The sequence below is a fragment of the Serinus canaria genome, chromosome 1A (genome assembly GCF_022539315.1).
Source record: "Serinus canaria isolate serCan28SL12 chromosome 1A, serCan2020, whole genome shotgun sequence".
Taxonomy (NCBI): Eukaryota; Metazoa; Chordata; class Aves; order Passeriformes; family Fringillidae; genus Serinus; species Serinus canaria.
Genome location: NC_066314.1, coordinates 45,473,305 through 45,581,149, shown reverse-complemented (window position 1 = coordinate 45,581,149; position 107,845 = coordinate 45,473,305). Strand labels below are relative to the sequence as shown.

General features: G+C 38.4%; 4 protein-coding genes and 1 long non-coding RNA gene across 9 annotated transcripts; 2 read left to right on the top strand and 3 right to left on the bottom strand.

Annotated features, from left to right (window-relative positions):
- The first annotated feature begins 4,766 nt into the window (after positions 1–4,766).
- Positions 4,767–12,228, top strand: LOC108961558 (uncharacterized). Its single transcript, XR_001989895.3, has 4 exons — positions 4,767–5,891; positions 7,510–7,579; positions 8,884–8,960; positions 12,140–12,228. It is a non-coding gene; the product is annotated as an uncharacterized LOC108961558 (long non-coding RNA).
- SLC17A8 (solute carrier family 17 member 8) lies at positions 11,319–36,739 on the bottom strand. Of its 3 annotated transcripts, XM_018910070.3 has the most exons (12): positions 36,624–36,739; positions 29,887–30,139; positions 27,685–27,803; positions 24,267–24,381; positions 23,706–23,793; positions 21,767–21,853; positions 20,712–20,851; positions 19,048–19,197; positions 16,406–16,538; positions 15,024–15,134; positions 13,544–13,671; positions 11,319–12,926 (listed from the first exon to the last, which is right to left on the bottom strand). In XM_018910070.3, exons 1-12 carry the CDS (start codon positions 36,722–36,724, stop codon positions 12,588–12,590), a joined length of 1,764 nt encoding a protein of 587 aa, XP_018765615.2. In that variant the 5' UTR covers positions 36,725–36,739; the 3' UTR covers positions 11,319–12,587. The 3 variants fall into 3 exon arrangements, with proteins under 3 accessions (XP_018765615.2, XP_050825893.1, XP_050825894.1); XM_050969936.1 differs by lacking the exon at positions 36,624–36,739 and having other exon boundaries at positions 29,887–30,575; XM_050969937.1 differs by lacking the exons at positions 15,024–15,134; positions 36,624–36,739 and having other exon boundaries at positions 29,887–30,575.
- Positions 36,740–48,396: 11,657 nt separating this feature from the next.
- On the bottom strand, positions 48,397–82,970 carry SCYL2 (SCY1 like pseudokinase 2). Its single transcript, XM_030237912.2, has 18 exons — positions 82,772–82,970; positions 78,807–79,010; positions 74,711–74,868; positions 70,678–70,822; positions 69,884–70,033; positions 69,048–69,269; positions 68,084–68,200; positions 66,611–66,736; positions 64,987–65,163; positions 61,474–61,596; positions 60,121–60,234; positions 59,545–59,677; positions 57,650–57,768; positions 56,943–57,043; positions 56,327–56,393; positions 56,116–56,202; positions 54,919–55,038; positions 48,397–54,324 (listed from the first exon to the last, which is right to left on the bottom strand). The coding sequence occupies exons 2-18, from the start codon at positions 78,981–78,983 to the stop codon at positions 53,674–53,676; spliced, it is 2,787 nt and encodes a 928-aa protein (XP_030093772.1). The 5' UTR covers positions 78,984–79,010; positions 82,772–82,970; the 3' UTR covers positions 48,397–53,673.
- Positions 82,971–82,989: 19 nt separating this feature from the next.
- On the top strand, positions 82,990–94,760 carry DEPDC4 (DEP domain containing 4). Of its 2 annotated transcripts, none has more exons than XM_030238578.2 (9): positions 82,990–83,125; positions 84,026–84,452; positions 84,973–85,121; positions 85,652–85,838; positions 87,391–87,617; positions 88,450–88,592; positions 88,787–88,912; positions 90,139–90,217; positions 92,544–94,760. In XM_030238578.2, the coding sequence occupies exons 1-9, from the start codon at positions 83,041–83,043 to the stop codon at positions 92,759–92,761; spliced, it is 1,641 nt and encodes a 546-aa protein (XP_030094438.2). In that variant the 5' UTR covers positions 82,990–83,040; the 3' UTR covers positions 92,762–94,760. The 2 variants fall into 2 exon arrangements, with proteins under 2 accessions (XP_030094438.2, XP_050840080.1); XM_050984123.1 differs by lacking the exon at positions 92,544–94,760 and adding an exon at positions 92,311–92,513.
- Positions 94,761–96,499: 1,739 nt separating this feature from the next.
- On the bottom strand, positions 96,500–104,935 carry ACTR6 (actin related protein 6). 2 transcript variants are annotated; one of them, XM_030238524.2, is made up of 11 exons: positions 104,665–104,927; positions 104,007–104,124; positions 102,748–102,816; positions 101,294–101,417; positions 100,404–100,539; positions 100,257–100,313; positions 99,485–99,583; positions 99,242–99,320; positions 98,382–98,553; positions 97,671–97,809; positions 96,500–96,909 (listed from the first exon to the last, which is right to left on the bottom strand). In XM_030238524.2, exons 1-11 carry the CDS (start codon positions 104,730–104,732, stop codon positions 96,780–96,782), a joined length of 1,191 nt encoding a protein of 396 aa, XP_030094384.1. In that variant the 5' UTR covers positions 104,733–104,927; the 3' UTR covers positions 96,500–96,779. The 2 variants fall into 2 exon arrangements, with proteins under 2 accessions (XP_030094384.1, XP_050825754.1); XM_050969797.1 differs by lacking the exon at positions 99,485–99,583 and having other exon boundaries at positions 104,665–104,935.
- Between the last annotated feature and the right edge of the window lie 2,910 nt (positions 104,936–107,845).

Below are 107,845 nucleotides of genomic sequence, written 5' to 3'. Positions count from 1 at the left end.
TTTGAAAGGACTGGTTCAGTAGCTAGCTAAAAATCATTTCTTTCAGGAGGGGGGAGGAAGTGTAGGCTGGACATCATGTGAACGGACAGTGCAAAGCATTGGAGCTCTGCTGATGCTATCTGGCAGGGCAGAGTCACTGTTAACCTCTCAAAGCCCAGGTGTATAATTCACTGCTCTAGAGCAGGCTCTACCATGCCCTGAAGCACTGCAGGCAGATGCCTGCTCTCACTCATGGAGAGGGAAGGCTGCAGAGCCCACATCAGATGCACAAGAGATCCCCAGAACAAAGCCTGGGGGAATCTCCCTACCCTGTCTCAAGAAGTCCATGATCAACCAGGGGAAAATGGGAATATTGCACACTCAGCAGGAGCAACAGGAAGAGGTGGGGCCAGGTGCATGGCTGGGAGCGCTCCGCTTGCAGCCTCAGCCCAAGGTCCTGCCAGGAGGCAGAGCAGAGGCAGAACTGCAGATATTGCAGGCTACAGCTTAGCACCTGCAGTCCCCCTGGGGGAAAGTCCACTCACTAGCCAGGGCATGAGGAGACAATGCCAAACACACTTCCAGAAACTTAACAAAAAAGCAGGACTAGAAGGCCAGGCTTGAGCTTAAACAACATCCTCAACCCAGAGGCGAGGCATGTGGAAGGCTCCAGATGAGGCTGACTAGGTGTTTTAAAGCCTAGTTGTACCTCAGGACCTTATTGTGGAGCAGCTCTCAAAGTTTTGTTGACTCTTCCTTGTTCCCTAAGAGAATTTAAACAAACTTGTGGCAGGCGAGAGGAGTGGCAGCAGGACCAACCCTTCAACGTCCAATTAGCACAGGAAATACTGAGATATGTCACAAGTTTAGTTGAAGAGTACTCATGATTCCACTCAGCTAAGAAGAGATGAAAGGGACTGGAAATTAGATTATGTTGTGTCCTGGATATAGCTGAGATATTTCCAGACTTAGAAAAGTAGTTTCAAGTACCAGGGCCCAGGTGGATCTGATTGTGCTCTTGGTTTCCACCTAGTAAAGAGCTGGTACTAAGGAAAGGAAGGGATTTGAAGATCAAGGAAAAGTGTGGTCATTTAAAGGGATATTGAACAATAGATCTTGGAAGAATTAGTTTATTTTCCTTTCTTCCCTAATCTTCAGTTGACATCATTGCATTCTGAAAACAAATTACTTCCCTTTTTAGAAAAAAGAAACTAAATGTGGTATAAAGCTTATTAAATTTATATAAAGCATATCAGGAAATGGAGTGGTTACTTATCTCATAGCAGTATTAGCTTGGGCTCAGTCTGAACAAAAGCTTCATTTATCAATATCTAATCTGAATACCATTTTTGACCAAAATTTGGTCTCATCCCAAAATATGGGATCATTTGCACTGGCAGATCCCTCATTTATGTCAAATCTCACTTGGCTGATGTATTCCATCTCACCATCTCAGCCTGAAACACAAAACATGTAACAAAAACAGGTTATCTAGAGGAGATTGCATGCATGGAAAATTTGTCTAGTTTTGTTTTATGTCTTTTGTGACCCCCTCCTGCAAAACCTTTGTAAGGGAGGGAATCTTACAATGAGTTTAAGGCATTAACTCTTTCTCTAAGTAGGTGTGTAATATAAGAAAATTTATGAGGAAAAGGGGAAAAAAAATCAATCCAAAGGATGGCAGCTCACCTACGAAGCAACTTAATCAGCAACTTAAGCCCTTGTTCCTCCCTATGCACTGGCTCTTCACAAGTATGGAGCCAGATTACAGGTTTCTATCCTTTCCCTTGAGGTTTCCTCAAAATTGCCTCAGGTTAATGGGGGTCTGTGCTTACAGCTCTGAATTAAGAAGCCTTCCACCAAAACCTGTATTTCCCGTGGTCAGTGGAGCTGCCTACCCAGAGGATGTGCTGTGCTCATAAGGAGATGGCCCTTTCTCAGCTGATAATCCACAGTGGAATAAATCCTTGAGAGCCTGTGGGACTCATTCCTACATATCACAGCCAATTGCAGCCGTATTTGTATTTCTTGGACCCAGAAACTGGTTACCACAAGGGAAATGGGGAAAGGAAGGTGTTATCATTACAGAAATACCAGCTAGGAAGTTCTTCAGAGAAGTGACTGGATTGAGCATCCAGCCCCGCTGTTAACTCTTATGTCCAGCAAGAACTAGCAAGGAAATGTGCTCCAGTAGGATTCAGAGGCTTTCTACCAACCCATCTGATGTACAGAACTGCTAAATAAAAACATCCCCAGTCCACATGAACCAGCCATCACATGGAATGGAAGGTACAGTTCCAGTTTCTCCTCTATTAAATTTGAGTGAAAAATTGAAACAAGATAGCACCAATAATGGGGGCTGCTGTTCTGGTTGTCATGAGGGTGACAGACAAGTCTCAGCTGCAGCAAAATTCCACATGAATTTTTTGGGAGGTGAAGAACACATACGTCCATGTGTAAGCATTGTTATTTCTGCTCAAAGGAAAGAGAATCTCTACATGTGATTAAATTGACATCACCAACAAAAGGTGATGGGGCAAAAGTCATACTCTATTCTTTTTCCAGTTGTCTTGCCCCATAATAGCTGCTGCTGATAAACTCAGCAGCAGAAGTTGATGGAAACATCAATGGTACCAAATAGTGTGATCATTAGATGCAACTAATCTTGTTCTAATATTAATAAGCTGATTACTTCCTGTATGTAATATATACCTCCAGAAATTCATCCTTCTGTAACACAACAACAAAAGAGATTCCTTCCTGTATGCATGAAAATTACCCAGATACAGGCAGATGATTCTGTTTCAGATTGTGTCTCACTGATGTGCAGCTGCTAAACGTGCATATATACACATGCCAAATAAAAGATTAATAGAGGAGGGAAAAAATTCTTGTAGCAACATTAGTCTTTCAAAACTGAAAACATTTTTCACCTGGATGGGTCATATCAATCTGGAAATGTGTATAAACCCTGAAATTGCATTCTTTTTTTCTCCACATTCGGTTCATTCGAGAGAGAGCAAAGGAAGAATATACCTAGCTCTTACCACTTTCAATTTAGTTCAAGGGTGGTAAGTGAAAGTTAGAAAATGTGAGAGAATGTTGGAAATATGTGTCATATTCCCAATGACAGAACTGCTGTTCAAATTGGTGATGAACCTTAAGCTGTGCAAGAGCTTAATGTCACTGCTAGTGCATGATAGTGTCTATATTCCAAGATATTTGCTCTGGAGAAGTCTTAAATATTTTTGGAAAAATGACAAAGCATAACTTTTCTGTATTGTAAAGCTTATCTACGAATGGAATATGCCAAAAATATGCCTCTCCTCAAATGTTAAAAATGATACAAAAATAAATTGCCTGAGAAAGAGGATAATTAATAAATATCAGGACTTTAAATAAGCAGAACAGAAAAATTTTAGTACTTCCAATTTCTTACAACTCAGAGAACTGGGGTTTTTTTTCTTCATACTTTCTAAATATCTTTTTAAACTAGCAGAGTTGATATCCATCTTATCGTTTAATCATTGACTTGTTGCCTAACTTGTCTTGTTACCTAGGCCTTTTAAAGTCAACAGATAATAATATGAAATAAACAAAACCTTTGTCACTTATTCCTACACCAAGCTTTATGTAACTCCCCTAAATATGAGTTGCAATAGAAACCTTTGAACACCATGCCAGTAAAATGGACTGCATTGCAAAGAAGCTGATAAAATCTTGTTTGGAATACCATCAATTTATTCCAGGAATTAACTATAATTAACCCAATATTTTAGGCTTCTTGAATGTAATAAATCTCTGTTCTGTTAATATACTGTTCCTTGCTTCTTCAGGTGGAAAATCTTGATCCATAATTGCCTGGACACAGGTTTTTGAGATTACCATTTTAAGTGGGCAGAGACACATGATTTCTCTAATCAGAATGACAGCCAGCAGGTGCTAAAATGAAATGGGACCTTGACTGCCTTTACAACTGACCTTGGATTATTTCAAGGCAATAGGTGAGGTATGGAAAAGCACTCTTTTCCTGTATCTGTGCTTGATCTCTCCACATAATTTCACAATTCAAGGGTATTTTAGTAATCAATTTTAGCAGTTCAGAGTTTTAAAAATTAATTTAAAATTTGGTGTGTGTGCATTTTCTGCCTTTAGGTGGTGGACCATACCTCTGCATATTTCAGCATGTTGAGGACTTGTTTGGAAGAATATCATGGCATATGGCTCTGGGGAGAAGAGTGGTCCAGAAGAGCTGGCTATCACTGAAAAATCACCTCCTCCAAGTTAAAGATCAGTCCATCTTTAAAGCATGAATCAAGCAAAATCACCAGGTGGCCCACATGGATGAACAAGGAATTTCTAACTAAAACCAAACATAGAAAAGCAGCATAGAAGTGGTAGAAGCAGTGTTACATGATCCAGGAGGAATACAGAGCATGCAATGCATGCAGAGGTAGTGTTAGCAAAGTTAAAGGCCACACCATTTCTTATGGAAAGAAATGTGCAGGACAGCAAGGAAGACTTTTACAGGGGTATAAGCAGAAGAAAGAAAATTAGGGAAAATTTGGGTCTGCTGTTGAATGGGAGAGGGTACTACCTGACAAACATAGAGAAAACCAAGGTATTCAATGCTGCCTTTGCCTCAATCTTCAATGATAAGAGCAGCCTGAAGGAATTCCAGGTACCTGAAACCTGTATAAAAGTCCAAGAAAGTCTTGCCCTCTGTGGAGTAGAATCAATTTAAGAAGTATCTACACAGACTGGACATGAGTAGCTCTGTGGGTTCTGATGGAATGTACTAAGAGTGTTGAGGGAGCTTCTGGTGCCACTGTAAGGCCAGTTTTGATTGCCTTTGAAGGCAAGGTACCTACTGGGAGAGATTCCTGATGAATGGAAAAAAATCAAACATCCCTCTGGTCTTGAAGAAGGAGGCAAGGAACCCAATGACCTTCTATGACAAGAAGACAGGCTCAGTGAACAAGGGCAGAGCTTGAACTTAACAAGGCTTTCAGCACTGTCTTCATTGACAAAATCATAAAGCTTATAATAGATAAATACACAGTGAGTTTGATTTGAAGCTGGCTAAACTGTTTGTCTCAAAGGTTTGGGATGAGCTGCAGGAAGCCCAGCTAGAGGCAGGGATTTGGGGTATATCCCAGGAGTGAAGACTAAGACCAGTCATTAATGACTATTATGACTAAGACCAGTCATTAAAGATTAATACAAGTGATTAATGACTTGTATGACGGGACAGAGCACACCCTCAACAGCTTTGCAGAGGATGCAAAACTGGCAGGAGTGGTTATTGCAACAGCTCCTCATGCTGCCATTCAGAGGGGCCTGGACAGGTTGTAGAAATGGCCTGACAGGTATCCTACAACCTTCAACAAAGGGAATTTCAAGTACTGCAGCTGGGGAGGAATAGCCATGGGGAGTAGCCAAATTGACCTGGGCATCTTTCACTAAGACCCTAGCTACAGAAACCTATCTCTCCAAATATAGTATCACTAAATAAATTAAAATGTTAAGCCACAATCTGGGGAGAACACCAGGTGTGGAAACTCAAATTCTACGCAACTTTGGTGGACTTCAGTTGCTCATTCTGAGATATTTCATGGTTTCTTCAGGGAAGCACTAATGAAAATATTACTGGAGGAAATGCTTTGCTTCCTAGTAGGGTTTGTACCAGGCATTCCTGATGAGGAAATCTGCATGTGTGATGTGTTGGAAGCCTTGCTGACCTTCAGCTCTTGCAGTAATTTGATGGCTCAGGAAAACATTTTGTGATATTTTTTTAAAACTAATATGTGTTTGTGCCTTCTGGAACCAATTCCAGCCATTGACACAAAGAGAGAACAAACTGTTAGCAAACATCTCCTACATGTTTTTTGAAGAGGCACATTTCTTTTGAGGTAAGTCTTACCCAATAACTGGCACGAGTCAGAACCATATCTTCTCTGAAAGACATAAAATTGCCCAAGAATCATAGAGTAGTTTGGGCTGGAATGGACCTTTAAAAGGTAATCTACTCCACCCCCGCTGCTATGAGCAGGGACATATTCAACTAGACCAGGTTTCTCAAAGCCCCATCCACCTTGAACTTGAATGTTTCCTGGGCTGGGCACCTGACACCACTCTGGGGAAAAAGGAGGGGACAAGAGGGGTGCATGGACCAAAGGTACAGCTCAGGGGCAGAGAAGGAGGGTGAGATTGAGAGCACTGATGCATAACGAGCTCCAGGCTTGGGATACATCTTGGGAGTAGCTGAGGGGCTTGAATTTACCTTGTCTTAGGTAAATTCAACAGCAGAAGATTTTAAGCTGGGCATTTTAAGCTGCTCACAATTTCCCATTAAATTGGAATAGAAGTGGTTCCTTGGGAATAGTAAGATTGTGGATGAGGAACGCAGAAAAATTCTTGGAAACAGCAGAGTTTCTCATGGTCTGACAGCTCCTGTACCCAGGCAGCCAACAAGGCTAGGAGACAGAGATCCTGACTGCAGTTTCCCTCCCAGCTTTGTCAGCAACTTTGCCCTTCAGCCCCCTACAAGCGTGACAGTTTGCTGTGTGCTCTGGCACAGCAGAGGGAGCAGGACAGGCCAGCATGGCCTTGACCTTTGGCCAGCCAGGGCAACGTTTCAGCTGCCCACCAAGGACCAACGGTTCCAGCCTCTGCTGCCATGAACCTTGGCACTGAATTTGCCTCTTCCTACCAAAATTAAAATAAATTAAAAAAAAAATATATATATAATAAAATAAAATAAAAATAAAGTAAAATAAAAAAAATAAAATAAATACAACTAAAATAAGGAATATGCTAAAAACCAAACCCTTGCTAATTTTGGCTTTGGGCTGCCCTGGTGTCAAGTGTACCATTCCATCAGTTATCAAGGGTCAAGGGAAGCCACTCATGAAAACAAGAAAATGCAAGGTAAAGATAGGGGTCTAGTGTGACTGCAATATTTTCCTTCACTCCATCTAAGCATTGTAACAGGTAAACTTGCAGCCAGTATGGGGCACTGGGAAATGGGACGTGAACAGTGCAGGATAGGGTAATTCCATTACATTCCCTTGCTGAGGGAAAACCTACCTGCTGGGGTTACTCCCAGTTGCCTGTGTCTGCCCCACACAGCAGCATTATTCCACAGAAGTAGCATTACATCCATTCACACTGATTGTCCTTCACTTGTTTGTCCTTAATGTTAATCTCTTTCACATCTAAATTCAAATTTCATGTTAGCGCTATAATTTCCCCATGCCCAACATAAATCAGCAAGGGCCCATAAACCACTTCCAGCCTCCTGCAGATTTGTACCAGTACAAACTACACAACTGATCATTGCCAAAGAAAAAGATGGGGTCTCTCAGGACCTGCAGACATTTTTCTTTTGATTGCACACCAGAGAAGGAGCAGGGAACAAGCAGATGGGATCAAAGTCCCCTCCCTAGAAGAAGAGAAAGTCCAATTTTTCTTATCTTAAGCACCATATCAGCAAGTTTTTCCCATTAATTCCCCTTTTGTTCATTACAGTTATTCCCAGCCAAGAGAAAGCACCTGGCATATTGCTTCTGGTGATGCCTGCCAGCTTCAGAGAGCAGAGGTATCTTTATTGGGGGTTCTCAAATACTTCCCATTTTATAAATTGTTGTCTTCCTGGTTGGTGCTTCAAAGATTTGTCAGACACCTCTTGGCAACTAAAACTCCAATGGAGATGTATTTTTCATGAGTTCCACTTTTTTCCTGACACATATTTAACAAAACAGCCATGACCTTCTCAGAGGAGTTCTGAATTTGCCATGCAGAAAGAACAAGGAGTGAAATAGTTGTCAAAAATTTGTACAGCAAGTGACTGAGCATTGACTTTATTGAGCAGATAAATATGGTTATACATAAACAAATTTAGTCTGTTAGCTACTGCAGATATCCAATACAGTAATTAAATTGAGGGGCAGTACATGACAACATGGGACGGAGACTACAAAATAAATGGGTCAAGTTTTTATTGTGATCAAGACTTAAAATACCCAAATTGGCTCTTATTACACTGTAGATAGTTCAGCATGAAGTCCAATCTTACTACATCTCTTACATAAATTTCCTTCTGTAGTTATGTAATTTTGCATGCAGAAGAGCTGTAAAAATGATAAATAGTATAAACACAAAACCAAAGAAGTTGAGATAAAAAAAGGAACAATTTTTTTCTGTCACAGCTAAACACTGTTATCAAATGGAAGTTAAGAAATAACTGATACTGGTATGTAAGTAGTTGAAAGCATTTTTACTAGGAAGCCTGTCTTCTGCATGGACATATAGAGCTGCAATAGTATTAGTAATGTTACTTGTCCAGCAGTATTATCTAATCCAACATTTGGAAGACATAAGAATGAGGAGTTTTTAATTGCTCCATTTATTCCTGATTTCATGAGACTTAAGCTTTGACATGGGACCTGAGGGAATTCCCTGGACCCTAAGATGATGTAAAAATATTAGATCATGGCACACATCCTGTAGATTTTTAACTCAAACATCTAGAGAACTCCAAGTTCTAGTTCCAGGATTTGAAATTTGATTTCTTATCCATCCTCAGCCTTCCGTCTGCATGGCCTTGTGGCAGCAATTTGCTTTCTCTTTTTCCTCTATTCCCCTTCCTACTCTTTAAATCTCAAGAAATACTCCTCTTTCTTAAAATATGAATAATTAAATAGCACTCTAAAATTAAGATCTTCAATGGAAAATAAAAATAAAATTAAGATAAAAAATCTGGTGTTTTACAAAATTTTCCTTAAAATAATGACTAAACTTACAGTCTCTGTAACTGTCAAAAGAAGTCAGTTGAAAACATACATGTAAAACCTTAACACATTTTGCATGACCTTGAGTTAATTTTTACCTTCCTGCTTTCAGTTAATTATGTTACACATGAGTCTCCTCCTGGCGCGTTGTCAACATCTGGATGCCCTGGTTATATATTTCAACCCAAGGTCTGTACATTCTTTTGGACTAAATCATTATTTCCCTGGAGAAATTCCTACTCAGGTGAATTTTTCATAATTTCTGTCATTAATTTGTCCTTTCCTCACTAAAAGGACCAGTTTGTTTAACTCTTACAAAAATATAAGAGGAGTATTAATTATCATTAAATGTCTACTGGTAGTAAGAAATATAAGCTGTCAAAGAAATAAAAGCTACAGCTTTCTTTGTTAAGAAAGATCAATAAATAACAACACTGAACAACAGATTCCTGGGACTGTACTGCTTTTTTTCTCCTCAGACTTGAATTCATTCCTGTGGACTATTGTACCATTTCAGGTTATGGAGAGCTGAATCTTCCTCTGGCTGAATTAAAATCTATATTCCAGTGTAAAGAAAATTCTGCTTCCTTCTGCAATCAGAAAGCCATTTCCAAATCAAACTCTGACTTGTATGAGCAATGTCATATTCGAAAATATGCAAAAGTTATTTTGAACATGGAGACAGCAAAATATTCAAAGAATGTGATAAATGAAGTATAATCAAGCTAATATTTCTCCACAGAAAATATCATTTGAATTATTCACATCTACTACTATCTGAGACATGACTTTTCAGATGTCTGAGTGGGACATAACACTTTCCCTGATTGTTAAAATGTTCCAAATTCTGACATATTTTAAGGAGTCATTTTGTAGGAAAAACTTGGACTCCACAAGAAAATTCTACTGAAGCATGTTGCAGATAGAAACATCCAGCAAAACTGGAGCTACAAAGTCAGTTTGTTCTCAATAGGTTGTCTTTATTCTTTGTCATACAGGATTGTGGAAGCCACTGTGTAAATCAAAGAGTTGATTAAGTACAGACATTTCCAGGAAAAAAACCTAGTTTCCAACCAGTGCTGATGTTTACACTTCATGCAATGCATCTGAAATATTTAAACAAATGAAAAGGAAAGGGAGAAAGCCAAAACATCTCACTGTGAGTGCCTGAAAAAGCATTGTATGTAATACTACATGTATACTACATGTATGTAACTTCAGCTGATAAGAGTTGATGTATTGGATTAATAGACAGTTAAATTCAGACAAAAAAGAAAGGGGATTTTTAAATGCAAAAGTTTCCCAGATGTTTTTAAGCTATTTCTTTCAATATATTAAATAACACTCAAATGTCCACTGAAGTCAAGCTTCCACTGAACTAAATCAGTGCAGTCTGTTTGTGGATACAAGATGACACTGCTAAACTGAGCAGTGGCTTGTCACTTGTGACAGCTGTGGTGCATCTGCAACAGGAAAAAATAGCAGCTATACTCACCAGAGAGGCAGCCAAGCTCTCATGGGCCAGCTGGCCATTTCCCAAACTGTTGGGATGTTTGTAGTTCTTTGTCATAACAACAGCATTCACCCCCTTTGTATTCCTCTGAACAACAGGAAAGTTAGCCTTCATCATTACTGGAAAAATGATGCTGCTTCTAAGCAAATGTTACTGTTCCTAGAGTAGTACATTGTCTGGTCTTCTCTTTTCTCCCTCAGATTATACTTATACAGATTCTTATACTGAATCCTTTCATTATATGGTTTTCCCTGGTAGACTTCCTGTAGCAACTATATGTATGTTACATTACTGGGGAGGGAGGAAGAAGCAGTTTGCTTTGCACACATGCAAAGTGGTGGACCTCTTTCTTTTGTAAATTGTGGTGAATGTTGCAAAATAGTCTGACAGCAGCTGGTCCTGTTATTGTGATAGAATAATGAGAATTATTTGACCCAAGTTCCTGACAATTAAATTCCCAAAAGCTATCACCTGAAAGCAATAAGATATTTTCTTATACCTGTTCTAAATATCAGTAGTGAAATAAGGAGCTCTAGTCTAAAATGAGTTTTTGAATTAAAAAAAAATATTATTTTCTGACTTAACAGCACAAAGTGACAAATTTTTTTGGACTGGCTTATTAATAAACTGATATTTTTAAAAGCAGGATTGAGCTGTACCATAAAACTACCCCTTTCATTAAATTATCTGCTCATATCAAAAGTCTTCACTGTAGTCAAATTAGGCATTCAACTCACTTTCCTTCTTACCCATATACAGTTGCAGATTGGATTTTGCTGAGTAGAAGAGACACAAGAGACATGAACAGAGAACAGCTAACTTACCAATATACCTGTTTGTAGGGAAGAGAAATCATCCATGGATTCAAATGAATGTACAAGCATAATTGCACTCATGCTATTCAATTGCACTTCAATAAAGTAGCAAAATGCATCTGAGAATGTTCAGATCTTGTGTGCATCACAGTGGCTGCACACAGTACACGAGAACAATAACACTGAAACATCACAAAGCACAGCACAGGCTAGGCAGGATAGCTTTCACTTGAATTTAATGAGGCAGTAGTCATAATGAGAGACAACTTAAATCACATCTTACTGAAATTATCCATTCTGAAAAGAGTATTAATGCCACAATGAGTCTCTGAGTCGCAGCTAACTGAGATGATACAGCATGCTCCAATGTTTGATTGTAAAAATGGTAGAAAAAGGCTAAAGCCACTTTATACTGTCAATTGATTACCAATGGCAGAGGATAATTACTTTTATACATAGGTACCCTGTTAACTCTCAAATGGTACAGTGCTTCATTCATAGCAAGAACAAGACTGAGGCATTGAAAAGTTACAGATCCAGAACTAAATACTCCTGTAAGCTTGTTCACCTAAAACGAGTATTCTTGGTGATGAGAGCAGGAGCTCTATCAGTATAATACTAGAAAAATATATTCAAATTACTTCACAATGATGAATTAAGTGAGAATCCTAATCAAATCAGGGTTAGGATTTCCTTTCATAAGGATTATTAATATTGCATCACTAACAATGATTTTGTATTCAAAATTATCTCATGCCAGCACAAAATCTTTGGAGGAGGAGAAATTTTACAAGTATCCATTTTATGGTCTTATCCATACTCTGTGGGGTGTGCATATAAAGATATCTGCCAATCAGTTTCTAGGAACTGTTGAAGCAATCCTGTGCCACCTCTGTCACATGTTCCTCTTCCCCTTGTTGAGTGACTATTAGTAATTAATTACAGCCTACTGTCAGAAATCTGCTTTTCCCTCAGCTCTGATCTTTCAGCTTGAGCTTGCTGTTTGACATGGATTAAGCAATTCAAATGCCACCCTACAGGAAACCTAAAAAGGCAAAGAAGGGCTGCTCACCACAGGCTGTGACACCACTGGAGACCCAGGGATTACACAGATCACCGTGGATCCACCACCTGGTATCACTTGTCCTTTCTCCACTCAGATGAGATGATGAGGGAACTCCTTGCTCCTACAGTAAGTTCTACAGCTTGCTTCAAGCAGGAGCCCTGCCAGGGCTGGTCATCTAACTGGCACAGAAGCTCTCCCACGGTCATACAATGGCTGGGAGAGGATTTAGGATCACTTATTCCAGTCCTATTCTTGTTAGCTTCTTACACACCATGGAGAGGGAGCTATCACCCCTCAAATGTAGCCATGTGGCCAGTTGTTATGTAATTGAATAAGACAATAAATGTGAATACCTGATGATTTGGGGCAGCTAGGCAGGAGTCATGGGAGTAGCTGCTATACAAATCCTACTGTTTCAAGTGTTAAGACAAATCTTGAAAATTTCCATTTTCATAATGGTAAGAAGTCTGTTCCTCCATGTCTTGAGTTACTTGCTTTTGCTTCTTCCATTCCCTTCTCTGTACTTCACTATTTTGACTGGTAGCACCATACGTTTTCTTTGGACTTACAAAAGTTTCATTGTTCATCTCTGTTTCTTCTGCCAGTTCATCCTGATCAATTATGCCACATTTCTCTTCACTGAGGTTTTCAGGGTCAGCCCATTCCTGCTTCTCCCCAGAGGCAAAGAGAGCGTAGAATATCACACCACTGTAATGCACCAGGGCTGCAATCAGGAAGACGTTCTGCCATTCTTCACGGGTCTGAAAGAATGGTGCAGGTCTCGTTAAGTTTCCAGTAATAAGAAATATCACCCTCCAAATTATGCCATTAATTAGCACATATTGAGGAATGACTGTGAGCACTGTTTGATTCCTGATGCTGAAGACAGAGCAATTTATGAGAGCCATTGCAAAGATTTTTTTTTAATATATATAACTACAGCAAATATAATAAAACTTCAGTTTCTTTGTTTTTTTTCCTCACAGTAAAGTTTCTCTCTTGCATGTGAAATATTTGTGGAAATAGTTGGAAATGCAGGGATTTCTCTAAAAACTACACAAATATTATTGTAGATCAATGTTTGCTTAGAAACTCTACCGTGGGAGTATGGATGCATTGCAGAGGAGTTTTCCAGGCCCTATAAGCATTGCACAGTTGTATGGAGATACTACAGAGACTCACACTCAGGTGGTATTTAACAATGTCTCCCTACAGAGATAATTAGTTATAATAGTGGTAGTGGTATTTAAAAATGAATGTTTAAGACAAAAAGCATCTGCAGAGACCAATGATGGAATGGCATCCCCAGGAATCTTTGAAATGTCTTAAATTTGTTGCATTACCTAACCTTTTCCTAGAAAACATGGAGAAATGTTACCTTATGCTTTGTCATTGCACCAACGATGAGTGGGCACACCATTCCCGACAGCGTCCCCACGCCATTGGAGATCCCCATCAGAATGCTGGCATAACGAGGGGCTATGTCCAAGTGATTCACATTGAAGCCTACAAAAAATGAGAGAAACAGCCAGCTGTACAGCATTGCACTACCAGGCCAACAGGGCTATCTACTGTCATTCTGGCTGAAGAAGACTGAAAGCCTCCCTACTGCACCTCTGAAGATTATGTTGTATAGAAAATAAAGTTTCGTTTGGCCCTGTTTAAAGTGTCTGTACTTTCCATTTTCTCATACTGGAACAGTGAACTTGGCAAATATTTTTAATTAAGGAATCAATGCCTCAAATTAGTGAAATGTCTTCTGTTTTTTTTTTATTTATGTAATAGTGTTTTTAATTCATTTCTTTCAGTATTTTAACCACATGAGTGGTTTAACAGAGCTTAACAACATAATAAAAAAACAGAATATAAACCAGTAGGAAAAACAATTATCCTTACTGTAGTGTGTCTTCTGAGCACATATTTTATTAAGAAATAAAAACAAATACTAAATATCAGCTCAGATATTTATCATTCCTTAGGTAATGAAAATTAGTCATGTTAACTATTGTAGATTGCAAGAAGTGACAATTAATTCCAAGTGTGTGGTAATAAATAAGGTAAGAAATAGACTACTGGAAAAATCCTGCAGTAAAAGCTGATTGATAGAAATGACCAGCTATCCAAGCACCTTGTAACTGAGCAGCAAAACCACTTCCCATCTGCAGAATCCTGAAATAACTGAAGACCAGCAGTTACTTTGCTGGTCAGTTTTGTTCAATAGATCCACGTTCTTAGCACTCTTCTTGGAAGATCTTCAATCTTCTTCAGAAAATCTTTAATCTTCATAGTAAAAGGAGTTTTTTATTCAGTGATGCTGGTACTGATGGTGCCACAAAACAGCTTGAGACTACAAAACGTGGGTGAGACTCATGGAAGTGTTAGAAACAACTTCTGGAGAAGGCCTGGATGTAGGATGCAACAGAGGGAGGGCTGACATAGGAAGCAGAAATAGGGTGCTAGGGTTGGGGACAGAATTGCAACTGATAGCCTTTGTGCAACTACTCATTGCAGATCAATGCTCTCTCTCTGTCTCTCTCCCTTTCCTTTTAGGCATACAGATAAATAGGATGAAAAGATGACTGACAGTGTAAAAGTATATTAGAAAATAACAGCATAAAGCTGATGTAAATTGGGATCAATAAAGAGCAGGTTCTTTTCAAAGCTTCAGGTAATGTGTGCAACATGTTTCATAGATAGCAAAGTAAATTAGTTCTGATATGGGAAGAAATAACAAACACCCCATAAGCTGCCACATTAAGAGCAAAATAAATAATAGAAATTATGACAGTAAGAACAGTGAGGATAACAACATCAGTTTTATCATGAATAGTAAAAGCAAGAATAAGTTTAATTCTTACCTGAAATTGCAAAGCCGCTGAAGCCTACTGCTAACACCAGAAAAGAAATAGCCACACCTTTTGTGTGAGAATAACCAACCACCAAAAGCAAGGTTGCTTCCATCCCAAAGCCTTCCAATGAAACACATGAGAATGAATTACATTTAAATTTCTAGTTGCCATGAAAATACTAATTAGCGCTATCAAGAGTAGCAGCTTAAAATGAGAGAAAATTATTTTGTATCTTTTAGCTATTCTTGAACACAATTGGGAGCTTTGTGCATTTGCAGAAGTATTTTTATATTTATTGTTTGAGAATGTATTATTTTTTTTCTCTTCATTCACTGCTGTATACATGACCCAAACAGTGGGTGAAGTTAATTCACTGTATTCACTGAGCAATACAGGAAGACAATGGAGAAAGTGAGTATGTGCAAAGGGCAGAAAAATTCACAAACCCACAAACATTTGAGAGAAAGAAGAACACTTGCCTTTAGTTTCTCATGGTTGTAGTGATACAAGAAGTTCTTGGTAAATGGAACAAAAGAGTGTTTTACATACAACTCTGTTACCAACACAACAGGACATCCCTGAGCATCACAGGGAACTTCCAGTCTCTGCCATTATTGGAAATTAATATTTTCTAATATGTAACATTACAATCCTTCTGTTTTGTTGTTTTAATGACAATATTAATATGCCCTGAAAATACAATTAATTTAACCATCCTTTCTGAAGATGCATAGCCAAATTATATGGCATCACTGGCTGCAGGCATCTCTATTTCTAGGAGCCCATGCCATCTATAAATAATCCAAGCCAGCAATTGGCAGTGGGCAACTAACTACTCCACAGGCTGCCTGGCTTGAAATCTTTTCTCTAATTCAGTATCAACCATACATATCACTGATTTTTCAGTTCAGTGACTGAATTGGAAACAAATTATTTTGTGCTGAGTTAAAATTTTCCTGTTCATCCTTCACTTTTTACCTCCACCCTAAACCTTCCAGCCTAAACTTGTCAGTGGGCTCTGCTGGGAGTAGCAAATGGCAACATGGCCAGTTACTTCAAGAACATATCCACTGGGAAAGGGTCTCTCCAGCACCACGTACAGGGTTGACTTTGTATGAGTTTGCAGGTTGAGGCCTATTTGATCATACCATGCTATTGCCCATTTAATTATTAACCAGACTTCTTGTCCCCTCCCTTTTATAAAGCATGCTCATATGAGTAAGGATTTATGTCATGAGGCATCAGCTCTCCACTTAACACTTCAGATTAACCAGCCATAAATGAAATATAGAGTAAATTGTCTCGTTACAATCAAACATGGGCAAAACTATGATACTTGCACTGACTGCAACGCACACTTGAAATGCCATATTTTCAGAATCCAATAGTACCTCCACAGTTCATGACCTTCCTTACAGTGGTAGTGGTTAAGATCTTCCTGCTCCGTAAGAAGTCAGCTAGTTGCCCTCCAATGGGCACAATGATTGTCATGACCATGTGAGGAACTGCCGACAAAAGGCCAACCTGCAATTAGACAAATGTGTGCTGAACTGTCATTTCTCCTTCAAGATTTAAAGGCAAGAGAACAGGAACCATAATGATTCTTCACCTCTTTTCCCTGGATCACTTTATCTAATTACAGCAAATGCTCAAAACTGGGTGAGGGAGGAAACATCTTTTGGGCCAGGAGGAGAAACCAGAGCACAAGTGAGAATCTCACCTTAGAAATGCCATGCAATATCCCAGGTACTCATGGTTTCTCTTTAGAGTTGCACGGAAGACTGTTCATATTAAATTCAATTGCAGACATCACAAAGCCCTGTCATTTGTGTCCTGATACTGGAGTGCTTTATCTTGGTTTTCAACTGTGTTTTTATATTTTTGCTATTCATGTTCTCAAGGACCTCCTTCCTGAACAACAAATCAATCTCAGCTTCCTGCCTCTGTGTAAAGGAAGGAAGCACCTGCACTTTGCACAGGGACTGAAGACCATACAGCATAAAACCTGACATCATGAAATAATTTTACAAATAATTTAATAATCTTTTTTTTTTTCTTTTTTTTTTCATTTTCCCAGAATCACAGAATTGTTGAGGTTGGAAGAAGCCTCCTTCTGCTCAAGCTGGATTGCATAGAGAATGATTCCCAGAAATGTTGTCCAGACAGCTCCTGAGTATCTCCAAGGATGGAGATTCCACAACCAGGTAACCAGGTAATTTTTATCCCCTTCTTGATTTTTTTGACTTTTCATAAGCAATGGAGATCAAAGGATCTGAGGACTCTGAGGAGCCTGCTCCAGTACACAGTCCTCTTCACAGCAAAAAAGTGTTTCCTCATGTTCAGAAGGAACGTCCCATGTTTCAGTTTGTGCCCAGAGCACTACTGTCAAGAGCCTATTTTCATCTTTACACTCTCAGATATGCGAACATATGGATGAGAACCCTGCTGAGCCTTCTCTTCTCCTGGCTAAAGAGTCCCAGCTCTCTCAGCCTTTTCTCAGAGGATAAATATTTCCATTCCTTCATTGGACTCTCTCCAGTCTGTCCATATCTCTCTTTTACTGTGGAGCCCAGAACTGGACACAGTACTTCAGGTGTGCCCTCACCAGTGCTGTGTAGAGGGGAAAGATTACCTCCTTTTACCTGGTGGCCTTTGCATGATGCAGCCCAGGATACCATTAGTCTTTACTGCCAGGACACACTGCTGGCTCATGTCCAGCCTGGTGCTCAGCAGGACCCCCAGGTCCTTTTCTGCTAAGCTGCTTTCCAGCACCATACTGGTGCATGGGTTTGTTCCTCCCCAGGTGCAGGGCTTTACAGGTTCCCTTATGGGGCTCCATGAGGTTCCTGTCAGCCTGTCAGCTTGCTTCACCAGCCTGCCAGGGCTCCTCTGTACAGCAGCACAACCCTGCAGTGTAGCAGCCACTGCTCCTAGTTTTGTGTCATCTGCAAACCTGCTGAGGGTACACTCTGCTGCATCCTCCAGGTCATTAATGAAGATCTCAAATAGGATCAGACTCAGTACAACCCCTGAGACAGAGTTTTAGTGACCAGCATGTCATCTTCTAGAAGCTTTTCTTTGAAGAAGTAATTTAGTGAGAAGTTTGAGTTTACTTTCAGCAGTGTGCAACCTCGTTACATTGACAGCTGGTTTTACACTGGTTTTAAATTAGTGAGGTTCACAGAGATGGAACTAGCATTAATGAAAAGCAGCTCAGAATAAATAGATGGACTTTTTCTTAATATTCCTCTTCATCTCCATGCTGTACTTACATTTGGACTGTCATTGCTACCATGGCACAGCCATTGCTTCTCTTGCAGAAGCAGGGCACACAGTGCTCCCAGAACAGATAAATAATGATGTTCTTTGTTATCAGCCTTCAACTTGCTTGAAAATAATTACCACATAGCAAGTACGTTTACTAAATGAAAGAGTTTTTAAAACTTTTCTAAAACAATTCTTCTGTATTCCTCATTCATGCTCTGAAGAGGAAGTGTAACAATTCTGATTTTAATGAAATGGTGGTGGCACGGAATATAAAGAATTTGATCTTCCATTGCTAATGAAAAGTCACAAAAATCAAGAAGAGGATAAAAATTACCTGGTTAAATGCTGAATGGTCAACACTAAACAAAATGCACATTTCTATTTACTTAGTGTTTTTTCATAATATGTGGGGGCTTTTAATCAACTATTTCCCATAATAACATCTCCATTTTTTCCTTTTTCTAATAATTTCATGCTCACATACTTTTATTTCTATCAGGTCAGCAGAATTATGTCATGGCAAATACTGGGAATAATCTATTGTAATGATTCCATGTCTATCTGGTTCTCCTCAAATAACCAAACCATAGCACTAAGTGCCATGCCCAGCTATGTCTTTAACATCTCCAGGTATGATGTTCACCTCCTCTCTGGGCAGACCATTCCAATATTTAACGACCCTTTCAGTGAAGAAATCCTTCCTGATGTTCAACCTGAACCCCCCCTGCTGCATCTCCTAGGTCACTGCTTATTCTCAGACATTTACCTTGCTTATTGCAAATCCAAAGACTTCTTCAAAGTAAGCAGGCTGACTTATAAGGAGCAAATAGAAGGTCCAGCTTCTGCAGAAGTTTGCCACAATGATTGCATAAACTGGCATTGAAGTGAAAAATCTCTTCCATGGAGTACTAAATTTCTAGGGGGAAAAAAATCAAAAAATTGGGTAGATAGAGGCAAAATAAAAACCCAGTATCTTTTATTGTCAAGTCTATTAGATACATTGCATACAACTTACATCGCAGATCACTTAAAATGCAAGTGAAATATATCTCTTGAATTGCTGGCAAAAACAAGGTAGAGAATTTTTCTTAGAAGTTAGGATGTTAAAGGTGGATACTGCGCTGCTATTGCCCTGCTTACTGAAATACATGAGGTCTTCTGGAATCCTGCTAGGTGGATAACAGGATCAGTAAAAGAATCAAAGAAAACTGGAGAAAACCTTGTGCCATTCCCTACGTTTTGGCATGATGCAGTTTGAGACATTGAAAGGAGTGGGAAATAAGGGTTGTACAGGCTAAGACACATGCAGTAGTGCAGCAACAAGCAGCTACCTGCTTCAACCTAATTCATTTAATTCAGAAAAAAAAGGCCTGTGGTAGAGAATTTAATTTCTGTAACTTGCCTTTTTGGCATTTTCAATTAGTGTTATGCTCCAATACTCCATACAGCAGGAAACATACTTCAGAGACCTATTGATTTTTAATAGAATTCCAATCAGAAGCTGAAATCTGTGGCTATGGCAATGCACATTGATATTCTCCTTCTTTTTGAAAAAAATGTTAATTGTGTTCTACAGGCCACCATACGCCTGCAGTTGTGCATGCACCCAGGAAGTTGGTACCAGTTTCCTCTGCAGAAAAACCATCATGCTGCAAGGAAAATCCATGACCTGGAACAAGTGTGTGTGTGTGTGCATGTGTGTGTGTGTGTGTGTCTCCAACCAAGCCTTGATCAGCCAAATTTCAGATGCATGCCCAAAAAGATAATCTGGTATTTTACACTCCTAGCAAGGCTGGTATCCAAAACATGTAGAGGAAAAACCTGGAGTTACTTTGTTCCAGAGTGTTCAAAATTGAAAGCTAAGAATGAACAAGAAACACCTTTGTTTTTCACTACTGGCAAAAAAAGTTGCCCAAGGGAACAAAGGGAAGTTTGGTGGGAAAATAGGTTTTAAATCAGAGTTTCCAGGATCTTCTCAGAGAGCGGATGAGAAGTCTCAAAGGACCTGAGTTGCTGTGAGAATGAGCAGGGCAGAAACCCAGTCCTTAAGCTATTAGATTTGCAATCATCCTTAATAGGAGTTCAAAAGGCCGCTGGATAATTTAATATCTGGAGTCAAATTCTTATTTAGCTAAATCCATGAATATTTTTTAGAACAAGCATGACAGTTACTCAAGAGCAGGAGACCAGAATGTGTGGTTCCCCCCCTCCAATCCATCCCTTCCCTCCCTAAATCAGAGAAGCTCAATAAGCCAAGATCTTCAACAGCATTATGAGTTTTCCTCATCCAGTCCAGCTGCAAGAGCCTGATTCTGCAATTTTCTTGAAAGGAAAAGCCCCTAGTTCAGCTAATAGTATCCATCCAGTCATATGCTGATCTTCTGCAAAGTGCTCACAAATGACTACAAGGAAAGCCTTTTTTTTACTTACACTTGCATTAGCTAGGCTGGCTCCTTCTCCTATACTTGTTTCTATATATATCCTTTCTTCACTGGTTATTGTTGGATGCACAGCAGGGCTCTCATAGGCGTGAAGCAGCCAAAACACATACCAAACAATCCCAAACATTCCTGAAGAGGCAGGAAAAGCAACTTGGTGTTCAAAGCCAATAAAGCTACACTTCAGTATCTGCAAGCCTTGAAGTTTATTTCAAGTGCCAGTTAAACAAAACCTGCAAGGAAATTATGCCCAGGAAGTAACAAAATATGGCAACTAATTCTGTGTATATTGTATGCCTGCTTGAAAAGCATTTGAGCATTTTGTCACTTTTATTACATTATGCATGGGGCAAAGAAAAGGCAAAAAGAAAACACTCTGTAGAACCTAGGGGGAAAAAAATAGCAGATGGGCCATAAAGTGGTGGGAATCTGCATGAAGAGACTTCACTGTAAGATGGCAATGGCAAATCTTGTGCTGTGTCCTGTATTTCTGGGGAAGACAGAGAAAACCCACTTTAACTGGGCTGCTGATTTGCAAGGCTGGTTGCAGCCACCTCTGCCATACACTGTGAGGGGAAGAATGAGGCACCACAGATCAGCCACCAGGCCATACCCATGGGACCACTTTGTAAAGGTGGCACTGCTTTATTAAAGATAGACAGCATAGGGAAGATTTCTCAGGGCAGAAGTTTTCCATTTGGCTCCCTGTCAGCAGCATTTGCTGCAACTTTTGCTGTTAGTGTGCGCTCTGGGGCAGGTCCCACACAAGTGTTTGTGCTGTGGAGCAACATTTGCAGCCGCATCCAATCCTGTCATTGAGTGATCGGGGGCTGCAGCCTGGTCATTAAAATTTTACAGCCTTTTGTAACAGATGATTATGAAATAAAAGCTCTCAGAATCTGTAATAAGTAGGGAATAAATTGGAGCACCCATATGCAACCTCTTCCTTCATCAAAGTAACTTTGATCCATCCTTGTTGGACAGGTTTTAGTAAATGACTGGCAGTACTGATCTATTGGCAGATGACCTTCATGTCAGGCAACTCACCATAAATATAAAAGACTGATGACCATCCTATGTACTGTACCAGCACACCTGCCAGGGGCATGGCCACCACTGCACCTGCATAAGACCCTGAGGAGAAAACAGATCAGTGAAACACGTCAGCTGTGGTAGAGGGGGGGGCCCAGCTTTCCGAGCAGATGATCCAGACAGGTGCTCATGAGAGCAGAACTGGAGGGATGTGTTTGACTGACTTTTTATGAACTTTGAGAATGGGATGGAAGTTGCAAAATTTAGACTGGGGTGACAGGAAGCACTGACCCCTCATGAGTCACCAGGCTCATTTTGCAAAGTTGTGCCCCGTAGGGAAATAGGATTTGCGAACCCAAGACTGATGACAGACGACCGCAGAGGCTTAAGCTATATGTGTGCTCTTGAGTGGGAAATCCCACCTGGTGGTGGGAGGTAAGTTTTGGAGAAGATAATGGACCAAGTTTCAGAAGCTTCATCCTGATGACTGCAGATGTGTTGGGAGGCTCTTGTCATGGCCCTGACCGATGACCACACAAGCACTGGTAGCAGAGAGGGTGTTCAAACCAACCCTTAGTCTGTGTAACCATGCTTAATTCATATCAACAACATAAACAAACAGCTGGAATAAATAGGCAGATGATGACAGGGGGATAAAAGAGGATAAAAATGTGGTCTGTACCAAGGTTTCTGATTGGGAAATACATAATACTGGTGAAATATATTTCTAAGTGTCTTGTGGAAAGAGACAAGTATTTAAGTGCAATCTAGATAATAGGTTTCAGTGCAAGAAAGTGCCAATGGCTTTACATGTGAGGAGTGTTGCTCTGAATTATTCTAGGAAATGAGATACTTGTGGTTTTGAGAGTAATACATGTTTGGTTAATAAACATTTGTTAATGCTCTACTCATTAGCAAATACTTCTCTGCAATGGTTCACAATGATCCTTTTCCCTCATCTTCATGTAATTAATTTTTCCTACAGCTTTCCTACAGAAAAGCCCTAGGCCAGAATGTAGATAGAAAAACCAGGAACCTGCTTAACCTGGATTTTCCTAATTTTTCCATTGCTCCTATGCACCTTACAAGTGCAAGGATCAGTGACCTGCAGCCACTAAAATTGATGTCAAGCTGAAGCATGGATCTTTCTCTAGAGATCCCATGCTAGGAATTTCATGGAGGGAACACCGAGAGTGGAGAGGCCTTTCTTTGGGTCTTTTCTTCTGCGGGAAGTGAAAACACCTAAATAATTAAAACCTGAAGCCATCTATAGTAAAAATAAAATTCCCATAATATATGAACATGGGTATTTTTTCTACTTGCTTCACTCTTCCTTTTATTTTTTATTATTTTTTTTAGTGCTGTATTTTCCCCAGCCATACAACTCTACTGCTGATCGACAGAATTTTTTTCCTGTGACTTTTACATCTTCACTGAACATTTTCTCCTACAGACCTTCATCTTCAGCTGTCAGCATTGGAAAGGGACACAGAGAAGAGAGCAAAGCACTTGTCTGATCATAACTCAAAACAGAATGAAGGAGGACAGCTGCTGGCAAGAAGTTACATCACCTCTGCTGCAGCATATTGAGCAACCAGCCTAAAGTAATGAAGATAATTTCAGATAATTTTTAAAGGTGTGCTTGTTTAGGAGCATCCATTGAGTATGTATAATAAATGGAATCCCTAAGGATGATGCAAATAAAAAAATACAATATAATTTCTCTCATGTGAACCTCTAGACCCATTTTATTTTATTATGAGAGTGTTGGCTTTAAATGACAAAATGATGACATATTAAACAAAAAAGGACTCACAAGTTCCTGAGCTTAGGATACAAGGTGATTGTAGCAAAGGGCAGAGTGTCTGTGCAGCTCCCTTCAAATAAGGAAATTAATAAAATAAATCTAATCAGGATCCATGCTTACAAGCACCATACAAGCCCATAGACTCACCACAGAATGAAGTGGTAGCCAGCCTGCTTCTCTCCAGCGGCGGGGCCCACTTACTCCACATCCCATGGCAGGCTGGGTACGTGACGCCCTGGCAGACATTTCACACATCACATGATTTACTTTCTCTGCATTCCACTTGAAGCAGTTGCTGATGCTATCCCTACTGCCTAGCTGTTTGTCACCATAGAATGATATAGGAAGGGTAAGGTAAGTCTGGACAGAATTGATTGTTTGAGTATGAAGACGTCACACTAATCTGAATTACCTACTACCTGAATAGTAATATGCTCTGAGGTAAAAACACTGGTTAGTATGTGCAGTTGATGGCACAAGAAAACTAAAATAACTCAAATTGCAGCACCAGAAATATACATTTTTCTTTACTTTAAGTAAACTTAGAAATATAAATCAGTACAATTAAAAAATTATAACCTCAAAATGAGCAGCAAGTAAAACTGTATATTGATGAGAAACCCTGATTGAAAGAGATCTTACAACTTCTGGAACCAAATTTCATAATCAAACTCAGTTTGAAAGGACCAAAATGGCGTGTGATCCTACCTCCACCAAACCTTGAAGAATCCTTACAAACATCACACAGCCATAATGCACTCTTGCTGCAGAAGGGATGATCATGTTCAGTGTAGATGTTAGAAAGATAGCTGCACCAAATACCCTATGGAGAAAAGTAGCATGAAAGGGAATACAATTATTATCTATTCTTCAGAAGTGTTTTCATGTTCCACTTTATAAATATTTATAAATTTATTTTAAAATATATTGTTGCTATTCTTTTTTTCTTTTAATAAGCATTCAAATTGTTTGCATTTCAGTCTCAAAAAACTTGTTCGCAGGAAATATAAGTGACTTTATTTTTGTGTCTGGTCTTATTCACAGTAGGATTAATGGTTGTGTTATAGCATGAAAAATTTACAGTCAGATAAAACAACACTGTTTTATCTAAATCCTCTACACCTATTGACAAAAGCAACAACCCACACCTAGAGAGCTCATTATCTGAGTGACAAGAAAGCACTAAACAGATGAGCACAAAAGCAAAGAAGCTGAGCAGGCTTCTGCATAAATCAGTTCCTTTGTCACTTCTCTAAGTGACAAAGGAACTGATTTATATAGAAAACAGTCCGAAAATATGAATTGAAATACAAAGTCCACAGTCGTATCTTGACATTTAGGAGACTGCTTTAAAAGCCAAGTAAACATTTAACTGATAAATAAGTATTATCTCTTTGTTGTGATCCCTGAAGAAAAGACTTCTGCCTTTTGCTTTCTTACCACTAATAGGAATATCAGATCTGTTATCATAACACTGTTGACTCAGGGAACTGCAGCAAAGCATGTGCAATAATAACCATGTAAAACAAGAAACTGTAACAAAGAGAACATGTTTAATTATCCAAACAGCTAACTCTAAAGACTGAATTTCCAATCTCTGCTACTTCTTTTAATGCCAACTCTTAATATACCTAGGTTGTAAATGCATCATTTATACTACTATTTAAAGAGTTGAGTATTGTTTCCACAGAGGCAGCATCTTTTCATCAATTCACTGCCATTTATCCCAAAGAAGTTTGTCTCCACTTTGACAAGAAATATTCCAGGTTTTTTAATTCATTCACATATTCTTCTGTCCTCGCTACCACGATTCCTGGGCAGCTGCCACTTTTGGATCAAAAGAGACTTCTTCAGCTACAGACTCCTCTGCCCAGCAGGGTACCCTTACTGAAAACTGATATCAAGAGGTGCCCTGGTGTTTCATGCATCCACCAAACAATTCTGAAATCACATTTAGATGTATGCTTGAAGATAAGCACCAAGTTACAGGCATGGTGTCAGTACATGGTTGATGAACTTTTTGGTGGAATGCAGATCTACATCAATTTGGGTGAATGTATTGAGTAAATTATGTGGTGTTAGGGGGGTTTGGTTCAAATCCACAAAGCACTCAATATTTTCAGCCATTATGAAATCCATTTTAATCCCTCACTATTACAGATAATTATGTGCATTAGAGAAGTGCCTGGGTGGGTCATCCATACGTATGTTCAAGGCTGCACAATTTAAACAAGTGGCAAAGGCCTAAATCTGTAAGGTCAGTATTAGCATAGAATCTCATTTCCAGAGTGCAACTGAGAAAAAAGAATATTTTTCTTCTTTCTAGAGCTGTTAGGTTCATTGGCCACAGAACCCCTGTTTTCCCGCCCTGTGTCTTAGCAAATAACCCCTGAAACTGAAACTGAAACTTGGCACCACTGGTGAACCTACCTAAGCTGAAATTGGTTGGGTAAACAAGGAATAAAGGAAAAACACGGACTTAGTGAATCCTATTACTGAAAATAGAAATTCTCTTTGAGCTCAGCTCTGGAGTTATTTTTGTTCCTCAGCAAATTCTACTCCTAAACTCAGTTATGATGGGCAAATCCATAGTGTGATGTTAGAGTATAGCATCAGATTGAGTTGGAAACTCTCACAGGAATAAATGCAGAGCTTTCTGTGCTTTTGAACAGCCTGTACTTAAGGAAACACTGCTGACAGAACACATCAAGTTACGGTGTAAACATGGTTATTTTACTGTTTGCAAGTAAATTAAGGAAACAAAAAGCTGAACTAATAATATGCTGAATTATTCAGCCAACAGTGTGCACATCTGTGTTTTGGAGCCCTTCTGCTGCAAAAGCTGGTGGCAAGACTAGAAAGGCTGGAGAAGTTATTAAGCTTAGCTAATTTGTTTGAGTTATGGAAAAATATTATTTGGCAGATGGAAAAAAATATTGTGCCTAGGCACTGTTACGTGGTAGAGAAATAAATAATTGAGGATGAGAGCAGTGCTGAAGAAGCAGTGCAAACCAAACTCTGAGTACCTTTTGTTATGGACAGAGGAGAGTGGGACTTAACAGTCTGGGCAATTCTGTGGGATGACTGTCCTGGAGAAATTTCCACAAGGGCATATGGGTGGGAAGAACATTCAGGCAGTCTTGTTACCCCCACAGCTCTTTGCAGAATGCAGAAAGCAAAGTACTTTGATTTGGGGCAAAGTGCAACATAAAACTGGTTTTAAAGACCCTTTCCAATTCTGACACTATGTGTGGATAAGTCACATCTTGTTTGCAGAAAATGAAGTTAGCACCAGCCATCCTTTTTTTATTTTAATCTGTAGATCCCAAGTACCCTTAATAAGCACATCTCATGAGCTCATTCACAACAGCTGTCTTCAGACAACCACCCTCTCTCTTGTGATAACATTCAAAGTTCTGAAGACTTTTTGAAGTAAAGTCCAAAATCAAAGTAAACATTGACAAAATTAGCTAGTTTTTCTTGTTCACATTTTCAAAAGCAGTTGAATAAAAAAAAAATTGACAAACACATTGATCATAAAAAAAATATATCTGTACAGATTCTCAGACTTCACCAAGCAGAAATCAGGAGGCTCTATTAGAAGTTCTATGCAATCTTAACTATAGTCAGTACTGTATCCAGCCTTGGCAAGGATATTTGTGTGCATTAGGATAGATTTGTGAATTCAGATCATAAATAGTTCTGTAATTCCTTTGTTCCCAGCTTCAGTCCACAGGGACTGTGAACTGTTAAAGAGGGAAGACTAAACACTGCTGGAAAACCACTGTTTGGGTTTGACCATTGTTGGAAGCCTTAGGTGTGATTTTCCTTGAACTCTCCAGAAAGATTATTGTTTAGAGAAGAAATGTGTAAATATTTGAGATGAACAAGTTAAATTGAAAAAATCAGCAATATACCCATAATGGAAGTATTGTCCTCTGAAATAATTTTTGATTAATTATTAATAATGATTAATTATTATTAATAATTCTTGATACATGCTGAATTTTCAGCTTCAGATGTGCATTTCTGAAACACTAATTTGCTATTTTAATAATTCCCATTTACACAGTGTAAAACAGTTATCAGGCTCTAAAGCTTAATTCCTTTGCTTGTTGTTTTTTACCTGTTAGCAGCCAATTTGTTTGAGATGAACCCTCCTGGAATTTGTGTCACAATGTAACCCCAGAAAAAAGAGCCATGAATGAGTCCTACAGTCTCTGGATCCCAGTCGAATTGAGCTGTCTGTAAAGGAAATGGGACACATGCTGCAAGATAAAGCATACTCATTGTAAGGTAACAGTTGCTTAGAAGTCACCCAGAAGCCACCCCATGCTCTTTACACTGGCTGCTCAGGATTGCTGAGCTTGAAAGCCCCCAGTTAAGGCAAAAGGATGTTCAGTCCCCTGAGATTACTGCTTTTGCTCTTAGGAGTGGGAAAGGTTTCAGACACAAAGCAGCTAATGCTGGACCTTTAACTTTGCCACTTGCCACTGCTTCCCCCTGGGCTCCTTCAGCTTGAAGCCTTTGCTTTCAACACTTCTCAGAGTTATAGGAAGGACCTGATACCTTTCAATGGACATATTCATTTTCCCAAGATTATCAAGGCTGCTTAAATCCTTTGAGCTGATTTGCTTCCTGGTCAGATTTGTTCATGGCTCTCCCTGTCGGGCCCAACTCTGATCATCCACTGTCAGCATGAAATGGCATGGAGCAGGAAAGAGTTGGGGGCAGGGATAACATCTGAAGACAAAGCAATCTGAAAATAAAACCAGGTAACACTAGCCAGTGACTAGTTTATCTTTTGTTAGAAGTGATGCCAGAGTAGCCAGTTGTCACTAAAATACCAGAGAGAAGTGGCAACTGTAGTGATAAGCACTGACATCTCTTTTTACAATATTACTTTCTGCATGTTAAAAGAAAAACAGTTTTTCCCACCATATTGATTTTTTGCTCACGAAGAAGCAAACTGAAAAACAGCTCACTGTTTGACCTACAGCCAGATGGCATTAATTAGCCAGACATGTTTACAGAAGGCTAAAGGGTTTCCTTCCCCATCAACACTCATTTTGATGTGTCCCACTTTCCTGTGCTGAAGCACTTCTGTTTAAACACCTAACTTTCTACCGGCAATTTCCACTTGAGTTTCTAGGTAGTGTTAATTTCTGAAGGCAGAAACACCATGAGATATGGAAGAAGGTTCCTCCTGATTCAGGAGATGCTCATGCCCAAACGCTATGAGTTTAGATTTGTGGAAGAAATTTATTCCCATTTTCTGAAATTACCTCTTCTGAGCTTCCCAACCTATGCAGGCACATACTTTCTCTTGCTTAAGTACAGAACCTGGAAGTCCCAGCAGGACCCTGGGGAGCAGGGATTAGACTGAATAAATACAAATTCAGCAGGAAGTCTAAGCATGGCTCCTATGATCATGAGTCATGGAGACAGGCCTACTTTTAACATTGGAAATTTATGATAGACATTTTCTGCACTCTTCTTTACCAAAAGGTAAAAGATGTAGGAGAAAAGCTGATAAATATTTGCACAGCATTTCATTCAAGAGTCAAGATTCCTATGAATTTGTTAGGCCAAAACCATTCAAAATATATCCAAAAAAAAAAAAAAGTCAACAAGTAGAGCAAATGTAGAGATTTAAGTTCATAAAATCCATAAAGGGACACTTGACATCACAGCCAAATACTTAGGGAGGATGGGGAATGCTGTGGTATGGCTTGAATGCACCTGCTGGGGTGCATTGATAAGGCTGTGTAGGATCTGCTGTGGAGCACGTGCCATCCACTGCAGATCTGAAAACAGCTTGGCACCCAGCTCTTATAGCTCCAGACAACAATCTGCGCTGTCAAAAACTGGATGCCTTATCGCCAGTGACTGCTTTAAGATCTTGAAAATTATCCACTGATGTGAATGTAGTGGCTGCAGCCCTACATAAAATACTTGATAATTCCTTCTGCAGCAGCATCAGAGCACATTGCCCTGAGAGAGAGTAAAGAGCAAAAGCTTCTGCCACCACAGCAAGATCTGTCTACAACTGACAGATCAGCGACCTGGGAGACATGCAAACCAATTCAGTTCTCATTTCAGGTACTTACACCCTCTCCATGACAAATCCTCAGATCCTGAAGGTTTTTAATGTGACTTCATCACATAAATAGGAACTAAGTGCCTGCACATCGATGTGCATCAAGACTGACATGTCTCCCTCATTCTGCTTTTTTAATCTGTGTCTCCACAGGACTTTGCTATGTGGCATTTGGGTGATTTCACAGCGGGATCTGCTGGGAGCAATGAAAGGAAGACTTTTTCTCACCCGCAGCTCTGGCTTTCCGTCGACATAGACAGTGTTGTTGTTGACCATCTCCACGATGGCCACGCCGAGGTTGCACCTGATGCCGAAGGAGATGCAGAAGCCCAGGCCGCTCATGATGGCGATGATGTAGCGCTTGGGCAGGCCGCAGCAGCGGCACTCGCACGGCGCGGGCCGCCGGCCGCCCGCCGCCACGGGCCGCCCCTCCGCCGTCAGCTCCAGCGGCTCCTCCTCCACCGCGCTGCCGTCGAGCTTCCTAAACACACGAGGGAAGGGAACATGAAGGCGCCCTGTCATCTCAGTGAAATTTGCTGTAACGTGGATGGACAGCTCCATGCTCCGGTCCCCGGCTAACTCCGGTTGTGAGGTGCTTGTCTCCGAGCAGGTGTGAGGTGAGCTGGTGCTGGACAGGCTTCTGTGAAAGGTTAGCAGAGACCACACCTTTTCCAGACAGCCAGCTGCAACAATGCTCACAGGCTACTCGTGAGCGTAACTATGAGATCTAACTGGAGGTCTGTTGTGATAGAGTCCATTGATTCTTTGGAAATTTCACATTTAAATTAACCATAGTTTCTGACTGGATTTACTAAGCAGAACTGCCAGTATGTTTCAAGAAAAAAAAAGCATGGCTTCACTCAGCCCCAAACTTCCTGGAATTTGTTTTCTCCTGTGAGACAAAAATCAGGGCTGTAGAGCAGAGGAGAAACCTCTGTGGCATCAGATCCCCTATTAAAGACACAAAAGAGACAGGCCCAGACGTTCTTTGCCCATCAGCTACCAACCAACACAGGAGTGCAGCTCCTCAGGCTTTGCAAATCCAGCCCTTCCTTTTCCCACAGGCAGTCTACCTGAGATATTCATATTAAACCAAATGGCACTTCCATGCAATCTGGAATTGCATGATAGTGCAATTAAAATTTAATTTGGTCTCTCAGTCTGATTAGAGCTATTAACATTGTGCTGCAGGACCAGGCAAAGTCTGTGGTAGGAAAGGTGAGGTAAGAAAGAATTAGACAGACCCACCAGACCAGAGCTAAATAACTCCATTTCTAACATTGCCTTTCCAGGTCTATTTTAAAATGCAGATTATGGTTTTTCTGACATGCTGAAACACTTAAGGACGTGGCTAGCTGTGACTAACCCACTGAACAGTAACCATAGGCTCAAGGTTAAGCCTTCACTAAGAGAGACCTTGATCAGTAGCCTTTCAATTTTGGCATCACCCTGAGGCCCTGAGCTCAGGATCCAGCTCTTTTTGTGCCTGCCATGGAGTACTGTGAAAATATGAACAGTTAATTAACTTAAAGAAAGCCCAGCTTGCCATGTAAAATGATGAGATTATTTCCTTCAATATTTTCTGATAAGGAATAACTTATTTTCTTCCACACATCTAGTTGAGCGTATTTGAAATCTAATGTATATATTTGATATGTATTTGAAACATCAGTTTTCTGTATGAAAATCAACATAAACAAAAGCTGACAGACCACACATGGATGGGTTATGTCTGACTGGGTTGGGTTTTTTGGGACAGTGTTGGTTAAATCACTGCTTTTCCCAGTTGCTTTAAGTCTAAGGTACTACCCATGATCTAACAGTTCTCTGCACTAGACAGTCTGCAGATAAACATGGTAAGGATGGCTTCTTGTGCACTTAAATATATCTTTCCAGTATAAAGTTCCACTTAAAAAATCTCATCAGTTTTCAGCTCTAGAGCTAACTGGAGCATCATTTACCATATCAATCCTTTTTACATCACAATATAAACTCATTATTTCAGCCACAGTCTTAGCAAAAAAAAAAAAAAAAAAAAGAAAAAAAAAAAAAAGAAAAAAAAAAGCATGCTACAGTCCATCATACCAAGTTTTCAAGAAACACTAGAATCACAGTGTTTTGGGCCAGAAGGGAACTCCTGAGATTATTTTATATAATTCTTTTCTCAAACCAGTGCTCACTGCAAAGTTAGATCCTTAGCTCTTTGTCAGACTGGAGCAAAGGCTTTCCATTCAAGCAATGTAACACTGAAAATGTGATCTTACTGTGATGTTATTGGGGGGTGATGGAGATCTTATGATTCACCTGCAGGGAAACAGCATTTGTTAGTGAAATGCAGCCACTAATTCAGTCAGGCACTTGAAAAAGAAGACACCAATATTCTGTACTCTATGTGTTAATAGAGGTAACTGTAAACAGAATGAGATACCAAAAATAAAGATCTCAGGAAGTGAAAAACTTGAATCTTTATTTTTTAGAACTGTTGTCATCTACAAAGTGTTATTAACAAGCCAAAAGAAATAATTTCTCTTCCTCTAACAGAATGTAAGATATTGATGGAATTAAATCAATTAACAATTTTCCAAATATACCAGACATTTGACTTTAGGGGCTGCATTATTTTGGACAGCTGGCAAAGATTAGACACTTCATGCAAAGCCAAAACATCTGGGTGCTTTCAGCTGGCTGTCAATTCAGATAGGCATGAAAACATCCTTCTGCTCCAAATTCAGTGCTAAAAGTGGTGACCTAGGATTATAACTAGGGGCCAATATTGTCTCTGCAGAGAAGTTAATTATTCTGCTATTATATTTGACTAATGAAAAGCAGCAAGTTGAGGACTGATCCATCACCCCAAATCCACACAGTTTATTTACTACTCCCAGAGATAATTTCAATGCCTCTATACCAGGTTTGTCTTGGAGAAAACTATTTTTCAGTAGCTGTCCAAAAACATAGGTATTAGAGAAGTGCAGACATTCACACAGCCAGTGACTGCACTGGTTTTTTGGTCTTATTTTATTGAACAGGTACATAATGAAAATAAGGCAATTCCATGAAATTATGAGAAATTTATCTTCCAATTGATCCATGTATTTTCATAGTATCAGTGAAAATTTTTACTAGTTGTAGGCCAATGACTTAGAAGAAAACTGCTTCAGGGCCATTGCTCTCCTCTAATTATCAGCCTCATGCAGGAGATGCAGGTGTGCAGTTTACTGCACAGGAAATGTTCATTTCTTAGGTCTTTTTTTCCTTTTTTCAGCAAATGTACAACACTTGGCAAGTAAGAAGAGCTAAGTTATTTGAATCTGCATCCATATTCTGTGCCCAAATGTCATAATAACTTTATGCAAAATTTCTCTTTTTTATTGAATGCCTACTCTGGCATATACAGAATTTTGAACACATGAAAGAAATTTTAAAAATCCCTGTCAGTAATAAATAAAATCCCTAGAGCACATATACATTCAGCACTGTATTTAAGGGGGTTTTAACAGAGGAATTAGTTCTTTCTAGGTGTACTAGAATTTCATTTCGTTTATTAAAAATTCATTGGTTCTACAGTAATAGGGAAATGTTAATATGTATTGTATTAAAACACATTGCAGAATGGATTTCACAAGATGTGGCAGCTAGAGCACAATCATACACAATGTTCAAAGCTCACACCTATAAATCCAGTAACTTCAGAGACCTATACAGTAATTATCAAAAAATATCATTAATCCAAAAGCAGATATAATCTCCTAAGATTTTATTAATTCTTCGAGGATTTGTCCAAGTGAAAATTTTCCATAATAAATCCTGTATTTGATGCATTGGTACCAAATCCCAGCACAAATATCCAAACTCTCTCGAGTTACTCAGGATATGGGACCTCTCTTGCTGGTTTCTGCGTGGTATTTCCATGAAACCCCCAACAAGGCTCAGACCCTGAGGGACTGCATGGCCCAGGTGCTGCACTCCTGGGCTGCAGGGCAGTCTGTCCCCAGTGCAGTGGAGGAGCACTGCAGGGATGTTTGCCCCCGGGGCACTGCGGTGCAGCGCTGCACCAGTGCTCTGTGCCCTGGCAATAGCAGTGCTACAAAGGCACAACTCGTGCAGCAGCTGGGTCTGCAGCTCACAGCACTGCACAGTATGGGAGGCACTAAGCTCCCCCTGCCTTTGCACAAAGGAAAAATTTGAGAGGAATAACTCCATGATCCAGCACAGTCAGAGGAGCCCTGTCCAATGCAAGCGTCTATCACCCAACTGCTTCAAGATGCAGTTTTCAGCAATTTAGGCTAATTCACCAAGGGACATCTACAGCAGTCAGAATGACACCTATCAAGGCTTCACTTCATACAGCAGCCATGTGGCATGGCCCATTGGGCTGTAAACCCACTTCAACACCTCCCACTTCACCAAGAAGCCCACAGTTGCCATTAGCTGGTCCAGGACTCCTGAAATCCTTGGAGTAGGGAGAGCCTAAGATCTTACTTCAGTCTTTGGCTTTTTCCTTGACTGCAGTAAGTTCACAGAAGGACCAAAGTGTTTGTGTCTGTCAAGAAAATCTGCATGAAATCTTTCTTTTCTGAGAAACATAATGATGGCAGAGCCACAACTCTGATATTCATTTACCCAAGCCTTGAATTATTTCATTCTTTTACTGCCCCACTGTATAAAATTAATCAAGAAAAAGATCACTTTTGCATTGAAAGAATTTATACAAATCATTTACAACATTTTCTAAAATCTCACAAATTAAACTGCTGCCAACAGCCTAAAGAAAGGATGGCTCTTGGGTCTCTCAGTTCAGTCTCCCCTGCCTCCCTTCCAGGATCCAGACAGCCTAAAGTCACCTCCTGTGAGCAGACTCTTATTTAGCAGCACCCACCAAATAAGCACACCTGTGAGGAGCAGTAAGCTGCTTTACGCTGCTTGTGCTTTAGCACTTGAGCTGGACTGTAGATAATTGCCATGGAGCAGCTGCTTTTCTGCTTCTCTCTTGTTTGCAAGACAGAGGAAATGTGGCAGGAAGGCATAGGCCAGTCATATTTACCAAAGCTAAAACATATTTTTCTACCCACTTTGTCAGTTTTGATATCAACACACCACAGTCAGTGAAGTCACACTTGGAGGTCTAATCAAGGATGTGCATTATAATAATTCATCAAATTATGATGAATGCTAGAAGAGAAACCAAATTCTTTGCTGATTTTCACCACATTAAAGGCAATTGGATTGGATGAATAGCAAAGTCAAGGTTGGAGCTGGTATACAGGCAAATGTGCCACCATATAAAACCACAGGTTTTGCAGACTAAGCTGTAGAGAATGAAGTTCATATTAAAAACATGCATGTTTCAGTCATTTATGGAAACTTTCAAATATGACTGCATATTTCCTACAGGACTGCTCAAGTTGCAGCAATTCTTCCTTAGATCTGACTGCAGACATAATTAAAAGATTTTATAGTTTGGATTATTTCCTCTGCTGATTGGTACATCTAATGAAGGCTCTGAGATACCTATGCTTAAAATAGGAAATAATTAGGTTCAGCAAACTTTCTTGCATCTCAAGTGATATTTGGGTTAATTTGATTCAGGAGCAGTGTTGCTGAAGTTGGCTGCCTGTACTATCGACTGTGTAGGATCTGGCATAACAGCTGTAATACATGGCTACAAGGGGAGAGCAATCTGGATAATCTAAGGTGAGCCCAGTTTACTACCACATCACATATTCACTTGATACAAACCTTACAGGTATTTGGTCAAATTGACCAGCAGAACCCACAGCAAAGAGAATTTATCACTGAATAAAGAATTGAATCAATGTTCTAAAAGATAAACAGATTTCTTTGAACTACTGTAGAGTATTGTAAAAGTTTAAAAAAAAAGCTAAACATCAGGCTTCATCTGTAACACTGTAAATTAAAAAAAGTTAAGTAGAAACTGTAGAACATAGACACTCTGTTCACATGATAAAGATATACAATAACTGCAGTATGATATGTGTAAATTCCTACACATTTTCTTGTGGTTGAAGGCTTGGTTAGATATTCCAAGAACTATTTCTTGACTTGAAATAGCATTCGAGTGAAGATAGAAGGCAAAGGGGTGGATATGAAAGTAAATACAATTCAGCCACTAGAAACACCTTCAGTTAAAATGTTGGTGTGATCCACACAAAGATTTAAAACACAACATCAAGCATGGAAGAAATGCCACTAACCCCTCTGGCTCTCATCTATTGATTACACAAATAAGTGTTGTCAGTAGGCATTAAAAACATAAATAAGCTTCTCTTTAAATTAAAAGTATCTTCCCCTTTATACAACTGGTAATTTCTTACATCAGATTTTCAATTCTGTAAAAATATGTATCCTCCATTTCTTGGTTCATAAAACCATCAGGTTAAGATGAAAATCTTAAATATTTTTCCTGCTTTTGATAGCAAACAGCTGCTTCTCCTTATTCTCTCTCTAATTTGCTAGTGTCAATAAACTCACACATACACATCTCTATTCAATACATTTTCTCTGATTTGGAACAAGTTTTAAAAAACCCCAAACCTGTAATTTAAGAACATTAAGTCTAATTTCAAGAGTGGCATCACTGGGAGCGTTAATACCCATTAAATTATTGCCTTTTCTCATGCAAGTTAAACCACAGAATTAGTCAGATTTAATTATTTAAAGTTTTTTTAATTAAACAGTTCTTCAAGCTCTTTTTAATATTAGAACATTATTTAATAATTTATTTTCACCTTTCTTGTTTAATATAAATATTCTATGATCTATATTCATATGCTGTTGTAACTGCTCCTTTTACATCTTCTTTCTTACAGCAAGCTATCTCACTCTCTGTACTCGGATAGTAATTTTGCAACTCTGCTTTATGTTTATACATTTTTTTCTATACTGCATTTCTCTTAATAAATGGAATCAATGGACCTGTCTGGGAATTTTCTGTTGGGTTTTACCTTCTCAGATTCCCCAGCGATTCACTAATGGTGTTCTTCACCTCTTCCTTTCCTGGGTTAAAAAATCTTTCTTTCAGTGAACCAAGCCCTTTGAAAGGCATTTTGTTTTTCTTCTTCAGTAATCCCTTAGGTTAACGAGCATTCACTTCTGCTGTCATATTTCCCAACGCCAGAGCCGGGAGCCTCCACCAGTTCCCTCGGACCTCTGCAACAACAACCAGTTGCTCAAGAAAGGAGCGGGTAAAAAAATAATAATTAAAAAAAAAAAGTCAGATCTTGCACAGCCAGAAGGGAAAGGCTGTGGAGCAAAGCCCCCCCAGAAGCACTCAGGGGCTCGACGTGGCCCTGGGAGCAGCTCTGGTACCTGCTGTCGGTACCTGCGTGGGGCAGCGGCTCCAGGCTGCAGCTGGAAGCTGCAGGTGCTGCTCAGGCCAGCCTCCCTGGGCAGGAGGTGCTGCCTGCTCCACAGGCAAACCTCAGCCTGGCTCGCTGGGGCTCATCCTCAGTGCATCCCTCCCTCTTTTCTTCCCTCCCTCCCTCCCCTGCCTCTTTCACACCGAGATCCTGTGCAAGGTGGTGCTATAGTAACAGACACAATACCTGTCCTCAAGCCACTCCAGTTCGCTAATAAGACCTCATCTATGGCAAGGGCCAGCAGTTCATTAAATATTTACGAGATCTTTCTGCAGGGAGGGAATTATTGCAAGCTACAGCTCCCATTCACTGTGTAGCCCCACTCAGGGGAGGCCCCCTACCCCAGCACACTTGCTGCTTTGAACCCAAAGCTGCCTTCCTGTGCCTGGTCATTTATTATTGATGTTGTTGGGCAGACAGGCATGGAGGGGCATTGGTGCAATGCTGTTTGAATAAGCGATGGAAGACCAGCCATAAATTGAATCCATTGCACTTTTGAAACACAGAGTGGCTCAAAGAGGTGAACCAGTCCTACTCAGTGTGACTTTGTGAAAACAACACTCTTCCTAGTGTGGCAGAAAGTACTTAATGAAAACTCTTGTGGAAATGCAGTTGGCCACTCCACTCATCATGCCTGCACATTGGCTGGGGTCAATTGAAGAATTTCTGCTTCTGGCAAGGCCTCAGATACTGGGTTTGGGTTGTGGACAAGTTAAACAAAAAACAAACAAAAAAAAACCCACACACAAAAACCCAAAACAAACAAACAACAACAATTAAAAAAAACCACCACAAGGCCACAAACCATTTAATATATTCCCTCTCCCATCAGTCCCTCCCTTCAGGTGACGGGGAAGGCAGAAACTCTGTAGATTGTTAGAAAAATGGAGAGCTTTGTGTTTGGCACATTACCTCACTCCTACAAGGAAAGTGAAATTAAGTACCTGTCAGTGCCTCATCAGGCCAGCAGCACAATGAGGATTGATTGTCCCTGGAAGACCCCAGCTGAGAGCTGCCGTGTGGAGGGCAGGCAGCTGCCCCCCCACCAACCCCAGCTCCTGCTCTGCCACCGGCCACCTGGTGTCCCTGAGCCAGTGGGTGACTCTGAACCCTCCCTCCTGCCCTGCACTGTCCTTATCCTTCCAGGCTCAGGGGCCACACTTTCCCCCAAATTTCTCTTCAGAGCTTGGTCTACCCAGACTCTACAGAGAGACAGAAGAAAAAAAGAAACACAGAAAACAATTCCTCCAGAGAAACAAACTGGATCTGACTTCTTTTCACTTAAAAACTCCTCATTTGGGTGTTTGAACTGAGTGAGCAGGTTTGAGTAGGATGTAAATCTGGGCCAAACCTGTGCAAGGACCATCCATCCATCCACCACTTCATTCCTCTCCTGGCTCCTTGCATGGTCCCCCAATCTCTGGGTTTTAGGACTCTCCATAATACAAAAACCAAATGTCTGGGTTGTCCCAGCTCCACTTTGAGGAAGGCGATTTTGGAAAATACATTTTCTCAGGGTTGTGTGAGGCAGGCAAGCAGCTTTCTTTGAAATCCTTTATTCCAAGTATGAACCAGGAGGGAAGAAGAGAGGGAGAGGGAGCATACTTAGGAGCTGAGAGTTTGCCTTTGCTGCAGTCTCTTTTGTTGCAGCACTGGTTAGAGTTTCTTTCTCCTCTCTGAATAATTCATGTGATGTAGGAAGCCTTGGCTCAGCACAGCCAACACATTTTTGTCCTTGCAGAACAGTCCTCTCATAGCAAGCATTTTAGAGCATGGGTACCTCCAGATCTCAGCACTACCCACATGCCTCTGGCAGGGCTTCTCTGGGTGTGTGCCTCTCTAGCTGGGTTGAACAGCAGCTGCTCTCACTGCCAGCTCAAGGACTGACCAGCCACCCTCCCTGCAGCACATCCCACTGCCCTGGGAGCAGCTGCACCTCCTCCTCCTCCTCCTCCCCCTCCTCACGCTGCTCAGGCTTGCATCTGCCTATCTCCAAATGGTGAAAAAAGACAGAATTTCTCCTGGTTTCTCACTCCAGACCCCTAATCCTGGTTTACCATTGGGGTGTGTGGACAGGCAAAGCAGCAAGGTCAGCACAATGGCAAGGCCCAGCACAACCAGGTGTGTGCCTCAAAGCAGCCTCTCCAATTTCCACCAGGCACACAGAAAATGAACCCCAGCAGGCCAGCTGCCAGACACCACAGGTACGTATGGGTTTGGGAATATATACACGAGAAACTACAAACCAAAATTGTCCTCCATGTAAACAAACATGTATTTGCTGGCATTTGAGATAGTATTCTGAATGCTCTCATGGCAGCTGAACACCTGAAATCATGGAAGAACCCAGGTCCAAACTGGAAATGGTGTAAACCCCAGTGCAAGGAATTCACTTTGGAAGACTGGAACTCAGGTTGGAAAGTGGTGTTCAAAACCCATACCTGCCAGCTGCTGTGGAAAAAAGGGCTTTATCTTGCTCATCTTTCTGGTCTTCTGGTCCTGGTTTGGGTAAAGAGAGCCCAGAGCAGACACAAGAAAAGAGTTATGCTTAAAATGTGCTGTTTTGTTCACTTATCCACACATTCTCTAGTTGCATTTAGCACAGATGTCTGAAGCCTGTCCTCCATGCATTTGGGGCCTCAGAGACCAAACCTGCCTGGCCCCTGGCAGAGTATGCTCCTCTCAAGGATGTGGGGCTCTCTCATTATCCATACCACTTGCCTCACCATTAACATAATTTCACATTTCTCACAGCAGGTTTCCTCTCTCCCTCCTCTTCACTCTCAGTAACCCTTCACTTCCTGCATGTCTGCAGTGCTTCAGCAGGAGCCCCTTTAGAAATCCACAGATCCTTCCTCTGAGGTCTAGAGAAAGTGGGTTACTCACTCCTGCTTCTCTGAGGGCAGGCAGCTCAACAGGAGCAGTGCTGCTTCTCTGTTTCCTCCTCCTCAGGCTCACAAAGTAACAAACTGCCTGGATTCCAAAGCACTGCTGCAGAGACTGTCACAGCAGCTTGGCAGTGCCCTGCTCCTGCTGGGGCACCATCCACAGGGGCACCTCCCAATTCCCAACAGGAATGTGCTGGATGAGGCCATGGCAATGCCATGGCAATGCCTGTGGGACTAATCCCAACACACATTTCAGAGCATCAGCTGAGGAACTCTTCCTGGATAAGACCTAACATGCTAACAGCCCTTGTAGACCCAGCTGTCATTGTTACTGCCTTTTTCTTTCCTGTTTTAACCTGTGCCCTAATTTTCTTTTTCAGAAATTATACCACATTGTGATTCTCCTTTTGCTATCTCAGACCTCCTTAAAACACAATGGATTACATAGATTCATTTTAAATCTGCTGTATGCAAGCTGGGGCTGAGTCCAACACACAGCATTTGCTTGCACTTGTAAGGAAATATTTTGCAAAATTAAAACTCTATGGCTCACATAGCTTGTAGACTGAAACTACAAGTTTCAATTGAACTACTACTATTGAAACTACAGACTCCTATCCCTAGAGACAACTAGTGAGTTCATTAAAACCATATTTTAGACCCAATACAGACCTACATCAGCATGCAGACAGCCACTGCTGAGTGCTCAAACACCATCACTACCTCAGATGTTCAAGGGTAAAGTGAGCAGCAAGAAAACCCAAAGCTGGTCAAGTGCACATACAGGAGATGTGCCTTCCTAACAAGAGCTGTGCCTTGCAGACACAGGGCTTGATTCAGAGTTTTAGCAACCCCTTATGAAAACCAAGCTTGCAAATATCAGCACTAGCAATAAACATAACTTATGTGGAACAGTACTTTCTACTGGCACAAGTAAATGTACCCCTAGAGGCTATCTAATTTGTTACACTTATTTCTTTTGTTGAAAAGCCTTGAAATACCATCTTTATGCTGCTCCTACTGATGATTCCTCAACATAATGGATGGGATAAAGTCTTGGCCACATTTAAAAGAGATTTTTGCTACTGCTTTCAGTGCAGACTGGTTAGCATATACATTTCATGTGCTGATTGTCTTGCAAGCAGTCACTTCTCCCAGTGCTTGTAAAATATAAAATTTTGATCTCTTTACAAGTATTTAATTATCACAGTAATTGACACCGTGACACTAACATCCTGAGAAAGTCAATGTAACCTTTTGGTGTCTCTGCTGAATTTACATAAACATGCTTCACTTTGTGCTGGACCAACCTTAACGATAACCAAAGGCTGCTGGGCTCCTCCAGTGGAAATACATAAGAATACCTTTGTCAATTTTTGATCAGTTTCTTTTCAGTCCAAGGCCATGTGATCACATTCCTGGAGCTTGTGAGATGATTTTTAGATCATAGTTTGCTCTTGTTATTTGGAGGAACCTTCTTTTGTTAAAGCAAGATGACTTTGCCTTTTTAGCTCTTACCAAGACCTCAAAGGCTAGAAAATCCTGAGTAACCTCTCTTACTAACTGAAGATTTTTTAAAATTAAATTGAATTTTAAAATTTTGATGTTTCAAAACTAAGTATCTTTGAAAGTTTTGAGTTCCTCCATTTCTTTCAAATGGAGCAAAGTAATGAAGCAGAGATAGAGGCTATTGGTTTCATCTGCACAGAGGTTTTAGGGTTGACAGACTTCAATGTTTAGAGCACTGGGAGTTTGACAATGCTTTGCCCAAGAAGAAGGCCTTGGTAAAAGATGTCTGGGAGATTTCATTGAATCATGGAATTGTTCTTTCAGGAAAAGACCTTTAGGATCATAGAGTCCATCTGTTCACCCAGCACTGGCAAGTCCACCACTAAACCATGTTCTTAGGCAGTGCCTAAGGGGTCCACTCAGATGACAAGCATATTTTTTTGTTAGGCACAAAATTTTGGGTTTCAGCCAATTCTTGCTTTGTATTTGTCCAGTGTCTGGTGTACTGGAGACCCTATTTCTATTGGCACCTGTAGAAGTCATTGTAACGTTACATAAAAAAGAGGGTACTCTAGGAATTCAGCCTTGGAGATCTACAGCATCTGCTGTCAAAGATAGAAGAGGTGACCTGGGATCCCATGTTATGCAAAGCTTTAGAGTAAATGATCAATCTGGTCCTTCAGATTTTGAAACCTCTGGCTTTACACCTACAATTTTCTGTCATAAATGAGGATAGAGTCAAAGACTTCAGAATCCTGATTTCTATTTTACCATGTATGAGAACTGAGTGCTTTCCTGCCAGGTTAAAAAGTTTCATGCTGAGTCAGCCCAAATCAAATTGTCAGATGTTATGTTTGTTTCCCTGATAACTGCAGCAAAACCAGCACTAGTTCCAAATGGTTTTAAAAATCCCTCTTTAGTTTCTAGTTTCTGCTTCCTGATCAGATCGCTGGTATGAAAAACATCTGATCACAGCTGGACACAAAATAAAAATAGTGGCTCCTGGGATGTTAATAATAATAGAAATATATTATAAATCTATTATATAATAAAATAATATAATATATTTATTATATTATATTATTTAATAATATAATATAAATATATTATATTATAAAATATAATTTATACTTTATTATTATAAAACAAATATTGTTATTTGTTTTATAATAACAAAATAACAATAGAAATAAGGATTCCTGTTTATAATTTTCTTTACTGAAAGCTGCTAATTAAGTACTCATTTCTTACCTTATACTGTAAGAGGGCTTTTAAAACATTTCCATGTGGAAACTTCCTATCCTGTTCCTGTGAAGTTCCTGTTCAGTATGTTCTTTTTTCCACAAAAAGAAAATGGGCAGTTTTACCACCACTGCACTAACACAGATATATTTGATGATGATTTTTGTGCATACAGGAATACAGGTTTTTAATTAAAAATAGTTCCTTTTTTACTTTCCCAAAGCTGTGTAAGAAAAGTCTTGTAGCTGGGCAAGACTATTACTATAATGTTTGAAATTTATTTGAAAGTTTCTTGGGTTATAGTGACACCTTATGGCAGTTTTACTGTACCTTACAGATCATTTTGAAATTAACATATCATACCATTTTACAGCCTGTCTCTATCAGTAAGGAACTGCTTTGATGTTTTTAGAAATCTTTTAGTTCCAAGTTATTCAAAAGATCATTCCACCTCTTCAAATTTGTATTTTCCCTTTACCTCTTACTAGAAAAATGTATTTTACAGTCTTTGGCGTTATCTTCTCTCCACATTTAACAGATAATCTATTCCAGGCAGCACAGTTAAAACATACTATTCATAACCACCTATGGTGATGCCAACTTGACTGATTCATAAATTATAGAATGTGGCTCATTTTGTTTCTCTAATCCTAGATCTGAACTATTTAGAAGAAAACATCATGGTAGAAGTGAAGGATTTATTTTTCCTTTTAAATACTGTTGGAAACAAAAACTGTGGGACATGAAAATAAAATTCACTACTACATGAAGAACAGAATTTAAAAAACCTGCCTTCCTGGGGCTCTCCCTTACATGAATTTTCCAGTGTCTAACCAGAGCTATCTCTACCTACAGCCCTTCCCTCACCTCAGGTGCAAAGTTGGTCCCTCTAATGAGGCAACAGTTACCATAAAATTAATTCTTTACATTATTCTTTGTCTTTGGCATTTTAACAACACTTCCATCAAGCAAGGGTGGAAAGTGGGCAGCAGGTTTGAAGTTGCAAAGGGCTGAGAAGGAATGAGGGAGAACAATGACTGAGCAGTCACAATAATCTTAAAAACAGAGATGAAAATCTACAAATGCTCAAGCTGACTTAAGGAGGAGTTGTGTTTATGCTGAACTGCAGTTTGCTATCTTAGAATAAAACAAGCTCCAGAATACCTTTCATGTAATCTTTTCTTGTTTTAAAATTGGCATAGAGACAGCTTAAAATGATAAATATTTTTTTTCTTTGAGCAAGATATTTGTTTAAAATCAGTATCTTAAGTGCTAACAGATGTCAGTTAATACACTTAACAGTGTATTAACAGATGTCAATGACTAAATATGTCGAATCTCTTACAACCTATAAATTAAAAAATTAAAACCCACGTGCTTTTGCCATAATTTTAAAGGTATTTCCATTGCTTAGCTAGCTGAAATCACTGACTAAACACCTAGCATCTCCTGCACTCTTTTGGAAGAACAGAAAGGAAACCAGCTCTATTTCAATTTAAAACCACTAGTGTTTCAAAACTAAGAACCTGAGCAACACAGAAAATAAAAATTCTTCCCTCACAATGCCTGCATTAAAATGAAGAAAAATCAAATTAAACAACTGTAGCTTCTTGAAAGACACAGAGACTGGTAACTCACAGCTCAAGACAGTACTTTTAATTACTATTACTTATGTTCAAATAAATTTTGTTTTAAAACTCACAGATTTAATGCAGTTCCTTTCCAACCTCTCTAATCTTTCTGTATATTTACATACTGAATATTTGACCTACCTTTCACTAGAAAATGTATGCTACAGCAAAACAGGGACTGGGAAAAAGTGAATTATTCAACTTTCTAATTGCAGTCATTCAATTTAACAAAGTAGTCATTTCCAAAAAAAAGCAAACAGAGAGAAATGAAACATTCCAATAAGAGTGTTAAGACTAGATTAAATCAGGGTTCAAGAGCTGCCCTTCAGCAGCAGCAATAGCTGTCAGGACCAGTCAGGCTCTTCCATAAAAGAGCATCCAGCAGCACTCTCTGTGCAGGCCCCAGGGATGGGAAGAAAGCAGGTGGGCAGGAGATACAATTTCAAAGAAAATAGGCCCAGCCCTGCAGGGCAGGCACTAGATACTCTGGCATTTTGCAGATGACAGTTTCCACTGTCCTTCCTGTTTTTTGGTGTATTTTTTTTTTCCTTCAGCAATTCCCTGAACTCTGCCTCTCTGCACTGAAGGGTTGCTGTACCACTCTGGCACCTGGATTCAGTAATCCTTCAGGTCACTCACCTGCAGCTGCTTTTAACATTTCTACTCCAGGCTCACATTGCCTGTGGATAGAAGACAAGGCAAAGTGATGCCTGCTCATCAGCCCACTCCACTGGCTTGCCAGAAGCTGGACCATCACACCAAGATGAAGAGCCTCATGTGAGGTTCCCTTCAGCAGCCCCTCATGGCAAAGCAACAATCTCCAGCTGAAAAGCAACAAGCACAGAATTCAGCCTGTCACTGCCATAAAGTCAGCATTCCTTACCAAGCATCGCCAGAAAAAAGAAATTGTCAGAAGCCCTTGAGTTTGGTTGTCCTTCTACTTCTACAGCCATGCACTGCCTGGGAGCACTGATGCAGGAAAAAATCAAAGAGAAAGTAGATGCAAGAAATGCCTTCACCAGAAAGGGCCTGGAAAAGCAGGCACATGGTCCAAAGGAAAATTCTGACAAAGGAAGTGCTATACGTGGGATTGAGCTAAGTTAACTTGGAAATTATGTGTGAAGACACACACATAATTTAAGACATCCTTATTTAATCTCTGCAATGTGCAGGAAATCACAGCTTTGAGCTATCTACATCATGGATAGAATAAGGTAACACTTCCTACCCAGCAGCCAATTAATGATCTGGTTAGCTTGAAAAATATTTACTGTTTGCTAAATCAAAGAATTTCAGCTGTATGGCTCTGGTTTGCAACATGTGGCAATGAAGATATTGCAAGAGGTATTTGCTATTTCACTGCAAATCTTTTATTTGTAATGGCTGTAAATCAGTAAGACTCAAGCAATGAATTCTTTAGGAAACATAAAACCAGGAAGGACAATCAAACTGAAAAAAAAAAAAATCAGATAATTTAACAGTTTCCTGCTTGCCAGATAATAAAAAATAATAGATAAACACTACTTAAATCTTGCACAGAATAATTATTAAAATGTTAGTACTTTAATATGGAAATTACCCTAATTGCAGAAATAACATTTAGTATCTATCAAGTCAGAAACTTACACAGAAAATACTTCTGTTGATATTTTGTAGAACAGATCAGGAATTTAAGCACAGCTTACACCAAAATTGTATATAGTTCTACAAATACTTTGATTTTTTTCCTATTTTGTAGCCAAGTAAAGCCAGGATTTGTAGGATAAGGCTATTTGAAGAAGGTCTACAATTGAAGTTCCCATTCAACAAAAGTATGAATATATATATATATATATATATATATATATATATATATATATATGTATATGTATATATATATGAATGTATATATTATATATATATTCATACATATGAATATATATATTATATTCCAGTCTAATTCTATTTTTTTCTGATTCTCCTGCTTTAATTTTCTAAGATTTTCATTGTAAGTCAAAATCATTGTAAGACACAATTATTTTTAGAAATTCTAAAAAATTAAAATAATAAAAATATCCATCTGGTGCCAAGTTAGGATAGATTCTTCAAATGAAATTTACAGTAATTACAGAGGCCTCTGATTGCTTCATTAGCATTTTAATATTTGCAATATTTGAAGTCACTGCTGTGACATTGGTTAAAATGCTTATTCACAGCTTTGTACCATAGGTGAGTGTTTATTTCATCTGCATGGCAACAGCAGGAATTGCAATTCTATTTTTTTTTTAGTTCCCTGCTCTAATACTTGATTTTTCTGTTCACAAGATAAGCAGTTACTCTTCTGTGTGGTGTTTGATTCTAAATTCACCTCCTGGAAAGCAAGCTCTTCAAGGCATTGATTTTGTTTACTCTTACAAGTATTAGGTTGCATGAAGGAGAAACAGACTGACATGAACAAAGGCTGCCTGTGTCATAACTTCAGCTCCCAAACTCCCTGCTTCTCAGGTAAAAGATAGCAATGTTTTCATTGATGTATTTACAAATGGAGGTTCTTCTTTGATTATTTGGCTAACTATTGCAGGAGAGTGTAAAACCTAGCCTTTTGATGTTGTGCAAAAGGTGAAGCATTTTAAGAAATTCCATCATAAAAGGCCAAATAATATTAAGGCACAAGCAAGACAATGGAAAAAACCCTTTAAAAAATTGGTATGTAAATGTAGGTAGGTCATTCAACTTCTACCATTTCTGAGTTTCCACAGCCAGGACAGCCTTAATTTGCAGGAAGAAACTGCAGTAGATCCATAATAGTACAGTTCATAGGCAGGGGTCCTAGAGAGGAAAAAAAAAAATTTAAAAAAGCCTAGAGTTTAAATTTTATGTCTAGAACACTTAGTAAATTATTTCAGAGTTTGGATAACTAGTATTTATTGAGCTGCTGTTGAGTTTGTGCATGGATAGTAGTATAAACTGAATTCCTGCTTTGTCAGTTTTGCACAGGAAATCAAAATCCACTTTGTTACCTCATGAACCATTCTTCAATCCTCTGAGCAACTGCAGTGGTCTCCAGCTGGTAACACAGCTCTACAAATGCCAACATAAAAAAGATTAATCTAAAGTTCTGGTGTATGACAAACCCAAAGGCTGGAGATATTTAAGTGATGAAATACAGACAATTAGCTGCCAATATCAAAGGACTCCAAGTAAAGAAAAGCCAAGCAGCTTCCCTGTTTGAAGATTTAGGCTATCTGGATTCATAAAAAGTTTATAAAAATGTCAACTTTACTCCATAACAAACCAACCCAGAACATCTGGATTTCAGCACTTGAAACCTTTTAGCTTCATGAACAGGTAGGAGTTGTGGATCCTACCAATATCCAGAAATGGAGAGGCAAAGAGAACATTTCCAGGGTGAAGGACATGCCAGTCAGATCAGGACTGTGATTAGCTGAGCAAATTAAAGCAGGCATTTTCTCAGCAGGGGACTGGCATATGACAGGACTGTCCTCGGTGGATGGATACAGCTGTGGAAGGAAAGGGGCTGCTGTCATCCTCAGCAAGTGAAAACAAAGAGAGAACTGAAGCCAGCTGATGCCACCTTTCCATTTTCACCTCATCTGTATCTTTTTTGTTCTTTTACTCTCCCACACCATCTCTGGGCAACAATGATGCTTCTAATCAGATCAGACATCAGATGTCTCATACTTGAACAATTGATACCATACAAAAGGCTAAGAACTACATTTCTTCAGAGTGCTGGCAAACTAATCTGCCAAAGCACTGTATCTTGAAACTCAGGTTTACAGAAAGGGCTGGTTTCTGGGTCAGTCAGCTGTGAAAATGCAAATTGAGATCACATGGTGTGATCAGAAAAAGTAAATGCTAATTTTAGAGGCATCTAGTGTGGCAATTTTCCCCCAGAACTTTAATCCACTGCATGAAGGCAATATGTGATGACATTTGACAAATGTCTGGAGAGCAATCTCTAAGAAATTAACTCAGAAGTACATGGGATAAAATGTATTTCAAACAAAATGAACAGGGAAAGAGTTTTCTACAGAAGTTACTGTTAGTTAATTTAATGAAAATTATCAATAAAAATATCTTCCAACGTGAAAATATGAAAATTCATTTATTTCCATAGGCAACCTAATTCAGAGTACAAAGTGATGTGTATTTCTGAAAACTGTCACTGTACCTTTTACATAGCTTTAAAGAAACTGATCTAAAAGTTGATACAAGAATAATTTTGGTTTTGAAGAGCTGTCCAATAAATCAGATATACACTAATGCCATGCTATGACAGTTCTATTTATGAACCACGGCTGACACAACAACAATATCACTATAAATCTCATGAGAATTTTAATGTTTTACAATCAGAACATAAAACTGCCACTAGTACAGAGACTGTACAATTAGACAAATAAACAAGTATTAAATATTTTGCACAAGGCCTGAGTTCACTATAACACATTTTGATTTACAGCTTCATCTCAGAAATCTGTACAGCAGTTAGACCTGTTCCAGAGAACTTAAAGACAATACAACTTCAGGGCTCATTTGTTATGTTGATACAAGGGTGAGGCCTGAAAGGCAAGAGGATTTGGTGTATGAATCCAAGGTTTTACTGCCTTGAGTCATTTTCTTGCAAAGCAGTCAAAACCTAATGGAAGGTAATGTACAAGGCAGAACCTCACTTGAAAATCAGCTAACTCATCTGAAATTCTCCAGATAGGTTTCCTCACAGCTTTCCAACAGAAAAGTCCACAATAAATATATAAAATGCAGCATATCTCTTAACAAATAAAAGGGTTACATATACAACAGGGTATTTTTTTCTGCACCCCCCCCTCCCTATGCTCCTTTCATTGGAAATGGCACAAATCACCAATATCCCACCCAACCCCAATAAAAAACCCTAATCAATAAGCAAAGGTCACTCCAAAGTCCAAAAGCTTCATTGTAATGCAAGATCCAGTGTTCATAAACTTATGTTTTAAAAACTTTCCTTTTCTGCTCAAGTCACACAGATGTAGGCAGACTAAGCATGTACTATAAATAAAAGATAACACAAGTATCATATAATTCTTAACCTGTATGGAAGCTTTATGCAATTTAATTAAAAATCTAACCTTCTCATTTAATTTGTTTTTGCTTTATGCAATTTAATTCCAATCTAGCTTCTCATTTAATCTGGTTTTTTTGGTGCAGGTAAATGGAAAAATCCAAAAATTCTATAATCTAGAATATAATCACACTTAGCTATCTACAGACACAGGTAACATTACAACAGAGGTTATAATACAAAAGTCAACATACATTTTTCTTACTTTAAAAGGCAATCAGGGTATTTGTTAAGGTTCCACATAAATGTGAACCAGTGGCTGCTAAAAAGACGAAACAGAAAAGGAAAGTTTTAAAGAATAAGGCTTGAAATGTTGTGCACCTACACATCCAAAAATTCACCCTTTTACTTGGGGTACTCAACACCTGTGTAAGGCTATAACTTCCCCACAACATTTCTTATTCACAGTGAGGAGAACATAGTACCTTCATTTAAAAAAAACCCTAGCATCTACCCATGCTCTCAGTAAAATTTCTCTCCCCATCTCCCATATAATTGGTAACTCCTTTACCTTTCAAAAGCCTCCACTGGTATTGCTTCCCTCCTGCATAAGCAAGTTCCAAGGGCTGTTCTGTGCCTTAGTCACACCACTTGTGTGATGAAAAGGAACAGAAGATGGGCTCCCTCCCCCAGTGACACCTGTGCCATTTAATTTCTGGTTTCAAGAGTCAGAACAAGGGGTTTCTAAGCTAATCTGAAACTCAGTAGTTTTAAGGTACTCCATCAGCCCAAGTAGAGAAGGTTTTTCAAGCCACTTTAATACAATCCTTCCCTCTAGCAGGATTAGTTTGTTTTCTGTGACTCAGTTTTGAGAGGATGCTTCAGACACTTTAATACTCAAACCCAAATGGAACCAAGAGCTCTAATATGGAAAACACTGCTGTCTTGGTGCTGTCATGTTCATTTAGCATACACCAGAGCAGGAAAAGCACAACTGATGTAAGATGTGCAGCTATTTTCACTCATCTTATCCTTTTGTAGAAAACAAAATATAGATAAATCACTTCAAGAATAAGAACTTATGCCCTTCCAAAATTTTTGGGAAATTTTAACAAATCAATGTAAACTAGATGGGCTGGGCATTTCAGCCCAGACCCTGTCATCATTTCCACAGTAGAATGAAGACATGCTGATAGTGGGTGAGCCAAGTCTGAGCACAGTGGCTGCTGTCATGATACAACCTGACAGGCTTCCACATTTTTCCTTTAAATTAGGTTGAATATGAAGGGCATTGTAAAGAATAACTCATTACCAGATTACTATTTCATTAACAGCATTTGTAGTTTCTTTACCAGGTACCAATTTCCATTCTATGTTCTCTGCTTTACTTTACATGAGGTCTAGGCAGACCCTCTGCTTGAGGCCAAGCTAGATGTAGCACAGATTTCCATCCAAGTTCAGCCACAGGAGGCTCCTGGAATACCCATATTTTGTAATATTGTCCCTTCCTCTTTGTCTTTCCCAAAAACCAACTTGGATGTGAAGCACAACTGCTGCTGTCAAACAATTCACTCTGGCCACAAAACAAGTCTTCCAGCCTCTTGCAGGGTCTCAAGAACCATAACTTTTAAGTGGAGAGATCAGTTGGCCAAGGATTCCTAAAGTAAAACTATTGCAGCAGAAGCCAAGTGGCACATGGCTATGGTGACTTACCTCTTGCAAGTCCTCTTTGCTTTAAGTTAAGAAGAAATCATTTGAGAACTTCAAACACACTGAGTTCCTGACACACTAAGCAAGCAGTGTCTATGTGGAAAAGGGATTGGACTCACTGCTTTTGTTTAATTGAGTTTAAAAAAAAATTAAATAACTGGAAGATTTTGTTAAAGCTTTTGTAAGCACCCTTTCCAGTTTTCTTTGTTGTTGTTCCACTCTGGGCATTCTGAAAATTGCAGCAAACAAGAGAAATCAAAGTTATGCTCTCAAATATAAATGGAAAAAAGTCTTATTGCTTGAGTCAGATAAAGACCTTATTCCATTGCATTACTACTTCAAAAAAGAGCTTATTTTAATTTGAACCTGTAGGATTTATTTTTACTTTGTTCTTACAAAACAGATTATGTTCTGGTACATCCCATGCCAAAAGCACATACCCCAAACCACACAGTTTAGAAGGTCTAGTAAATGAAATCAGATCCTTTTTGTCCAACTTTCCATGCAATAGGTTAAACTAAATCCAGTTCTGAAAAGCTCCCAGTCCAGACACATCAGTGACTGTAACCCCAGATCAGGACACTGACTTTTAAGACTGCCTTTGCCATAGATGTATTCATTTAATAAATTGTAAAGTCCTATGAGAGGCTGGTTTTAATATAGACTTACTTTCCTAATAATTTAGAGGAATACAGATTCAAGTAATTCTCCAAAGGCTTGCCTTAGGTTACCTTAACAAAACACAGCTTCAAAGGGTTGACATAAAAGAAGACATGAGTGTGACTGAGAGTATAGAGTGCCAGCAACTGTAAATGAACCTAAATTGTTCAACAGTTCTAGTATTGTACTTCAATTTACATGGATATTTTAACATGACCTACAAAGCTTACCATGAATATTAACAGCACATAAGCATCACAATGTATTAGGTATTGTTTTCCAGACCACAAATTTATTGGTCCCAGGTATTTTAAAATGATAGGACTAATGCAGCAGCTATAATACATAAAGAATCCTTTAAAAAATATGCTTAATGCTATCACGGCTCACAACTGTGGAAGTATAACAAAATACAAGTCATATTTACAGCATAAGGCCCTTTGGTTTCTTAAGCAGCAAATGAAAGAAGAGTTTCTTCAGTGAAAGGCTTTGAAAAATAAAGCAAGTAGGCTTTCCATAAAAAAGGTAACTAGTTCTTTCCTTCTTAAAATAACAATTTATAGTCTTCAAAATATTAGGTAAGAAAGCTCTTGAAATTCTTAGGGAAAAAAAATGTTAAAACTCAACAGTAGTATCTGACAGAGCAGAGATTCCACCATGGGCAAGCTGAACATACACCTTCTGGAAGCAGAAGAAACTACTACGTGGATTTCTGAAGACCTTTATTGAATTTAGTCTAATACAATAAAAAGGATCTGAAATACCTGTGTATTTATCATACACTCTAGAGCTTACACATCCATATTTGAGAAATCACTTCATGTCAATCTATCCTTCATAAGGACTTGATTTAAACCAAAAGTAAAATGAAATAGTTCACTCTTAGTCAAAACAATTTATGGCAGCCTGCTTTTTCACAAAACCCTGTGCAAATTGTATAAGGTGATCCTCTTTCATTGTCTCAATTGAGCAAAAATTATTAATTCAAGATATTTCTGTGTAACTGTGTAACATGTGTTTAGTTACACAGCTGGGGCAGTCAACATGTGAATTTTACATTTACATTCATTTTTTGAGGTTTCATAACTAGAGGGTTTTTTTCACATCAGTTAGAAGCAGTATCATACTAGCCAAAACCATGGAATATACAGTAAATGTGATGAAATCACCACATGAATTTTAAAATCCTGCTTAAGTGGTATGTTGCTTTTGCTATGGGGCTTGTAACAAGGATCTGGCATTATAAAAGAGATTGTAAACCAGCATGACCTTTGAAGCAGTGTTCTTACTCTGTCCCAAACTTAAACCAAATTTTAGAACAACAACTTATGCCTGATCAATCTTGTTAGAGTTTACTACCACATTCATTACATTAGCTTACATGAGAGAAGAAAGTCAAAACATGCTCCCTTCTCAGTTCTGCCCTTAGTTATAGGTTAGAGTGCTCTCTGTACAATTTGGCTACCAAAATTTTTAGGCCAGCATAAGAATTTTCTTTTTGCAAACTGTCATAGGACAAAATGACAGCTTGTGACAAATTCAGGCAACAAGAGTAATTCTCCAGGTTTGCATCCAATAGCAGCATTAGCCCCTAAGCATTTTTGCTGAACTTAAACAAAATTTTGCAGGAAATTTCATTGGACTTGACTGAGTTCAGCTCTGAATAATTTCAGCATTCTTCTTTTTCAGATGAATATACGCATCCTACCTTCAGCACTCTCATGGTGGTAAAGAGACAGGAAATCTTTAGCATGTAAGATGACTTTGCACTTACACAATTCCACTGCAGTACCAGGTGAATGAAACATCAGCCTTTTTTCCTGCCCAGAAGTCTTTACTTTGCTGGGTTGAAAGTTTCCCCAAGTCATGCTTTTATTAATAAAAACCAGATGTTAATCAGCTTACCCATGATCCAAATTTCACCAATCTTTGAAGGAAGAAAACAAAACATTTTACCCAAAAAGATCTTTTAAGTCATTGCTAGCTGAGCTGCTGTTTGTCATGGTGTTTGCTGGTTGTGAGAAGTTCTGAGGAGAAAAGAAAGGATTACCCTGTATACCAAAGCCTGGCTGTGCTAGCATGTTCATCTGAGGTGCCAAGGCTGTATTGCTCGCATTCGGGGACCCTGGCGGTGGCACAAACTGATTAACCCACTGGCTTGATTTCTGTTGAGCCAACTGCTTCATGCTAACTTTGGGTTTTTGAGGACCAAAAAGATTATCTAAAGCAGACATATCTGGGGGTCTGTTTTGTTGTGTCAGTGGAGAGAGTGCAGATGCAGCATTCATAGGACTGTAATTTGGCATATTGGCAGGTGGTACCATGTTCATCTTGGTTGCTCCTGTTGCACTTGGACCACTGAAGAAATTCTGAGTTGCAAGTCCTCCTCCCATGGTGAATCCAGCAGTCTGAAACCCCATATTTGTATTTAGTCCATTTGTCATATTTCTCTTTGTGTTGTCAATGGGTGATGAAAATCCCATTCCAACACCCATAGAAGGAACGGAGGAGAAGCTGTTTGAAGATGCAACTTGAGCTTGGTTGATAGGACGGCTGGTCAAAGATGACATATTATCTATCAAGGTATCTGTCAAGTCTTTTGTCTGCAAAATACATAAAATGCAGTTAAATGTTTTTCCTGTACAGACACCCTGGCAACAGTATTTTATCATTACCTCTGTAGACCTGGCATTAATTTTTCAGAAATTAGAGTTCACTGCACGGAATTGGGAGTGAAATGTAATAATACACAAGAGAAATTACATTATTTGTGTTCTTTGCTACTTAGAACTAATTGTTATGCAGCTTTAATTTGACATCTAAGACTCCACACACAGCACCACCTGTGACTGTTTGCTTAAATGCCCTATTCCTATCCCCAAATCTTATATATATTTCCTTAATAAACTCTTCAGAGAAAAACCTTTCTTAGTATGTCCTTTTTCCTTATCTAGTACCATGACTTTCTGATAATAATGATACCTTTGGAAACTCTAGCAATTTAAAAAGTGGGAATATTGCTAATTATGCAAATGGAAGGCACATGAAAATTTAATTTAGCTTTTCTCAGCTGTGCTGTTGTACCACCAGAGAAAACAAAAGTGACTCACAGGAGGAAAAATATGCTAAACGCATACAGCCCTCGAAAAAGCATCAGAGCTCCAACGGAAAGAGTGCAGTTGTTTGTTCTTTCTCACCTGCTTCACTGGAGGTGTCACTGTAGTTGCTTGGGGCTTAAGAGGTTGCTGGCTTTTCAGTTTCTGTGCCTGTTCCTGTTCTTTAGCTAACTTTTGCTTCTCTTCCAGTGTAAGTGAGGCCTTTAAAAGGGAAAGTACTGGTAGTAAGTTGCACAAAATGGTTATTCTGGCATTCATATTTTAATTTCATACTAGTACTGTTTCAATAATATGTGGTAAATACAATTATTTACACAAAAGAGAAAGGCAGCAAGTGAAATCTACTATAATATTTACCATATTGCTAGAAAGTACTTCAAGCAAATAAATATAATATTAAGAGCAGCATAATGAGAAATTTGGGCAGATCTCAAATAAAAGAGATATATCAGCAAAACCTCTTTAGCTTTGTTTCCTTAATACTGGTAGTAAGAAAAAGTGTTCTTTACAGTTTTTGTTTTTCTATGGTTACTAACTTGGTCTAGAAATGCAATTGACTGTGGAGTTGAAAAGGGAATTTCATTTTAAAACTGCTCAAGAGTAGTTTGAGGATTTTAACTCTACTTTTGTTAATAATGAAGGATGAAATAATTAAATCATTCCCCCTACTTTAAAATTAATGCAAGGATTCAGATAACTAGAAAGAAAAATGATAAAACAAATATTCTGGGCAGCCATTTCCGTAATTAGTACAAAAAGAATTTTACAATGTTTACTGTATTACTGCTTATATTTTGTTATGCTATGTTTTTCCTTTACTTCTTGTATTTAACCACATATTGACTGTTTTCACTTAACTTTGAAAGGTACAGTAAAAGTTAGTCTCTACTACTACTTAAAATTCTACATTTTGTTTTAATTTCTCTTTGTCATGTTATCATAAGGATCCCTGTTTTGCTTTTCCTACCTATATCCAGTGGTGAAGTTTCAGTTTCATTTAAATCTATAATTAAGGAGAAAGAAAATGACCACAAATTTATAATCCTAATGCTGCCTACTTCGTACAAACATATTTTCAAGGAAAGGCTTACATGAAAATTGAAGGATATGATCTGAACGTTTTTCATGGACCTTCTCATGTGACTATATAAAGCAGTTACTTTTTCTACTAAAGCCTTAAATATGGTACCTATTTACACACACTCTCTTTCTGCAACCCTATCAGCCTTGGATTAGACAGATGGAAAAAAAAGAATTACAAAATAAAGCAAAGCACACCTTTCTCTGTACTGATGACATCTCATTCTCTTTACTATCAGATCCACTGGTTAGAAGGTCAGTTCCATTATTAAATACCTTGTCAATCTGTTTAAGTTCAAAGAAAAAAAACCTTCATTATTTGAAATACTGCAATTTAAGGTGATGTAAATATCAACTAAGTGATTTTAAATTTCCATGTTCTATGTGTAAGTTACATACTGTTACTTACCTGATTGCCTGTACCACTAGATCTTGCCTCTTCAGCCCCACTCATTTGGTTGGCTATGTCCAAGGATCTACATAGTGCAGAGTATATTACAAGAAGAAAACTTTGCAATCATATCCACAACATTAATCTAACAATGCAGATCATTCTTCTGCATTTAAATAATACCAAACAACTGCATCGAGAGCAACCACTTTAATATAATGCCTTGAGGAGACTGGCAAATGTTCCTTTGAGAAATAGTAAACATCTCCTAATAATTTTCCATGGTTTTCATTTCTCCCTTTGAGCAGGGTGACCTAGATTTCAGATATCCCAACTTATTTTGTCTCAGAAATCTCACCTCATATCAGGTTCCATAAAATAGCTCCAAATACTTCAAAATATCACAGCCTTCTGAAAGGCTGCAATGTTTATGCTTCTATGATATGATTTATTTCTCGGCAACTACAGGAAAGCAGCTTAGCACATAGAAGCAGATCTTCTGACAACTGTGCTTATTTGACATAATTCTCAACTACTGAACTTAGAATTACCTGATTTTTTTATTGCTATGTCTAGCAATAAAAACATTTGCCAAAAAATAACTACTTCTCCAACACAAAACATTAACACTTACTTCTGTTGCTCTTGCATGACATGAAGTTGCTCAAGTTTTGTTTTATGCTCTGCTTCCAATCTATTGAGCATATCTCTTATAACACAAATAAAAGAATTGAACTGGAAAAGAAATACATAAGAAGTTTGGATTTTGCAATGATGGAATTCAGATAGGTGTAACTTAGCAGGTAATACCTCATAAACCTACAATACACAACGTAAGAAAAAGTGTAGACTTTTAAATAATTTATACTCCACCTTCATTCTTGTACATTAGATAAATTACAAGCAGAGTGCATACTGAAACAGGGAAAAATACATGTCACTAAAAAAAATTGAAACAGGCCAATGCATACAAAATCTCCACACGAGTATTACCAGATTCATTTTCAAATGAACAAACCAACCTATTATTCCCTTTCCCAATATTCTGTAGCATCATAGCATTTTATTTTAATACTTATTATGTTAGTAGCTAACTGCTTTTGCAGGGTATTTGGAAGGTGACAGAAATAATTTTGAAATTTTACACCAGATCAGTTAAATAGACTAAAAATAACAAGCTTCAAACACAGAAACACAGTAAAATTGGGAAGGGTTTTTCTATTGCTTATTTTCACAATAGACATAGACATGCAGTAATGTATGAATTTTTTTATGACAACAGTTTAAATTTTTTCTCTGATTATCATCAAGGAAAAGCATGCAAAACAGTCATGTTCTTACCTGATTGAGATTAAGATTGTTCTCAATACTAAGAGGAATCAGATGGGGCAATACTTTTCCTGCAAGCTGTTCTTTGGTAATTCCCAGCTTTTTGTGAGTAAATGTACATTTGTAAATACCTAACACAGAACATCAAAATAGGAGAAATTGTTAAGTTTAGTAAACAATGTGAACAAACTTGAAGTAGCACACTCATATATGTATTGAGGAGCTGAGCAACCACTGCACTTGCGTGCAAGCAGGGACCAACTGACCAAGAGACTCTTAAAGGCTAAGTACTGATCCACAACAAACAGCCAGAGGCTTTGCTACAGTTCAGAACAGATGTCCAAAGTCACACTTTGCAGCTATGAAACCTGGTATTAGTGAGTGTCTTGTTCTGATCAATTATTTGAGAATATACATCTTTGAATGTGCAAGTGATTTGCCACAAACTGACACACTGCCACTTGAGGAATCAAGCTGCATCATCTAAGGATGTGTTCTCTCTCTCCTGGCTCACTACAAGTAGCTAGGATTAACTATCATCCTGCTCTCTGATGGATTTTTTTCAAGAACTGTTAACTAGAAGTTTTGGACTGTTACACATAGTATCAGAACTCATGCATAATCTTTATCTGTTTCAAATTCAGTGGAAAAAGAAACCTGGCAGGCATGAGAGACCCAGTGTTAAACCCAAACGTTCTGTAGTGTTTCTGACATGAAGTCCTCTGCTTAAATGATCCAGCTCTGGTAGCAAACACTGAACACACTAGCATGAAAGACACAACAGCTTTCCTCACTTTCTTTGGTAGAGCTGTCACCAAGACTAAGATGGTGAAGGATTGTATTATGATTCTGGAAGAAAGGAGAGCCTGAGTACATAAAACTGATTTCAGCCCATCATTTCCAAACCAGGATTCACTCACTCACTGTATCTGAGTAGAATTCAGAATTAACACAACTAAAGCAAAAAATAGAGTTCCTTATTTTTAGATAGCAAATAAAAGTCAAAGCTGCAAGAGTTAAGGGAAACAGGCAGCTTTAGACCAGTACAGACAAGATGCCTTCTTGCTGCTTTTGAGCAAATAAAAATAATGCTGCCATCACATATTAGTACAGTTGTTTAATGAGGGTTACTGGCAGGGCAGCTCAACTGTTACAATTGGACTACACCAATTGTACACCTACACTTTGGTGTCAGGAGGGGAAACAGTCACTGTTTTCCAGACCTGGCCAAGGAGTCACAACTCTTCCTTGGCAGTGGCTCTGGTCATCTGGACTCCTTAAGCCCATTCAGTTTGGCAAAATCACACATCCTGTGATAGGTAAGCACCAAGTGGCAGGAGGAAAGTTCAACTGGGAGTGAGGTCTCCCCTCCCAGATGTACCAAACCATTAGGTTTTGTTAGTCATTTTGGGAGACCTCACCCAGACTGTGTTCTGCCCACAGGCACAACTGTGTGCCTAAATATCCAACAAAATGAGTCTAACAAAACCTGCAGTAAGGAACAGCAAGTTTATACACCATCATTTAGAGCATCTGCCATGCAAGAGTGGTAAAAGAAGGCAACAGTAACATCTCAAAAGCTCCAGCATCTGAAAGATGACAGTTCATATATTCTGCTGAAGAAAACAGCCCCTCTGACACTGTGGAGCACCCGGTCCACCTAAGTGTCACAGCCCAAGAACTGCAGTGAGTACTCAGAACTGCACCAGGCCCTGATGACTAAAAATATATGTACTAGTGCTCAAATGTCATACATAAGGCAACTGAACAGGGACATACTCAAGAACCAGAAAGTTTTTAATAGTCATATTAGGGATCCACTATGTAAACATGTTAAATGGTAACACAGAAAGCTCTTCGATTTACAATATCAAAGCACAAAAGAGAAAGCTGGAAGTATTAGTTACCTAAAATTCCCATGAGCACTGCAGGTTCCTTTGATGGAATTTGTTGTAGAAAAGGTAAAATATCATCAAGCACAAACCATTTATCCAAGTACTCCAAAATCTTGCCTAAGCACACTAGTGAGTTTACCCGGACCTGTGAAGTATGGTAAGAATGAAACAAACTCTTTATTTATAGAAAAAAACCAAAACAAATTTACAAAACTCATAAGAAAATCTTTCTACTGAAAAATTCAAGACAAGTTAAAAAACGCTTTTCTGTCATGAAAGAAAAACCTTTGTTTTTATGCTCACAGAAACAGCTCCTCTGCATGGCAAACATTGTCAATGTGCATTACTGTGGAACTCACTTCAGTAATTTGGACAGTATTACTAACATGGTAAGTTGCTAACAACTTTAAAAATTGTTAGAGCAAAGAAATGATGCTTTTGCACTTTTAAGAAGTTTTTTAAAAAAACTTCAGTAAGAAATCAGAACATTGCGATTGGCTTTTCTTTAAAGACACAACATGGTAAACCCAAAGTAATTAAAGGTTACAACATTTTCTGAACACTAGAGATTGTTACTATGATACTCACGGCAAGAGAAGAGGTTTGCAAACATGCGTTTTTAATTCTTGGAATTAATGAATTTTTCATTGATGGGTAATCTATTAAATTGGCAAATGTGGGAATTATGTTTAGGCAAAGCTCCTAAAAAGAACCAAAACCACACAAGTTTAAAAAGAGCACACATATTTTTTATAAAATTAGTACTAATATAACTCAATATCAGTTAGTTTGAAGTGTCTTCTTAGGCTTTCCTCTTAAGGAAATATTTAAGGAAATATGTTCAGCTAAGCTGTCCTTAATCTATCACAGTCACTTAAATATAGCTATAATAATAAAGCATCATAGCATGTATACAGAATCTTCAAAAATGGATTTTAGAAAAAAGAGCATTCATAAATTCATACTATTTAAACAGCAAGAATATTTTGCATTTTCATGACGCTCCTTTATATAAAACCCAGCTTTTACTATATCAAACTATCAATCTCTTACATAAATCAAGAAAATTTCAATGACTACTATCAATAATATTGCAGCACAATGATAGGCTGAATGATAAAATATCATGTCAAGATTAACCATACTTTAGGAACAGAGAAAAAATAAACACAATTTCAGACCAATCTCAAAAAAAAGAAACAGCAGTACTAAGTATATGCTGTAAGTGAACACCTCAGTAACCAAAGTACTGATGCAGAAAGAAACTCATGACAGATACTTCAAAAAAAACCCTTTGTCCCTAATATTACAAAGGCTGTGCAAAGGCAAAGTCACATCTGATTATCCAAAACTGCCTTTGAAAAATATTTTGTTTCTATATCTCCTGCTCCTGAACATTTTTGGGTAACTGGAAGTTAATTGCAGTTGAATGATTAAAAAATCCCCAGAAGAACCTTAGAAAGGTAGAGAAAGCCTAAGGAGGGGAAAAAAAATCATGGATATAAAAAAATGTCACTGGAATACAGATTAATATGATTTTCCAGCACATCAGGTCTCCTGAGGTAACTGTCAGCACAGATGTTCTCACCAGCAGGAGCTCAGAATAAGGCACCTCTCACTGACTGGTACAAGCATGCATGCCTGCATGGTTTCTGCTGCACAGGCAGTGAAATATAAATGCATATCCTACTTTCTGCTATGGTGGCTAGTAGGAATCTAAGATAAGAGCATGAGAACAACAGTCAAGTGGTTACCTTCCTGGAAAACAAGGAAACTAAATTTTACTTTAACAGAAACAAATGTTCTTTAATAAAGCATTCATCTCTTTCAATATTCAGGCATATTATACAGTTTTGGGGTTTTTTTAAGTGAACAAAAGGTTGGCATGTCAGCTGAAAGAGGAAAAAAGAAAATTTGAAATAAAGGCTGCAACTACTATACCTGGATCTGAATTGAAGGTGCTTCCAAGGCTCTATAAACCATTGGTAGAACGCTGTTCTTTATTTCATCTGGTGGAGTTTTGGTTAGAAGCAAGTCCATTTTTTGCAGGAAGATTAATAATATCTATTCAAAGAAAGACAATTCAGAAGCCAAAAGTTTTAACTGCAGAGGATATATTTACAATTTTAACTGTGTTGTATCATATAAAAAAAAACTTCAGAAGTTTTCTTATAACTCAGGAAATATGATCACTTACCATGTTGCTTGCCTGAAGGCATGGAAGACAAAAAACACTTTGACATGTTATTGCATTTTAAAACCAGCAAATACAAATCAAACAAAATATGCATGTTTTTGACTGATTCTTCTGAAATAACAAATCATAATGACTCAGTAAGGAGTTCTTGTTTCTACTTACAAGAACTTGTAAGTAGTTCTTGTTTTTCTTTATGGTCTTTTGTTAATATACATCCCTGGAAAATTTTTATACACACATCACTGTTACAAAAGCTAAACTTCCAAAAACTATAACTCAAATTCTGTCCTCAAAGTACTTGATCACTACTCCACATACGTAAGCTGTATTCCATGTATCTAAAATCAAAATAGGGACATAATAAAAACAAGATGAACAAAAAGACTAGATGAACAAAAAGACTTTTATTCTATTTAACATGGAAATTGTGTATCCTAAAATTAAAAAGATCTCAAACAAAATATTCACATCACATTAACATAAAAACTAGAATAGCACATATGCATAGTGGGATCCATCTTGCTTAAGATTAGCCATCTAAAGGGTAAATATTATTCTAAATCCCTCAGGCAGCTCAGTCTCAAATACAGAGCACTATGTAACTCATAAGATTCAGATCACAACTCGGACAGGTGCTAGAGGGGACAATGAGCACCCACTGATAGCAGAACTCCTTTCAGAAAATAGGCTGAACTAGATAGATAATTTATGTTTTAAAGTATCCCATGTATAACAAAAAGCCAAGTATTTTATAGGAGCACTTACACTTTTTGTCTAAAAATACAAGGCAATCAGTGCTTCTATGTCAAATAAACAGAAGCACTGAAGTGTAGAAACAGAAATGTACCGACACCCCATTACAAATTTTCCCCTTTTATTTATTCCCCCTTCTCTTTACAGAGAAGAAAAATAGATTATTATAGTCCAGCTAATATGTGTTTTCTTATTGGAAATGCATAATTTCCCAAATTGCACACACACACACTCACACACACACACACAAAACCATTCATTTGTTCCATGAACATTGATTCCAATGTAATATCCCCATATTTGGGACAATCAGGGTGAAATGGACACGACCAGTTTTAAAGCTAGATTTTATGGTTTTCTTCAATACACAGTCTTTGTCCTAAACTTGAGTTCTTAAGACTTACATGCTCTCTTAACACTTGTTCTTCTCTAACAACCCTAACCATGTAATATTGTGAAATTACAGGTTCTATGTTTAAGCTTCTAGGATCCTATTTGACAGTTTTTATCTATTTAGGGTAAAATTAAGAAGGTACAGTCACAGATTCACACACACCATTTAATAAGCAATTAACAGCAGCTGCACTCTAAGTAATAATGCTTCATTCATTAATGCAGGACCCAGTACTTGTCAGGGACCACTTCTGTGTAGTGAATTAGAAAATGAATTTACAGCACATCCTATGCTGTCTATGTAGATCCAAATTAAGGGTTTGCCTGGGGAGCTATGTCAGAGTAAGCTAGGGTGTTAAGGTACAGCACACATTACTCCACACTACCCCAAGAATAAGTTTATCTAAATATTCCATTTTCATATTATGAATTCCCTTACAAAAAGACATGGAGAACAGCAACTAACAATTTCTTCATATTGAATTAGAGCAGCTTTCCTATGATGCATTCATTTCCTAATTCAAATATACTACTAAAGTCAAGCAACAGGCCCCTCATACAAATTTGTAACATCTTAAAAGAGTGGTTGGAAGATAAACTGGCATCTTCCCTGAATGCCCTTCTCCAGGAGTTAGAAGCACACAGAAACCAGACATTTCTGCCTTGCACAAAGATAGTCACACCTGGAAATCTATCTTCTGGCATTCTGAACCTCTGTAATTTTTTCCAGAATTCCTGATATATTAACTTTGAAAACATGACCTAGATTATTTAAACTTTGCCATACTAAAAAGACCATAGAAATAACAGTTGAAAAAGCCATGCACTACTTTGCATTAAAAATACCAGCATAAGAATTTAATAGTGTCTAGACAGCCACAGAGGAACTTTGCAAATATCCATCTTTATGAGCTAACTCCAAGTTTGTATTTTGCTTCCTTCATCTTTCAAGATATAAACCAGCTTTTGTGTCCATTATGCTCCAGATGTAACTTTGCTACAAACTATTTGCAGCAAGGATTGTGTCCCAAATCTAATGCTCAAGGCAACAGAACAAAGAGTTACCTTTCAGGATGACACAGCACAAATGAGATGTTCATTGGCTTTTGGTTAGTTAAACATAGACATTTTTCAAGAAAAAAAAACTAACATAAGGATTTAGTGTACCAAGTATAAACAGCATTAAGTAGATCATTAAACAGCATTAAATTTCCTGAGGTATTCTCAAGACAGCTGTCCCCTTCCCCACCTTCATAGTATAATGACAGTCCTCTGGTCCAGTTTTTTTGAAACCCAGAAATCACAGGTCTGCTATGTTTACCTTGCCCTTTCAGTGCTCTGCAGAAAATAATGGCACACAGGAGTGTGCTAGAAGGAATGCATACCTGTCTCTCATCTGTGGAGGCACAATGCCCTACTTTGTGAGAGATTTCTCAGGAATCACCATGGTGATGACAAAAGGATGCAATTTTTTTTATCCTTTACAGTAATGACTATGTGTTAATACTTTTATTACATTTAAACAGCAGGGAAAACAGCATATTTTACTTACACATTACATTTGTCAAATAAAAATTAAATTTATTTCACAAATTTTTGCACAGTAGCTCAAACAAATACTACTCTTAATATGAATAAATAGCACTTCTTAGAGAGCGTCAAAACTACAATTTTTCCACCCCATGATCCCAATGTCAGCAAACTGGATACAAGAAAAAACCCAACTCAAAAAACCCCAGGTTCTCTACTGGTAGAATATATGCAAACACTGTACTGTACAATCCTGCTCAGATTGCCCAGATATGTGTTAAAATGCTTACAAATATATCTCCTACAATCAGCCAAAACCAAGTGGGGAATGAAACCTTTTTTGCAAATTTCATCTCATCTATAAGGCAACATATCCTCAGAACCCATCTAAACAAGTAGAGGCTTTGAGAATTTCCTGGAAAAATCTATTTTGAATGAACCAAGACTGACTGCCTGGACAACTACAGAGCAGACTGGGCAATGTGTGTGAAGCTGGAAAAGGGAAATAGAACAATTAGTCATTTTTGCAGGGAAAACAAAACCAAAGATAAAAAACTGAAATATGACTAATATTAACATACCTGGATTGGTTCTTGCTGCTTAAAAACAGGACCAAGATCAGGTAGAATGAGCTTGATATATTCTTCTTTGGTGCACTCCTCAGCAATTAAGAGAACATTAGGCAAGACAAAGGGTACCATATCCGGATTCACAAATTCAGAAGTCAAGCAAGGCAAAATTCGCTGAATTATAACACGCTAAAAGAAAAAAAAAAAACCAAGTATGAATCATGTACTGCACAGCAGTAAGTTACCACTGTGCCAGTTCAGCAGCTTTTGTATTAGCCTGATATTTACAAAAAAGTAGACAGATTATTTTCGGTTTTGATCTCTTATTTGAACAGTACACTGTAGTTAATTTATACTGTGCTACTCTGCTTAATTTTCTGTTTGCACTCAAAATTAACAACTGTGAAGATCAACAAAAAGCAATTAACTGTACAGAAAATAGGACTTTGAGCCACACATGAGTTATGAAAACTATGCTCCATATGCTTTAACAATACCCTAACAAGACCCTTATGATACCCTATAAACCCTCCAAATGAGGATTTTTTTTGTTTCTGAACACCATTATTCACTGAACAAACACATAATTATAATATACCTTACTGCAAAACTCCAGACACATTCCCTAACTATGATTCTGCTGATGAAAGAGATATTAAAACTGTGGATGTCTACTGTAGCACTAGACATCCTTAAATGCTTTTGAAGTCAATAAACAGATATATGGTTCAAGGGCATAGTCACATCCCTCATAAAATATACTTTCAAGACAGAAAAATAATAAAAAGAATGCCCTAAAGATTATTTGATCAATCAGTGGCTGTCTAAAGTTAGGTGAAATACATACCACTTATTTCCAAATTCAAAGCACCAACCATTTATGATAAAACAAAAAAATTACTAAATTAAAAAGAATAGAGTATTAACTATGGAGTCTAAATGTTGCACTGTGTAGTGCAAAACAGAATTAAAAATAGAGAAATGTAATCACTGGTTGGGAAGCTCAGTTATTCTATTGTGTATTAAACTAATACTACTTTTCTATCACGTGTGCATTATGGCTTATATAAATTAAGGTATACCAGAAAAGGAAAGGGAGCCAGCCCAGACATCTTGCTTAACACTGAACAGGAGAAATATGTAATGAGAGGCATTTCCCTTTGAGATTTCTGAGCACAGCCAGCACAAGAAAGCACTCAGTCTACTGGGGGAAGGAAGCTTTGCATCATTCAACATTAAAGTACTGCCTTGCTATGAAAAAACTTGAAGCAATCTTATAGAAAGAAAAGGTGGCAAATTGGCTTCAAAGAGCTATGATGACATCTGGAAACACGGGGAAAGCCTTTAAGTGGAGAGAAGACAGCTCCCTTTCAAACTGGGATGAACTACAACAGGACAAGCAAATGATGGCTCCTTAGTTGGCTTATTTGCCATTTCCATTTAAAGAATTATTGATTGCTGAGGAATACTTCCAGAATAAGCACTTCCTTTTATTTCCTTCTACTCTATTCTGACAGTCTCACAGCAGTCTATTATGGTACAATGCTACAGAAAGTTCAGCATTCCAGGAGTCAAAATGCTAACAGATGTTCATGTATTTTCAAACTTGCTATTACAAGAAATCATTCCGACATACCTTAGGTAGTTTTGGCAGAACTTTTGGTAGTCCTTTAAAAAACTGTGATTTCTGCAGGTTATCCCTTTGAAATAATGAATCAAAATACTGAAGCGTCATTGCTCCTACATCATCGAAGAATGGTATCTAAAAATAAGATTAAAAGGTTTTGATCTGGAGGGGGACAACACTGACACTGCTACAATAATTCCAAAATATAATCATCTATCTACCCTTTCAATGCATGACAGTAAGCTTTTACAATGACATGTCTGCAACTAACAATTAGAAAATTAAATTTTTACATATCAAGTAATAAAATATTCAGATACAGGTTCATTACTAATGCAGAATTTTCCTAGCATTTTTCAAAAAGTCATGTATGTTATGTGTATCTAAGTTAAAACATTATTTCATATACAGTAAATTGCTAACAAAAAATGTAATGAAAAATAAAAACTTTGAATAAATATTCTTCTGGGAATAATTATGCTATATTATATTATATTACAACACAGGATTATCTACTAGGTCATCCACATCTGGCTCCCACCCCTGGAAACTCCAGAAACCCTGGGAACTCTGATATCTCTACCCTATAATTCAGTGTGCAGATGTGGTAAAAGAGACTCAACATCTTTATAAAACCGTACTGCTTAATACAACCCCCTCAGAGATTTGTTTTTTGTAGTCCTTTAGACAATTGAATTGATACGTGAAGAAATATCTGCCAATTCCCTTGCTCCCATCTTTCAGTATATAGGTGCACAAAATCATCACCTGCTCCCTCTCCCTTCTTTACCCACTGTTTCCTTCAACAGTTAAAACACTGATTCCTATCTCTGCATACCATCTTTTTACACCACACTAAAATAATAAAATCCTTTAGCAAAACAAAACTATAAGCAGGAATCTGAAAGGCTGGAGAAAATGGGGCATAAGACAAGGGAAGAACAATGTTACTTTAAGATAGAAAAATGGAGCATCAGTGTTGCCAAATTAAAACTTACATTATAGCCTACTTGCAATTAAATTTTGCTTTGTTAGGGCAAACAATTTCTGAATATACTTCATTATTCTGCATACTTATGAATACACCAAAAATCATAAACCAAAAACCAATCCTTATGTTTTTTGCCCTTTATCATTTCCTCACTTTCAAATCCTTCCAGTATAATTTTAAAGACTCAATTGTATAAAATCACAGCACCGAAAAGCTTGCAATTGAATGGAAAGGAACAAAACAGTGTTGCATTGAGTAATTTTTGAATAATTGAATAATTTTTCTAAATTCTGTCTCAGCATCAACTTTTTCCATATAAATAAATGTCAGCATAAGGATAACTTTTGGCATCAACTAACATTACACCTAAATGGTTAAAAAATATTTATCATTTCAAATAAAATGATTAACAGAAAACACTTCAAAATAGCTCTAGAAATCACACACTAATTCTCTCTTTCCTATGGCTGCTGTATTTTCCATGGACTGACCTTAGTCATTTGATCAGCGTCTGGTCTGACTGCCGGAGCCACGTTTAGGAGGAGCTTTACATGCTCACGCACCTCCTCAGGTATGTTCTCAAGATTGCTGGAGCTTAAACGGCTCAGCTGGGGAAGTAATTCAAGCATGAACACCATGAAGTCAGAAAACTCTGCATGTAACTATTTCCAATATACAACAGGCCTATACTTTGTTCTCTTGATGGTTTCTCTATCCACGCTTTTGATTTCCCTCTCTTCTTGCTCACAGTTTCCCCTGTTTCCCAAGAGCCTGCCTGTTTTAGGTCCCATCTCTGTTTTTTCAACTTCCCACTGTAGTTCAGGTTATCAGAGAACACAAACATGGTATTTTAAACAGGCAAATGTCATTATCTGAGGTGTTGTCTGCACACATTAAAACACATACTGTGTGGCAATGGGCACCCAAAGAACTTACAACAAAAGAAACCTGCATATGAACAGACATTATGTCAGCTGATCCAATTAACTGTGACACTGTCCTCTGTTAATACTCACAGTGCACAAAGAATGTGAAATGGTGATAGCTAAGTGGATACCAGCTGCCATGTCAAGTGATCACATCACTCTAAACCCAGCCCTCTTCAATGGTCCTACATAGGTAATTCACTGCCAGGTGTTTCGTACTGTTCACCCAAACAGGTAAGCATTATTTCACAAGACCAGCATTCAATAGGTTTACAGAGAAATCAGGTGAAGAATGCAATTTTTAGTTAATAAAGCTGGTACATGTAACCTCCTCTAGACATATTTTTATTTCTCACATTTTGGTACGATGTTTTTCCTTGTTATAACAACAGTATGCAGGGTAAGATACCATCATCAGATGGTTTATGTTGGAGCACTGACAGTGTTCTCAATATTTAAATCTATTTTACAGTAGTAACTTTTCAAATACAAAAACCAACCAACAATAACCATAAAAAAACCCAAATACCTGGTCCAGCTGTCTACTAAAGCTTTTATAAATATCTTGCTTGTTGACCTCAAAAATTGGTTTCCCTTTATTAAAGACTGCATACATAACAGCTCCCAGAGAGTACATATCACTGGCTGTCTCACAGCTCACAGAGAGAATATATTCTGGCGCCAGATACTCAGGGTTTGGAAGACACAAGGATGGCAAGTTTGGATCCCATTCCTTACAAGGAAACTTTGGCTACAAGAGAAGTATGAGAAGCAAAACAAAGTACATTTACCAGGGATTTTTAAAGATCATTTTGAAAAAAAAACTCAAGCAGTGAAAAATAATTAAGCCACTCAAATTCAATTATGAATCAATCAGCAACACAGTAAGGCAAAACTGTTAAGAATCTCTGTGTGTAGCTTAGAGTGATTGGCTGATGCAGTTTTATCTGAGTATTAGAGCTGGGAAGTGTAATGTAAAATCAAAGCACTGCTGTAATGGGGAAACATGAGATATGATGGAATTCATCTTCAAAGGTAGCAGCCAGGCACTGAGTAAGTGCAGCACACTAAGTTAGGCTTGTAAGTCATCCAACATGAAGGGGATCAGAAGTGGCACAGGCTCCAGCCTCTCTTTGAAACCATCACTAGTCTACTGTGACCCCACTGAACTCAGGCTCTTTTTCTGAGATCATCAAATGCAGCACTTCAGTCCAGACTTGTGCCATATGTTCTAACTTCTGGCCAACGAAATACACAGGTAAATATTAAATAAATGGTTATATACTGGAATGCAAAATCATGAAACTAGTTTCAGGCAAAGACCTGAATTTGAAACTGAATGATGATAACTATAAAGATTATTACCTCCTGTTCAGATGGATTTGTTGATTGGATACAAAAATCAAAGCCCATAATTTTCCATGCTCCACTCTTATTCAAGATTATATTTTCAGGAGTAATATTTCCATGGACCATTTTGACACTGCTATGCAAAAATGACAAACCTTCAGAAACCTGTTCATAAAAGATCATTATTTCAGGTTAAATATTTCCCCAAACATCCTGTAAGACATTTACAAAAATTCTGTTCTTATGGTCACAGTTAAATTCCTAAGTTAACTAAGAAACAATTTTTCATATTTTAGCCTATGCCTTAAAAATTATGCATGAAGGAAATTAAACACAGATGGGTAATCAACAGGTGAGATTACTAGGGTTAATTAACTGTCACAGTGTAAGTGTGATGGTGCATTCCCCTCTCCTCTCAGGCCACACCATCTCAGAAGAACAAAAATGCTTTATGAAGCTGGTCAATATATTCACCAAAAAAATCTGGGAGCTGTTGGCTCTCCACAGAACATAAAGGAAAGATTCACATATGGAAGAGACAGATGTAGCATAGACATTTACATGGAAAATAAAAATTAATTGAAGTTTCTATTTTACATATCAAAACAATCAAAAAAAGAGTAGCACCTTAGAGCTTCTTGTGTTTATCCTCTTTTACACTTAGAGAGATCAGAGCACTATTACCTCTCACCTCACTATTATTGATTTACTATAGGCAGACAAAACTTTGGCAGTGTACTGACTTCATTAAAAAAATCATTAATACTAAAAGCAGAAAAAAAAATTAATAAAGACAGCCCGTACCATACCTGAAGCAAACCATATTTGGTCTCCACGTCATAAAGTTTGTATTCTTTAATGTCTGATGGTAAAGGAGAAGGTAGGTTGTCCCAGCTGCCAAGAACATTAGCTAAACTTGCACAGACTGGTTCTGTACAAAATGCCAAGCAATCCCTGTATAGGAAATGCATTAAAAAATGTCTTGTACATAAATGTAATATATCTCTTGACTGCAAATAAAGAACCATACAAACACCACGTATATTGCCAAAGCACCTGGTGCTACCAAAAGCCATGTTATATTTCAGGTTTTGAATTCTTTTAATGTGATACTCATGAGAAACACATAAATGTCTGAAGTTTTAAAAATGCTAGAATTAGGATATTTTATTCTCTAACATTCACACAGATCACTAATGATTCACACAAAGCTTCAGAATTTTTTTCTTAAAATGATGCTTTCCTTGTCCTGATCCAGGAACAAATTGATCAAGTAATTCTTAATACTGTTAAAACTTGTAAAATCAGACTTCTACCTATGCCTAAGACCAACACATCCCTGACTGAAGCAGTACTTAATGAGGTCAGACAATGATCAGAAACTAAATTAATATCATATAAGGCAGCACCTGAATATTCTTTTGACAACTGACAGAGAAGATCTGCAAACACAAATACACTTGTTATAAAAACAGCAGTTTTCATGTTAAGTGACTGTTCTTTAAATTATTTTATTGATTTTTTTCTTCATGAAAAATTAATGGTCTTGCTTATACATTTTTGTGTCAATTGTGTTTGAAAAGCACAGAAGAAGAAAACTTCCATACATAAGGAATAGTCAAAATTTCACTGTCAAAATTTCAAATTTCAAAATTGGTCCTATATATTGGAAACCAATATATGTCTCAATTTCCCAAGCTTCAGGCAACACAGAGTCCATCTTTACATCCACATTCTTCATACTGCTCTGCACAGCAGTGGAGGCCCTGGACAGCCATTGCAATTCACTCCTTAACAGTTTTAAAAGGCTTTTTTTGAGAAAGAACAACATGGACGGTAGCACACATACCTGCTTTCAGGATCATTAATTCATGACAACACTAAATACTGCATCAGTATGAACACAGAAAACAGAAACCAAGTAACAGCAACAAAGATACATTTCTGAATGTAAAGTTATAGGCAAGAAGACTGAGCCTAACTTTTTGATCACTCCATAAAAACATCAGAAGACATGTCTCAGCAGGAAACTACCACATATTTTTTTAGTATTTCAATAATTAACAAGCTTGACCTTTGAAGTAAAATAAGGCCGCTGAAACATGCAAACCTCTTACTATCCATCCAGACTTTTGTTTTATCTACTGCCTCTCTAGAAGAAAAACAACAGAAGAGTAAAATACATTGAATGCTAAGTGTCAGCCAATCTGACAGAATTTTTTTGCTTGGTTTCCTTCCTCCCATTCTGATAATGAAATACCTTTTCATGTTCCTATTAATATGACTAGGGTTATAAAACTTGTTTCTGTTATAAACACAACTCAAAATGAGAACACAGAAAGACAAAATACTTTCTTTTCAGTCTGACTTCAGCTTTACAATAGAGCTTATCCATTTAGTTATGGTTAAGGCACAGTTTAAAATATCTAGGGAGCAGTTATTCCGTGGTTTTCATAGCAAACTCTCTGATTACTGCTGTTTTGAGGGAATAAAAATATGGCTGTTTATTTTTTACTTTAGGAGGTAATTAAAAAAAGGGCCCAAGCTACAGTATTGGAGGGATGCAGTAAATCTAATTAAATAGCAGAACATTGCAGAAGGTGATGTCTGCCATACAGGGCAGCTGCCGTAACAGTTTCCTGAAAAATATCAACATGAAATTCAGAGCAATAAGATAAAAACATTTTAAAAATAAAAAGTGACAGCTAAAAATACAAATGCTTTCTGCAGGGAAACAATGTAACAAATGCAATGTCTAGTAAATTGTACGGGACAATTCACAGTACTACTATTTTTAAAGGGTAGGAATGATATTATGAGTTAACCCACACTTTGGTTTTTTTATCTTTTTCTTCAATAACAAGCTAAATATAAATTAATAATGCTTTCCAGTCCTGCTAATGGAATTCAAGATCATTTGTAAATAAACATACTCATATTAAATATTTAGTATAAATAAGGAGTTACTCATATAAATGCATGTTAAGAGGTTTTACATAATTTTAAGTATTACATACATTTATATTAAATATAGCTATGCTGGATACTAATAATTTGTAGTAGAAACATTCTATTAATAGTGGAAAAAGTATCTACACACTAGGGTCAGATTTCTTTCCATATCTTCTTCAGCCCTTCAGGTGCAACAAGTATCTATTTGCATCATAAAGGAGGAATATAATGGGTGACCTGCAAGCAGTTCATTATAACTTTACCTTATTTCTTGCAAAATAAAAAAAAAAGGAAGAAAAAAAATAAAAGAATCAGGTACAGCCTAGCTAGAGGCCCATGAGAGATTTCTTCAAGAATAAGCCCTCTGGAAAGACCTGAAATCCTAAAGCAATCTTACAGCATCCTTGCACAAGGTTACACACACATATATTCTACATAAACCTTTATTTTATTAATCTTCTCCAAAAACTGTTACACCAGTAACAGCAACTGTACAGGTTTTGTGCTTCTGGTGTTTCTACCAGCAGCTGAGTGTGCTGAGTATGGAAACAAAAACAGCAGAAGCAAAGTGTAAGGCTTAGCTAAAGACTCACAAACAACAACTCTGATGTAACTACACTGCTACTTTTACTCAAAAGGCTTAAATACTTCACAAGAACACCACCAAAGCTTTCTTAAAGGTATGAATCTGGGTGTTTTCTTCTGAAGGGCAAAGTTCAGAGGAAAAGTTGCTGAGTCAACTGCAAAGCTGTGACAATTGTAGGAAGAAGCCTGAGGTATACTCTGGGATTCACCTGCATACACTATAATTTGAGATGACCCTAAGCCATTTAGCATATAATAGTTTATTTACTGTTGTAGAGTACTGAGAGTTGTCTTCAACCACCTAATTGATTCTCTTTAGGCCATTATAAGGGACATACTAGATCATTGGTGCAATGACAGCTTTGAACCCCTGTAAATGTGAAATGTGTTAAGCACTGGAGGAAAGATAGATATGAATATGCAAGTGCAATTTAATCCAATAAACCTGTCTCAAAGCAGGCATTGCAAAGATGAACAAGCATTCCTACAGTATTCTCAGCTCCTAGAAACCATCTGGAAGAAGTCAACACAGAAAGGAAGGACATTAGATAATCAATCTTTATCAGGCTACAATTTGGGATCACAGAATGGCTAGGGTTAGAAAGCACTTCTGGAAATCATCTAGTCCAACCCTCTTCCTCTTTGGGGGAAAAAACCCAAAAAACCTCCATGATCTTCTTCGGTAGTATCAGGGTCAGCTTCCTATTTTAACATGAAACCTTGATTTTCCTTGTTAGATTTTAGTGTGCTGTTATCCCTACAGCTGAACAATAAATCTGTAAGACTAACCAGTTACTGTTCCTAGTGACCAACCTTTCATAAATCAAATAAGCACTAGAAGAACATGCTGAATTTTGTCTTCCTCTATTGGCATTTGAGGGCCTTTTCAACACATATTTAGCTACAACACATACAATTTATCAAAAATCCCCAATCTCACATGTACTAAATACATCTTATACATGGAACAAAATGTATGAAAAAGTTTTTGAGAGAAAACTATTTTAAGAGAGTTCTTTGAAAGCAAAATTAATTAAAGGACCAAATTTTCATGCTGTAATGGTCATGTGTAGCTTTACAGCTGCAACTGGACTAAAATCAAGCAAGAGATTATGAATTTGATTCACACCCAAACATTCTATCGGGGGGGAGGAGAATAAGGGGTCAGGGTGAATACCTTGTCATATGAATAAATACACTAAACTTGAATCTCATCAGTTGTACATATTGAATGTTCCAGACAGTTTACATCCACTACCAAAACAATGATTAAAAGTAACTGTTCTCTACTTTACTACAGCTTACCTGGACTCTTCTAATGGATGTTGTACAGTAAGCAGTCTAGGGTGCCGGAGCCTAGTTAGCTGCTGAACACCTCGCTTTAAGGAATCAATAATCTGATCTTTTTCAAATTTTTGGTACTTGTCTATTAGCTTCTTATCAAAAACAAAAACAGCCACTTCCTGAAAATAAGCAACAGAATTCTCTCAGTATATTACACAGCCAAAACCTAAGCCTATACACAATTATATACAAATGTGTTTGTTTAATCAACAGTACAATCCCACCAATACAATAATCAAACAAAGAAACTGACTTGTCCTTACTTAGTCTCAGTCATGGGAGACCTTACTGTAAACAAACCCTGAAACAGACATTTTGAATTTCCTTTATTGTATACACAGTAATGTGTAAACTATAACCCCTGCCTACACAGTGACAAAGCAGCAGAACCACAGTCAGAAATTAGCTTGACTTTAAGTAGATGAAAGCATGTATATCTACTATGAACAGTTAAAATATTCTGAGTATATATCAAGTGTTGCTTTATTAAAACAGGTCCTGTCTTAGTGTTCTGCTCCAAACCAGTACAATCTGACAAAAGAGTCACAGTAGTCTATTAATCTGATCAGACTATTCACATGATAAAACATTAGGAGTTTTGTAATGCTAAAGATGTTAAAAACCGACAACATTAGGAACAGAGAAATCCTCTCCAACTTCTGCAACTGGAGCAGGAGAAAATTATGAAATCTGTATGAAACTTTGAAATTACAGAGGTCAATGTAAAACAAAAAATTAGATTACATCACCATCTGGGAAGTTGTTAATGTGAGATTTATCAACTGATTAAAAAAAGGAATTAAAACCTTTCATCATGAAACAGACTTTAATATGCTGCTTCAACAGCATTATGAATAATAACAAAGGTTAGAAAGCAGTGGAAAATAACACAAAAATACAGTTTGCAGCCCCAAGAGGAACTCAATGCTCTTTTACTGCACATTTTATAATCATTACTCTAATTAAAATCTCACAGTAACAGCTTCATTATTAATTCAATAAAACCCTACAAACTTTTAGAAATAGGCTATCCAAAATAAGAAATTCAGCCCAATACACAAAAAATTGTTTTTTACCTATTTTCAATAACCTGTTAACAGGTGAATACTTTTAACCAACTCAACTAAGTACACTTTTCCTGCCTCTGTTTCCTCTATTTCCTGCCTCTATCCATATTTGCTCCCTGCTCCAGCTTTTAGGTGTCATGGATCAAACATTAACACAAGGCAGAGAAAAGCAATGACGGGATGGAAGAAATACACAGAGCAGGACATGACCAATAACAAAATTTCAAACAAAGACTGCACTTCTGAAAAAACTTCTGTTTGATGACAAGTGAAAAGAATCAGAAAGTGAGTATTTAAATCAGCTATGGTTTGAATATTTTTTGATGGGTCTAAATAAGTGCTATTGGTGCTTGCTGCAATCCTGGATGGTTTGTTTAAACTCACAATTCCCTGCACCTGGCAGAAGAGAACACAATTTGTACTTCAGATCTTTAACCAGCTGACTCAAGGCCATTAGGTTCCTCTTGACTATCTCTGGCCTTGTTGTTGGGACTTCTGAATTCTGCTAGCTTTATAACTGAGCTGGCTAGTGCTTTGTGACCTTACCCTATCTATTTATGACTGCACTTTCTAAGCAGAAGGACAAGTGCTATATTATGCAAAAAAAAAAGTGCATAAAGTCTAACTTAATAAATCTAAGATGAGCTGAAATACATACTGTGAAATTATACATCTATATATAACCAGAGTGACTCATAAATCTTTCAAACAAACAGCAGCAGACCAGCTATGAAATAGCACCAGACAAACATAAGCACACAGGTAAGTAATTTCCTCACATACTGTTAGGTTGTTACTACGTCACCTACACAGTAAGCAAGAAAAGACAAGGAACATTAAAAAAATAGTAACAGATAAACATTTAGAAATCCTAGAGAAGCAGCAAGGCAGGAACCAGGCAGAACTCAGAAAAGAATAATAAAGTTATAGACATCTACTGTCACATGACATGGAATATTTGTAAGTGTCCACTGACTCAAAATTGGAAGAAAAATAATCCTGAAAACATAGATTTCTGATGGGATCTACTACTGTAACATTAAAACCTCCAAATTTAGTTGTTTTATCTGTCTACAATGACTTAAACTATTAAGTCTATTAGAGTTATAAGACTTAAAAACTATTGTGTTGTGGTAAAGTGACAACAACAGGGATAATTAAGCCCTTACATCCTACTTGTCTGATTACAATACACACTGCAAAAAAAACTTGTAGCTTCAACTTAGATATACACACTTGTAATACAGCAAATATGTGCAACTTCCAAAAGTGACTGCTATCACCTGGAAAATGACAGCCAGCCCAAAGAACATTCAAAAGGTACTTGGGAGAGAAATAAAAAATAATGTTAAAGAACATCTATTGCAGTACAACACACCATAAGCTGTATTGCTCACAATTTGTTTTGCAATGGCAAAGTGAATGTTGACATGGTGTTACCTAACTGGCAATATTAATAATGAATTGCAACTGCACGTCAAAAGACCAGCCATTTAAAATTCCATACAGTACAACTGCTGCTGTATTATCAGTTACTAATGATGGCACACCACTGCACAGAGGTTAGTCAGGGTTTACAGATATACTGCAGGACCACATGGAGCACCTGAACTAAAACTCTGTAAAACTGTTGGTCAGAACAGCCATTCAAGGCTTGAAAAAAGGTGATTGACAAGAACCTAATTACATATACTCTGTCAACTATACAGTGAAAGAAACTTGCTACAACTCTCCAGACCTTAAGGATATACCTGCTACCGGTCAAATGCTTACTGGGCACATAGATTATATAAAATCTATCAAAATTACCATGCTTCCAATGTTATCACTGTGTATAGCTGAGTAAGATAAAAAAAAAAAGCCCCAGTCAACTGCTCTGTTGGGTAAATTCAGTAAATAAATTATGCACAGAGCTCTGCATCAGCTAAAAAAATGCATGAAAACATGGCAAAAGTACCTGATTAAACATTGTTCAGACTCTGTCACATGGAATCAGATCACACATTCTTTGCAGATTATTTATTGTATGAATTATACATATCTATTTGCTACTGTTTATTTGCCTATAATCTAACAGATTGTATAAACATTTTCCAAAGACATTCCTTTGTGTCCATTTCTTTTTGGTACATTTGAAGAAAGTTGTTGCATTGTCTAAGTGACTTCACATTACTTAAAATTACTTTTAACTAAAGATCGTAATTTATTAACACTTCTTTTTACACTTTGAAAACTGTATTTCCACCCTGAATTTGAAAAAAGACTTTTCACATTTCTCCAGCAACAAAATACTTTTCTGTAATAATAATTCTTAAACTCTGTTTTTTGCAAACTTTCTTCTGAAGTCACAGTCCTATATTCATTTACACATGTAATTTCAAATGAGTCAAATTTTGAGTATTGGTGCTCTAAACCCTAATACTTTAAGGAAACTAAAAAGGAACAATACTGATCTGAAAACGGCATATGGAAAGCATAACTGACTTCCTTCACAACCTCCTCCTCTATCCCATGCCTTCCTGTTACAGTATCTCAAAACTTAAAATTTCTAAGTGCTCAATTTTTGTATGGTAGCTGAGAAAAAAACTACAGTCTTGCTGACAACAAATGATGACATACTTCATGGTTATCTTAAACTGTAAAAAGCCAGAATTATTACACAAAAAAACCTGCAAGCTGCAACAAACTGGGGAACCAATCTATGGTAAAGTGAACTTCTTCCTTCTTGTCAGATCACTTTTAACACAGATGAATTCTTCATCTTGGTTCCAAATTGCATGCTATGAATGCAGAACCACTTCTTTCTCTACCAAAAGGCTTAAAGCGAGTAATACTTATATATCTGAGAACAATGTACTTAAAATAGTGCTGAGTTTTTTGTGTCATTAACATGAGTCTGTCCAGTTGGACTTTAACTGCCACTTACCAACAGCTACCAATCAATCTGTCATCTAATGTTTACAAACACAGGTCTTAAGTTGATAACTCACCTGCTTTGTTGATTTTTTAGTTCCATTAAATATCTTCCATGCAAGACCATTACCTCCACTGGCAATGTGTCGCCCGACATCAAATTCCCTGGTGACGGGATTTCCCATGACTGCACTGGTGACATCAGCTGTCACCTTTGTGACAGTGCTCTTCAGCTTGTTTAGCATGGACTCCATGGTTTCAATGTGCACCAATGCCTTATCCTACAAAGACAAGAAAACAAAGGTGTCACGGTCCTCTCAATTCAACCATTTCTTGAAAACTGTAATCAAATAATGCAAAGGATTTATAAACTGTCCCCCGACAGGAAAGGTTCACACCCTATGTATTAGTATCCATCAAACAGAGAAACAAATCTGAAGGAAAACAGACTCCTTTAATTCCTGTGCTCACAGAACTACTCGTCTGTCTGAAGCAAAGGATTGCTTAAGATCCCAGGCCAGCAAAATGATGGATGTATATTATACAGACAACAAGTGAGAAACAGAAATATACTTTCCTATGCAGTGCTTTTCAAAATACAAGCTCCAAATTCAGTATTTTGCCCATCAGACTGCTGGCATTACCATTTCCATGATCCAATGATTAATGAACTTAAATATTTAGTGCAGGGGAAGGAAACAAGCAAGCGTCTTTTTATGCTTTACCAAAATTGTGCAAGGAAACTTTTTTTCACATCACCTTTCAAATTTTAGAGCTAAAAGACAAAGCTAAAGAGTGGAGCTTCCAATTTATTTCATCTTCCTCTGTAGTGTGGACTTTCAGAGCTTATTATATTTTCTCAATAAATGTGACTTGTCTATTCTGCCAGCTACAAGTTCTGAAGCCATTTATGCAATTGTTTCTCTGATAATGTATACACAAGAAAGAATGAAGGCAGCAAACAAACAACACAAAAAAAGATATAGGCATTCAGCTTCCTTATCTGTGTGAGCAAAGAAAAAGAGAATGCAAGAAGAAATTATTTCCTAGAATCAGTATTACGTAGTATATGCAAAAGCAACACTTGAGGATATTTCTTCGGTCTCTCTTTCAAGTAAGACGTGAAGACATCTGCATCCTTCAGTCAAACTTAACCAAAATCAAGCACACTGAAGTTACCTGCACTCCTCTCCCTGGTACTACAGATTTGATTCCACTACAAATCAGGACAAATAATCTGATTAGGTTGCAATTGCAAAGACAGACCTGTAATAGAGGCCTGTAAATGTAAAAGAGGTAATAAACATACTAAACAAAACTCTTTAAAAAGTTCCCTGTGTTATGGGACAATTCCCTCCAGTGCAATTGTGTGTAACAGTGTTATCCAAGCCCCAAGCAAATCTTAGTGCAGCACTGCATGCAGAACAGCTGTGCTGCTCCATCTTGACTCTTCATATATGAGAAGCTGTGTCGGAAATCAACAAGACAATCTTAAGAATAACTACAAACTTGTTTGGTATCTAGTTAGTGCTTTGTTGAGAACATACCTTGAAAGAAATTATGGAAACACAGAATTCCTTTATTAAGACATTTTATTTCAGTATTTGAAATGTTATTATTACAAGAAATTAATTTTACTTTATGATTCATTATATGGAAAAACACATAGTCCTAACTGTGCAGCCCTACACCAAACTTCTATGAAGACACTGGCCAATATCCCTGTATGAAGAAACTTTTCATCAACCTAATAAATAGGCACAAACAAGGGTCATGAATTATTCTGAAAAGGTTCTGTAAGCATTTCCAGCTCTCAGTAATTTTATTCAGCAGCTATTCTGTGAGCAAACTCTATATGCTAAAAGACTATAAAATCAATCCTAACGAGTTTAAGATAATCCCAAATCTAATTTACTTGGGTTTAGATGTCATGCTTTTTCCATTGTTTTGTTCACTCCCAGCCATCAAATCTTCTCTAGTACCAATGCAACACCATCTTCTTAGGACTCTCAAACACTTTGCAAAATTAACTGCAGAAATATTATGAAGAAAATGCATGTGGATGCATGTTCAAATTCCTCTGTGTAAATCTGAAAGGAAGCTTTCAATACAGAAATGGTGGGAAAACGGTGTAGTATTCATTAAATCAGAAGCGTCCTCTGCTGTGGGTGACAGACAAACTGCAGTGAGTAGCCTGAAAAAGCCATTAGGTGAGAATGCCAACAGCATTCCAGTATCTGAAGTGCTAGAATTTAAAATTCAAGCCTGGTAGACCCTGTCCAACCTGTTCCCCTCCAGTTTGACAGCAGGCAAACTATTGTTTAATTTAGCTTCTGAGCAAGAGTACCAAGAAAGTTAATTCTCAATAAGAAGATGGGGTTTAAAGCTTACATCTACCTAACTGTAAATTTGTAGAAATCCTCTGATCAACATCTGAATGTAAGCTAAAATAATATATTTTGCTTTATAAAAACAATTGCTATCACCAACTTAAGTAAAAAATCTACATATGTCAACAGGAACAAGGTACCTAGAAAATCCATACCCCACCAAAACCAGCTGTTTTGGATAGTATCTCTAATACTACAAATCATGACGAGTTAACCACATCAGAAATACACAAGTCTAGTTCCCAGCTGTAGGAAAACTTGTTTGTTCAGTTAAGACTGGTCTAGCATTAAAAAAAAAAAAATAACCAAGTGGCAGTAAAGTCAGTCACCCACGATGAAATTTGCATTTCAAGTTAAAAGGTAATAAATGAGAAAAATGCAAAATCTGAAGTAAGTGTCTGGACAAGCAACACAGGACATGCAATAAATGTTTAAGAACTCTTCCTGTTTGAATTTCATGAGTAATATCAATGCTACTGATTCTGAATCCATGAAACCTGGAACTAATCCTAAACAATTTTGAATGTTCAGTACGTTCTTTCACGAATGCCCCTCACAATCAGTAATGGTTTTTATGCTGATGTATATCAGCAATCATACGGCAGCATGATGAGAGCAATCACTTAGCAAGGCAGTAAGCAACAACCAACACTGCACTCAGAGAATATTCAAAATGTTGAAATACAGGCTGTTGAAATCCAAAACAAAGACTGTCCACCATTTTTCAATTCTCACTTATAAAAAAAAACACTGCATAATGCAAACCCAGCAGTTTAACCTCAAACTAATTCATAGCTTCATGTGATGTATGGCTGAGTGCACACTGTACAGCAGTACAACATACACTATTGTGAACTGTAACAAGCTGGGATCCCCCTTCGGGAACTAAGACCAGCAGGCTGGTGCACAGCTACTTCAGGCAGCCCAACAGCATCCCAGCCACCTGACCCAAGCCAGGATCAATCCACAGAAGTAAGTGCTGGAACAACTGAGTCACAGCAAATAAAAGGACAAAACCCAAGCGTTTTTAAAGCACAACCAGGCTTTTACATTTGTTACAAACGCATCGAGAGGATCAAATGCAATGAAGCACTGGACAAGGCTGCCCTCGCCGCACCTCACCTTCTTAACTTTCATTCACCATTTCGGTACTGAGCTTTACCTGAATCCCTACCAAAACCTCACGGAACGAGATCCACGAACAAGGTTTAGTCTGTCGCCTGGTGACAGGTGAAACCCAGCCTGTGCGCTGCACAAAACCCGGTCAGTCTCCTGCGGGCCAGTCCTCCCGGATGAAGTATTTACTGTTATTTACAGCGAGAGCGGACTCGCACCCTTCCGAGCCGCAGGGCCGGTGCCGGCGCTCCTGCTCCGCGGGGCAGCCGGCAGCAGGGCGCTGGGGGCCGGGCGGCGGCCGCGGCCACAGGCGGCCGGTGACCCGCGATCCGCCGGCTCGGGCAGCTCAGCGCTCCTCGTCCGGCTCTGCCCGCGCGGCGACCGAGCCTCCGGGGCGGCCCTTCCCCTCCAGCCCTCAGCGTCGGGTACCCGGGACCCGAGACCACCGCCCCCACGGAGCCGGCCGGCTCTGCCCGCCCCGCGCAGCGCCACCAGGCCACGGGCAGCCGCCGTCGACCCGGGCCGCGGCCTCTCACCTGAGCCCGCGGGAAGCTGCCGGCGCAGCGCCCGGCTGCCCGTCGCCCTGTGGGCCCGGCGGGCCGCCTGTCACGCCGGTTTCGTCTCTCGCTCGGACCCCGTCCTGCCGCGACTACTCCATAGCGACGGCGGCAGCCTCAGCAGCGGGGCGGGGGCGGCCGGAGCTCGGCTCACTTCCGACCCGCAGGGGCGGCGCTGGGCGCGGCCGGGGGCGGCGGGCGGGAAGTGATGCGCTCCGCCGGCTTCCGCCAGCGGCCCGGCCGCGGCCATGGCGGGGTATTTGACTCCGCGCTTCAGGAGGATCCGCAGCCAGAGCGAGTTGCAACCGCGGCGGGGGAGCGGGCGGCGCCGAGGTGGGCGAAGAGCGTCATCCCTGTCTCTCCGCTGCAGCAGCCTTTCCCCCGCAGCGTCGGAGGGGCCGGGGAGCGGAGCGGGCTGCGAGGGGCCGGTGTCTGCCCGTTGTTTGTGCTGGCACTGTCGGTGCTGCGGGAGGGGGCGGCGGGCAGAACGGGGCTAGGGAGGCTCGGCAGCTGAACGGGGAGGAGAGGAGCTTCCTCCGGCCGTATCCCTGGAGCTGAGCTTACGGAGGATGCCGCTGGTAGGGCTGGGTTGGGTGCCAGGCGCGATTAATGTACTACAAACACTTGTTTGCCGAGCTGGGCGCGATGTGTGAGGATCCACTGGGGGCTTCGGAGCACCTCCCCAGCTCCGCCTGGGGCTGAGAGCGCTGGGGCTGCTCAGCCGGGAGAAGAGAAGGCTTGGACGTCTTTGTAAGAGGGCAAAGAAGATGGAGGCAGACTCTCTTCTGTGGTACCCAGAGAGGTTTTGATATCGTTTGTGGACAACTCGGGTTCTGGAGATATGCAAAACCTGGTTCTGGGCGACCAGCTCTGGGTGGCCTTGCTTGAGCGGGAGGTTGAACCAGATAGACCCCTGCGAGCCTCGGCTGTTTTGTGATTCTCTAATGATTTAACGTGTATGTTCACAGCACATACATACAATATGTGTGGTCAAAACAACGACAAAAAAACCTTCATCACTTGTTTTTAGTGGATTTTTGTTCTCTTGAATCAACCATAGTGGGTGTGAGTCAGCTTACAAGAAGGACTGAGTCATGAAATACTATCTTTGTTTTTGTAAAATTCAGCTGATTTCTGAATACTTTTTAAAAAATATAAAACTAAAATCACAGTGTATTTTTTTAAGTATTAAAGGTTTTAAATTTGTAAAACTTTCATATAAACATTTTGCAGACTGCGATGGTCCTTTCCAAGCAACTCAGCTGTGGAACAGTATTATACATGCCCTTCACAATCAAGTGGAAATCAAACGACGTAGACAACACCTGAAAACGTATAGAAACTGTTTCACCGGCTCCAGTGCTGTTGATGTGGTTCTAAGCCATCTCATGCAAAGCATGTACCTAAGCTGCAATGACATTTCTCGGCTGAAGGGGGTCCGTGTATGCCAAGCCTTGATGGATCACAAAGTGTTTGAGCCGGTTGGAGCCAAGCTTTACTTATTCAAGAATGGGAAGGAAACAGAGTTTGAGGACACAGACACTAGTCTCTATAGATTTGTAAACAGCAGTCTTGATCCTCTTCTTCCAAGAAAGAATAAGGACAATGAAAGCTTATCTCCTGAGCAAATCTGCAAACAGAAAACAAAACGATGTTCCAAGTGAGTTAATTTTAACTATTCTATCTCTTTTTAAAAAAAAGTTAAGAAGGGTTACCTTTAAATGAAGTTATGTCTGACTAAACCAGGTGTTGGAGACTTCTGAAATGTCTGTGCCACTTTTGAGAAATGGCATGTCTAAATTGTAGATGCTTCCAGGTATTTTTGGGTTAAGTAGTTTGATCTACCAGTTGTTATTTAGAATAGAGTCTGGCACAGTAGCATAAGCCTAGGAATAATTTGGTTTTTTTATCAGTTGTGCTGAAATCTGAGACTTAGCATGAATGAGCTAGTTACTGAAAGCCAGTAAACAAAGTGGAACTAGCAAACAGTATTTGGAATCAATATCCTTGCCTTTTCCACAAAGCAGATGTGGATGATAGGAATTCTAGTAGCAGGAGAGATTCCAGATATAATGAAGCCCTAAAGCTCTGATTTAAGAGCAATTTAGTAAGTAATAGAAAGCCAAATGTGTTCTAATAGTATTTGTTGTACATCTTTTTTTTTTCCCCTCCCTAAACAGGAAGTGTGGCACAACACTTTCAAACCCCCTAGCATTAGAAGCAGCTGATAAAAAGAGGATTGAGGAGCTTCTTCAATCTATATATGTTCATGCATCTTTACCTCCAAAGATCATGGTTACTGAACCAACTCACCTGCTTTCAAAAGGAGGTGAGGATTGAATTTTTTCTTTTTAAAACTTGATTGTTCTTCACTGTATTTTGTAGTGAGTGCCCCATTTCTGTTCAACAATGCTCCCCAGAGACCTAAATTTAACCTCTCACTCATAACAAAATATCTAAATAAGCATTAAAGGGGTTAATGCTTGTAAACAGAAGGAGACACAACAGGATTATGTTTTTGCATAATGTGCTATTTATGAAAATACTACTTCAAAAGGAAGTAGGTCTTAAGATTAAGACTGTATTTATTATGTGATTCCTTTGCTTTTCACTTGTCTTTTTTTATCTTCTATTAATTAGAGTAGTTTATTCTGAATCCTAATATGATGGGGGAGACATTTTTAGTTTTGTTAGCTTTCCTATTTTGATGCCTTCTTACCCAGCACAGCAACTTCACACTATGCTGTTACCATGGTTTTTTTTGAACACTCTAAAGATTCTTTAGTGAGTAAAAACAAAGGTGAGTTGTTTACATAAGATCTTGTTTCTGAGGGTTTTTTTGTTTGTTTATGATATCAGTAATAGAAGATGTCTGGAAACAGCAAGCTCTGCTACGACTGCTGCAGTTAATTGATGTTCCCCTTCTAGAAGATATCTTGGTGTCTTCAGTGAAGACAAAATCAGACACTTTTGGCAAAGAAGAAGACATGATTATATCAAATACTTTCCTGGACAGAGAGGTTACATGTAGCTTAAACTTGCCCGAGTAAGTTTTTTATCTATTAAATAAATTTGTTAGTAAAGGCTTTATTTTATTCTTTGTCTTAAGTGAACAAATAGACATCATTATGTTTGTGTACTTGTAGACAGAGGTGAAATTAGTGTGATTGACTTCTCTTCAGAAATTGTAAATGATTTCACAAAAAGTATATGTTTAGAGTTGGGCATTTGAGCATTTCAAGTAAACATTAAAACTTTAACCTTGAATGTTGTAAACATGCCCAATTTCTAGATCAGATTCTTTACTCTTAGGTCTCTGTAACAGCCATCAGAACTTGAAAACTTTATTCTGAGTCTTTGTCACAGTTGGTGGTGGCTGTGGTGTTAAGATAAAAAGTCAATAAGGCATCTGTTGATAGCAAGAGAAAAGGAGAAACCAAGCTGTAGCACTGAGGAATGCTTATATAATGAGAATATAAATGTGTCTGCATGTTGTTAGTGTTCTTTTCCTTAAATTTTCTCTTACTTTTGTAGTGTTCCTGTTTAGTACACTTAGGCTGATCTCTATCTTGCATATGCTTCTAATGAATATGTCAAGGCTCATGTAAATTTCATAGGAATTACTATTTTTGTCAAATTAATTCAGTTGTTATCTGCAATTTCACAATCTTTGTTTCTGTTCTCCATGATAAAAATAAGATTCTGTGGATCTTAAATAATATTTACAACTTGTCATTGGTTCAGATCAAATTATTTTACATCCAGAATCAGGTAAAAGTAATTGTTCTTCTGCCCCACACAGTTCTATGATTTTATATTCCTTCTGTACAAAACGGCTGAGACTTTTTCTAATCTTCTGGCTTCTTTCAACAATAAATTATGCACCTGAATTTTAGGTGCATAATTAGGTTACATTTTTTTTCCTTAGTTATAGAGACAATAGATGCTTTTGAAAACTCATGCCTTTATAGTAGGTTATATAAACTGTTTCTGTAGTCCTCTGGAATTTAACCAACTTTTATTTTCCTCTTTTTTCAAACTAACTGCCTTTTTCTCTTTTGTAAAGATCAGGTTTTTTCACCCTGGTTAGCCCTGGTGTGTTCTCAGTGTGTGTGTTGAAGTAATGGTGGGGGTGGTGTTTGGTTTTTAAATACTAGCTGAATTCCTGGGGTCAGTGACGGTGTGGCATGATTGCAGCTTGTTTTGATCTGGGTTTGTCTCAGGTGTATTGCCTTTAGCATCAGAAAAACATGGAACTTGCCCATTTTGAGCAGGTTCTTGAACTGCTGTAGTGAAATAAGTTACACAAACTGCTTAATAAACCAGTTCAGCATCGTGGTTCATATATGTGGCTATACCTGCATGGTTATTTCTATCTAGTTTTCTTTTAAAGGATTAAATGGACCCTGGGATAGCTCAGTTGTGTAGAGCATGGTGCTAATTATACCAAGGTTAGAGATTCAATCCCATTTACTTAAGAGTTGGATGTAGTGATCCTTGTATGTCCCTTCTGACTCAGAATATTCTATGAATCTTTGAAAATAAAAATATGTAGAGCATTTTAAAGCAAGCACTAAAACGACATTTTCTTTCTGCAGGCTTGACAGATGGCTCTATGCTGCAATTGAATGCTTGGAGTATTTTCCTGACCAATTCCTAGTGATGGTTAGTCAGCAGTTACCTCAAAGCACTAACAACCCCAGCAGTCTGAATACATACAAGAAGATTCTTTTTGATGTTATTGTGAAGTATTACAGTCAAAAGAAGGACTCTCTTCTTGCCACCCAGGATTTTGATATTCATTCAGGAATTATAGAACTTATAGGTAAGTGCAACCTGGAACAAAAAATAAAGATGAAAGCTGTGTAGAGGAAGTCACTAAGTATCAATTGACTGAATCATGACACCATTTGCAATGCCATTGCAGATGCACTTTTTAGGTTGGAAGGAAATGCTCAAGATCACTATTATGAACCTCTACTCAAGACAAGGACAAATTTCAAAGTTAGATCAATTTGCTTAGGCCTGGCCCAACAGAATTTTGAAAATCTGGAAGGATAGAGATTCACCAGCCTCTGTGGGTAACTCAATTTGTAACAACTCCCATTGTGAAAGTTACTTACCCCTAGCCAGAATTTGCCTTATTGCTACTGCTAAGAAATTACATAAAACTAAAATCATTGCTATAAAGTTTTTCATGTTAACAAGAATAAGGTTTTTAAAGTTATGGACATAGGGTCCTTGTTAGTAATAGAAGTTATTTAAAGTTACAGAAGGGACTATTGAGAACCCTCCCATCATATGCATAGAAGTAAACCAGAAGGGTTTCATTTAAATATAAGTTTAAGGTTAATCCTACCTAAATAGGCTTTAATGCTGCTGCATCACTCCTATTGGGTTGTTGTTCCTTAACCCCAGCTGCCAACTAACTACTATAAAGCTGCTCACTCACTGCCTGCTGCCACCCTGCCCCTGGTGGGGGAGGAAAAATTAAAACTTGTGGATTGAGAAAAGAATCTTTTAATAAGTGGAACAACATGAAATTTTGTTTGGAAAGAAACACCTCCAAAACTGAGATTATTATTGGGATTTAAATAAGTATTCATGACTCTGAAAATGAATAGTAACATTGGATATGCTATTTTACTCCATGGCAGAAAAAGGAAAAACAGATCAAGCTCTAGAGGCATTACAACTTTATTTAAAATTATTAGCACCGAATATTAGTGAAGAACTTCACAGGCTCCTTACATTCCTATCCATTGCATCAGAATCCGAGGGCTACAGATTACAAAAACAAGTAAGTACCTGTTCTGCTTAATGTGAAAAATAGCAGTTTGTCATAGCAAAGTTAAAATTTTTGTCTAGTTAGAAGTATTCCATTTACTGCTTTCTGTGTGATCTGTTTCCCACCGATAGCATCCCATTGTACTTAGTCATTGCTAGCACTCTGCAAGTCAATCTAATGCCAAATCTGGGTACTGTTTTTTCTAGTTTGAGAACAGATTTGTGATCATCAAGACTTGTACAAAGTTCATCTTACAAAACAGGACACTGTCAAAGCCACAGGCAGAACTGCTGACTCAGTTTCTGATGGACAACCACTCTGAGCTCTTCAAGGTATCATTCTCCTTACATCATTGGCTTTGTAGTTTTACATGTTAAATGCCATGAATTGCTTTTTTTTGAGTATGATAAGTCTGAGGAACTGTGTTTAATGTTCCATTTGTTACAGTTTAATAGTACAGCCAAACAGTGTGAGAAGCTATTCCAGACTATACAGGACAGATTTTGGAGAGCTTTGCAATCCTTTATAAATTATATCCTCCCTTTGTATTTGAATGATTTCTATTAGGAAAATATTTGAAATAGTAATAATTTTTATAGAGTCATTTGGCACGTTGTTGGTAATGAATGCCTACTAAATGTTTAGGTATCTTAGTGTCTTTCTCCTTTAGAAGTTCACTGGCATATACTCTGAGTGGTAGAAAAATGGCATGCTCTTGTATCCCAGTGTATGTGTGCAGCTTTGACAAACCTAAAAGATCCTTCAGCATTTTGGAATGTTAACTTCTAAATTGAAGAAAACAAATAGAACCACAAAATGCTAGTAGCCTTTCTATTAAACTTGATGAGTTGTGTAAGTATGCACATATAATCTCCTTAATTTATGTTTCATCATATTGTCACATGTGAAAAGACGAAACTTTACCATACCCTATAAAAATAAGCTTCACAGAAATTTGGTTTCAGTAAAATACTGTTTTTTATTTTATACAACACATTGATTTCCACTTCTGACTTCAGGTCGAGACATGCGAGAACTATTTTTTTTTAATTAGCTCCATTTTAGTTTGAAAGCATTAAGTGGTTAGTGGGGTTTTGTATTTGTTAGTACACAGCCAACCCCCCTTTTTTAATTTGTGCTAAGGGTTCTGACATGAGGGTTGGGCCTTTGATTCCCCACTGGAGTTAGGGCCAGAACTGTGCAGCCGTGACAGCGAGTGGACAGTGGTTCACTCTGACAGCTGCAATTGAGAGCTTTGTGTGAAAGCTGAGATCAGCTTCTTTTGCACTGCAGCTTTTGCCATGGAAAATGGCATCTAGAACTTTTTGCTTCCTATTTCTTTGTGCAGAAATACCAGAAATAAACACATGTATCTTAGTAAAACTATGTATTTTAGTGCAATCCTGTGAGAGACTTTGAATGTGTACCTAAATAAATGTGGGCATAAATTCTTCTGCATTTAACTATGTGTTTTTAAATTGGTTTTCTGAAAGCTTTAGATTATAAAAATATAGAAGTATTGCTTTTGTAATGTATCTTTGTTGGGTTGTATTTTCAGGCTCCTTTAACTCTTCTGGAACTAACGAGTAGGAGACTTCAGAGTTTGCTAGAAGGGCAAGATCCAGATATCAATTCAGGTACATGATGGGATAAGTTTTTTGTATAAATTATTGTATAAGAACTAGTTTATCATCAGTTGGCTATAATTGTTTGTAGACTTATTTTCCTTTGTTGGACGTGATGCATTAGGGGGATTAGTGGCTATTGCACTAAATATTAAATTATATGCTGTCTGCAAATCTGGTCTGAATATTGGAGAGGAAGGATTCTATTAATCGAGTTTGGATATGCTATGATTTTTTAATTTTTTTTTTATCAAGTAATTACTTCTGCAAAAAGTAGTGCAAAATGTGTTTCCTGAAGTGATTTGCTTCTAATTGGGTTTGGGAATTTGACAGGACTTTGCATTTAGGAACAGTATTCTTTTATTTTTGCCACAAGACACCTATAAATTCTCCCAGGACTCAATAGTTAAAAGTTCTTATAGATGACTTGAGCACAGACTTGGATTGTTTAGTGTTTTGAAGAACTCTCCCCTTTTTCTGGGTAAGCATAAAGTTCATTAAGATCTTAGGACTTGTGCACCAAGTGTCAAATAGCTTCCCTTTAGGTTACACTACCCTTCTGTATGTGGGGTAAATGCTTTTCAGCTTATTTCTTTTGAGCTAACATTCTGTCTGGCCTTGCTGCCAATCTGATTAAAAGGGTTGGCTTAATTAATTGAATTTCTCTCTGACTCTTCATCTTCTTTGACTCTGGTATTGCCAGTGCATTGTGTGCTTAAACACTGAAGAGAAACCCCTTGGGAAACAAATTGCACCAAGTTATTTTGCTGTGTAATAATGTATTTAATACAGCAGCTGCCAGAGAAGTTGTTTGGTACTGACTCTTTTACCATCTGTTGGATTCTGGAATGAGGCCAAATTCCTTCTGGTTCAGTGTTCTGAGAATCACATAATATGGAGCCAAAGAATACAGAGATGAGCAGCAGTGGGAAGAGCTGCCTGTCTGTAATATTTTCAGAGCCTGTGTGATCTCCATTGACAAACTGAAGAGACTACAGGAGCACAAACCCCATATTCCATTTTTCTTACTAAGTTTTGGGGTTCCAATCCATAAATGCATATAGGTTCCATCTGCTTGTTGAAATAGTTTGATCTGATTGTAAGCTCTCTGGCATGGCATATTCCTGTTTTCCTGTGCTGGTGTCATTTTCCCTTTTCTTTCCAAAATCTTTCCTAGGAGCTATTGAGCATTCTTAGCTGGTGAACTTCTTAAGTCCAGGTGGGAGCAGGAGGGAAGGCTGAAGACCCAGATAAGAAAAGGGGTCTGTCAATTGCAGGAAAGTAATCCTTAGGTCTGCTGGAAATAAAAAAAAACTAAAACCAGCAAGAGAACTCTGGAATTGGTTTTAATCTAGTAAGACACTTAAAACCACGGAACTAAAGATCCATGCTGAAGTTTTAAGAGTTAATCTCTTTGTCAGTTGTTAAGCCTTCCCTTTTGAAAGAGCTGTCTTTTTTCTTCATCTGATTCTACTAAACCGTAGAAGTATTGATGTTTGACAAACTTACTTTAGAAGATGGGAAGGACAGGTCCACATGAAAACTCTGACAGCTCAGATTAATACTACTCTCTATGTGAAGCCTAAAGATGATGGTGTTTGTAAAGAAGGATTAGTAAGAAATCTTTCTCCTTTAGGCAGCCGACACTTGTTCAGCCAAATTCCTCTCTAATATGTATAGGAATAAAAAGTGTCTGTGGAGTAGCTGAATGCCTGTCTTTCCTCAGGCCAGAACTCACCTGCCCAGTGAGGGGGCTTGAGTCCTTGCAGGGCAGTACTTTACTGCAGAGATTCACAACCTTTTAATAGCTAGGGTATGCTGAGTTAAGTATCTCTCTTGCATCACCTCTGCTTCTGGTGTCCAAACCATGCTCAGCTGTCTACTCACGTAGAAGCTTCTAAATTCTGTTCCTGATTTTTGTAGTCTGGTTTAGAGGCAGCTATTTCTCCAAAGTATGTATTCACTTGCATTAGGTGCTGAGCCTTGCTTACAGATCTGATTAACTCACAGAACCTTTGGATCTGGACAAATGCAAGGTGCCATTCTTATTGTGTAATGTTCTTCATGTTTCTCTGTGAGAACTGTTTTTGCTCTTTGTCTTGCAGGCCTGTTTTGCAATACAGAATCTTCTATGATACTGTACTTGTAACACTGCTTTTCAACTTGATTTTTGCAATTCATGTTTAGATTTCCATCCTTTCTCAATGGAGAGCTGTATGTTTCACATTGCTTGTAGTTGTAATCACATCTGAACTGGAATATGTTTCTTACCATATTTTTAACCAAGGCTTTTACATGATGCATGAAACTTAATCTGAACCTCTGATTTCTCACAAAGGCTTCACCTTCTGTCAACGCATTACAACCAAAGAATATGAAGATCAAAAGCAACAAACCAATCAGCATCTTCTAGCTCTGGTTCAAGAGATAGACAATGACACTACTTGGCCTTCGAAGCAAAAGAAGAAATTAATCAAAGAATTGCGAAAATATCATTCTTTTCTCTACTGTAGTGGTTGTAAAACTACATGTGAATTTTGTTCTCCAAATGGTTAGACTTCAATACAGCCTTTTAAAAATATTTTTTTAAAAGAATGAATGAGGCACATGAAAATTGCTCATTAAAAATGTTTTTATTTTACATCTTTACATCTTTAATTTCAGGAAGCTGCAATTATCAAAATTACTATGCTGCTAAAAAGCATTAAATCTAATTAATCTTTTAAGCAAAATACACTTAATTATTTGTAAGTAGTAACAGCTCACTGCTTGGGCTGCCTTGAGTTCAGGGTCTGGCACTTTTTTCAATCTGTCCCACAGCCCTATGGCTTTCTGTCTGAGCCATATCTATGTTCTGAGCCATGCCTGGGCTGATAATCAGTGAGGGGTTTTAATCTTTTCTATCTTTAATTAATAATAACTTCATCTCATCTTAAACTGTAGGTTATGACTCCTGTGGGTATTGTAAAAGTGTAGAAAGTGTAAAAAATGTTGGAAGCAGGTCAGTGGGTTTTGAATCTGCAGCAGGAAGGATTTATTAGGCAGGTGAGCTGTGCGTGCTTGCAGTCAGTAATTACAACCTGTTGTTACTGCCTCCCCACGCAGGCAGGCTCAGCTGCTGCTAATTCAGGGGAAAAGTTACATTTTGAAGAAACCCTCTCCAGGTCTCTTTGTGGGCTCCCTTAAGGAACAGGAGGGCAACAATTAGGTCACCCCAAAGCCTTCTCTTTTTCATGCTGTCTGTTTTTAATAATAATTAAATATGTGATATAGTGTGATAGGAGTTATTTCTTTCATCCTTGCAACAGACATTTTGTCATGTATTGGACAAAGGCTCAAAGATTTGGTATTGGAAGGGACCTCTGGTCTGGTCTCACCAGCCAGGTTGAAATGGAATTGATTAGTGCAGGCTGCTCAAGGACTTTTCCAGTTGAGTTTAGAATATCTCCAAAAACAGGTATGTCACAGCCACTTGGGTGAGTCTGGTCCGGACTTTGACCAGTCTCACAGTATTTAAAGACAAGCAAAGAAACCCTGCCTCCACACAAAAAAGAAAAAAACCCAACCAAAATAAGCTGCTTTATGCTTATGCAGAATTTCTTGCACTGCCTCCTGTCCTTTCACTGGCACTGCTGAAGTGTCTGGCTCAGTCTTCTTCCTCCCTCCTCTGGGTGTTCTCAGGGCTAAACAATCACAGCACTCTCAGCCTCTTCCCTGTGTTATGGATCCTCTACTTCTGTATCATTTTCTTGGCCCCAGTGCTGAACTAGTTCCACTATAAGCATGATTTTTTTTCTGTTGTAAGTGTGCTGGTTTAGGTGTCTCCATCCTCCTGTAGGCTTCAAATATAGTCAAGTGAGCAGGAAACCAAAGCTTTCTTAGAACAAGTGCTCTTTTTTTAAAAATTGAAATAGTTGCACTGTAAGATATAAACAACACAACCTATTACCTGTACACTTAGTTAACTTGAATATTTGAAGTAGCCTTATTTAAATTACCTGGCCCTATTAGAAATCAGGGAATGTAGTTGAAATCTCTGTCCATGAATCCATGTTTATGCACTTGCTATTTAAGTGTGACTCACCAGTGTGAAATTATTTATTTCTAGAGGAGGAAAAACATCCAAGTTTTCCCTTTCAGAGGTGAATGCCCTAATTCCTATACTACAGGGCCATATATTCTTTTCTTAGACCTGTGTGGTGTCTTGGTCATTCTCCCAGAAGAGGGAGCATATACAGAAGCAGGTTAGAGACTTATAAACAGGGAAGTATTTCCTGATTAAGTGCTTCTGGTGTTAAGTAGCAGAATAAAGAGGTTTTAGTTGTCTTTTTTTTCTTAATCTCTCTCTTTCTCTGTCTTCAGTCTGTTTACTGTGTCTTATTCAAAATACTAAACGTGGTAACAGGCAGAGGTGATAACATGGTAATTTGTAGGCTGGGTGGGCTGGGAATTGCTTTGGGAAAAACTGTGTTAAAAAACAAACTTGCACTTTGTGGCTTGATTTAGAATGTTCTTTTGCTAATTTAAATATAATAAATAACTGTATAAAAAGTGATGAGCCTTTCATTTCATAGTGTGTTCTTCAGGAAGAGGCAGTTTGGGGTGGGGGGGGTAGAACCAGGTATTAAACAGTAAGGAAGTGTTCTGAGCAGCAGTTTATAGCTGCCCTGTGGTTCCCTTCAGTTATTGGGACAAGCAGCTAAGATTGATCTAGTTCTGCAAAGGAAAGGAAGAGCTCTTGAGAGCCCTGTTTTATTTACATAGCCTAAGAGGAGGATCTACTTACCTTTTAATCTTCTGTTGACAGAAGCTTGTTATTTTACATCTAAGAGCCCGCACTGGTTTTCAGTTAAATTCCAAAATTAGAAAAATTTTATTGAACTTTAGAAAGTTCTGTCACATATTTTTAACAGTATCTGACACAGAATCATGCACTAAAGAAACTTGGGACCTGTCACATTTCTGTTTATGATTTCTAGCACAGAGCTATCAAATGAATTGCCAGTACGAATTTGTTTGAAGTAGAGAATATTAAGAGTGAAGAGTTTAGCCAAGGTACTTTTCAGTACAGTCTTATCAAAGCACAGGTGGTGCCACCTTCAAAGGAGGCTTGCTTCTATTCCCAGAACATTCATGATTGCTCCTCAAAAAGTTCAGTAGTGCTTTCATGAGAACACGTATGTTTCTTTAAGTCCCAGCTAAAGTATACTGACACTTTCATGAAGCACTTAGTTAAAAAACTAGAGCTTGGACACAAGGGCTTCTCCATGTGGCTGTCAAAGTGACAGTGTACCAGACTTACTCATGTCCTGAAAAAGTCATACAATGTGTCCAACAAGTTGTAGGTGCTGGCCTCATGCCTTCATTCCCTAGCTGCCTCCTGTGTGGCTCACATAGCTGCTAACAGCAGGAGGAATGTACCCCTTTCATTCCTTTCAGCAGGCTAGACTAGAGGAAAGCAGCCCTGAGCTTGTTCCAAAGTAAAAAAAGCCACATTCAAGAAGATCATCTCCCATTCTCACTGGCTGTTCTTTGATGCTGCCCTTATGCCAGGTAACCAGGTAAGTGCACTGTGTAGGAATGTTTACTGGCTTTATGTTAGGATAGACAAGAGAGGGAATATGAAACACAACAGAATACTACAGTGTCCGTTTTCCACCCTGAGTGCCTCTGTCTTGGCAAGCAAGCAGGCAAGGTGAGGCACCCCCATATAGCCTGGCCCTCCCAGCCTTCTGGCTCTTAGGCCAGGCTCTTTCCCCCTCCTGCATGCCATGCTGCACAACTGATGGCAGAGTAACACAGCTTCTGATGCCAGAAATAACAAGTTCTGGGGTGTTTGTGTTTATCTAGGATGTGTGGAGAGGACACAGGTGGGTCATCACCCAGGACACAGCTGCAAGCTTTGTTCACCTTTGTGGCACCTTCTTATCAGAAGGATGGGAGTGGCAGGAAGCTTATTTGCTCTGGCATTGTTTAAAACAAAAACCAAACAAAAAATTCCACAACCTACTAAATTAAAAACCCTTTAGAAAAAGGAATTGTTCAACGTACTCTTTTCTCAACAGCTAAGTATATTGTCAATAGCAGTGGTCATATTTCAAGTATATTTCCCTCATAGGTACTCAATAAAATAACCAAAAATAAAACTCATATGTTTCTTTTCAGGAGAGGTAACATCAGAGGGTCCTTTTGAGTATGTTTAATGCCCTTTTAGTGGAATCTGTAAGTTAGAATAATACTTATTTGGAAAAAAAAAAAACTATTTCTTCTCACTATGTATTAGCATCACACCAGTACAAGCATTTGATATTTTTATTGCCTCATGCACTGAGGTGTTCTGCAATAAAAATACAATAAAGCTATCAAAAAAGATACAAACATAATGAAATTGCAACAAACATATTATTTCATAGTATTACACTTGTGAAACTTTATTTCTAAACTCTTAAAATTATTTTTCCCAACCCAATTCAGTACAGGAAAGCTAAAACACAATCCTAGCTGATGGAAAAGTAGTTCAAAGAATTCCATTCTAAGTAAATCAATGGAATAACAACACATCCAACTATGCTACCTATATATCAAATTTTTCTTCACAGATATTGTGTCCATGTTCTTCATAGTCTTCTCTAGTTACTATCATGTCTTCAAAATCATCATTTTCAGAAATGAGCTTTCCACCTTCCCAAGAATAAGTGATAGGGCTGGAAAATGAAAGTTACTGTTACTCCTCTATACATTAATTTAAAATAGAAATACACACTGATGATTTCCAAAACTTTTATTTAGATGTATCTATTTAAACTACATTTTTGATGGTAAATCAAGCCCTCCAGCTCTAGAGAAGTTATGAGACAAAGTCTGAAACTTTAGCAGGGCTAGCTGACTTGGTTTTTAATAAAGGGCCTCTTTGAAGGTAGGTGTGAAGAAGGAACCACATGGATATGCTTTGTATTTACTTTGAACAGATAACAATTCTTTAATAGTATTTAAAAATACTCCTTAACAATACTTTTTTAAAAGTAGACTTTTTTTTTGTATATTCAAAATGTACTTGTTTTGTCTGCACTCCTTCTGCAAAGATGTTACCCCTTCCTAACCCTGAAGTGGTATATTAATAATGACATGGGAGCATTCAGATGCTGAAAATTCTACGTAAAAGACTAAGTTCTAATCTTACATACTTACAATACAGTCTTATTTATCTGTTTACAGTAAAAAGGCTGACCCTAAAAACACTTCCTTAACTTTATTAGGTAAAGTACAGAGCAAGCAGGTGATCTCTAGTTTATTTGGTTTGTCTGAAAATACACTGATTTAAAATATCCTCTTACACAGTTTTTGTTCACTTAATATTTAAATTAATGTCCTTAATCTATCTTCTTAATCAGCAAAAGAAACCCTACTTTATTGTTTGTTCTGCTAGAAAGATAAAGCCCCTTCTATTTGGTAGTTTAGGACTTACTTTTCAGGAAGAACAACGGAAACATCATAGTCAGTTGGAGTAAGACATCTAACTTCAGAATAAACCCGATCTCTGAAGCCTGGAAAAAGGGTGTTTCCCCCAGTCAGAACTATGTTCTTGAAGAAATGAGGCTGCATTTCTGTAAAATAATTAAGTAAATCTGTAGTTAAGAGATTGAACATATATCTAAAGATTAAAGGTGGTAATATTTCCAATTTTGTTATGAATTTAAACAGAAGTAATAAATATATGTAAAAAAAAATTATGATCATCTAATCAGCATATCAGTTAAACAGAAATATGAGAAGGTGATCAATCACTCTATGTTCTCCCTGATTTCAGAATTTGGCTTTGATAACTACTGTTTTCTTATATTTATTAAATTTCACATTCGCCAACACAATTCCCCCTTTAAAGAGGGATTTTAAGTGACACAGGCTTTTTAAGAGTACATTAATAGCCTAAATTCTGCCATGCTTAACATGGCATCATAAAACCTAAGAAAATCTTCTTTGTAATAATAATTACCTATACATAATCTATGAAATGAAAGCCTTAGTATTACTTCTGACAAACAGCACTCAGAAAGGTTTTACTCTTTGATGCTTAAATACTGACTTGTGGTCAGTTTCACACCAAATGAAACCAAGCCATTTCAACATCCCTCCTTCTCCCACCCCCTGTCCTTTTCAACATACTTTCAGGATATACCTTCAGGTAAATTCTGAATAGAATAAACAATGGCTTCAGGAATTCCCATCTCTTGAATACCAATATCCGAAGGATGGAAAAGTATTTCTGGAACTGCAAATCTTTCATTTGTTAGACGAAGTATTTGTTCACCAGTCTTGTATTTTCCACTTAACACCATCTCTTCCCTTGGCTAGATTAAAGACATGAATAGTACTCACTGCTTAAGAAAAGAAATCACATCCTAGAATATTCAGCTGATCTATTTCATGCAGAAGCAGGCAGTGTATGCTGCCATTGTCATATTATCTATCAGCAACTCTTTTAAGAATAATGCATACTCCCATATTAAATCTGAAGTGACTTTGCTCTTACCAACTGCAGTTTTGCCCAAAGCAAAATAAAACTGATATGCATGAGAGTGGCCTTAAAGTACAGGACTGCTTTCAAAACTATGGCTGGCTCAGTAAATGAGCTAAAACTGTTAAACTGTCTTCACTGGTATTTCAGGCTCTTCTATAATATGACTTTGAACTTTTAACCATATTTGGGTGTTTAAATGTAATTCAGAGAAACTTACAAAAAAAAATCAAAGCAGAGAAAACATTTTGTATCCTAATCTTAAAAATCTTTATAATGATATGGATAAGTTATATGACAGAGCACAAAGAGAGAAAGCTAAAACTGTTAAATAATAGAACATTAAAATGCTACGCTGAAAAAACAGTACTTTGTTGTCATCCCAACTTACTGAGGAAAAACTTTACCAATTAATGCATAGCAAGAAAGATGTTACAGTACAATATTAAAAAAAGGGAGTATTTTTAACGTCTCCACCAGACTTGTGCAGAACACAATCAAAAAAACCTCAGAATTATTACCTTACAAAATCCTTTTTTAATTGTGCTGAAGTCTGGCAAAACATAATCTACCATTACAGTATTTTCCTCTCCTTTCAATCTGAAAAAGAATGTAAAATTCAACAGAATAAAGAACAAGTTCTAAATTCCAGCTATTTTATACTAACAAGACTTCTTTAACTTAACTGGAAAGTTTTCTGATTAGGAGTATAGTTTTGTTTGTACAAACAGATTATTCTACATTTAGTACCATTGCATACATACTTGGCAATGTCCATGTCTTTGTAAAAGTCTTGAGAAACATAACACACATCTTCTTTCACTTGATTAATTACATGTGTTTCATCCATAACATGTAGCTGCCTGTGAACAACAAAAACCAAAACCACAGAAGTTTGATAATAATTAATGTTCCCTTTTCTGTCCAGTTTTCCTCTGGAACTGAGCAACCATTGTTTTTCAGCCACAGGAAGCTACTGTCTCAATATCTAAACTTCTGTTTAATTTACAAAAGCATTCCTGGCCTACTGGAGCTTAATATTGTCCTGTTTCACAGTTCAGTAAATACATCAACCTGCATTTGCCCACTGTCTAGCTAACAAGCACAGCTGTAATCCTGCCAGTAGCTCTTTGGTAAAGACCTTTACCTGGATATGGTTCCAAGCTGAAGAATCCCAATGAAAGGTTGATCCTACTGCATTTTATTTGCAGTACTGATACAACCAGTCAGCAAATTGACTGATGATCTACTGAGAAACCTCAGAAAATATGTTAAGACTTGTATAATTGTGAACACACAGGTAACCTCAACAACTTCAAAAGCACTGTCACTTTGAAAAATAACAGCCTAACTCTTCAATCTTAATTTATCTTGATCTTAAGGTCAAGATAGTAGCTAGCAGATTATAACAGACAAAAAAAATCCCTTCTCCTTTAAACAGCAATTAATCTAAAATTCACAGAAGCAGTAAGAATACCCCATAAACTTCTAGCTCATTTCACACCAAGTTTCAGAGTGAAAATTAGCATGATTTACCTGTAAGAGATGATCTCCTTTAGATGGTTAGTTAAGAGTTTCCCTCCAACATTAATCCTACAGAAAAAGAGTAACATGAGGAATTCTGTCATTATTAACTTCAGGCACATCAAACAGTTCTTCTAGAAAATATATACTGCAGTATACCTGATGATTGCCTCTTTCTTCTTTTTACTTCTGCAGTAAGGTACAATGTGGGTGAAAGAGTATCCACTATCCACGATGATACAACACAGCTCAGATGGATTATCCCGGAAATACCTGTGTGCACTAAGAGCTCCAGCTGAAATACAAAAAATTGAACTCAATTTCTATATCAACATTTAGAGTTTACAGTGATATAAAGGTGATTTTAAATGCCTTTGACAGACTTTCAAGACCTCAATACATAGTAATACAGCAGCTGCATTAATTCATTTTGGCAGTGGATAAAATTAAGTGTTCTATATGTCCCTATTTTTCAGGAATTTCAGCCCATGTTCCACTTCCTCTAAAGTCTAATCACACTGATTGTGCTACAAACTTATCAAACTTATCAAAAGGAGTATCCTGTGTCCAGTTACCTGTCAGAAGGGTGGTATGGTTATTTACACATTCCCTTTGAGACACAATAAATTTCATAATCGTAATGCTGCATTTTATTTGCTAACACATAACAAAATCAAACAAAAATACAATCCTACTCCCCTAAAAAAGGAAAGCTATCAGAGACTTCATGCAAAGTTTTGGTAGAATTCTTTAAATGTTATCCTGTTCCAAAATCCATCTGTTATTTCTGTCATCCTTACTCTCCTCAAATTTCCTCTAATTATATACCATGACACTCTTTAAGAAGTAGTACAAGAGTACAGCTGGAATTTGTAAAAGATTTAATTTTTAAAATATTTAATCCACTTTTACTCAAGAGCCAGGAAGCAACTGAAGTAATATTTTTTACTGTGCATATATGTGTGTCTGCATGTGTGCTTGCTTATTCATTTATTTAAAGGGTTAAGCTTCAAAATACATAAATGCAAACAGGAAGGAAACATACTCACCATTTACTCTAAGAACTGCCTGAAATTGATATTCTTCAAATAGAATTTCATTCATAGATTCTTGTATTGAAGTGAAGTTAAAATAAGGTTCGGTAATAATTATATTGGTATCTACAAAATCCACCTATAAAAAACACATTAAGATTGTCATTGCATAAGACATAAACATTAATAATCCCTTACCATCTTTTGCAGCAGTGGAAGATAATGTAAATCTGAAGACATGATTACCACTTGCCATATCTGTTTGTAGAAGCCAGACTTAGAATGTTTTGGCTTTTTTAAAGGCTTCATGATCAGTGATACAAGTTTATCTAATTAATGGGTAAAAAACATAATAGAAGGGAACACTTTCATACATATCCTGATTCTGTTTCCATCCCTACAAATTGTAATCCAACATTTTAAAGAGACACCACAAAGGAACACTACAATTTTAATGTAAAATACTTTACACGAATCCTATGAGCTACAGAAAAATAAGTCTCCTTGACAGCTCAGCACTTGCACCACAAATTACTTGTCTAATAACCAAAGCCCTGTACAGTGAAGAATCAATAATAAAACTCCCAGTGACCTCTACTGAGGCCAGCAAAAAATCCTGGACTTCCCACATTTACCAGTATCTCAAATACTCTTTTACAGAGGACTTAATACTATTTACTTCAACCATAACTGGATGTGGCCCTAAAAACATTATCAGCTGTATCTCTCTGTAGTCTTCACTTGTGAAGAATTAAAAACAAATTCTCAAAACCATGACAACATTGAATACAGTTCCAAATCTAAAATGAAATTTATGTATCAAAAGCCAGCACTTTACATTTTAAATATAAAAATGTAAAGAGACTAAGTTAATTCAAGCCATTACTTTCATTCTTAGTACACAGGTATTAGAAAAAACTCAAGAATTTCCACGAATGTAACATTTTTAAAGAAAAAAAATTAAAAGAAAGTCTTAATATACTTCCTGTGCTAAATCAAGCTTGTGTGATAGGAAAAAAATAAAGCACCAGGTATTTATATTTTATACATTTAAGTTATTCAGGGGTAGAAAATGGTTAGCCAAAGATGATTTCTAAGTGTGTATGTATTTTGGCCTACTGACCCACCTCATCCCTCCCTTTGACATTAACTATTTACTGAACTCTAAACTACATTGTATCTGTCTGTGATTATTTTTTATTAACTTGACCTCTTAATTACATTGACATGAATTTCTTATGTGAGCTGCACTCAGTAACAGTACATTCCTACAACACTAAAAAATTTAAATGTTTTTCAAAATTCTACACCAGAACTCAAAAGCACTTGCAAAAACTTAAATCCTGTGATTTCTAATTGAAGGCACTTTTAAAGAGAACAGTAAGATCACCTGTTCTCCATAATATTTTTTAATTCTATTAGTCAGTATTTAATCTACACAAAATATGTAGTTAAGAAAAGGCTCTTACTTGATACATTTCTTTTCCAAAGAGATAATCCCAAACCTGTCTCTGAACATCCCAGTTCACCAAGTAACCCTGTAGGAATTTAGAAAAAAAATTACACTATTAAGGAAAAATAAAATCATACTTAAAAAAAAAAAAAGTCAACAATTGAGACTGGTAATATAAAAAATCTGAGAGTTAAAATGTCTAAATTTGCATTTTTAGGTTGAGTAAATGTTACATAGGATTAACAACAGATTGTTATCGACAATCTGGACAAGGGTGGAGTTCAACAGAAAGGCCTAAGTTGGGTAGGATTGTTGATCTGCTGGAGGGAAGAAAAGCTCTGTAAAGATTTCTGGATGAGGTGGATTGATGGACTGAGGACAATCTTATGATGTTCAGCAAGGCCAAGGGTGGGGTCCTGCACTTGGATCACAAAAACCCACGCAGCACTGCTGGCTTGGGGCAGAATGGCTGGGACACTGCCCAGTGGAAAAGGTCCTGGGGGTGCTGGTTGGCAGCCACTGAGCATGAGCCAGCATGTGCCCAGGTGGCCAAGAAGGCCAAGAGTATCCTGGCCTGTATCAGCAATGGTGTGGCCAGCAGGACCAGGACAGCGATTGCCCTCCTGCACTGGGCACTGGTGAGGCCATCCCTTGAATCCTACTTTCAGTTTTGGCTCCCTCCCAACAAGAAAGGCATTGAAGGACTGAAGCAAGTCCAGAGAACAGCAACACAGCTGGTGAAGGGTTCAGAGAACAAATCCTGTGAGGACCAGCCAAGGGAGGCTGTCTAGCCTGGAGAAATGGAGGCTCAAGGGGGACCTTATTGCTCTCTGCAGTGACCTGAAAGGAGGTTGTAGTGACGTGGTGGTTGGTCTCTTCTCCCAGGTAACAAGTTACAGGACCAGAGAGAATAGCCTTAAGTTGCACCAGAGAATTTTAGATTAGAAATATTTTCTCACCAACAGGACTGGCAGAGGCTGCCCAGGGAACTGGCTGCATCACCATCCCTGGAGGTATTTAGAAGATGTGCAGCTGTGGCACTCAGCCACATGGCTAAGTGATGGGCAGCACAGTGCAGGGTTAACTTTTGGACTTGATGATCTTAAAGCTCTTTTTCAACCTAAACAATTCTGTGACTGTTAAACTTCACACTGCTGACTGGTTCTTGTATGATGCTACATATAAGCCTGTGCAGCTGGGACATATAGTATGAAAACTATTCCTTAGAACAATTTACACTGGGCTTTAATGTTAAACTGGAGATACCTTACTTACTTTCTGAAAGGGAAGAATATAAAAAAGACCAGAGGGATCCTTAATTTCATCCAGTTGATTTGCCGTAAATGTTTTCAAGCGTGCAGTCTTTGACCTGAATTGACAGTTGGGAATAACGCTGGAAAAGATTGGGAAGTTTCCTTTTAAACATGGTATGAGACACATTCACTTTCTTTACGCCCCTTTCATAAACAGTGTACTTTCAATTTTGGTTTTAGTCCATTAACTGGAGCCAGTTGTGAGGGAAATCTTTAATTTCTGAGAACTCCAGTGCAGACGAGACACCTTTTGGAGAACCAAATACCACCTCCTACCTCCGCCGCACATTGCTGGCTGCCGCCACCCCCTGCACAGCAAAAAGAGCGCCAGGGGCTCTCCCCCCACCCTGGCCGGCGGGGCACGGTGTGACACAGACGGACAGTGCGACACGCGGGACACGGTGCGTCACAGGCGGCACGGCACGCAGCGCGCGTCGCAGGGGCGCGGCCGCAGCCACCGCAGGGGCGGGGCGGGGCCAGGCCGCGCCCCTCAGCGGCGAGCGCAGGCGCGCTGCGGGTCCGCGCTCCGGTGAGCGGCCGAGGGGCGCGGGGCCAGCGGCGAGCGGCGGCGGCGAAGCCGTGAGGGGAGGCCCAACGCCCGCCCCATCCCGGCCCCTCACCTGACGTTCGCGTGGCTGTAGCCGATCTTGGCGTTGTAGGCGCCGTTATCCAGCACCAGCGTCGCCATGTTCCCCACGGCGCCACGGCCGCCGCCGTCCCAGTATTGATCCGCCACCGCCGTGGATCTCTACGGTGACCATAGAGCGGAGGAGCAGCGCGCGCGTGGCCGCGGGACGCGGGAGTGCCGGCAGCGCTCCGCCTCTGCCGCGGGGCGCGCGCCCTGCCGGTGACGCTGGCGGAGCTGCGGGAGCCATTGGCCGGGCGTGACCCGGCAGCGCTCGTCACAGCGGTGGGCGGGGAGGTGGCGCGGCGTCACCGCGGACAGCGCCCGGCCCGGGCGGACGGTTCCCCGCGGGGGCGGCACCGACGGCTGGGGACAAGGCGGGGGTGGTTAGGGCGAGAGCCCGGTGTGGCGGTGGTTTAAAGTTACAGACTGCGTCGGGTGACCCTGCCGGCTCGGGATGCTGCGGTGCGGGAACGCCGCGCCTCGGGATAAAGGTGCTGAGTGACAATCTCAGTGAGAAGTGCCTGGGCTTTGTAAGAATGTGACACAGTGGAAAGAGAGACAGCTCTAAATTCCACCATCATTATATTTTACTGTTACAGAATCACAGAATCAATTCAGTTGGAAAACACTTGAGATCACTGAGTTTAACCTATGACTGAACACGATATAAACTAGACCATGGCACTAAGTGCCATGCCCAGCCTTTCCTTAAACGCCTTCAGGGACGGTGACTCTACCACCTCCCAGGGCAGTCCATTCCAGTGTCTAATCACCATTTCTGGGAAACAAGAAGTTCTGGTGCAGTTTAAAACTAGGTTCTTTCATCCTGTCTCTGGTTGTCTGGGAGAAGAGACCAGCCCCCAGATGGCTACAACCTTCCTTCACGTAGAAAGTCTTTCAAAGCATGCATAATTAACACTTTTATTATAAATAGAATGGAAAACAGTGCTATTGGAATTCTCTGTTCCTGATCAGTTTTTGTTTTGCTTAAGTCTGTGTAGTATAGCAGCACACACCTTTATAGAATCACAGAACCACAGAACAGCACCAGGTGAAAGGGTGCTGAAAGATCATCTGGTCCAACCTTTTGTAGTAAAGGGAACCATGATGAGATAATCTAACACCCTGTCCAACACCGTCTTGAAAACCTGCAATGGGAGCTCCCTGAGGTATGGTTTTTGCACTGATTGGTTGTTCTCACTGGGCAAAAGTTCCCTATATCGAGACAAGAGCTCTCCTGGTACAACTTAACACTTGGTTTTTTTTCTTCTTGTGAAGAGAGAGCCTCCATCATTGTAGCCACTCTGTAAGTACCACAATACTGTGATAAGGACCCCCTGAGCTTCTCCAGAAAAAAACTAAATCCTTCAGTCTTTCTTCAGTGTGTGTTCTTGAGCCTTTGATCACCTTTATGGCCTTAGTTTGGATGCTCTCCAGTTGTCCACAACTGCTTTTGGAATTGCTGGGAGCAGAGCTGGACACAATACTCCAGGTGTGGCCTGAAATGCACCAAGCAGGGTGGGATGATCAAGTTTATGTCCCTGCTAGCAATGCCCCTGTGGATGCCACCCAGGATGTGCTTTGTGCTCCTTGCTGCGGTGGTGCACTGCTAAGTGCAGTTCAGCCTGATGTCCATCCAGACCCCCAGGCCCTTTTCCACAAGGCTCTTTCTGTGCCACACAACTCAGCCTGCACTGGGCTCTGTGGGTATGTCATCTCAGGTGCAGCACCTTGCTTTTGTCTTGATGATTAATTTTGCTCTATTTAAATGTTTTACTTGCCATCACTAGTTCATTTGTTGTATTCCAGTAAAACAGAAAGAGCATTACAGTTTTGTAATTGTGTGTAATTGACTTTCCTGAACTTAAAAATAACTGTTACTCTGTATGATGACTTCTCCCTGACAAATATAAAATGTCATTCCACGAGCTGGAATGTTCATTGGAACACATGGCAATCTGCTTTTAGACAAATCCTCTTTATGTGCTTGTGAAGGAAGTGTATCTTAAGGACAGCTTCCTTAATCCTGACCGTAGCAGATACATTATTTGATTCTTGAGAAGAGGTCACAGGAATTATCAAAAGCCTGTTTTTCAAGTTCAGGAGAACTTGAAAAGAACTTTAAAGAACACTGTAGGTTGTTTTCCTTCTTTGCCTACTGACAGGTATACTCACAGTAAATGTTTGGTTTGTAATTAAAATCCAAAATACACGAAACATAAAATAGTAACAAATTTATTAGGTATTCAGTATTAAAGAGAAACATTAAATACTACTCTTAAAATTGCATAACTTTTACTTTATCCTTTTACTAATATAAAGTTCTTAGAATAATTGTTTAGATTCAAAAAGTCCTAGTATCTGTTGCTAACTTTTGCCTTGTGAAAATAAAAGTAAAAGCCAGAATTTAGTAAATTTAGTTTCCCTTCTAAGTACTAGCTCCAGCTCTATGAAGCTTTATCTGTTATCATCCAATGACTTGTGTTGGATTTGCAGTTACTTTTGCTTTTTTCCTTTTTTTTTTTTATTTTGTTCTAGGATGTAGGACAAGTGCCAGGCTTTTAAGGGTTTACTTAGATTTATATGAAGTGGTTGATATACATAAATATTTAAAATCTTTTCAGACTAAGGTTGGTGTGTTTACTGTCACTGCTACTTGAGGGTAATTCAAACATATTTATTGATATTTACACATTCACCCATATATTCCAATGGCACTTATGATAAGAGTGTCTGTTGTTGTTGGAGAACGTAACACAGACCAAGTCAGCCACCCAGCAATGACACATAAATAGGACTTTCAAAAATCCATGTGGTAGCAAACCTTGTACATTGCCCCTTACAGAAGTGAGAATTGATATTTTGTGACGTTCTTTGAATAATGGTCTACCAGACTACTTAATCCTTGCACATCTGCATTTGTTGACAGACCATTATCTTTTGCATTATCTATAAGAAGGCATGCCAGATTTCTCATTCTGCAAGTATGATACAGAGCACTCACTGAAACTTAGCTCAAATTTAGTTTGTTCTCTTACTACATCTCCTACTACTTTATTTAATAGGAAAAACAATATTTGGTTTTTTTTATTCTGTGGCCTTTATGTTTCTGAAGTTGCTCGAGCTCCAGTTGGTTTTGGTTTTTTCCTCTCAACTCCATTCTGGTTTTTACA

What these genes read in the sequence shown, in the direction of transcription:
- DEPDC4 (XM_030238578.2), top strand. Translation starts at nt 83,041, where the DNA reads ATGGCGGGGTATTTGACTCCGCGCTTCAGGAGGATCCGCAGCCAGAGC. An exon ending in TGTAGCTTAAACTTGCCCGA is followed by an intron (nt 85,839 to 87,390) that starts GTAAGTTTTTTA and finishes TTCTTTCTGCAG; the next exon opens with GCTTGACAGATGGCTCTATG. An exon ending in AGATCCAGATATCAATTCAG is followed by an intron (nt 90,218 to 92,543) that starts GTACATGATGGG and finishes TTTCTCACAAAG; the next exon opens with GCTTCACCTTCTGTCAACGC.
- ACTR6 (XM_030238524.2), bottom strand. Translation starts at nt 104,732, where the DNA reads ATGGCGACGCTGGTGCTGGATAACGGCGCCTACAACGCCAAGATCGGC. An exon ending in AAGAAAGAGGCAATCATCAG is followed by an intron (nt 100,314 to 100,403) that starts GTATACTGCAGT and finishes CTTTTTCTGTAG; the next exon opens with GATTAATGTTGGAGGGAAAC. An exon ending in TATTCAGAATTTACCTGAAG is followed by an intron (nt 97,810 to 98,381) that starts GTATATCCTGAA and finishes ATTATTTTACAG; the next exon opens with AAATGCAGCCTCATTTCTTC.
- SCYL2 (XM_030237912.2), bottom strand. Translation starts at nt 78,983, where the DNA reads ATGGAGTCCATGCTAAACAAGCTGAAGAGCACTGTCACAAAGGTGACA. An exon ending in AGCAGCAAGAACCAATCCAG is followed by an intron (nt 61,597 to 64,986) that starts GTATGTTAATAT and finishes TTCTTTGAATAG; the next exon opens with ATATTATTAATCTTCCTGCA. An exon ending in TGCAAACCTCTTCTCTTGCC is followed by an intron (nt 59,678 to 60,120) that starts GTGAGTATCATA and finishes CATACTTCACAG; the next exon opens with GTCCGGGTAAACTCACTAGT.
- SLC17A8 (XM_018910070.3), bottom strand. Translation starts at nt 36,724, where the DNA reads ATGCCTTTCAAAGGGCTTGGTTCACTGAAAGAAAGATTTTTTAACCCA. An exon ending in ACGGAAAGCCAGAGCTGCGG is followed by an intron (nt 27,804 to 29,886) that starts GTGAGAAAAAGT and finishes TTTCCTTTACAG; the next exon opens with ACAGCTCAATTCGACTGGGA. An exon ending in GGCTACCACTTCATTCTGTG is followed by an intron (nt 21,854 to 23,705) that starts GTGAGTCTATGG and finishes TTTTCTCCTCAG; the next exon opens with GGTCTTATGCAGGTGCAGTG.